At 40.7% G+C, this 132,756-nt stretch overlaps 16 protein-coding genes across 39 annotated transcripts; 8 read left to right on the forward strand and 8 right to left on the reverse strand.

Annotated features, from left to right (window-relative positions):
- Positions 1-568: 568 nt before the first annotated feature.
- LOC138926024 (uncharacterized) lies at positions 569-10,500 on the reverse strand. 2 transcript variants are annotated; one of them, XM_070278284.1, is made up of 4 exons: positions 10,293-10,500; positions 8,535-8,708; positions 3,670-3,763; positions 569-2,153 (listed from the first exon to the last, which is right to left on the reverse strand). In XM_070278284.1, exon 4 carries the CDS (start codon positions 2,129-2,131, stop codon positions 662-664), a length of 1,470 nt encoding a protein of 489 aa, XP_070134385.1. In that variant the 5' UTR covers positions 2,132-2,153; positions 3,670-3,763; positions 8,535-8,708; positions 10,293-10,500; the 3' UTR covers positions 569-661. The 2 variants fall into 2 exon arrangements, with proteins under 2 accessions (XP_070134385.1, XP_070134391.1); XM_070278290.1 differs by lacking the exon at positions 8,535-8,708.
- Positions 10,501-17,828: 7,328 nt separating this feature from the next.
- Inx6 (Innexin 6) lies at positions 17,829-19,926 on the forward strand. 2 transcript variants are annotated; one of them, XM_017245246.3, is made up of 2 exons: positions 17,829-18,690; positions 19,122-19,926. In XM_017245246.3, the coding sequence occupies exons 1-2, from the start codon at positions 18,016-18,018 to the stop codon at positions 19,857-19,859; spliced, it is 1,413 nt and encodes a 470-aa protein (XP_017100735.2). In that variant the 5' UTR covers positions 17,829-18,015; the 3' UTR covers positions 19,860-19,926. The 2 variants fall into 2 exon arrangements, with proteins under 2 accessions (XP_017100735.2, XP_070134132.1); XM_070278031.1 differs by having other exon boundaries at positions 17,844-17,936.
- Positions 19,927-51,176: 31,250 nt separating this feature from the next.
- On the forward strand, positions 51,177-54,014 carry LOC108127920 (N-acetylglucosamine-6-phosphate deacetylase). The gene is made up of 4 exons (XM_017245250.3): positions 51,177-51,555; positions 52,681-52,949; positions 53,006-53,546; positions 53,699-54,014. The coding sequence occupies exons 1-4, from the start codon at positions 51,315-51,317 to the stop codon at positions 53,878-53,880; spliced, it is 1,233 nt and encodes a 410-aa protein (XP_017100739.2). The 5' UTR covers positions 51,177-51,314; the 3' UTR covers positions 53,881-54,014.
- A 10,984-nt stretch (positions 54,015-64,998) lies between these two features.
- LOC108127933 (uncharacterized) lies at positions 64,999-71,384 on the forward strand. 2 transcript variants are annotated; one of them, XM_017245266.3, is made up of 4 exons: positions 64,999-65,154; positions 68,690-68,822; positions 68,883-70,479; positions 70,536-70,925. In XM_017245266.3, the coding sequence occupies exons 2-4, from the start codon at positions 68,820-68,822 to the stop codon at positions 70,778-70,780; spliced, it is 1,845 nt and encodes a 614-aa protein (XP_017100755.2). In that variant the 5' UTR covers positions 64,999-65,154; positions 68,690-68,819; the 3' UTR covers positions 70,781-70,925. The 2 variants fall into 2 exon arrangements, with proteins under 2 accessions (XP_017100755.2, XP_017100752.2); XM_017245263.3 differs by having other exon boundaries at positions 68,883-71,384.
- On the reverse strand, positions 65,211-68,547 carry Rab10 (RAS oncogene family member Rab10). The gene is made up of 4 exons (XM_017245268.3): positions 68,137-68,547; positions 67,433-67,632; positions 67,276-67,365; positions 65,211-66,616 (listed from the first exon to the last, which is right to left on the reverse strand). Exons 1-4 carry the CDS (start codon positions 68,261-68,263, stop codon positions 66,416-66,418), a joined length of 618 nt encoding a protein of 205 aa, XP_017100757.1. The 5' UTR covers positions 68,264-68,547; the 3' UTR covers positions 65,211-66,415.
- Positions 71,362-75,863, reverse strand: Peritrophin-A (Peritrophin A). The gene is made up of 5 exons (XM_017245267.3): positions 75,777-75,863; positions 75,553-75,609; positions 72,175-72,390; positions 71,925-72,119; positions 71,362-71,865 (listed from the first exon to the last, which is right to left on the reverse strand). The coding sequence occupies exons 2-5, from the start codon at positions 75,602-75,604 to the stop codon at positions 71,636-71,638; spliced, it is 693 nt and encodes a 230-aa protein (XP_017100756.1). The 5' UTR covers positions 75,605-75,609; positions 75,777-75,863; the 3' UTR covers positions 71,362-71,635.
- A 3,246-nt stretch (positions 75,864-79,109) lies between these two features.
- On the reverse strand, positions 79,110-81,292 carry obst-A (obstructor-A). 2 transcript variants are annotated; one of them, XM_017245307.3, is made up of 4 exons: positions 81,116-81,292; positions 80,124-80,330; positions 79,632-79,835; positions 79,110-79,572 (listed from the first exon to the last, which is right to left on the reverse strand). In XM_017245307.3, exons 1-4 carry the CDS (start codon positions 81,165-81,167, stop codon positions 79,322-79,324), a joined length of 714 nt encoding a protein of 237 aa, XP_017100796.1. In that variant the 5' UTR covers positions 81,168-81,292; the 3' UTR covers positions 79,110-79,321. The 2 variants fall into 2 exon arrangements, with proteins under 2 accessions (XP_017100796.1, XP_070138111.1); XM_070282010.1 differs by lacking the exon at positions 81,116-81,292 and having other exon boundaries at positions 79,632-79,833; positions 80,124-80,280.
- A 3,891-nt stretch (positions 81,293-85,183) lies between these two features.
- Positions 85,184-93,187, forward strand: LOC108127936 (cytoplasmic dynein 1 intermediate chain). 20 transcript variants are annotated; one of them, XM_017245269.3, is made up of 10 exons: positions 85,184-85,340; positions 85,733-86,038; positions 86,108-86,254; positions 86,349-86,476; positions 86,967-87,029; positions 87,883-87,903; positions 89,316-89,363; positions 90,897-91,073; positions 91,139-92,061; positions 92,125-93,187. In XM_017245269.3, the coding sequence occupies exons 2-10, from the start codon at positions 85,884-85,886 to the stop codon at positions 92,476-92,478; spliced, it is 2,016 nt and encodes a 671-aa protein (XP_017100758.1). In that variant the 5' UTR covers positions 85,184-85,340; positions 85,733-85,883; the 3' UTR covers positions 92,479-93,187. The 20 variants fall into 20 exon arrangements, with proteins under 20 accessions (XP_017100758.1, XP_017100759.1, XP_017100760.1 ...); XM_017245270.3 differs by having other exon boundaries at positions 90,918-91,073; XM_017245271.3 differs by having other exon boundaries at positions 90,921-91,073.
- Positions 93,188-95,964: 2,777 nt separating this feature from the next.
- On the forward strand, positions 95,965-97,854 carry AnxB10 (Annexin B10). Its single transcript, XM_017245300.3, has 4 exons — positions 95,965-96,126; positions 96,219-96,930; positions 96,999-97,180; positions 97,628-97,854. Exons 1-4 carry the CDS (start codon positions 96,112-96,114, stop codon positions 97,682-97,684), a joined length of 966 nt encoding a protein of 321 aa, XP_017100789.2. The 5' UTR covers positions 95,965-96,111; the 3' UTR covers positions 97,685-97,854.
- On the reverse strand, positions 97,462-99,083 carry LOC108127949 (TIP41-like protein). Its single transcript, XM_017245302.3, has 4 exons — positions 98,924-99,083; positions 98,520-98,854; positions 98,232-98,451; positions 97,462-98,164 (listed from the first exon to the last, which is right to left on the reverse strand). The coding sequence occupies exons 1-4, from the start codon at positions 98,933-98,935 to the stop codon at positions 97,916-97,918; spliced, it is 816 nt and encodes a 271-aa protein (XP_017100791.1). The 5' UTR covers positions 98,936-99,083; the 3' UTR covers positions 97,462-97,915.
- A 286-nt stretch (positions 99,084-99,369) lies between these two features.
- Positions 99,370-101,388, forward strand: LOC108127950 (xaa-Pro aminopeptidase 3). The gene is made up of 2 exons (XM_017245303.3): positions 99,370-99,928; positions 99,987-101,388. Exons 1-2 carry the CDS (start codon positions 99,560-99,562, stop codon positions 101,235-101,237), a joined length of 1,620 nt encoding a protein of 539 aa, XP_017100792.3. The 5' UTR covers positions 99,370-99,559; the 3' UTR covers positions 101,238-101,388.
- Positions 101,323-102,742, reverse strand: LOC108127951 (delta(3,5)-Delta(2,4)-dienoyl-CoA isomerase, mitochondrial). Its single transcript, XM_017245304.3, has 4 exons — positions 102,595-102,742; positions 102,271-102,448; positions 101,592-102,216; positions 101,323-101,503 (listed from the first exon to the last, which is right to left on the reverse strand). The coding sequence occupies exons 1-4, from the start codon at positions 102,644-102,646 to the stop codon at positions 101,405-101,407; spliced, it is 954 nt and encodes a 317-aa protein (XP_017100793.2). The 5' UTR covers positions 102,647-102,742; the 3' UTR covers positions 101,323-101,404.
- A 1,577-nt stretch (positions 102,743-104,319) lies between these two features.
- On the reverse strand, positions 104,320-107,342 carry LOC108127914 (PHD finger protein 7-like). Its single transcript, XM_070277591.1, has 4 exons — positions 107,207-107,342; positions 106,897-107,147; positions 106,480-106,696; positions 104,320-106,420 (listed from the first exon to the last, which is right to left on the reverse strand). Exons 2-4 carry the CDS (start codon positions 107,090-107,092, stop codon positions 105,619-105,621), a joined length of 1,215 nt encoding a protein of 404 aa, XP_070133692.1. The 5' UTR covers positions 107,093-107,147; positions 107,207-107,342; the 3' UTR covers positions 104,320-105,618.
- Positions 107,343-110,727: 3,385 nt separating this feature from the next.
- LOC108127925 (uncharacterized) lies at positions 110,728-112,153 on the reverse strand. The gene is made up of 2 exons (XM_017245255.3): positions 110,929-112,153; positions 110,728-110,856 (listed from the first exon to the last, which is right to left on the reverse strand). Exons 1-2 carry the CDS (start codon positions 111,823-111,825, stop codon positions 110,746-110,748), a joined length of 1,008 nt encoding a protein of 335 aa, XP_017100744.2. The 5' UTR covers positions 111,826-112,153; the 3' UTR covers positions 110,728-110,745.
- A 6,517-nt stretch (positions 112,154-118,670) lies between these two features.
- Positions 118,671-121,139, forward strand: Phf7 (PHD finger protein 7). The gene is made up of 3 exons (XM_017245249.3): positions 118,671-118,905; positions 118,970-119,466; positions 119,526-121,139. Exons 1-3 carry the CDS (start codon positions 118,807-118,809, stop codon positions 120,448-120,450), a joined length of 1,521 nt encoding a protein of 506 aa, XP_017100738.2. The 5' UTR covers positions 118,671-118,806; the 3' UTR covers positions 120,451-121,139.
- Positions 121,140-121,477: 338 nt separating this feature from the next.
- Positions 121,478-125,452, forward strand: Rab35 (RAS oncogene family member Rab35). The gene is made up of 3 exons (XM_017245296.3): positions 121,478-122,587; positions 124,291-124,590; positions 124,648-125,452. The coding sequence occupies exons 1-3, from the start codon at positions 122,536-122,538 to the stop codon at positions 124,896-124,898; spliced, it is 603 nt and encodes a 200-aa protein (XP_017100785.1). The 5' UTR covers positions 121,478-122,535; the 3' UTR covers positions 124,899-125,452.
- Positions 125,453-132,756: the final 7,304 nt, after the last annotated feature.

Raw genomic sequence — 132,756 nt, forward strand, 5'->3', positions numbered from 1 at the left:
AGTTAAATTGTGGGGGAAGGAGATGCGTAGCGGGTATAATATAGTCGAAAAACTCGACTATAGCCGTCCTTTTTGCTTTATTTTGTATTCCTATAATTTGTTTTTATTACGAAATTCTCATAAAGATCGGCAACTATATCCGATATTTGCGATAAACATATGTATATCCTATCTTAACTGCAAGGTTATATCAACTTCGGCCCTAAATGTAGCTTTCATTTATTTTTATACTCTTGGAAAGTCTGCAACGCAGTGAAGGAGACCCTATAAAGTATAAGTATTCTTGATCAGCTTTTGAAAACCAATTTCAGAGTACGAATTACCGGCAGCGAGATCTCTATGGTAACCAATGGTCGTTGTTGGCTTTTATCAATAAATTTAAAGTGAGAGTGGGGCTATTTTACCTTATATGGGCTGTGATCGTGCCGGCTTTTTTATATGTTTTTATGTGTTTTATGTTTTTTTTTATAGTTCTTATAAACTGAGTGCAATATTTTAATTTCATAAATTTAAAATTTATATTTATTTGTATATATATATATATATTATTTATATAAAGGTACATGGTTCAAAGGTTAAAGGCCTAAATTTTCCTGTGGAGCTATGTCGCTATGCCTGTCGTCGGTGCAGTCGCATTTTGCGATGTATCCCGGGTCCTTCCTCAGTATTCGAAGGGTTGCGTCGGTGTATTCGGGCATGAGTAGCAGCGCCTGGCCGGAATGGGGTGTGGTATCTCCGGGCTGCGTTCGAGGTACCGCCTCAACGCCTCCAGTGGGACATTCCCGTTCCGTATGTCAGGAATGGAGTCCCGGTCCCACTCGGCCACCCAAGAGTCCTCCATAATCCCTACCGGTGTTCGCTCCCCGGACGAGGGACTGTACCAACCTGCTTCCATATGTGGGGAGCTGGGAGGAGTCGATTCGTCGCCAGATTCTACACCTGCGTGAGGGTTCTCCGCTTCGTCGTCGCCGCTTTCCTCCTCTTCTCCGTAGGCCTCCTCTTCTAGCTCCATGTCTTCTACTCCACTCTCCTCGGAGGTGGATTGGTAGTCCATGGGGTCCAGCCCCGCGATCCACCTCTCGTTTGCTGCAGCGACCGCTGCTCGTCGCTGCTCCTCCGGTCTCGCTTCGTGGAACTGCCAGTTTATTACCCCGTCTGACTCCTCGGATGAGGCAGATAGCGATGGGGTCTCCGCTCGTACCTCCTCGCGGTCTTGCTCCGGTGAAGATACGTATTCGTCCGATTCGTCGTAGTATGAGTAAATGGTCGGGGCTACCACCCGCGCCTCCTCTCGGCATTGCTCCAGATGTCCGGGTGCGAAAGAATGCCTGTCCTGCGTGTCCAGCCATGCGCTGACCAGCTGGCATGACCCGGGGACGGGGACCCGGGACGAGCGGGCCGTGGTCACTTTTGTCGGCGACTCCTCTCCGTCCGATCTGACTGGGCTGAGTCCCCGTTCCATCACGCTGCGCGTCAATCTGCGCGGGTATGGCTCAGTCGAAACAGAGTCTTGATCTCCTATTTCGTAAGTAGGTGGCGGGGCGTTTCCACATGTTTCCGGCACGAATGGCATAATAAGGGGGTTCCATTGTGATGTCGGGGAGATGATCGGTGACTCTAACACTGAGTCTGGTGTTATACGTCCAGGTGGGCTTGCGATACCCAGCGGGTCGTATTCCCGGGGTTCCTCGTCGCTTCCAGACTCGAAATCTATCGGATTGTATTGTGTGGGTATCTCGTCGCTGCTAAACTCGATACCTCTCGGGTTGTGTTCTACCGATTGCTCCTCGCTGCTGGACTGGTCCCCCATGGGGTTATATGCTCTTTTCTCCTCGTCGCTGCTGGAATCGATAATAATTGGGTTGTATTCCCCAGACCCGTCGCTGCTGGAATCGATAACAATTGGGTTGTATTCGCTGCTGGAATCGATAAAAATCACGCTGTGTTCCCCGGATTCGCTTGATTCCTCACTGCTTGAATCAATAACAATTGTGTTGTGTTCTAGGGATTCATGGTCGCTGCTGGACTGGTCCCCCATGGGATTGTGTTCGCTGGATGAATCTTCGGTGCTTGACTCGTCGCCCATCGCGTTGTATTCTCTCAATGACTTATCGCTGCCAGACTCTTCCATCTCGTTGCTTCTTCTGTTGCTTCTACAATTGGGTTCTTAAGATTAGCTTATTGTAATTTTTTATAAACGAAAGGCCCTGGGTGCGAGAGTTCCTATTGCTCTGACTAATGCTAATACAATGTGCCTTACAATTACCATGGTGACTGGTAAACTTACGTCTGATCAATGCTACTACCTTCTGAGTGCTCTTGGTCCATGGCTTCGGGCTTTGATAGTTGCATACTGGTCCAGAAACAGCGATGATCCGCCGCAGTGCCTTCCGGGTCCCCATGTGGCCCGCTAAGGAATGATCGTGGCTTTCTTTTAATATTTTCGATGGAGTTCAGCCATTTGAGGGCGAAATGATCTGTAATAACGTCAAATTTATATCCTTGAGATAACAGCGTATGGCCAAGTATGGCCAAAACAATGGCCAGATCGAAGTGCATTGGTGCTCGAAGTTTGGACACGCTATCACAGAAGCTGCGGTCAATTGTGCCTCTCGAGTTCATTTTACTGCTTTTCGTACCAAGCGAGACATGGGTTGGACAATGGACAATGGCTACCGTGAAGGTACCGCCTAGCACTCCTAGCCACGCCTAGCCAGTATCCATTTTTCAGATCCGAAGCCGCTCCCGGATATGGTTGATTCGTGGAACCGGGTAGGCGTCCGGGACAAAGTTTGCGTTTAACTCGTAGTAGTTAATCCACTTGGTCGTTGATAATCTGCTGCATGGCTGGGTTCTTAGGGAAGTAGCGTTATTTCAGTGGTTCGTTAAGTCGAAGGGTGATCAAATGCTTGGCGGTGTGGATCGATGAGCCTTTCGAATTGTTTGAGTTCCTCTTCTAGGAGTGGGTCTTCGATGACTCTGTAGGGTACCTTGCGAGGATGTGGCTGGGCTTGCTTCGTCGTTGCTCTGCTGCGCTGTATGACTATGATCTCTCCTTTCTTCTATGACGTCGAAAAGGAGCCATAGCGACCATGGGTGCGTTCAGTGGTATCGTGGCGGTGCGGGTAGGGATAGGATAGGATAGGATATCTTGAATCCCGCATCGAAAGTCGATGCCTAAAATTATCTCGTCCAAAATGTTGGGCATGACCAGCGAGGCCATGTGAGCCGTCTCCTTGATAAGCTGATTGACACTTCCAGTGCCAGGGAGATTCTCGTTAGACCGTATTTCTCACACGAATCTAGGTGACTGGCGACATCTTCCTTCCGGGAAGTCCTTGCTCTCGACTCTGATTCGTGCTATGATCCTCCCGCCAGTCAAATAAAGCGGTGCGCCGAGGCTCCGAAGCTACGGGTGTTAGGTCCTGGCGTTGCGACGCAGCTCTTCCTCCAGGATACACATTTGTATGCGGCACGAAGAGGGCGTGTCGGCAGAGATAACCTTGAAAACGCCATGGGTCTTCGCCACGCAACGAAGACGTTATTTTTTTTTCTTCTATGTTTCACCTGTTTGTCTGATTTCCTGTTATCCTATTACTATCTACGCTGATGGTTATTTCCCCACTCCCTCTCTCTGTTTCTCGCACCCGTTGTTAGTAAAACACCTACCTCGGCTTCGGTTTTTCCTTTTCTCTGGTCGCTGTAGGGTGGGCCTATACTAAATACCCAGTCGGAGTCCTTTGCTATTGGAGTTTTTTGATATCTATTTGTAAGAGGAGGGGTGATATTTTATATATTAGTTTATATTTATTAATTATTATTAATATAATGTTAGTGATTCGCATCTAAGAAAAATAAAGAAAAAACCTTCACTCCCCGCTCGATCCACAATGATCCCCTGTGGGTTCATTGACCTGTTGTAAGTGGCATGGATGAGAAATAGGGGTAAGCTAATTTTAAGTTAACATTTAATTTCAAGCATCGGAAAAATACGAGAAATACCCCTTTAATATCCGAGTTTCACCCACTAACGTAATTTGTAACATTTTTGTTCTTATGAAACCCATGTTAAATGCGAGGAGAAAATTTCCTAATGGCAAATCAACGTAAAAAGTTAAAATTATATATTTTTTTGTGCGAATTTTCTTATTTTTTCACAGCGCAGCCGTTAGTGAGTTTTTTGCGTGAACATACCATATAATATTATTGGTTTCTTTACGTAATTTGTCGGTGGCGTCTTGCTATTAAATAGGGATCGTGGAAGAACTTTTAAATGATTCGGAAAGGCCATGAACGAGGTAGGATGGGCACTGTAAGCTCCAACAACAGCAAAGATAGCACTCTAATGTTTCCATCATGGGTCTAAGCTGATGGTATTGCTGATGGCTACGCTGACCTGTATTGCTGGCTTTGCAACAACTGCTGCATATTAAATGAAGGTGGACACAATGGGCGGATAAATGATCTTTTCAATTAGAAGATTGGCTTGACGTGGTCTTCCAACGCTTGCAGGGAAATCGAGAAAAATTCCTAACAATAACCTGCTGACTGCTTATTTATCTCAATGATGGATCTTTAAGATCGAAGTCTTCTTGTGGTGTTGAAACAATCTCCTCTTACTTAACTGCTCAAAGTGCATGGTGCCGCCTCACATCGTCTCGTACTCACGTGGGATTAACGTCCTAGATTCTGTTTTCTTAATCAACGGTCTTGGAGTCCTTTTTGACAAAAGGTCGTTCTAGCTTTGCTAGTGTTCAGGGGTGTGCTAGCTTCCATCAAACGTTGATCAATAGAATTTGATGATCCTTTCACAACTAAGACTCTGTATGTCTCTTTGGTTCGTTCTATCTTCGAATATTTTGTTCACCAAAACAGGATTAAAACTGTCCAAAAGCAGTTTCTGTTATTTGCATTGAAAAATTTAAGCTGGGATGCTGTCACTAGTCTTCCATCGTTCGTTGCCGGTTAAAACTATTAAACCTACCTCCATTACAAGAGCGCCGTACTTGTGCTGGGGCTATGCTACTTCATATGATTATTCTTGGACGGGTGGACTCAAAATTACTTCTGGAAAAATGAATTTTTTCTTTCCTAATAGGGTAACTAGATCCTTCCGACCCTTTGGTTACCAATTTGTAATTCTAATTTACCCTCATTTATTATTATTCCCATATATATTCCCATTTATTATCCCCTGAACTATCTCTAGATGTAATCAATTTTTTTAAATTATAATAACCTAGTAGACCATTGTTAAAAATAATTAAATAAATAAAAATAAATAAATATGGTTGGACTCTAAAGGTGGACTACTTGATTGGAATGGTACATCCGTGACTGGGGTATACACGGTGATCTTGGCATACCTTTTGTGGGGGTACTCCCGGCGCCAATCTTCAGACTGATAATAAACCCTATCATCCTGGCTAGGGGACCTGGGAAGAGACTTACAAGCGGCCAGAAGACAATAAGTTGCAAGAAACTGGGTTTCCCCAAATTTAGAACAAGGGAAAAAAGGACCATTAAGAAATGGGATTGTTTAAAAAAATATTTCATTTGTTAAGGTTTTTTTTTTTTGGCACAACATAAACATAAACTGGCCTTAGAAATAGTCCAACTTTAGAATGAGGTTTAAAATAGCCATTAATTTTCACTAAATTGTGTTTAAAGAGTCGTATTTAATTAAACAAAAGTATTTAAGCTATTATAGGTTCAATATGTGACCTACTATTTTGTTAATTAAGTACCTGGTAGCTTCTCTAATTCCAAAACTATGAAATCAAGCATAAAGCATTCCCTGCTGCCATTGTGTGATGCACTGGCCTTAAAAGCCACATCAATTAGGAAAATGAATGCACAGCCTTGTTAATTCGCACGAAATCAAGGCAAATTTAACAAAGTTTAACCAAATTGGGCATCAAATAATCGGAGCCCGGGCCGAAACTTAACCGAGCCAGAATGCTCGCTGGCCATATTTATGCGGAAAAGTAAACCGATGGCCCAGCACCACGAATATACGTATATTAGAGTACATGGGTGGAGTTACAGGGCAGCGTGGAGTGCGGCAAGAGGAGCAGTCATAACAGGGCTGGGGCAACTGTCGAACTGTGGAAAAGTGGCAAGTGGCAACTGGCAACTGGCAACTGGCAACTGGCGAATGGCGAATGGCCCGGTAATAGGATTATGCCATGGGCTCCATCAAAGCCAAAACAACCGCAACCACGCATAATTGTTCAATTTATTTATTTAAGCACGAAATGCGTAGCCATATAGCCTCACATAACATACAATGCATACACACACACACACACACACCCACACTCATACCAATACATATGCAAAAAGGAGTGTAGATCCTGGACATTCATCCTTTTTCGGCCAACATCCTTTCAGCCCTTTCGCCCATCCACCCCCGCCATCCACACGGACAGCAAACGTTTTTCGGTTTTTGTGGTCAATGAAAAATCGCTTTAAATAATGAATTTCATTTAAATAAATATTTAAAATGCTGTCAGCGAACTTTTATGGGCTCCCCCCAGTTTTTTGTCTTTCGTTTTTAACTCTTTTTTTTTTTTTATTTAAATTGAGACATAGGTGGTCTATTATGTTGGCAAAAGATCAGCACCTGGTCAGAATTGATTGTTGGCAAAAAACCAAACAAATAACTTGGACGACATTAGCGCAAAAAATTTGATGCATTTCACGGTGGGGCTGCAAATAATTTGCTTTGTAGTTTCAATTAATTATGGACGTAAAATAATTCAAAGGAGTTGAAAAAAAGGCGCTAACTAAAAGTTTTCTAAAAAATATAATATGTTTTTTTAGTTAATTCGGGTTTTAGGAAGTCATAAGATTTATCTGTAAACCTTTATATGCCAAAAGATAGGGGACCTTGTAGCCAAGTTCCTCATATATCTTTCTTCATTTTTGAGGCAAGTTCGAGGTGTTTTATAGTTTTTTTATAGTTCTTGAAATAGAAAATAATTCAAGAGATATATTTAAATAATTATGTGCCTAAAAGTAACTCTTCTTTAATGCCAAATTGTAAAATAGAGAGGAGGATATATAGTTCCCTTTATTAATTTCATTTTCTTGGCAATCATAATTCAATCTTGTACTCGCCTTATGGCCAAATCATCAGAGGGGCCAGTGGTAACTGGTAGACACGAGAAATTATAATTACAAATAATTTTGCAGCACTTGTATATAAAAGTATATATGTATGAGGAGGTAGAGATGGGTATGTACAGCGTCCGACTATGGGCCAGGGACTAATTAGTCTCTCGAGCGTGTTCTCTGATTCCCGATTTCTGATTATTGTAAATCTCTGGTCACGCACAAACGAAACAATTCATAAATTTAATTTTTCGTGCAATGGAGTGGATTCACAGGATGGAGTGGAGAGATCAAGGATGCAGGGACTTGGTCATGGACATGGAGGACATGGAGGAGGTCCTGCCACTCGACACGTTTCAACCAAACGAATTCCCACAATAAACATTTGCACGGCGAGGATGATAATGTTGTTGTTGATGACGATGTAGTTGTAGCAACCACCCACTCCTGTTCACCCACTTACACCCACTTTCCCCCCACTGATGATGATGACTATGATGATGATGATGATGATGAGAAGGACGATGTGGGTAATGACGCTGATGACGACACACCGCTGGGAATTATTTGTATATGCAGTCATGTAGCATCGATTAATCATTTTATTATTATTGCCATTCGCTGGCATTCCCATAGCTCGTGATCCTCATACATACGAGTTTTTGAAAAGTTTCATTTCCCCCACCACCTCCCAGCCCAGGGTGAGGGCACTCTGTACATAGAGGTGTCCATAATCGCTCTGGGCAGAGTGCTCCTCTTAATTGATAGCTTCGCAAATCAGATAAATAACAGGAATACTCCACAGGCCCAACAACAGCATTATTTACACCTAAATTGAATCAGTATCGCCAAGCATTTAATATTCTCTTAACTAACATCACAAATCAAGCCACATCATTTTAAATAAATATTCAAATACCTAAATATCAAATTTAATAAATTTGTTCTTGTTTAGGACGACAAGGAAACCAAAACTTTGCAAACGAGACTGCCTGTTTTAATTCAGTTTACTCGCAAAGTTTTAAAGTTACAGCGTAACTCAGGGCTCTAATAAAGGTACTTAACATCCTTAGGACACCTTTAACAAACTATGATCAACGTGCTGTTAAACAATTTGATTAGACTTAATACCAATTAGGGTATAGGAGACCTCATTATCTCAAAAACTACTTGTAGTTTGTCCTAATCACAAATTTTACCGGTAAATTCAAGGCGTCTCCAAGAGAGTGCCTTGGAATGCGTCAGGGTTGAGCAAAGCGCCATCTCTTAAAAAACCAAATATTGTGTTACATTTAAGAAAAACATAAAAGGAAAGCTAACTTCGGGCGGAGCCTAGCAAAATACCGAGATCAGAAAAACTCCAATTCTCTCAGCTTGGAAGGGATTAAACCCAATAATAAAATAGTTGGACTACTTACAGCAGTTAACTTTCCAGCCTTGTTCGAATTGTCACGTCATCCGGAGCGCCTCTCGCTGATGGAAAACTATCTAATGTCTTTCTCGCTGATAAAGCCTTCTTTTACAGCGCAGGATTTGTAATGTGAGAAAACAATAGCACGCTTTTATGATGATAGTATTCAATTCGATGATAGCTAATGATTAGTATTAAATAGTATTATTATTATTATATAATTATATTATTAGTATTAGTATTAGTAATTAATTATTATTAATTAGTAAATAGATGATTATTATTTATTTTATCAAAATTTTTCGAGCTTTATAAAGCCTTGTTTCTTGTTCTTGTTGGCTTCTACTGATTGAGACTGGTAACGAATAGAGATGATACTATCTATTCGTTATTGGTTCGTTGGTTCGATATCTATTCAACTAAATATCGGTGTTCTGGAGTACTGCTACCATCCGTCGTCTCGTTGTGGCGCTAATATATTTAGCGGTAGTTGTACTGTAGACGCTAACACCTACATATACCTATTGTATCGTACATATACTCAAATACGTTCAAAGATAAACAAACATGGATGTGTTTCAACAAAGGCTCGTTGGGAAAATTATAAAGAAGTAACGAGAACGATTGGGCGAGAACGAGTGATAAACCACTGCAACCTTTTTCACATGCAATCGTCAGAGTGAGAGCGAAACAAGTGGCGAGTTCAAACAATAAAGCGAGATAGCAGTTTGCTTTGTAGCTTCATCTCGCTCAGAGAGAACGATTGTTGTGTAGCTTTCTGTGATTTAATTACTTCCTTTTTTAATTTGTTGTCACAAAATTTGGTCAACGCTTCTTCAACCGACAACTAGTTTTATTAAAATGTAGTCAAAAGTAGAAACTTTTGATTAAGGGGGTGCACACCACATTTTTGCAGTGTTGCAATTAAAGCAAACAAATTTTCTTCCCTTCAAAAAAATCAGGACGAACTTAAAATAACTCAAAAGCTCTAACTCTGCCATCTTCTCGATTTACGCATCGCTTCTCGCTCACTCTGACATCAGGCATTTAACTCTCTGACATAACACAAGAGCTAATTACATTAAAATTATGTGTTTTAAAAGGCCCATATAAAAGAATCACCCAATCTAAGCTATCTAAACTACCATATAACGTACCCTAGTGGAAAAAAGACTTCAACCTTTTAAACAACAGAAATCGAACAGCAAACATCAAACATTAAATTTTCTACAGCCCTTAGTATCCTAAAAGGTTGAATAAATAAAAAAATAGGCACAATAGATATAGAAGAAAGTGTTTGATGTCGATAGATTTAAAACTGAGGGACAAATTGGCACAGAAATAGAAATTGGCACCTTTCTTTTCTTATGGGTTACACTTTCCTAAAGTAAGAGGGGAAGGGAAACTACAGTGACTGGAAGAGGCGTATCATGTAGACTCCGTACTGCTCATTATTGGCCATCAGAGCCCGGAGGCTGATCAGGTTGAAAGCCTCGGCGGTGGCGTGGGAACAGGAGGATATTTTCCATGTGCCGGCATCCGCATCCGTGGGCAATACATATATAGTTGCCCGTGGTCCAGCAGAAGGACTGCACATACTAATGTGCTTTTCGGAGCTGATGCAGAGAATCGGTTTGAAGGCCGAAATATTGTTTGGCCGACAACAGAAAGGTGCAGGTCAACAGTCAAAAGAAAATGGGGCACTTGGAGTGGAGGATAATTCAAGATGTCTAATGTTCAGGTTTTCTTTAGCAAATCCACTTACCTGATTTTTTTCAGTTCCTTCAGCTTACTTGCACCTTTTCCTTGCTTTGCAGAAACACGAGTGTCCGATTTGACAGGGAGACTTTGCCATGGTTGCCATGGTCACTATGGTGTAAGGGTTACCAGATTCTTATTAAAAAACCGTGAACCTTAATTATGCAACACTATGCTCCAATCGGAAGGTGTAAAGTTCGACATTTTGTGTGTTCACAACACTAAGCACTAACACTATTCACAACACATAATATGTTGTTTTTACAGCACTAAGGAATAATTTTTATTTAATATTTTCATTAATAGAATTTGTATTTTAATTTTGCATTTAATATTTTCATTAAAAGAAATTGTTTTTTTAATATTTTATTTTTTGTTTGTTCGAAGTCTCTAACGCGAAGAATCGAAAATTATCGAAATTCCTTCCAGGGAACTATGGGCCGAAACGCCGTTTTTTTTTTTGTATAAACTCTAATTTTAGAGATACTGGCCTCAAAGTGCACATATAGTATGGTTAAACTATTTTTTTCGAATTTCGAATTTTGTTGTTTAGGTAATTTGACCACTTCATAAGTTTATCAAGAGTGGGCCATATTTCAATTTTTACTTACTTCTTACAGAAAATTAAGTTTTTAATAAAAAGAACTAAAACGTTTACTTAATATGGTTCCATTAGTTATTAAATTAAAAGCAAACCTCTTTTTACTAGCTGCAAGTTGTGAATATTTTCCCGCTTTTTTAGGCTTAAACAAAACAAAACTGAACTGCTGACTTTCAAAGCGCCTAGAAAATTCTTTCCAACATTTTTTTTTTATCATTTGAGAATTAAAGATATCAAAAAGGAAGCAAAATTTAAAAAAAATTTGGGCTTTTGGACCATAATGCAGAGGTCGCCGGGTAAAGGATTAACAGACGCAGCTTCTTCTTTTCATCGATAATGAAAACAGCGCGGAATGTGAGGGGAATGCCATTAGCGTTAAGCTCATAAGAATAAGAATAGGTGGCTGCCATTGGGGCTCCGCAAGACTGGAAGATCGGCCGTGCATAAATTGTATAATAAAGAGGCCAGCATGTTGAACTTCAAAGCCAGTTCACGTTCGTCATCTGCAATAATATGAAAATTCTTTTTTTTTTTGTATTATCCATATTTTGTTTATTATTATTAATCTTCTGTTATTATAAAAAAAAAAAAACTTAAACTGATGAGTAATAGGATAATCGAAACTTCCAAGTTTGCCAAAGCTCTTTCCCCGATATCCCCGATGCATCCCTTGTGCGACTGAGCCGTATCGCAGGACAATGCTATTGGTTTGATGCCCCTCTTCAAGAAACCAAGGATCCAACACGAGCCAAATTCGTGGTGCATACGGGAGTTTAGTACACCGGATGGAAGAATAGGATCGCCCAGCTATCACCCATACATTCGTAAAAAAATATCTCATCCCCATTGGACTCGGCCCCAAACTCGGCCACTCCCCCCACATCATCATATCAACCCCATCAACAGACTTACCTGCAAAACTAACCCTATAATGGTTAAGTGGAGTTTGATCTCTCAGCTTAGTATAAAGTTGCTGAGACCCACTAGCTCTGGAAAATTCTATGCAAAAGGTATTATTATTTTATATTTTTTTTTTATTTTATTTTGTTTTTTTTTTTTGACAGGGGTAAATTGTATTTAAAACTGTCCCTGTTGGACAACCCTTAATTTTTTTCGAAACAAACTTGGCTTATAGCCAAGCACAATATTAGGGATAGAAACTAAAAGAAATTTGATGATTTAATTATAGCTAGGAATTAGACCAGGAGAGGTCCAGTGGGTGCGTCCTGTGCAGCCTTCTGCTCTGCTCTATGTTATCCAGGGGAGAGATGGCCAAGTTGTATTTGTATGCTACATCGCTGGACTCATCCTTCACCCATGGGAAACTAATCACCTAATTTATTGTGAGGTTGTCATGATAGTCTGGACCCCAGTGGCGACGCAAAGGGCTCGGTTTTCGAAAGTCCGGATAGTCCTGATGTTTGTCTTACTGGCTGGTCACCAAAGCTGCATCCAAACGCCCAAATTGGCCGTATGATTGCTTTATATATGAGGACTTTCGAAGAGGTCCGCAGTTTCGACCTTCTACCCATCAGCCAATAGTACGCCTTTAGTCTTTCCTCACACTGCCATCGCTTTTTGACTATGTGAGGCTTTCAAGTAACCCTCCTGTCTAGCGTGAAGCCCAGGTGCCTTGGGTTTCCTACCTGCGGGATGGGGGAGATGTTGAGGCGGACCGGTGGGCAAGTTTCCTGGACGCCGAGAAAATGTGGTAGTGGTGGATTTTTTGTTGTTTACTTCGATGTTCCACCATCTCTGTCAATCGCTGAGAAGGTATACATAGTTGCTCCTCCTTAACAGCAGCTCAGGAAGGAGGTGTTGGAGGAGCCACCTATGCGGCTGCCGTTATATTGCCGCTCGGCAAGACTGGGAGATCGGCCGTGTAGATGTTGTATAATAAAGGGTCCAGCAAGCTTCCATGGGGGACTCCGGCGCGGACCTCCCTAAGTCCGAAAGTAACCTCACCGCATCTTACCGCAAACATGCGGTCCTTTGTAAATGATTCCAAGAAGAGGTAGTGAGGTCGGGGCAGGCGTGTCTTCAGCTTGAGCAGGAGACCGGTGTGCTACACCCGGTCGAAGGCTTGTTTGCCGTACTTCTTGGTTTCAAAGGCGTCCAGGATATACTGCACTACTCTGCGGCATTGCTCTGAAGTTCCGTGGGACCGCCTGAATACAAACTGGTGATCGGGGATCAGACTAGCCTCGTCCAGTACCGGCAATGCCCTATTCAAAAATAGTCGTTCTAGGATTTTAGATGGTATCGACAGAAGACTAATCAGACGGTCAGAGGCAAGAATGGCATCACGTTTTCCGGGCTTAGGTATCATGGTTACCTGGCCACGTTTCCAGGTGGTCGGAATGTACCCAATTTGTTGTAAATCCTTATTAATAGTTTGATGCTTGGAGGTGGAGCAGTCCTAATGCAATTGTATTGATACAATCATAGCTCGGGGCCTTGTTCCGTTACTGGTGCAATTGGGACGTCATCTCGAGCGGGCTCTGCCAAGAGTCGGACTGTCTCTGTAACCTCTTCAGACGAGCAACGGTTGAACGGGGTTAACACGTTCTCAAGGTGTTCGGCGAACGCGTTGGCCCGGTACATCTCTGATCTTCACTAACTGCATGGCCTGGTTAGCTGGCCTGGTGGAATCCTCTTCAGAGGCCCTCTAATGTCTTTCGTGACGCGTCTCAGGTTGTTTTTTGGGTGACCCGGTTCCAGCTGTTCAGCGAAAAGTCGTCAAAAGCTTCCTTTCTAAGATTCGCCAGGAGTTCTGAGAGCCATTTAGAGACTCTATTAAGTGCAGTCTTTTATCTCGGGGTTCTGGAAAACATTCATACCCGCCTGAGTCGCCGCTTTTCCACCTTAAGAGCCGTGACATCCGGACTCCAAAAGTGTATGTCCCTGTCAGTGGCTCTCAGGCGGTTGGAGAGCCTTGCAGATTTTGTGCTGCCGCAGCTTGGATTTGTGCGGTTAGCTCCTCGACGGCCGCTTCTATCTGGTCGGGAAATTCCAGTATTGTGTTGGCGGTAAATTTCTTTACTTTATCATTGGACCAGTTGAACTACCGTCAACAAAATATATTATATATGTTTTTAGTTAAGTCCTCCATAAGTCCCTGTTCCCAGCGGTAATACCGCTAGGCTTTGCTACGCAGGGCCAGACTTATTTTCACTCCGCAGTGAGGAGGTCCATTGGGACCATGCCTGCGATGACGAGAGCTACGTCATCCGAGATAGTGCAGAGGCCCGAGCAAACCGTTAGGGCGCATAATCTATACGCGCTATGATCCTTCATAATCTATGAAGGAATAAACCTATATAAAGGTTTATTTCCTTCATGTACGACTTTGTTTTGGCTGTCTCCGCCAACACGGGGCCTGCGTTTAGCATCGTTGCGCTGCAGACGGTTTGGAGCAGTAATCTGCGTCCTTGCTTTGGGCCCCTACAGCTAAGCAAAATATTCCCCAGGGCTCTGGTCGAGCCTTACGATTGGCTTCTACGAAGTGCTCCCAGACGCTGAACCTCGTGTCCAGCGTTACTCCCAGGTACCTGATGGCCCTGGTTGATGTAACCGCGTATGTAACCTCCACCCGCTTCCTGCTTGACATCAGGATAGCCTCCGTCTTGTGGTGGGCTTGGCTTAGCCTTGCCTGGTCGAGCCAATCGATGACACTTTCAATTGCAGCATTGCAGGAATCCTCTACTTCCTGGATTGTCTTGGCGACAGCCACTACTGCTACTGCTCTTGGATGCCTGTGGTCGTTTCGTACCTGATAGTACGATCGCTAAGGTACGACCTTGTCACCTCCAAAATGCCAGTCGGCACTCAAAGATTATGCAGCGCCTTCACAATGACGTCCCTCCTGGCAGTGTTAAAGGCGTTCTTGGTGTCCAGTGTGGCGATCAGGCAGTATTCTTTGTTTCCGCCCGCCCATCTGGTCCCCTCGATTGCCTTGGCTGCGATCCTCCTTACCAGCGAAATTGCATCAACCGTAGAACGGTTTTCCGTAGGGGGAGAGATCTCCTGCGCAGATTACAGCCTCCTGGAGCCTCCGGCATATGCAGCGCTCTAGGGCTTTGTCGGCATGGCCTATTAGTCAGATCGACCCAAGGGACGACGGAGTCTCTGGCGGCTTTCCTGGTTTTGGTAGCAAGATCAGGCTTTGGATTTTCGGACAGAATCTTGGACACGAGGTTTGACCCCACTCCCAAAAGGGCGACCTGAGTTCCAGAGTAGCCTGGGCAGAGGGACTTATCCCAGATGGCCTCCTCCTGACCGCCCATTAGAGCTATGAACGCAAAGAGCCCAATTTGAGTCGTCGAATGGTCAATTCTTTAGCCGCGTGAGGTAGAAGAGCACGCAGATCAGGAGAACAAATGGAAGAAGATAATGAAAATGCGCGGGTTAGCATGGTTATGTGAATAACAATCGCAAGAGGCAGAATCATAGTTAGAAGAAGAAATATTGACCAACAACCCCAACAAGCATTCTAGTACAAGCATAAATGTTGTGGGATAACCACAAAGATTTAATTTTTTTTTTTTTTTTTTTTTTTTGTAATAGCAGGGTAATGTTTATTTAAAACTGTCCATTAGGGACAACCATTAAATTTTATCACGTAAACTTCACGTATAGATATTTTTAAATATTAATATGGTAGAAAAAAAAAAAATTAGAGTAGTAAGGGGAGGTCCAGCGGGTGTGTCCTTTTAAGTCTTCTGGGTTGCTCGCTGCTGATTTGATATAATGATTTGATATATAAGATTTAATGACTGATGATATATTGTATCGACATCGTACAAGATGTAACAATCCAACGTGGATTGCTATGGAGGATCTTTTGCGAATTTACCAATCAGTTATTTTGGTATGACATACCGCTGCCATTGAACATTAAAAATAATCCAGATGCAGTGTGCAACATAAAAAAAACAATCGTCTATAGGCATTGTGCTGAAAAAATTTAAAATAATTATTTGGTATGAATGCATTATCTTGAGGCATTGGATAGGACATTGTGGGATATAATAAAGAATGATAAACTATGTGGTGACTCTTTGTTACTCCTTTCAGGTGATTTCAGATTAAAAATCTGATTAATTAATTTTAAATGCTAATTAAATTAATGTTTTTTTAATATTGAACAATTACAACTAACGAAGAACATACGCGTTTAAATGCTTCGTGATCCATCCGCCGAAACTTTCTCTAAACAACTGTTAGTTATTGGCGTTGGGAAAGTATCTGTACAGTAAAATACTGGATGTACAAAATTGCAAACGGACATCTGCACATTTATCGACTCGCAAAATACTCTCATTGATCGCAGTTCCCAATTTACACACACAATATCAAAATCAAACCACCAAATTTACAAATTCAACTGCATCGTACCAATCTATTGATGCAGTTTGTGATTTCAACGAAACTGTGAATTATCCAATTAAGTTTTTAATGCCACCACACCATTTAAAATTGATGGTAGGAGCTCCGATTATTCTATATACTTCGTAGCTTGAACCCACCACGGCTGTGTAATGGTACACGATAAGTAATTAAGAAAATAATGAAAAATATCATTAGAGACATCATTTTGTATATGAAGTTTCCAGGCGAAAATGTGTTGTTGCCAATCCCTATGATTCCCACAGATTTGCCAATTTAATTCAAAAGAACTCCATTTCCAATTCGATTGGCATTCGCTATGATGATCAATAAGTCACAAGGACAAAGATTATCTTTAGGTGGCTTAGATTTGGAAACACCATGCTTTTCCCACGGACAACTATATGTGGCATGTTCTCGCGAAGGCAAACCATTCAGTTAATTTGTTCTGGGTAAAGACGGACTAACCAAGAATATTGTTCACTCCATTGTTCTGAGAGAATAATCTTTCTTTTTTTCTAACAAAATGTTTATTAACCAAAAAAAAATTATACTTAAATTATTTGCAACGCTGTCGATTATAAGTCCTACCTCACACATTACTAGTAAATACATAGGTATTTTTATTGAACTAAAAAAATATTTTCTAGAAAAAAAGGGGCAAAACAACGATTGCTGGGGTGAGCTAGTAATCCATAATAAAATCCCAAATCCCAGGAAATCACAAATTTTAAAGTTTTTATGTTTTTTTGTTTTATTATACCCGGTATTTGTACAAGGGTGTAATGAAGTCGTGTGTTTAAGCCTAAGTTGTTTTTTTTATAACATAAGAATAATTAATAATAATAAACAAAATATAATACAAAAAAAAAAGAATTACCATATTATTGCCGACTACAAACGTGAACTGGCTTTGAATTTTAACATGCTGAGCAAGGATGATCTTAAGCTAATGGCATTCCCCTCCCATTCAGTGCTGTTATCAATGAATCATTATCAATGAAAAGAAGAAGCTGCGCCAGTTGATCCTTTACCCGGCGACCCCTGGAAGGAATTTAGATGTAATTCTTCGCCTTATTGACTCTTTAGTAGACACAAACTTAAAAAAAAAAATTAAAATACAAACTCTTTTAATGGAAATATTAAGACAAACGCAGCAGTCTAAAGGATTTGGATAAGAAGGGTCCAACTCACAAAAAAATAAAACAAAATTTTTGAGAAAAAAAACAATGCTAAAATTTTAAAAATAATTAGAATAGTGTGGAACACTCACCTCCTTGATTTTCTGACTTCTCATAGTGTTTTAAAAAACAAGATATTATTAGTGCTTAGTGTTGTGAACACACAAAATGTCGAACTTTACACCTTCCGACTGGAGCATAGTGTTGCATAATTAAGGCCTTTTAAAAGAAAAACCTTAAAAACGTGGGAAAATCAATTTGAAAAAATCTATGTTCATCTGTTATACAAATTGTTTTAAAAAAATAAAGTTACCTATAAGAAACTATAAGAGCAAAAAGATAAACGGCTTTTTAATAAAAACCTGGCAACCCTTACACCCTAGTGACAACCATGGCCAAGTCTCCCTGTCAAATCTGACACTTGTGTTTCTACAAAGCAAGAAAAAGTAGAAAGTAAGCTGAAAGAACTGAAAATATTGAGGTAAGTGGCTTTGCTAAAGAAAACCTGGACATTAGACGTCGCGGCTTATCCTTTGGAGTTACTGGGATTCTTCTGAACCATGTACGCCGCCGTAAAGCCTCTCTCCAAGTACCTCCGCCTGAAGACAGTGCGGATCTACGACCCTATTTTCACCCTCCACTCCAAGTGCACCATTGTCATACTGTTGACCTGCACTTTCCTGTTGTCGGCCAAGCAATATTTCGGAGAACCGATCCTCTGCATCAGCTCCGAAAAGCACATTGAGTATGTGCAGTCCTACTGCTGGACCATGGGCACCTATATCCTGCCCACGGATGCGGATGCCGGCAGTGGCAGCACATGGGACATATCCTCCTATTCCCACGCCACCGCCGAGGCTTTCAACCTGACCAGTCTCCGCGCTCTGGTGGCCAATAATGAACAGTACGCCCGGGTGATATCCATTGCCGAGGGCGTTGGCCCCGAAACCAGGGGCGTCACCAAGCGGATGTACCTTCGCTACTATCAATGGGTCTTCATGATCCTCCTCTTCCAGTCCCTATTGTTCTACTTTCCCTCGTACTTGTGGAAAGTCTGGGAGGGTCAGAGGATGGAGCAGCTTTGCTGTGAGGTGGGCGACGCCATCATCCTGGAGGATACCTACCAGACAAGACTCCAGATGTTGACCAAGTATTTCCGGGCCCCGTTTTCTGCCATCCATTGCTGCTATTCTATCAAGTATGCCTTCTGTGAGTTCCTCAACCTACTAATCAGTGTAAGTTTTTAATTTTATTTTATTTGTTTGATTTTCTTTATTTTTCTTCGATTATTGTAGAGGTTTGGCCCAAACAAAAAGTCTTTTAGTTTCGTTTAAGAATATGTGTTGTAAAAATTCATTTATAGATATTAGGGTGTTCTTTATATAAATCGTATATGTCCTTTAGTTTAGACGGCTAGTTCTTATGGAATTTCCATGGAAGTGTGTGTCCAAAGTCTCTTTAAAGTCATAAAAACAGTGTATAAATTAGAATTTAGAACCTTAGGTTGTCCCTTATAGAATCATATATAAATAAAATGCATTCTCGTAGAAAATATAACATCACATATAATTGTTACCTAAGAAACATGTATGTTAACATCTAAATACAGTCCCAATTTTATCAATTTTGTATAAATTTTTATTTCTTTCATTTATTATCCTTGCAGATCCTCAACTTCTGGCTAATGGATGTGGTTTTCAATGGCTTCTGGCACAAGTACATACACGCCTTGGCTGCCATTCCAGTTTATGATTGGAACCTTTGGAATCTGATGACATCCCGGGTCTTCCCAAAAGTGGCCAAGTGTGAAATGTTCATTTACGGACCGAGTGGCACTCCGAACGTGCTCGACATCCTGTGTGTCCTGCCGCTGAATATTCTCAATGAGAAAATATTCGCTGTCCTGTACATTTGGTTTCTGTTTATCGCCATGTTAGCTGCAATTAATATTTTCTATCGTTTGGTCTTATGTTGTTGCTCCGAACTCCGGCTCCAGTTGCTCCGAACGCACCTGAGGGGCATGCCAAAGTCCCATGTGCGCGAAGTCCTTTCTACCACCGGCTACGGCGACTGGTTTGTCCTCATGAGTGTCAGCATTAATGTGAATCCCTCGCTGTTTAGGGAGCTCCTGGAGCAGCTGTACACCGAGCAGAAGCAATCTCGCTCCGGAAAGCGGCACTCGACGAGCCCCCAACCCACTTCCCAGGCCAAGACGGAGAGGACTCCCAGCAACAATCGCAGCACAGCCGACAACGATCCCCTGGCCATCGACCATCATTCCATCGGAACCGTGAGCAATAGACTTCGAGATGGGCTCCAGCCCACTGCTCCGACCTTAAACCTAATGGCCCCCAACGATGAGATCATCAGTATGGATCGTTTCTACCAAGAGAGTGAGGCCTGAGCTGGGCTCCATTCTTTTGGGTTCATATTGGTTTTTATTATTTTTCTTACAAATAAAGTCCAGATATTGAAATAAAGATTACTTATTGCATTAAAATAGGGGAGAACAGAAGGGAATGTGGTTGATGCAATTGATACACTACAGGGTAGTACACCATCGGGTATATCGCTAGGAGCTATCCAGTCGGAATGGACGATGCACCCTCGATGAGCTTAGTGCAAGTAGTACTGCGGCTAAGCCTGAATCCCTGTTGAAAGCTATGCAAGACTCGACTAGTTCGAAGAAATCTGTGACTAATTCCAAAACTCAAGGCTGCGTTATTAAGTTCGACCAATACAGAGGCAGAAGCTCTAGCGCAGTACCAGATGCCAAACCCCATGGTAATGGTCACATAAATAACAACAAGTGTCTCCCTTCGGAGATTTCCCAGAACACTCACAAGGAAAAGGAAGTCCTTCAAATTAAAGAGAAAAAGATGAAAAAGAAAAGTCTTTTAAGACCCCAATGTGTGCCGCTCGCCAGTAAACTTCTTAGGTGACCGCTCAAGCACGAGGAATATGAGGAAGTCCTAGCGAAGAAAATGGTTTCCATACATATTGGATTATCAAGGGAAAAGTTTAAGGGATTAGCCAATGCTCCAGTCGGTCTGGAAAAATTCGATCAATTGACGAGGAATCCCACCGGTAACACTAACAAACAAAAGGAGCTGTTCAACCATTAGTTCAACCCAAAAGTCGGCCTTTGGAAAATAGCCCTCCTAGCCATCGAAACCTTTACTTTACTGAAGCAATTCCTTCAGTCGTGAAGCTACCAAACAATATCCTCCTAAAGATGTCAGAGCGATCAGCTTATTTCGTTAATTTCCGTCTGGAGTACAACCAAGTGCAAGGAAGGAGGAGGCCAAAGCTATGATCGAGAACAAAATCAGGAGACTCCATGTCGAACACAACGAGGACTGTATTCTTCCCAAAGATAATGACAGTACTTTTTCCCCTTTCCGGTTCCTCTGAAAATGTCTCGTTTCCGGAAGTGAAAGCCCCAGACTGTACCAAATTAAAGGGGAAGACACCAGCAAGACAAACATTCCAAAGGACGATGAACATAACCACATTCTGATGGACCTCAAACCTGATAAAGAGAATACGACTACAAAGCAATACTATGGAGTTTTTCTGTTTCAAATCCGAATCGGATCTACAGGTTCAAGATGGCCCTTACGATGCTGACGAAAGCACCGAAACCGAGAATGATATCGAGAATGAGACTGAACTGGACAAATTGGTTTATTCTGATAAATTCCAGGGAGACCCTGAATTTTTTGATGTGATCCTTGAAGACCGGGAACTCGAAGACCCTAATGAATAGGTAAAGCTTTAAGGATGAGTAACGAATCACAAGATCTTGGAGGCCAATTCACAGGTCCAAAACGTGAAATTAGGCGGTGACCAAACGTGTCTTTCAATAAATCGATTGGGGCACGAGATTTGTGACATGTTGTTGAGTTGTTGGCACCTTGTACATACATATCTTGTAATTAGTTTTGGACATTTTTTCAGAATTCTGAACCATCGTTTCAAATGCCGAAGAAAATCTTGCTCTTGTTCTTTTTTCGTCTTGTTTCTCAACATTTTTATTTTGTTTTAGTTTAATATAATTTATTAATTAGTGGTTATAGTCGATTTTACAGTTAAGGGTTTTTTTAGAGGTATAGAACTTTAATTTGGCATTACTGTTCAAGATGGCTATAGCCGATTTAACAGCTGTGAAGTGATTTATTCTCCGTTTGGTCTGGCTATTTTTTATGAATAGACTCACGCCTGATCATCGCTTGCAAATAGTGCAATTTGAGTGCAAGTGCAAATAGTGACATCGAGCATAAGAATTGAATCTGTGTACATCCACTTTATGGACAATTTTTCGGAAGGATCTTTATTTGCATGCTTACAAAATCCAACTCTTGCCAGAATTGAAGATAACCCTCAAGTGTATACCAATGTTGGAATCATTGGTAATTTTTAAAAAAAGATGATGGCCAGAACAGTATAGAACCAAGATTCTAACTTTTTCATTCCTGAATTGAACAGCCATGATTTATGAAAGCTGAACAGCTCGTGCCCCAATCGATTTATTGAAAGACACGTTTGGTGACCGTCTAATATCACTGGCACTCCGGTCTCCTGCTTAAATTGAAGACTAACCTGCCCAGACCTTACTTCCTCTTTCTGGAGTCGTTCCTGAAGGACCGCAAATTTGCGGTCAGATGCGGAAAGGACACTTCCGGACTCAGGCAGGTCCGCGCCGGAGTCCCCCAAGGCAGCGTGCTGGGGCCTTTATTATACAATGTCTACACGGCCGATCTCCCAGTTTTGCGGAGCCCCAACATAATGGCAGCGACCTATGCAGCGACCGCTGCTGACAACGCTACTGAGGCAGCTGCTGTCATGCAGGAGCAACTAGATCTTCTCAACGATTGGCATAGAAGGTGGAATATACAAGTGAATAAGGATAAATCCACCGCCACCACATTTTCTCTCCGTCGGGGAAATTGCCCACTGGTCCACCACAACAGCTCCCCCATCCCACAAGTAGAAAACCCAAGATACCTGGGCTTCACGCTAGACAGGAGGCTTACTTGGAAGCCTCACCTAGTCAAAAAGCGAAAGCAATGTGAAGTAAGATTGAAGGCGTACTATTGGCTGATGGGTAGGAGGTCAAAGCTAAGGACCTCTTCGAAAATCCTAATCTACAAGGCGATTTTCGGCCAATTTGGACATACGGGATTCAAGACTAATATTCAGACTATCCCGACGTTTGAAAATAGAGCCCTCCGTATCGCCACTGGGGCCCACATCTACCACGACAACCAGACAATCCACGAGGTGCTTGGCTTCCCATAGGTGAAGGAGGAGATCCAGAGAAGCAGCAGCAAGTACATCCAGAGACTACACAACCACCCCATCGAGTTGGCGACCACTCTCCTCGACAACAGCGAACAGATGCGGCGGCTGCGCAGAACTCACCCCCTGGACTTCATCCGGAATAACTCTTAGACTTTCTTATTTTTCCACCTTTAACTTAAGTTACACATAAGCCAAGTTTTCTGCCGCAATATTTAATGGTTGTCCCTGTTTTAAATAAAATCACAACTGTCATAATAAAAAAAAAAAAAAAAAATGTAACACCGATAGACTACTTTCTGTGAGGTAGTGTAGTCATTGGTCTATTTGGATAAGCCATAAACGCTCGACATATAAAACACAACATTCGCCACAAATGTTGGAAAAAGTCATTGAAATTTGGTAGTCCAGATTGGACTACATCCGAGCCAGGGATATGCCAGTGATCTAAAATTAAGTAATTTAAAATTTAATGCCTCAGTATTATCTTTTGAATAAAAAAAATCATTTCAATCGAATAATCCATAGTTGTTTTATTGAAATTTAAAGTTAAAAAAAAAAACTCTCTAAAAAAAAACTAAACCCTCTAAAAAACCACCCATTATTACGTAACAAAAAACTTATTTATTTTCTTTAAACACTACATATAAGAAATTTCTATTAAAGGTACATTTTCGGTGAGTATCCGGTTCCAATTTTCGCAGTCAATGTGTTAAATACATTTCTCGATTGTGAGATACCTGGTACTCTTCCTCCCTAGATCTTTTCTTTTCGAAAATGGCAGGCGTTGAATAATTCTATAAATATTTCTATAAAATTATATAAAAAAGTTCTCAAATGATTTAGCACAGATTTCGCAAAGGCTTTCGTGTGGGAATTGCTTTTAATCTCTTCAGTTTCCTTGCCGCCAACGAATTCTCAATATAAACCGAAATAATCGTTGAGTCAGCTCATTAATAATTAGACATTAAGGGAAATTCCCAATAAATAGGCGGTGGGATCTTATAAGGCTATGTTTATATAAACAAGAAAGGAAAGCAAACTTCGGGCGGAGGCAAAATTGATATACCCTTGCAGTTAAAAGCGGATATAAATCGCAAACATCGGATATTGTTGGCCGATCCTTATGAGAATATCATAAGAAAACCAACTAATTACAATAAAATATCTAAAAAAAAAAAATTCTAAGCTTCTATCTTGGAAAATACCAAAGTTGGTATTTCTACCAAATATCACTTCCGATCGTTTAGTTATAGGGCAGCTAAAGGATATAGTCGGCCGATAGTTATAAAATTTGGTAGGTCGGATCAACTGACTAAAAATATAATCTGCACGAAGTTCCATTGTGTGAGGTTCGATTGTTCAGTTGTATGGCAGCTATAGGATATAGTCGGCCGATCCCAGCCATTCCGACTTACTGAGTCCAAAATAAAGAAGGGTGTGTGCAAAGTTTCAAGTCCAAAGCTTTAAGGGGACCCCCCCCATTCTCTGTTTTAAAAAATCGATTTTTTTTTTAAATTTAATTCGAACTTGTAACTATTCAAGAATGTTCCCTGAAAATTTCAAGTAAAAATTTCAAAAACTCTTGAAGATATAGCCGATTTATGGTGGAAGCCTCAGGCGACGGCGAGAGCCGTCTCAAAACTTTAAACGCGTTTTTCTCGAAACAGTGTTTTTACGACTGGCGCATGAGGTTACTCAAAAACTATTAGTCCAATCGGTTCCAATTTTAACACGTTATTCTTTTATAACGTGTAAGTCCAATTTTAACACGTTATTCTATACATATATAGCTCTCGTATGAACTAGGATAAATCAAATCGGTGAAGATCTTCTTTACTTTTCAACTCGATTTGTGGCTGAAAAAAATGGAAATTTTCAAAAAAAAATTTCAAAGGTCCGCCATTTTGTTAATTTTTGAGCGAAGTTAATAATCCTAGTTCATACGAGAGCCAAACATGTACTTTTTCTAATCCCGTTGGAATTTTTGGATTCAGATGTTCCAGTGAGCGGAAATCACATGCGCCGCCGAAAAGAAGGGCTTTTCTTGGATCACAAAAAACAACAACAAAAACAAAAAAAAAAAAATTCTGTGAAATGATTTTCTTCCTTTTTGTGTCTTAATATATGTAAGCACAGTTACAACCCTAAAAAATAATTTATGTTCATTTGCCAGCCCATTGAAAATCGTCAAAATTTAAAATCGAGAATGGGGGGGGTTCCCTTAAAACTTCATATCCGCTCAGGAGATGATCCTGATCAAGAATATATATACTTTATAGGGTAAGAGATTTCTTGTTAACCGCGTTGCACACTTTTGACCAAAATTATAAAAAGGGTATAAAAAAAAATAAGCATACTAACAAGCTGTACATGGGACCACAATGCATTTTATAAAAGGCTTTAAACAATGTTCAATGAAGCCCCAAGAGGTTCTATAATTCGTCATTTGAAGAGAAATAATGATTATAAAAATAAATAAAACAAGAGCTTTTAAACTAAATGAAACCTTAAGAGCTCATCCGTCGATGTCTTCATTGTGTGGGAATCATCAAGAGACCCACTTTTATACAAACCAAAAAAAAAAGAAATAAAGGCTCACACCGATTATTGTAAGGACCAACAACTTATTCAGAAATTAATATAAAAACAAAATCAGTTACAAAATTTAAAAAATAATGAGCAAAGAAGCGAGCTCTACATGGAACCAAAATGCATTTTATTAAATGTTTAAAACACTGTTCGATGAAACCACAGGAATTAATCCAACGATTTGGGGATCATGAAATACTGTTTTACAAAACAAAAAAAAATCAAAGAAAATAAAGGATCATACCAGCCAACATAGAGTGGGAGCGGCACATGGAGACCGATTGGTAATAAAATTAATAAAAAACAAGAAAGGAAAGCTAACTTCGGGCGGAGCCGAAGTTTATATACCCTTGCAGTTAAAACCGGATATATATCGCAAACATCGGATATAGTTGGCCGATCCTTATGGAAATAGGAATATATACTCCAATTTATTAGAATACAAAATCTAAAAAAAGTCCCAAACTTCTATCTTCAAAAATACGAAAGTTGATATTTCTACCAAATACCATTTCCGATCGTTCAGTTATATGGCAGCTATGGGATATAGTCGGCCGATCCTAATGAAATTTGGTAGGTTGGATCAACTGACCAAAAATAGAGTCTGTACTAAATTCCAGCTTTCTATCTTCAAAAACACGAAAGTTGGGTCATTTCCGATCGTTCAGTTATATGACAGCTATAAGATATAGTCGGCCGATCCTTATGAAATTTGGCATGTCGTATTATTTTGCCAAAAATAGCTCTCACCTAAAATTTGAACTCTCTAACTTTAAAAATACCAAAGTTATACCATTTCCGATCAATCAGTTATATGGCAGCTATAGGATATAGTCGGCCGATCCGGGCCGTTCCGACTTATATACTGCGTGCAAAGGAAAGAAGGGTGTGTGCAAAGTTTCAAGACGATAGCTTTAAAACTGAGAGACTAGTTCGGATACAAACAGACGGACAGACAGACAGACGGACATGCTCATATCAAGAATATGATAATATCAAGAATATGATAAGGGTATATATCAAGAATATATATTCTTTACAGGGTCGGAGATGTCTTCTTCACTGCGTTGCACACTTTTGACCAAAATTATAATACCCTCTGCCAGTGTATAAAAAGAAGGCATACAATATATCTTATGTTTCTTTGCCAAAATCCATAGCACGCTGCCATTGTAATTTAAATATCCATTAAAAAAAATTAAGAACTCTTGAAATTTAAAACAAAAACAAGATTTATTTGGCATTTGAATAAATGACATTTGACGATAGAGAATTTAGAAAAAATTTCCAAAAACTAAGTACAAGATATGTGCAAGATTCCCAAAATATTAAACCAATAAGCAGCTGCATCGTTTCACTATAATTTAAAGACATTTCTGTAGTTGCGCCATTCGTCTACGACCTCGTTCATATTTCGTTACTCATCCTTAAAGCTTTACTTTTTTATTCGAGGCTCACATCGACAAATTTTGGGATTAGTCTTAGATTTCTTCGAACTAGTCGGGTCTCCCTGGAATTTATCAGAACAAACCGAATTGTCCAGTTCAGTCTCTTTCTCGATAACCTCGGTGTTAAAGCTTGCTCGGTATTGATTTGTAGTCGTATTCTCTTTGTCAGGTTTGAGGTCCATCGGGATGTGGCTATGTTCATCGTCCTTTGGAGTGTTGGTCTTGCTGGTACCAATGCTCTTCGATTTGGCCCAGTCTGGCGCTTCCCCTTCCGGAAAGGAATCATCTTCAAAAGAAGAACCGGAAGAGGAAGAATTTCTGTCATTATCTTTGGGAGGAATACGGTATGTAATGAGTTTGACACTGAGTTTCTTAATCTTCTTCTCGATCAAAGCTTTGGCCTGCATCAATAAAGGGCCTCTTCCTTGCACTTGGTGGTACTCCAGATGGTATTCAACGCGATAAGTTGATCGCGTAACGTCTTTTATGACGAGGTTGGTTGATAACCTCTTGACCGAAGCAATTGCATCATCTTTGCCATTCTCCATCATTAAGATTTCGATTTCTAAGAGGGCCCTTCTCCAAAGGCCGAGTTTTCCAAGACACTGCTTCCTCTGGTCATTATTGTTACCGGTGGAATTCCTTCTTAATTGATAGAATTTTTCCAGACCGACTGGAGCAAAGGGATTCTCGTCTATATCCATGAACTCATCAATATGTATGGAATCTATTTTCCCCGCCACGACTGCCTCATAAGGCTCGTGCCCAAAAGGTATTTTTTTTACCTTAACCTTCATAATTTTAAGGACCTCCTCTCCCTTGTAAGTGTTTTGGGAAGGCACCGAAGGGAGACCCGTGTTGTTATTTATGTGGCCATCACCTTGGGGCTTGGCATCTGGTACTGCGCGAGAGCTTCTGCCTCTGTATTGGTCGAACTTAATAACGCAGCCTTGAGTTTCGGGATCAGTCACAGCTTTCTTCGAACTAGTCGGGTCTTGGACAGCTTTCAACAGGGATTCAGGCTTAGCCGCAGCACTACTGGCACTAAGCTCATCGAGGGTGCGCCGTTCATTCCCACTGGATAGCCCCAAGGGAGCTATAACCTTCTGGAAGGATTCACACTTCTCCGTAGACTTGTCGGTTTCCAATGGATTCTTAGCATTGGCCGACGCTGGCGCATTTACCGGGTCCACTTGATTCGGGGGACCGGAACAACGCCAATTTTCCAAATTAGGCATTTTTTTTCTTAAAAATACCTTTCAATAAAACGTATTTAATTATTAGCTCTTTAGGATCGATGTTGCTTGTTACAGTATCTGACAAGTTATAAGGGGAAATCTCACTGACTGTTAGAACTTTGAAAAGCTGGCCTACTGGATTTTTGGGTTTTCTATGAGAACTAAAATTATTGTTGTTGTGTTGTTCTTCTCTTTTTAAATATTTTGGAAGCTTCGAAAATACTTTTAGCCTTTAGTATGAATTAGTATGAATTTTAGTATCAATTAAAGACTAGTTACTGAAGCGATAGGAGCTTCAGCGCTTAAGACTTAAAGAAGATCTCCAATAATGGACCAATGATTCTCTCGATTCCCTTTCTTTATAATCGATCAATAAAAAAAAGGTTTTAAAAAAACATATGAAATAACCTAAAAGAATGAATCTGATGATATGATACTCGGAGTCATAGAGGCCACAGTATGTACAATGAGAGCTTTCGCATTAACACTCGAGTAACCAAAGCGAGCTTCGCAAGGAATATATCTGCTCGCGGAATTTATATATTTATATATACATTATAGAGAAAAACATGAAAAAGAAAAGTCTTTTAAGACCCCAATGTGTGTCGCTCGCCAGTAAACTGCTTAGGTGGCCGCTCAAGCACCAGGAATATGAGGAAGGCCTAGCGAAGAAAATGGTTTCCATACATATTGGATTATCAAGGGAAAAGTTTAAGGGATTAGCCAATGCTCCAGTCGGTCTGGAAAAATTCGATCAATTGACGAGGAATCCCACCGGTAACACTAACAAACAAAAGGAGCTGTTCAACCATTAGTTCAACCCAAAAGTCGGCCTTTGGAAAATAGCCCTCCTAGCCATCGAAACCTTTACTTTACTGAAGCAATTCCTTCAGTCGTGAAGCTACCAAACAATATCCTCCTAAAGATGTCAGAGCGATCAGCTTATTTCGTTAATTTCCGTCTGGAGTACAACCAAGTGCAAGGAAGGAGGAGGCCAAAGCTATGATCGAGAACAAAATCAGGAGACTCCATGTCGAACACAACGAGGACTGTATTCTTCCCAAAGATAATGACAGTACTTTTTCCCCTTTCCGGTTCCTCTGAAAATGTCTCGTTTCCGGAAGTGAAAGCCCCAGACTGTACCAAATTAAAGGGGAAGACACCAGCAAGACAAACATTCCAAAGGACGATGAACATAACCACATTCTGATGGACCTCAAACCTGATAAAGAGAATACGACTACAAAGCAATACTATGGAGTTTTTCTGTTTCAAATCCGAATCGGATCTACAGGTTCAAGATGGCCCTTACGATGCTGACGAAAGCACCGAAACCGAGAATGATATCGAGAATGAGACTGAACTGGACAAATTGGTTTATTCTGATAAATTCCAGGGAGACCCTGAATTTTTTGATGTGATCCTTGAAGACCGGGAACTCGAAGACCCTAATGAATAGGTAAAGCTTTAAGGATGAGTAACGAATCACAAGATCTTGGAGGCCAATTCACAGGTCCAAAACGTGAAATTAGGCGGTGACCAAACGTGTCTTTCAATAAATCGATTGGGGCACGAGATTTGTGACATGTTGTTGAGTTGTTGGCACCTTGTACATACATATCTTGTAATTAGTTTTGGACATTTTTTCAGAATTCTGAACCATCGTTTCAAATGCCGAAGAAAATCTTGCTCTTGTTCTTTTTTCGTCTTGTTTCTCAACATTTTTATTTTGTTTTAGTTTAATATAATTTATTAATTAGTGGTTATAGTCGATTTTACAGTTAAGGGTTTTTTTAGAGGTATAGAACTTTAATTTGGCATTACTGTTCAAGATGGCTATAGCCGATTTAACAGCTGTGAAGTGATTTATTCTCCGTTTGGTCTGGCTATTTTTTATGAATAGACTCACGCCTGATCATCGCTTGCAAATAGTGCAATTTTTAGTGCAAGTGCAAATAGTGCCATCGAGCATAAGAATTGAATCTGTGTACATCCACTTTATGGACAATTTTTCGGAAGGATCTTTATTTGCATGCTTACAAAATCCAACTCTTGCCAGAATTGAAGATAACCCTCAAGTGTATACCAATGTTGGAATCATTGGTAATTTTTAAAAAAAGATGATGGCCAGAACAGTATAGAACCAAGATTCTAACTTTTTCATTCCTGAATTGAACAGCCATGATTTATGAAAGCTGAACAGCTCGTGCCCCAATCGATTTATTGAAAGACACGTTTGGTGACCGTCTAATATCACTGGCACTCCGGTCTCCTGCTTAAATTGAAGACTAACCTGCCCAGACCTTACTTCCTCTTTCTGGAGTCGTTCCTGAAGGACCGCAAATTTGCGGTCAGATGCGGAAAGGACACTTCCGGACTCAGGCAGGTCCGCGCCGGAGTCCCCCAAGGCAGCGTGCTGGGGCCTTTATTATACAATGTCTACACGGCCGATCTCCCAGTTTTGCGGAGCCCCAACATAATGGCAGCGACCTATGCAGCGACCGCTGCTGACAACGCTACTGAGGCAGCTGCTGTCATGCAGGAGCAACTAGATCTTCTCAACGATTGGCATAGAAGGTGGAATATACAAGTGAATAAGGATAAATCCACCGCCACCACATTTTCTCTCCGTCGGGGAAATTGCCCACTGGTCCACCACAACAGCTCCCCCATCCCACAAGTAGAAAACCCAAGATACCTGGGCTTCACGCTAGACAGGAGGCTTACTTGGAAGCCTCACCTAGTCAAAAAGCGAAAGCAATGTGAAGTAAGATTGAAGGCGTACTATTGGCTGATGGGTAGGAGGTCAAAGCTAAGGACCTCTTCGAAAATCCTAATCTACAAGGCGATTTTCGGCCAATTTGGACATACGGGATTCAAGACTAATATTCAGACTATCCCGACGTTTGAAAATAGAGCCCTCCGTATCGCCACTGGGGCCCACATCTACCACGACAACCAGACAATCCACGAGGTGCTTGGCTTCCCATAGGTGAAGGAGGAGATCCAGAGAAGCAGCAGCAAGTACATCCAGAGACTACACAACCACCCCATCGAGTTGGCGACCACTCTCCTCGACAACAGCGAACAGATGCGGCGGCTGCGCAGAACTCACCCCCTGGACTTCATCCGGAATAACTCTTAGACTTTCTTATTTTTCCACCTTTAACTTAAGTTACACATAAGCCAAGTTTTCTGCCGCAATATTTAATGGTTGTCCCTGTTTTAAATAAAATCACAACTGTCATAATAAAAAAAAAAAAAAAAAATGTAACACCGCTAGACTACTTTCTGTGAGGTAGTGTAGTCATTGGTCTATTTGGATAAGCCATAAACGCTCGACATATAAAACACAACATTCGCCACAAATGTTGGAAAAAGTCATTGAAATTTGGTAGTCCAGATTGGACTACATCCGAGCCAGGGATATGCCAGTGATCTAAAATTAAGTAATTTAAAATTTAATGCCTCAGTATTATCTTTTGAATAAAAAAAATCATTTCAATCGAATAATCCATAGTTGTTTTATTGAAATTTAAAGTTAAAAAAAAAAACTCTCTAAAAAAAAACTAAACCCTCTAAAAAACCACCCATTATTACGTAACAAAAAACTTATTTATTTTCTTTAAACACTACATATAAGAAATTTCTATTAAAGGTACATTTTCGGTGAGTATCCGGTTCCAATTTTCGCAGTCAATGTGTTAAATACATTTCTCGATTGTGAGATACCTGGTACTCTTCCTCCCTAGATCTTTTCTTTGTGAAAATGGCAGGCGTTGAATAATTCTATAAATATTTCTATAAAATTATATAAAAAAGTTCTCAAATGATTTAGCACAGATTTCGCAAAGGCTTTCGTGTGGGAATTGCTTTTAATCTCTTCAGTTTCCTTGCCGCCAACGAATTCTCAATATAAACCGAAATAATCGTTGAGTCAGCTCATTAATAATTAGACATTAAGGGAAATTCCCAATAAATAGGCGGTGGGATCTTATAAGGCTATGTTTATATAAACAAGAAAGGAAAGCAAACTTCGGGCGGAGGCAAAATTGATATACCCTTGCAGTTAAAAGCGGATATAAATCGCAAACATCGGATATTGTTGGCCGATCCTTATGAGAATATCATAAGAAAACCAACTAATTACAATAAAATATCTAAAAAAAAAAAATTCTAAGCTTCTATCTTGGAAAATACCAAAGTTGGTATTTCTACCAAATATCACTTCCGATCGTTTAGTTATAGGGCAGCTAAAGGATATAGTCGGCCGATAGTTATAAAATTTGGTAGGTCGGATCAACTGACTAAAAATATAATCTGCACGAAGTTCCATTGTGTGAGGTTCGATTGTTCAGTTGTATGGCAGCTATAGGATATAGTCGGCCGATCCCAGCCATTCCGACTTACTGAGTCCAAAATAAAGAAGGGTGTGTGCAAAGTTTTAAGTCCAAAGCTTTAAGGGGACCCCCCCCATTCTCTGTTTTAAAAAATCGATTTTTTTTTTAAATTTAATTCGAACTTGTAACTATTCAAGAATGTTCCCTGAAAATTTCAAGTAAAAATTTCAAAAACTCTTGAAGATATAGCCGATTTATGGTGGAAGCCTCAGGCGACGGCGAGAGCCGTCTCAAAACTTTAAACGCGTTTTTCTCGAAACAGTGTTTTTACGACTGGCGCATGAAGTTACTCAAAAACTATTAGTCCAATCGGTTCCAATTTTAACACGTTATTCTTTTATAACGTGTAAGTCCAATTTTAACACGTTATTCTATACAAATATAGCTCTCGTATGAACTAGGATAAATCAAATCGGTGAAGATCTTCTTTACTTTTCAACTCGATTTGTGGCTGAAAAAAATGGAAATTTTCAAAAAAAAATTTCAAAGGTCCGCCATTTTGTTAATTTTTGAGCGAAGTTAATAATCCTAGTTCATACGAGAGCCAAACATGTACTTTTTCTAATCCCGTTGGAATTTTTGGATTCAGATGTTCCAGTGAGCGGAAATCACATGCGCCGCCGAAAAGAAGGGCTTTTCTTGGATCACAAAAAACAACAACAAAAACAAAAAAAAAAAAATTCTGTGAAATGATTTTCTTCCTTTTTGTGTCTTAATATATGTAAGCACAGTTACAACCCTAAAAAATAATTTATGTTCATTTGCCAGCCCATTGAAAATCGTCAAAATTTAAAATCGAGAATGGGGGGGGTTCCCTTAAAACTTCATATCCGCTCAGGAGATGATCCTGATCAAGAATATATATACTTTATAGGGTAAGAGATTTCTTGTTAACCGCGTTGCACACTTTTGACCAAAATTATAAAAAGGGTATAAAAAAAAATAAGCATACTAACAAGCTGTACATGGGACCACAATGCATTTTATAAAAGGCTTTAAACAATGTTCAATGAAGCCCCAAGAGGTTCTATAATTCGTCATTTGAAGAGAAATAATGATTATAAAAATAAATAAAACAAGAGCTTTTAAACTAAATGAAACCTTAAGATCTCATCCGTCGATGTCTTCATTGTGTGGGAATCATCAAGAGACCCACTTTTATACAAACCAAAAAAAAAAGAAATAAAGGCTCACACCGATTATTGTAAGGACCAACAACTTATTCAGAAATTAATATAAAAACAAAATCAGTTACAAAATTTAAAAAATAATGAGCAAAGAAGCGAGCTCTACATGGAACCAAAATGCATTTTATTAAATGTTTAAAACACTGTTCGATGAAACCACAGGAATTAATCCAACGATTTGGGGATCATGAAATACTGTTTTACAAAACAAAAAAAAATCAAAGAAAATAAAGGATCATACCAGCCAACATAGAGTGGGAGCGGCACATGGAGACCGATTGGTAATAAAATTAATAAAAAACAAGAAAGGAAAGCTAACTTCGGGCGGAGCCGAAGTTTATATACCCTTGCAGTTAAAACCGGATATATATCGCAAACATCGGATATAGTTGGCCGATCCTTATGGGAATAGGAATATATACTCCAATTTATTACAATACAAAATCTAAAAAAAGTCCCAAACTTCTATCTTCAAAAATACGAAAGTTGATATTTCTACCAAATACCATTTCCGATCGTTCAGTTATATGGCAGCTATGGGATATAGTCGGCCGATCCTAATGAAATTTGGTAGGTTGGATCAACTGACCAAAAATAGAGTCTGTACTAAATTCCAGCTTTCTATCTTCAAAAACACGAAAGTTGGGTCATTTCCGATCGTTCAGTTATATGACAGCTATAAGATATAGTCGGCCGATCCTTATGAAATTTGGCACGTCGTATTATTTTGCCAAAAATAGCTCTCACCTAAAATTTGAATTCTCTAACTTTAAAAATACCAAAGTTATATCATTTCCGATCAATCAGTTATATGGCAGCTATAGGATATAGTCGGCCGATCCGGGCCGTTCCGACTTATATACTGCGTGCAAAGGAAAGAAGGGTGTGTGCAAAGTTTCAAGACGATAGCTTTAAAACTGAGAGACTAGTTCGGATACAAACAGACGGACAGACAGACAGACGGACATGCTCATATCAAGAATATGATAATATCAAGAATATGATAAGGGTATATATCAAGAATATATATTCTTTACAGGGTCGGAGATGTCTTCTTCACTGCGTTGCACACTTTTGACCAAAATTATAATACCCTCTGCCAGTGTATAAAAAGAAGGCATACAATATATCTTATGTTTCTTTGCCAAAATCCATAGCACGCTGCCATTGTAATTTAAATATCCATTAAAAAAAATTAAGAACTCTTGAAATTCAAGACAAAAACAAGATTTATTTGGCATTTGAATAAATGACATTTGACGATAGAGAATTTAGAAAAAATTTCCAAAAACTAAGTACAAGATATGTGCAAGATTCCCAAAATATTAAACCAATAAGCAGCTGCATCGTTTCACTATAATTTAAAGACATTTCTGTAGTTGCGCCATTCGTCTACGACCTCGTTCATATTTCGTTACTCATCCTTAAAGCTTTACTTTTTTATTCGAGGCTCACATCGACAAATTTTGGGATTAGTCTTAGATTTCTTCGAACTAGTCGGGTCTCCCTGGAATTTATCAGAACAAACCGAATTGTCCAGTTCAGTCTCTTTCTCGATAACCTCGGTGTTAAAGCTTGCTCGGTATTGATTTGTAGTCGTATTCTCTTTGTCAGGTTTGAGGTCCATCGGGATGTGGCTATGTTCATCGTCCTTTGGAGTGTTGGTCTTGCTGGTACCAATGCTCTTCGATTTGGCCCAGTCTGGCGCTTCCCCTTCCGGAAAGGAATCATCTTCAAAAGAAGAACCGGAAGAGGAAGAATTTCTGTCATTATCTTTGGGAGGAATACGGTATGTAATGAGTTTGACACTGAGTTTCTTAATCTTCTTCTCGATCAAAGCTTTGGCCTGCATCAATAAAGGGCCTCTTCCTTGCACTTGGTGGTACTCCAGATGGTATTCAACGCGATAAGTTGATCGCGTAACGTCTTTTATGACGAGGTTGGTTGATAACCTCTTGACCGAAGCAATTGCATCATCTTTGCCATTCTCCATCATTAAGATTTCGATTTCTAAGAGGGCCCTTCTCCAAAGGCCGAGTTTTCCAAGACACTGCTTCCTCTGGTCATTATTGTTACCGGTGGAATTCCTTCTCAATTGATAGAATTTTTCCAGACCGACTGGAGCAAAGGGATTCTCGTCTATATCCATGAACTCATCAATATGTATGGAATCTATTTTCCCCGCCACGACTGCCTCATAAGGCTCGTGCCCAAAAGGTATTTTTTTTACCTTAACCTTCATAATTTTAAGGACCTCCTCTCCCTTGTAAGTGTTTTGGGAAGGCACCGAAGGGAGACCCGTGTTGTTATTTATGTGGCCATCACCTTGGGGCTTGGCATCTGGTACTGCGCGAGAGCTTCTGCCTCTGTATTGGTCGAACTTAATAACGCAGCCTTGAGTTTCGGGATCAGTCACAGCTTTCTTCGAACTAGTCGGGTCTTGGACAGCTTTCAACAGGGATTCAGGCTTAGCCGCAGCACTACTGGCACTAAGCTCATCGAGGATGCGCCTTTCATTCCCACTGGATAGCCCCAAGGGAGCTATAACCTTCTGGAAGGATTCACACTTCTCCGTAGACTTGTCGGTTTCCAATGGATTCTTAGCATTGGCCGACGCTGGCGCATTTACCGGGTCCACTTGATTCGGGGGACCGGAACAACGCCTATTTTCCAAATTAGGCATTTTTTTTCTTAAAAATACCTTTCAATAAAACGTATTTAATTATTAGCTCTTTAGGATCGATGTTGCTTGTTACAGTATCTGACAAGTTATAAGGGGAAATCTCACTGACTGTTAGAACTTTGAAAAGCTGGCCTACTGGATTTTTGGGTTTTCTATGAGAACTAAAATTATTGTTGTTGTGTTGTTCTTCTCTTTTTAAATATTTTGGAAGCTTCGAAAATACTTTTAGCCTTTAGTATGAATTAGTATGAATTTTAGTATCAATTAAAGACTAGTTACTGAAGCGATAGGAGCTTCAGCGCTTAAGACTTAAAGAAGATCTCCAATAATGGACCAATGATTCTCTCGATTCCCTTTCTTTATAATCGATCAATAAAAAAAAGGTTTTAAAAAAACATATGAAATAACCTAAAAGAATGAATCTGATGATATGATACTCGGAGTCATAGAGGCCACAGTATGTACAATGAGAGCTTTCGCATTAACACTCGAGTAACCAAAGCGAGCTTCGCAAGGAATATATCTGCTCGCGGAATTTATATATTTGTATATACATTATAGGGTCGGAGATGTCTCCTTCACTGCGTGGAACACTTTTGACCAAAATTATAATACCCTCAGTAAAAATATTAAAAGTAACGTAATAAAGACTGGGAAGTTCTATTCATATAAGTAGTAGAAGTAAGTATAAGAAGCTGTGTATCCTTTCACTATATGCATCTTCTTCCATGTGACATCCAATTCTTCTATTTTTCAATTGAATAATGTAGTTTTGGATGCTTCGCATCAAGATATACATATATTGGCTTGGAAACTTAAAAAGAAGGGCCTAAGCTGCTTCTTGTTCTGGCAGTTTAGAACCTACATTTTTAGAACCAGTTAAGAATCTACGTATCTGTATCTTAAACAGCATGGACACTATCGAAGTATTTCTAAAAACTCCTCTAGGTCTATCTTTAGACCTAGATAGTTTATAGTCTTTGAGATCCTTGCATTTATACATTTTTTTTTTTTGTCGATATAGCCGAGTTGGCTGTTTATATTTAGTATACTTGATGGGTTCGGAGATGATTCCTTGCTTCGGAGATAAAAAGCTATATCTTCATTTTTAATATCTAAAGGCAATTAAACTTAAATCTTAAAAAAAGCTTAATGAAAAGTGTTGGAGTATCCTCTCTCAATGTGGCAATATTATTTATAGTTTCGCTTGTCCATTTCCTGCCGCTCCATGTGATCAATGGTCATTCAAAATGTTCTGCATCCGCCTCCGTGTCCGCATCCGCATCCACATCCGCAAAAATGCCGTGGAATCAATTTTGCAGCAAATTTTCAATATATGCAACCCGCGTGTGGCAGATGGCGGGTGGTACTTTCCACCGCCGCCCTGCCGGTCAGCTAGCTCTGTGGTTATGGTCGCTTTTAAAGGACCAAACTCGGACCACACACGAAAACCCGAAAATGTAATTGAAAAATGATTTTGTTGCATACATGTCTCACATAGGCGTCGTCCCATCTATGAAGGACATACGGGCAGGACAGGCAGGACAGGCTGGCCATGGGGTACAGGCAGGACATGCAGGATGGGGGCTTTGCATTTGATGCTGATGCGCTTGGCTTTTTGTTCCTGTGGCGGCGATTTTCGGTAATTTCGTGGCCAGGATGTAAAAATTTTTAATTAATTCGTCGAAACAGAAACGGTACGGTACGACACGGCCTTAACTTGGAAATGGAGCAAAACCCCAACGTATCCTGGCCATCCTTGAGCTATTCCAATTAGCATATAAATGACATTGTCAATGGCCAATGTGAGGCATTCGTGCCAGGACCTGCCTTGCCTCTATTTCAAATATGTTGTGTTTGCTTATTGATTTAGCATTAATTGTTAATTGTTAATAACCGAAGAGCGACCGCAGCGGGGACCGCACAGTTTAACGCACCTGACAAACCGCAACGCACTCGACACCATCGGCCAGGATAGAGGGGATGGGGCGGCGATGAGGTCCTGGCGAAGGAACAGCTGCCGCCAAGTGGAGAGCATCAAGCGGCCGTCACATAAATTATTCAAAATCTCTAAATTTACAAGGGACATTCTACAAATACTGAAGAAAATGGAAACTGTTATTATACTTAACTTGTACAATTTTAAAAGATTTTTAAAGAGATTCCTAAAGTGTTTTTATGATAAATAAATTAAAGAAATAAAAAAAGGCTTTAAACATAAAAACTAAATTTGATTCAAAATGGTTTTTAAAGGTTGCTTGATGAAATACTAAATCTCTTACAGATAAATTTATAAAAATTTAAGAAAATTAAGAAAAAGTTGTATCAAAAATGCTAAAGAATAGAGACAGTTGTAAATAATGTAGTTTATAAGTATTTATAATATTGAGTTACTTTAATATTATTGAGCTTTTTAAATTTATTAAAGAAATGTATATATAAAGATTAAATAAGCCTTGTATTAGATTTTATATAGAAAGATATAATTAATAAAGTTATTTTAAAAAAAGTAGGTATTCGACAAGTATTTTTCCATCTCAGTTTAGGATATATGATTTATATAATAAATCAAAATATAGAATCAAGATATATACATAGGAAATATGAGACCCATAAATAATACAACATGTACAAATATCCCCCCTATATCGTTTACCTCCCCTAATACCTTGACCCAGACTGTAACTTCCCTTGATTATTGGCCATAAGCTTTGGCTGGGGGACCTCGGAGTTGGGATCGCTTTCGGTATCCTGTGTACCGTATCCTGCGACCTGCCTAAACACGAAACTCAATTAACTTGTTAATTTATTTGCAATTTTCTTTGTTGGTCCTTCGCCGAGTGAAGAAACAACAACGCGGCGGTTACCAAAGTGACGACTCGCCTGGAAGGAAGTGGCCCAGGTGAGGACATCTAATTGCTGAACGGGGCGGAGCCTGAAAAGGGCCAGCGGCCAAGAAGGATCTTTCACAATTTTGATTATAAGCCGAAAGTTTAACAAACGGGTGGCCTAAAGCAGGGCAATAATTTGATACATTTTTCGCTAAAAGTTGAGGGTGAGTAGAGGCTTAAAATTAAAAAATAAATGCCAAGATTTACAATTATGCAAGTTATAATTATCCTTATGCAAAAGCCCGAAATAGTATGCTGCGCATTTGGTCACCGTATTTTGTTTTGGTCACGTTTATTGGAAATGTTTACGATTTCTAATCAATTTATGTTTTAAAGGTGATACAATTAAATTCATTAAGCTCAAAAATATGGCTTAATAATGGAGTAAATTGAATTTGTATGTAAATGTAGTTGAATTTAGTTTTCCGCAAGCCCCAAAAAAGTATGCTACATATTCGGAAGCTTTTACAGTTTTAATCAACTTTGGCTTCCAGATAACAGGCTCAGTCAATAAACTACATCGCATTCTTTTCAATTTAATTATTTTTTTGTTCACTTCAAATGGATTCGCATTTACCATTCCGGTCTGCTGTTCAAACTGCTATCATCTCCTGTGCAAACAAGTGAATTGCATCAAGATGTAAATAAAATGCACTAATCAAAATGACGGCACAGCAGGGGGCAGGGTTGGGGATGCCTGGGGGCAAATACCAGCAGGCATAACAAAAACTTTAACAAACTTACAAAAGTTAAACAATCCGGCAACGCGATGGAGAGCTGGCATGCGGGAGAGGGGCAACGCTGGCTGAGAGATGATGACGATGATTGCAAAACTCTTCTTCTTCCGCTGGTTAAGCTTTTGTCTGTCTACCAACAGGTAGATCTAACAACAACAACAACCAGTAGAAGGGGGGAGAGGGCTAGGAGGCTGGGACGACAACGCAAATGGCGGCAATTACATGCAGCTACATCATCAACAATAACAACAACAGCAAAAACAACAGAAAAGTAGCCTAGCGACAGCCGGAGAACCTGCGCGAGATAGAAAGAGAGGGCGCAGAAGAAAGTAGCGGGCAAAAGTAAACATCACTTTGTCTGAGGCGGCAACAGCAGAGAGAGGGAGAGTAAGTAGTAGACAGCGCGAGAGAGACGCGGCGTGGGTAAAGCGTAAAATAAACAAAGTTAATTTTAATTAAAAACCGCAGGAAACCGAAAAAACAACGAAATGCTAAATAAAATGGGCGTGAACGGAGGCGAGTCAGCGAAGCCGATGACGATGACGATGGCGATGGCGATGACGATAGCAAGGACGCTACCCGCAGCATAGGCAGGCAGGAGACAGGAGACTTCTTGCATATGCAAGCGAGAAAACTATCTAAAGAAAAAGTAGAGGTGGAGAGCAAGAGCAGGCTTGCTAGCAGCTAAATTGTAGGCTCATGTCCTTCCCCTTTCACGCCCACACAATCCACAAGCCACCAATGGATAACTGTAACTGTAACTGTAACAAAGACACATGTAAACAATTCCGTTTGTGTTCGGCGCTGTTCCTTCCTAGTTTTAATTATACAAAGCGAAAACTTTTCCCGCACTTTTCCCAACCCTTCACCCCGCCCAGCTCCTGTCACTACTGCTTCCCAAAAAGACACTAGTCCCGCAAGTGAGCAACGGTAAAGTGATTTTTAACCAATAACAATACCAGCGTCTCCGTTAAATCTTTCCAGAAATAACCGCTACATCCGATGTCTCTTAAATACGTCGGAAAAAACCAAAGACCCGTTTTTGGAGTGACGTCTCAAATTCCGCGGGCAGATATAGTCCTTGCTAAGCTCGCTTTGGTTACTCGAGTGTTAATGCGAAAGCTCTCATTGTACATACTGTGGCCCCTATGACTCCGAGTATCATATTATCAGATTCATTCTTTTAGGTTATTTCATATGTTTTTTTAAAACCTTTTTATACCCTTGCAGAGGGTATTATAATTTTTGTCAAAAGTGTGCAACGCAATGAAGGCGACATCTCCGACCCTATAAAGTATATATATTCGTAATCAGGATCACCTACTGAGTTGATATAAGCATGTCCGTCTGTCTGTTTCTACGCAAACTAGTCTCTCAGTTTTAAAGCTATCGTTTTGAAACTTTGCACACACCCTTCTTTCCTTTGCACGCAGTATATAAGTCGGAACGACCGGAATCGGCCGACTATATCATAAGGATCGACTGACTATATCTTATAGCTGCCATATAACTGAACGATCGGAAATGGTTTTTGGTAGAAATACCAACTTTGGTATTTTTGAAGACAGAAGCTTGAGACTTTTTTTAGATTTTGTATTGTAATAAATTGGATTATATATTCATATTCCCATAAGGATCGGCCAACTATATCCGATGTTTGCGATATATATCCGGTTTAAACTGCAAGGGTATATAAACTTCGGCTCCGCCCGAAGTTAGCTTTCCTTTCTCGTTTATATTGATCGATTATATAGAAAGGGAATCGAGAGAATCATTGGTCCATTATTGGAGATCTTCTTTAAGTCTTAAGCGCTGAAGCTCCTATCGCTTCAGTAACTAGTCTTTAATTGATACTAAAATTCATACTAATTCATACTAAAGGCTAAAAGTATTTTCGAAGCTTCCAAAATATTTAAAAAGAGAAGAACAACACAACAACAATAATTTTAGTTCTCATAGAAAACCCAAAAATCCAGTAGGCCAGCTTTTCAAAGTTCTAACAGTCAGTGAGAGTTCCCCTTATAACTTGTCAGATACTGTAACAAGCAACATCGATCCTAAAGAGCTAATAATTAAATACGTTTTATTGAAAGGTATTTTTGAGAAAAAAAATGCCTAATTTGGAAAATAAGCGTTGTTCCGGTCCCCCGAATCAAGAGGGCCCGGTAAATGCGACAGCGTCGGCCAATGATAAGAATCCATTGGAAACCGACAAGTCTACGGAGAAGTGTGAATCCTTCCAGAAGGTTATAGCTCCCTTGGGGCTATCCAGTGGGAATGAAAGGCGCATCCTCGATGAGCTTAGTGCCAGTAGTGCTGCGGCTAAGCCTGAATCCCTGTTGAAAGCTGTCCAAGACCCGACTAGTTCGAAGAAAGCTGTGACTGATCCCGAAACTCAAGGCTGCGTTATTAAGTTCGACCAATACAGAGGCAGAAGCTCTCGCGCAGTACCAGATGCCAAGCCGCAAGGTGATGGCCACATAAATAACAACACGGGTCTCCCTTTGGTGCCTCCCCAAAACACTTACGAGGGAGAGGAGGTCCTTAAAATTATGAAGGTTAAGGTAAAAAAAATATCTTCTGGGCACGAGCCTTATGAGGCAGTCGTGGCGGGGAAAATAGATTCCATACATATTGATGAGTTCAAGGAATTAGACGAGAATCCCTTTGCTCCAGTCGATCTGGAAAAACTCTATCGATTGACAAGGAATCCCGGTAACAATAATAACCAGAGGAAGCAGAGTCTTGGAAAACTCGCCCTTTGGAGAAGGGCCCGCCTAGAAATCGAAACCTTAATAATGGCGAATGACGAAGATGAAGAAATTGCTTCGGTCAAGAGGCTATCAACCAACCTCCTCCTAAAAGACGTTATGCGATCAACTTATCGCGTTGAATATCGTCTGGAGTACCACAAAGTGCAAGGAAGAGGCCTTTTATTGAAGCAGGCCAAAGCTTTGATCGAGAAGAAGATTATGAAAATCAATGTCAAACTCATTAAATACAGTATTCCTCCCAAAGATAATGACAGTACTTCCTCTTCCGGTTCTTCTTTTGAAGATGATTCCTTTCCGGAAGGGGAAGCCCCAGACTGGGCCAAATCGAAGGGCATTGGTACCAGCAAGACCAACACTCCAAAGGACGATGAACATAACCACATCCCGATGGCCCTCAAACCTGACAAAGAGAATACGACTAGCGCCAAAACCGAGGTTATCGAGAAAGAGACTGAACTGAACAATTCGGTTGGTTCTGATAAATTCCAGGGAGACCCGACTAGTTCGAAGAAATCTGAGACTAAACCCAAAATTTGTCGATGTGAGCCTCGAATAAAAAAGTAAAGCTTCAAGGATGAGTAACGAAATATGAACGAGGTCGTGGACGAATGGCGCAATTACAGAAATGTCTTTAAATTATAGTGAAACATAGCTGCTTATTGGCTTAATATTTTGGGCATCTTGCACATATCTTGTATTTAGCTTTTGGAAATTTTTTCTAAATTCTCTATTGTCAAATGTCATTTATTCAAATGCCAAATAAATCTTGTTTTTGTTTTGAATTTCAAGAGTTCTTAATTTTTTTTAATGGATATTTAAATTACAATGGCAACGTGCTATGGATCTTGGCTAAGAAACATAAGATATATTGTATACCTTCTTTTTATACCCTTGCAGAGGGTATTATAATTTTGGTCAACATTGTGCAACGCAGTGAAGGAGACATCTCCGACCCTGTAAAGTATATATATTCTTGATATATACCCATATCATATCATATTCTTGATATGAGCATGTCCGTCTGGCTGTCTGTCCGTTTCTACGCGAACTAGTCTCTCAGTTTTAAAGCTATCGTCTTGAAACTTTGCACACACCCTTCTTTTCTTTGCACGATCGGCTTTGATGGATCGGCCAACTATATCTGCCATATAACTGAACGATCGAAAATGTTTTTTGGTAGAAATACCAACTTTGGTATTTTTGAAGATAGAAGTTTTGGACTTTTTTTTAGATTTTATATTATAATAAATTGGGTAATATTATTTTATTCTCATAAGGATCGGCCAACTATATCCAATATTTGCGATATATATACGGTTTTAACTGCAAGGGTATATCAACTTCGGCTCCGCCCGAAGTTAGCTTTCCTTTCTTGTTTTTTTATGTTTTATTATAATAAATTGATTTTTATCATAAAATTTTAATAAATAAAGGCCAACTGTATATATCCGATTTGAACCGCAAAGGTAATACATAAATATATCAACTTCGGCTCAGCACGAAGTTAGCTTTCTTTTCTTGTTTTATTATAAATATTAAATAATTCTTAAGAGACATTTCGTTCTTATTTTAATGTGCCTTGTACATCCTAGTGTACCTAAGAGATGTTTATGTACATATTGATATACAGGTTCTTTATTGAAATAAATAAATAAAATTCAAATATGTTTTTAAAAGGTTAGTTTAACAAAAAATTACCTTAATAGTTGGCAAACTCGGGTATAGCAGTCATTTTCTTAAGCATGTTCTTGATGTGTACATATAGAATTCATATGTTTATGGTCCTTTAAAGGATTTTAATATAGCCTAGTACTAATCATAAAATTGTGTTTTGATGGTCAAAATTAACCCAATATGTTCTTGTTGCCACAAAGCTGCCACAAATTCTCCGTAGGCATTCTATTTGTTCACTTATTGATTAGATTGAAATTAAACATTTAAAATTTAAACTGTTTTTAAATTACAATTGTTAAATTTTCTTAAAATACTACATCTATTTGTTAGAGACACATCAATGGCATTCTTTCCCTTATAACTTTAATTAAACACTTAAATGGTGGGTTTAATAAGCTGGCTAAAATATTTATTGCCCATGTACTTATAAATATCGGAAGCCATTGAACTGAAAATGGAAACCTGGTTCTGATGGCAGAGTCTGTTGGCCAAAAACGTTTAACCAGAAACTGGCTGCAATTCCTGTCGAAAGCTCTGATGTTTCAACACCCTCATCGGATTGCTGGCCCGTCGTCCCAGCCCACTCTTTGGGTCCATTTCCAGCCCATGGCTATCATCATCATCGTGACGATCATCATCGTGTGGACCGTTTTAATCAATTATAATTGCTAGCATTTTTGATTAGTTGGCACCTGCCTCAATCATCTGCAACGTCCGAATGGTCGGAATCGTTTTGGTCAACCATGGCACAAAGCAATGCCTGAATCTATTGGGGGGCTGGGCTATGGGGAGGTGTACCAAAGCCCCCCTCCATCTTTCCTGCCAACCGCCCCCCGCTAGAACTCGAAAATCTGAAATCTGAAAAACCCGGAGAGGGGAATGCGGTTTGGGTGCAACCGGATATTCCGACACGGATAGAGGCTATGGATGTGTTTGGTGTGTGTGTGACTATAGGTGTGTGTGTATATGGTCAAGATTGAGGGGGCCAGATGGCAAACATTTTACGTAATTGCGCACATATTTAAATTGCGTTCCATATTGTACAATACATCAAATTATGGCCCAAAGTAAAGTAAATCTGACAGGCGGACAACCGGACAGACGGACACGGAAACAATGCCTGGTAGAGCCAAGTGAAGTCAGAGATGGAAACGACCTAAGGCCTGTTAATAAGTAAGCCAGGGAATTTATCCCGAGGTCCCTCTATCTGCATATCCTTTTGTCCGTCTGTCCCTGTCTGCCAGTCTGTCTGGCTGTTCCTTTGTCCTGTTCATCCAGTTTTTGTCTCTCACATGCATTTTGCATGAGTTTTCTCATGCGAATGACTCCATCCAGACACTGCACTGTAATATGTTTAGATTTTCCTGGCAACAATTTAAGAGTATGTCCTTTCATTGATTTGCAAATCAATTTCACCTCAAAGCGTATGTTCCTCACCTAATAAGGATGTATTATAACCTATTCTAGCCCAAGATAACGCCACTCCAACTTTAGTTTCAAATAAGTATATAAAAAACAATACAAGATTTACACTTTAAACTTTAAAGTTTAAAGCCTAAAGGGTTACGAATTTTTGGAGTAGATATTAACGGATTTTAAGAAAACGTAGTTTTAAAGTTAATTATATTCGAGTGGCTCAAGCCCCCCACAATTTAAACAACAGGATTCACATTATGATCAACTGATTGGTTATTCAAAATTCCATAAAAATCACTCAATCATATCTAAAGCTACCATACTTATAAATAACGATCTTAAAATTGTCCAAGCCCATGGAATAGAAACAAATAAGTATATAAGTTTCTATTAAAGCTAATAGAAAAATTTAACTGCAACAAACTAGAATTATGATAAAATGGTTCTTTAATTATTAGATATCTAAGATACTTAAACACTACTTTATAAAGTTTGGCTTTAAAAAAACTATTTATAGTAAGATATTCCGCATACGCCCATTTCCTGGCTAAGAGGCAGGACACTTTCGCCGAGTTCAAAGCTAATCCTTTTGCCTTGGATGTCGTCCTGGATTAGTTTTGAAATGCCGTTCCTCGCATTACGGCCAATTGTCCATGAGATGTGGGTGGGACGGTGGGAGGCAGGAGCAGAAAGGATAAGGGGTATTGGCCTTCTCCCGCTCCTGAAACTGACGCTCCTTGCGGGTCATATCCTTAGCCATGGCTGGTTAAGTTTGCAACTGATTTGATTTCATCTCGACCAATTGTCCTTGGAGGGCGTGCAGCCACGCCTACAGCTAAGCGCCTCCATAACAAAGGAGAGCCACTGAAAAGCACTTTTTTCCTTCAGACTCATAGCCTTACAGTGGAGGTAAAGAAATTAAGATGTAAAATACATACGACTTAAAATAAATATACATATATAGATTTTGTTAAATAATTAATAAAATAATATTTATCATATCATTATCATTACTCATATCAACTCTAAAGTATAGAATTCTTTAAGCATTTAGACTATTTATGAACTAAAATATGTACATAAGTAGGCCGCCCTGGTTTCAAAGATTATATATTTATTTCTAATACTTTTATTGAAAGCCTAAAAAAGATATTAAGTTCATGGCCTTAAATATCTATTTAATATTTTAAGACCTCTTTATTTATTTATAAATTGTTTTATTTTGTCCTCTACGCTTTGATATTTATTGTCATGACCATAATTGTCATATATCCCTATCGCCTTGATGTGTTTATATAGAAAATATTTCACAGGCAATTTCGCAACCTCGCCCACAACGTCTCAGTCTCGGCCCCTCCACCTACACCCACCGCCTTGTATGAATTTATATATATATATGGATATATTGGTCCTGCGGCTGGTCCTGGACTGGGGACATATTCACTATTGTGCATACACAAACTCTAATAAAAAATTCAGTCCACGTCTGGAGCACTTATTGATACGTGAGCATAGATGACACACACTCATGCCCTAAGTAGCGCATATATATGCATAGGGCTCTGCTTAGGAGTGTGGCTAGAGGGGTCCTGCGGGAGTGGGGTCTGTCGAAGATGTCGCGTGGGTGGGGGCAGGCCAGGACTAGGGACAAAGACATTCCCAGCCGACGAGGAACAATTACTGACCATGAAAAATGGCCAAAAGTCGAGACACCGAAGTGAGAAAAGGACTCGATCAATGTCAATGAAATGAATCAATTTTTGGCCAACGACAAAAAAATCACCGGGATTCAAATTACGGGATAGATAATAAGGGTTCAGGGTCATGTTCTAATAAAGGAGGTATATTTTTTTTTTGTAAAAGCGAAGCTTCATCTAGGGGCAAGGGTATAATGTTAATTTTTGGTTTTGAATTAAAAAGTGCAAGTATGTTATTAAAACTTAGATCCTACGCAATTTTATTCTTAAATAAATAAAAAATAATAATATGTAATAATGATTCTTTAGTTATTTGATACCTGGTACTTTTCTCGCAACTATTTATTTTTTGTTACATTTGCATTTGGCTCTATTTTAGCTCTATTAAAATCTTTACTTTATTTTGTAAAAAATCTTCAAAAAATTACAGTTGAACCACAATATATGTACAGTATCAAGTTGCTTTTTGATACACGGGTTTTCATGCGAAAAAATGAAATTCCAAAAAATATAATACACCCTTTTCCATCTCAAGTATCGGGTATACAAATATGATAGTGTATTTATATGATCATATACTTTAAGTTGTTTTATAATTGATTTGGCTAGAACACTTCTCTCGAAACTTATTGATTCTTGTTGGCTACTTTTAGTCTTATTTGCTTTAAAAATAATAAAAGAAAATCCTTGCTTTATGAAAAAATACGTTTTAGAAATAAGAAAATAAAATATAATATCTTATTTTCGAAAACACTGTGTGCCTTCTCAAACACCGGTAAATAAAACCATTACCATATGTATAAATATGTATGTATATTATAGTTTCTATTGCTACCAAAATTTTTTACCCTTTTCTATTTCAAGAACCGTATCATTATAGATATATAAATGTAGATATATTTATTGAATTATAGATTATGACCATGTACTTTAAAGCTTCCTTAGCTATGCGATGCCTGTTTTCAGAAAATACAGTATACCCGCTTTGATCTTAAAAGGCGGGTATCATAACCATGCAACCAAAGAGATTTGCCTCCTTGCTGCAAAAACACTTTCCTAATTTATCGTCATCTTTGTTGTGGGGAATTATTGTTTTGTGGGAAAGACTTTTCAGTTCTCGGGCAACAAAAAGCAAATTGGCCTAATTAATTTGTGAATTGCGGAGAGCCAGCGACCGACGGACGCATAAAGGATAAAGGATTTGGTAAGAAGCATTGATTACTTAATATTATATATTTTTGTTGTGATATGATATGTATGCATAAAGCATGTATGCGGTATATAGAGTATACGTGTATGTATTCAAACCACATAGAGACAATAGTGAGTTATCTATAGTGTGCATACAAAGACAGAAACAAATCAATTAACATTATTCATTCAAAAACAATTAATTGTCATAATTAAGCTCGAATACTGTTTCACTCTTTGAAGTGCCAACAAAATAATGGAGATGATGTGCCGTCATTTTGTGGCAAGTATTAAAGATGTCAATGTGAAAAATGGCCCAATAATCGGGATAATTGTGATGAATGAGGGTTGATAGTTCTAAGGAAGAAGACTAAAAACTTAAACAAGTAACTAACGAACTAGTCCCCATTGATATAATTATTTCAAGGCCATTTCACCTAATAATCTAAGACTTTGGAACCTGATTCTATATTCCACTGCCATCCGAGACCCAAAGACGATTACCAGGATAAGCTTGGACGATAATGACAAATCGCAACTTTCCATTCTGCCATTTAATGTTCATGTCACAAAGGAATGGGCCAATCTCGGCATAAACAGGTAACACCCCCAAACCCTCCTCCCAAACACCCCATAGAGACAATAAACTGCAATGGCATGGCTAACACACACACACACACACACACACACGTGTTTTGTTCAGCAAGGGGGGAAGGGGGCGCCACGTTGCACACAAAGAGTGGAACATTTTGTTAAGGCCACTTTGCGACATTTTAATTTAAATGCTAATCAGTTGCCAATAGACTAAAAAGAACGAACCTATCCCACCTCGAGTGCATGAGCACATGTATGGATGGGTGTACTGGGGTAGAGGGGTACGGGTGTGCAAAAATTGCAAGTCATTTGGCGGAGACAAAAGGGTGGGGCATGTGGGGGGCAAGGTGCAACAGCAACACCAGCAGCAGCAGCGGCAGCAACAGCGCTACAATTTGTATTTAAAATGTTGGCCATTGTGGATTAGCAGCGACAGAGGAGCGAGCCTACCTAAAAGCACCACAAGAGAGGATGCACTGAAAAAAAAGAGTAATAAGCATGTGGGGATTATGCATAATTTGCTTTTAGTCTTTATTGAAAGAAAATAATTTAAACGAGATTTGATAGAAAATAAAGAAATGGATATTCACGGTACCGGGTATCATAACGTCATACAAAATAGTCTTTTAAAAAATTATTTCACTCTTTGGTTTTAAAAACTTTTAAATTAAACATTTTTTTATACGCTTATTAATAAGTCTAAATACCTAAATAATTTTTTACTAAGGAATGCGGTTCGTTACCAACGTGAACTGCTGTTCACAATAATTTTGAATAGGATTTTAACAAACATTAAATAAATTCGTTATATATGATTTTTAAAACTTTTTATTTCAATCATTATTGCTTATATTCTCTGAAGAAGAATCTCGGAATAATGACAATTTTTAAGTTTATTTTATTATTCTCTATTTTCACTGTTATTTATTAAGAGTACCATACAATTCTTTACAAAAATCATTGAATTATTGTCTCCCATTTCAATAATCTTTTATTATCATTCAATATATTAAAACCTCCAAAAATAAGACCTCTAAGTGTTGGATTTTTTCTGTAAAAAAAAATAGCAACAAAAAAATGAAAGTGTTTTTACTGAAATGTAAGCAAACCATCTCAGCAATATAAGGCATTTTTATTCTTTTTAATCTTGAAAAAAATAAAAAATATAATTAAAATTGGTTTAAATCTAAAATTTTTTCTAAATTTAATACATAAAATCCCTAGAAACTTGTCTTCAAAATAGCTAGCTATAGTGGCTAATGTTAATTAAACAAAATTTATTTTAGAAAATCGAAGCAGGGGACTTTGTGTCAAAAAAGAACCAGTGGCTACATAAGAGCAAAGATTATAAAGTACTTTGATAATCTTATAATATGTTATAATCTTTGATAAGAGGTCATTTAAAAAAAAGGCCAGTTCAAGTTCAAAGCTTTCCTTTAACCGTTTATATTTTATTTTTTAATTTTTATAAAAGAAAGTATAGGTTTATCGACGAGTGTAGAAAATCACCTGAAGCTGAAGGTTGTTTTTGGACTCCTTTTTGTTACCGAGGTGTCGTGTCGTCATTATCATTTGCATTTGCATTTTGGGCCGGCTCTTTGTCGGCTTGTTGGGTAAATATGGCCATTTTATGCAGCGTCCACGAGATGGCATCCCAAGGTGGCTGGAACGAGCGGGCCAGCACCGCCCAGTGCCGAACTGGGGGCCATAAAAGAAAATTGCACAGGGTCGTGTGTAAACAACCAACAACTTCAAATGAGCAACAAATTGGTTGAAAATCCAGTAGGGCTCTAGCATTTTCAATTTGAATGAACCACCTATTCGCTAATCGTTATCGATTGGCGTCAATCGAATACTGTCCCATCAATAGAGATGGCACTTCGGGGTGGCAGAATGCGGTCCCACTGCCTTTTTTGTGTTTATCGTTAGGTTCGGTTTAATTTTTGCATAGTTTACGTTTCGCTAATTTTTGTGTTATTTATTTTCGAGCCAGAGCTCGAACGGCCACCACCTGCCCCCCAGCCCGCCCTGCCACGATGACCGCCCCGAGGAAGATGTGCTCCTGCCCGGCACCGCCTGCCCAGGACCGGCTAATCCAGTTCACCAACTGCCGCCTGGTTCGCGGCCACCAGTTGCTCCGCGACGATCTCTGGGTGCGAAACGGCCAAATCATCAATCCGGAGCCCGTATTCTTCGACGAGCAGTCCAAGGCTCACAGCCGGATCGATTGTGGTGGTGCCATCATCGCCCCCGGCTACCTGGATCTCCAGATCAATGGTGAGACGGTCCTCCAGAATCCACTAGCTATTCCTACCCTTTAACCCCGTCAAAATTCCACTTTCGCTGCGGGCTCAATCAGTCGCCAAGGTCGCCCATTTTCCCATTAACGAGTTGGATTGGGGGCAGAGTAATCGGAGCGAGCTAATCTTATCGGGGCTTTAGATTCATTCTCCCCCGTAACCCGAGCAGCAGCTCAACCACAAGTGGAGTACAGTGGCCACTAGATAGAGCCGCTGGCTCAAGCGACCCAGTAAACAAAGGAGGCTTTATCAAAATGCAATTTGTTGTCACAGAATTTTATCAGTAGCTCCATATGTGGTTGGTTGGCATTTACTTTTGGAAATGTTTGCTTTGCACTTTGGTTTTATATTTTAATTTTTGCATTATTTAATATCTATATTTGGTATTAGCTTTCATTTTTTTATTTTTGTATTTTACCTTTTCTTTCAAAAGGCTTTCTTTTGCTTTAAAATTTCTTTTTTAGAAAAATACTTTGTATATTTAGTTTTCTTTTAAAAACTTCTATTTTGTTTGCTTATTAATTTTAAATAAAGTTTTTTAAGCTTATTTAAATAGTTACTAATTAATGTATAAGGTCTATTGTAACCTTAAACCATTTCCATAGCTTCTTTTCCAGTCAAGTCTTTCTTATAAAGTCCATAAAAAATACTAATTGTATAGCTAAATAATTACAAATATAACTATTAATATTTAATACGCATTTTATAAGGAAATTCAATAAGATATTCAATAAGATATATCAAATATTTAAAAGTAAATATAAAAAAGCTGTTCAAAATTTAGAATTTAGAAACTTCTTCGAAAAAAAGAAAAAGAAGATATTCCTAGTTTTCAATCAACATCATAATTCTTGTTTTCCTTGATAAAATCTATAATTTTAAACAACGCATTGCAGATCAAGATGATAACATCCAACATATAGTAAGCACTAAACCCCCATAGAACAAAACCCCAAAAATGAAAGCAATTGCTTTAATTAATAAATTACTGGAAGGGGAATAGCCGCAAAATAGAGCAAGGCCAGCACCATTCGGAAACTAAAAATAAATGACAGAGAAAGTCTTTCCGAATTTATTAATAAATATCCCACACTTGTTTCAGGCGGCTATGGAGTGGACTTCTCCTACGACACAGACACCATCGAGGAGGGCGTGGCCAAGGTGGCGCGCGGCCTGGTGAAGAGCGGCGTCACCTCCTTCTGCCCCACACTGGTGACCTCGCCCAGCGACAGCTACCACACAATCCTGCCTCGCATTCCCGCGGCGGTGCCCGAGGGCGCCGGCATCCTGGGCATCCATGCCGAGGGTCCGTTCATCAATCCCCAAAAAAAAGGAGCCCATCCTGAGAACTGCATACTGACTATAGACAAGGTGAGTGAGTCTCGAACGTCCTTCCAATCGATTACCAATCCTGATTTCTCCCCCAGGGACTGAGCTCATTGGAGAGCACGTACGGCTCGCTGGAACGAATCAAGATCGTCACCTTGGCGCCGGAGAAGGTCAGCGACCCGGAGGTGATTGGCCAGCTGGTGGAGCGTGGCATCACCGTCTCCCTGGGCCACTCAATGGCTTCGCTGGGCGACGGAGAGCGTGCCGTCAAGCAGGGCGCCACGCTGATCACGCACCTCTTCAACGCCATGCTGCCGTTCCACCACCGGGATCCCGGCCTGGTGGGTCTCCTCGCCTCGGATGCTGTTCCCCCCGGCCGGACCGTATACTTTGGCATCATTTCCGACGGCGTCCACACGCATCCGGCGGCCCTCAGGATAGCCTATCGCACGCACCCACAGGGCCTTATCCTGGTGACCGATGCCATCTCAGCCTTGGGCCTGGAGGAAGGTGTCCACCATATTGGCCAGCTGCCGCTAGAGGTGAAGCAGGGCAAGGCGTTCATCGCCGGCACGGAGACTCTGTGCGGAAGCATTGCTCCCATGGATGAGTGTGTGAGGATTTTTCGACGGGCCACTGGTAAGGTTACTCAAGTCAAAGACACACCATCACATAGAGCCTAGTTTTTATCAGCCATGTGCGTCGTTCCATTATTTAAGTGCCCTCCTTTATTGTTCTCTATTAGTTCCAATCACTCGACCAATTAATGAAATATTTTGCTCTGTTCCTAGACTGCTCTATTGTCTATGCGATCGAGGCGGCCACTTTACATCCGGCTCAGTGTCTGAAGATTGAGAAGCAGAAGGGCACCCTGGACTTTGGCTCGGACGCGGACTTTATACTGCTGGACGATGAGCTGCGGGTGCTCTCCACCTGGATAGCTGGAAAACGTGTTCACCAGACTGCCGATTAGCTGGGGCATCAAATGCTCCCTGCTGGCACTTAATTTAACCGATATATTTTTACTGACCTGATGCAGGATGCATATTTTATATGACCCCCACCCAAGATTCTCCCAAATAAATTGTTCAAGTTTTATACATTCCACCCAAGATGAAGCTTATTTGGGGTTCTCTGTTAAGGGTTCCTTCAATTAATTCGGAATACTTTTTTTTAAGGATTTAACATGTACATGTAAGGATTTTTTTATTTAGATAGATTTTTAAATATTTAAGTGGATTATCCCATTTTTTTTTTAAATAAACGGTACATTTTTAGCATAAAATATATACCCTTGCAGCTAAGATCGGATATGTACCTCGTATATTTCGTTATGAAACCAATTTATTAGAATTCCAACTTTAAAAAAATATATAAGAAATACATATATGTATATGAAAAGCTATAGGACATAATCAGTCGATCCTTATGAATTGTACAAGGATTACTTTGTACAAAGTACCAACCTTCAGTCTTCAAAAACACGAAAATTGGGTTATTTCGTTTCGCGTTTTTGACACAAACTTGATCAGCAAAATTACGACACGAGTCAAAGTATCAAATCGAATAGTTTTATCTGATATAGTCTTCGAAATTGGTAATTGGTATATTTATATACAGCTATCGAAAAACCCGAAAAAATTTACTTTGTAAGAGATTTAGGAAAATGACTTAAATTTTCTTCGAACCTAACTAAGAATAGATTTTTATGATACCTTCAAGTTTTGGATAAATTTTTCAGAAAATAACAAAAACGTTGAATATGCCAAATAAATCAATCGGTCAAAATAATATTAGTGAACGTCTTCAAAACGTACCACAGCCTAAATAAATTTTCTAAAATATCTAAAAATTTTTTCTTAGTATTTATTTAAACCGCCTTTGTTAGCTTTACAAACCGCCTAGCTTTATAAACCGCCTATATCAGCTTTACAGCGATTTAGTAGAGTCCAAATTTCGGCATCTCTTTCAAGAATTTGAGGCTCAAGACCTTTTTAAATTTTTATAAAGTTCAATGTTAATCGGAGATTTAATTTCTGTGACTATTCCCTTCACTTCACACCATAAAATGGCAATTGGGTTGAGATCAAGTGACTTTGGAGGTGATTCTTTGGTCAGAAAACTGGTGTTCTTAAGTTGTTCTTAAGTTATGCTTTAAAAACGTCCAAAAAAGTGTCATGTCCTCTAAAAAATATGGAAGTATCACCTCGATTAAAAGTTTTGAGTAATGGTGACGATCTGTGATGATTTTGACCCAATAAATGGTCAAGCCTAATAGTATGAAAAACTCGGTCAAATCAATTTGGATGAAAAAGTTTATAATACTATAATTATAATACTAGGTATGTCTTGTAACATACTGCAAAAAAAAAAAAAAAAAAAAAACAACAATTTTGGACTCATACTTCCACAGGACGTTCCTCCACATTTTCAAGGGCTATTTCGAATGCCTGTTGCCGAACGTGAAGCGCTTGACTTAGGGTTTTTTTTTGTTAGAGAATCACTCTTCCAGGAGTTTTATCTATGAAATTATTTTCTCGAAGTCGTCTTTCTACTGTTCCCAAGCTTCAATAAATTTTGCAGTTGGTTTTAAAGCGATAGGAGAAATAATTGAAAGACGAATGAATTAAGAAACCGTTCACTGTGCTTTTTGACAAATCTTAAGTGCAGCTCGCATTTTTTATGCTGGCTCATATTTGCCTTTTGTTTGAAATTACTGTAGGAAATCAACCAATACTATTTTGCACATGGGCTTAGGTTCTACCTTCCTATATTTACTTTTAAATCAGGACAGGACAGTTTAAACACGTACTATATTGCAAGGACAAAATGATAAGAAAGAATCTAACTAGTGTAAAACAACCTTAAGTATTATTAAAACTCCAAAGCATTAAGCATAAAAATTAGAAAAAATTTCATTTATTTCAAACTTTTCTTTGGCACTACTATTATTTACCTACTACCGCGTCGACCAGGTGGTTAATAGCAAATAATGGAAAAAAAAAACATGGAACAAGACGATGGAACTGCATATTCTAGTGGTATAGGAAGGGCCGTCGAGAGCCATGTCGGGCCCCGGGGCATGGATTCCTCACGGGCTCTTTTTCGTTTTCGTCTCTCATTTAAATTACACTGAAGCGTTGCACATTACAGGCTAGTTGGATGATAAAGATAAAAATTACATTTTGAGACGGTTACTAATAATATCACCTGGGTGGTTCCGATATTTATAGTCCGTTTATTTACATATCAGAACGTATTTGTTACATTTTGGTTGAACTTTGGTTGAATATCTCCTTTGGTAGATTGATTCAATATAAACGACTAACTGACGACTAGAGTAGTGAAAACTAATTAATCCAAAAAACCTTACGAGCTTTCTGTTCAGCGAACATCGAAATGATTGCATTGAAATCGAGATTACGGGCAAGTCCTGATTCGAGTGCTAGTGTGCCAAGGTTTGTTAGACGTTTTTGACTCATGGTAGAACGCAAGAAATTTTTTATCCGAGCTAAGAGACTGAATGAACGTTCACCTGCAGCTACACTAACGGGAATCGTACAGTATATTCTTAGTGAGATGCAGATGTTAGGATTAGGGTGGAAGAATATCGGGTCCTAAATTTGCTTCATGAATAGCCTTCAGATGGATGATTTCTTCGATTAAGTCGATAGCGACATCTCCATGATGGGTCTCACAAAATGATCGTGCTTGTTGTCTCAGATCCTGTTGATTGAGTTCTCGGTATCTCCAGAAAAAACCAAATTTGACATCAATGGCATGACATGGGTCAGTAATGTTCAAGAGGATGCTCTCACGAGTATCACGCTGAATCACTCGAGCGGATTGCTAAAAATTGTAATCTGGTCGCTATATAAATGACGTTCGTAAAATAGTTTTGTTAATATAAAATGACTTGTTAGTGAGATCAACCAATATAATTTTTAATATTTATTCATTCTTATTAAACATTCATATTTTTCTTTCTTAATTTGGGCCATTTAAATTTTCGAAAAAAAAATTAGACCCCGCTGCCGGGCCCCTGTCCATTGCAGGCCCCGGGACAATTACCCGGCTGACCCCCCCTCTCATCGGGCCTGGGTATAGGTATTAATAGTTGATAATAACTCGATTTTCCAAATCATATAGAAATTAGAGTCGAATAACTTTTTCCTCGACCAGCTCAAATATTATTTTTACCGCAACTTTATGGGTATATCTCTTCTAAAAATCAGCCTATTTGACTGAAATTTGTCTTTCAGGTATCAATTAACTATATAAATAGTAAAAAGTTTTTCAAAAAACCATCCTGTACTGGAGCTACAGAAGTTTGCAATTTGTGGGGGCTGAAGGGGGCGTGTCAAAAATTTGAAATAAACTCTAAGCGTTCATACGGACAGATGGACATGGCTATATCGACTCGGCTGTTGATGCTGATCAAGAATATATATACTTTATGGGGTCGGAGATAATTCCTTCTCAATGTTACATACACTCACACCTTACCAATACACCCTTTCCCTCTATTAGTACCGGGTATAAAAATTAAGAGACACGTAAATTCAAATATTCCAAAGTGCTGAAAAATGTTGCCGCCCATGATGGGGAATCCCCGCAGTACAAGCATGTGAGTATAAAAGAGAACCTCGAACCAGCAGGCGATAGTCGGCAGGCCAATGCCCACTGGCCACCAAAAAAAGTCCGAGTAGGAGGTCTTCACCCACAGTGAATGTTAGATGTGGCTCTTGACATGTCCAGAGACCAGAGACCAGGATAATACCCGCGGTGATCATGGCCACAAAACGGTACCGCCGCAGATTGTTCAGCAATATAGTCCCCCTATCATCTTGACCATCAGCGATCCGCTGCGGAAGATCATGTGCAGCGGCATGGATATGTTGAAGTTAAAGCCATAGTCGCTGCGATATTCGGCGCGATAAACAATGCGATGTTTAATCATGGGGGTTTAGGTGTATGGGCCCTTATACTTATAACTTTCCTCGAACAAAACTTACTTTAATAGATACATACGTATTTAATGGGCGATAATTTACTTTTAAATCTATCATTGTTTTTGTTTATAAGTATTTGAAAAAGTATTGCTTATAGATCGTACAAACTATTGAGCTAAACCAAATTAACTTTTCTAGATCGTTTTGAAGAAAAATCATCAATGATCTCTTCGAAATTCATTTCTCGTAGCAAATCATTTTCAATGCTAAGCAATAGGATAGCTTTATTATTTTCATTCTCGAAAATGATCGTCCACCATTGCAGCTGCAATTAGAAACCATCGACACGAGATATGTATGTTAATTCGCAAAGCAATCTCGATATATGCGAACGCGGTGTCAAAGTTGTTACTGACAAGTATCCGGTAGTAAAACAATAGTAGTTAGTTTTTTCGGTAGTTTTTGCTACTTTGAAAGATAAAGAATCAATAAAAGATACAAATTGTATCAATTCATTTGTGAGAGACGGTTCTTAGTCATCTTTATAAATTTCTACCAAATTTTCTGCAGCTGATCGTCCGTTTCATTTCATTAAATGAGTTCATCGTCCGTAACTCCGTTTCATTTAATTCATCCAAATGATTGAAGAAATCAAATCCTTCGCAGGCCATTTCATTTTCGAGAAGTCTATCAGTCAAAGCTGAATAAAATTGATCAATCACGGAATTGAAACTTTCCACCCGGATATTATCTCGGAGAGGAAGCTGGGTTTCTTCAGCTTGTGAAGAATCCACAGGAACGAGGAAATCATTGCGAATAATCCTCTGTGTTTGATAAGTTTTGGGAAAGTTTTTCGTATTTTTCAAATTTTTCTCTCTTCGATTCATCGAAGGATCTGAGGGATTTCAACGCTACTGGCACATGAAGAACCATGGTAAAATCCTACAACAATTTATTTGTGAATCGTTGAATTTCTCTAAGAAGTCATTCCAAAATACAGTGTAAAATGCAATTACCAAGCTGTTCATTTTCTGAAAGAGTGTTTTTGCTTCGATTCTCACGATGTCTATCTGCGCGTCATTCTGACGAATTTCCTCTAGAGTTTCCCTTAGTTTATCATAACTATCAATGAGAGCCTTCATAGCATCGGCCCGACACTTAAGTTTTTTAGGACATGAAATTGGCCACCGTCCTTCGATAATTTAGCGACCTTCAGGTTTTGGTGTGAAAAAGGTATAGATATTTTAAACAAAATTGAAGAAATGCACAGTAAATGTACTCAAGTTGACTACAGCCTTCCCCACCAAGTTCAAGGAGTGACCACAACAAGCAATCAAAATGGCCATAGATTCTTCTCAAGAATAAGCACTTGCATCCCTTTGTACTTCCCAGCCATGTTCTCAGCATTATCGTACGACTGTCCTCGAGAATCACTAATATCAATACAATGCACTTCGATAAAATTTAGGAGAGCATTGGCTATAAAATGTGAGAAATCTTTCTCGTGGAGTACATTCTTTCATGCAAAGAGTTATTATTGTCAACTGGTCAATGTGAGCCTCATCAGGCGTAGAATGAAACAGAATAGTACTTCGACTTTTAAACCCTTTCTAGTATTTCATTCTTTACCTTCTCGCCCGTCAAAGTTATTATTTGTTCACAGATAGTGGATGACAGACAATTGAAGTGCCCACTCCCCTTATTGCCTCTTTCTTTCAAATAAGTATCAAGAAATGGATCGTACTCAGCCAGCAATTCTAGAATCCGCAGAAGCTTCCATTTCTTGATGATCCGATCAATTCGTTATCACCTCTGAAGGCTAAGCCAATATTGGCTCTCTTCCGATTGTCTTTTTTCTAGACCGAGATTATTTTCAAAACATCATTACTTTTGTTTTTTCGTATTAGAGAAGCTCACGCTGGTGTACCCCAAGGCAGCGTTCTTGGCCCGTTGATGTACAATGCTTACACGGCCGTCCTCCCTGTTCTTCAGAGGCCTGACCTGCTCGCAGCAACCTATGCAGACGACACCGCCTTCCTTACCACCGCCGATAGCGCATTGGGGGCAGCCGAAACGATGCAATTGCAGCTTGACTTGCTCAGCGACTGGCAAAAGCGATGGAACATTGCCGTCAATAATGAGAAGTCCACTGCCTCTACATTTTCTCTCTGCAAAGGCAACTGCCCTCCAGTTAACCTTAACGGCTCTCCAATCCCACAGGTAGGCAATCCCAAGTACCTGGGATTCACCCTAGACAGGAGGCTCACCTGGAAGCCCCATCTGATTAAGAAGAGGAAACAGGCTAATCAAAGACTTCGATCCTTCTACTGGCTTATGGGTAGGAGATCGAAGCTGAGAAATCCTCATTTACAAGGCAATAATACGCCCAATGTGGACGTACGGCATACAGCTCTGGGGCACTGCGAGCAAGACGAATGTCCGAACTATGCAAGCTTTCGAAAATAGAGCCCTTCGAATCGCCACTGGGGCCCACGTCTATCATGACAATCGCACCATCCACGAGGTTCTCAATTTTCCTTGGGTCAAGGACGAGATCCAAAGAAGCAGCGCACGTTACATGCAGAGGCTTCATAATCACCCGAACCGGTTGGCCAGCTCCCTGCTGGACAACAGCGAGCAGCCCAGAAGACTAAAAAGGATCTCCCCTTACTACTCTAATTTACTACACCCCTTACTACACCCGCTGGACCTCCCCTTACTACTCTAATTTATTTCTACCATATTAATATTTAAAATTATCTATAAGTGAAGTTTACGTGATAACATTTAATGGTTGTGCCTAATGGACAGTTTTAAATAAACATTACCCTGCTATTACAAAAAAAAAAAAAAAAAAAAAAAAAAAGATCAACGAGTTGATTAGAAGTTTGATTTTGGGCTTCCTTCTGATAAGTGGAATCAGCGATATCAGGGCCGTTAGTTTCAACCGCGAACTTGGAAACAATAGTTTCCAAGAATTCAGTTTACAAATTTTTTAAAGATTTAACAAATTTTTTAAAGATTTAACAAATTTTTTAAAGATTTAACAAATTTTTCTTTATATTTTTGGCTGCAGCCTTCCCCTTTTCTGGGCCACTTTGATAAACTCGAGAAACTTTATGACAGCCCGACGAGTCGCCCATTATTTACCTCGCTATAATTGTAGGATGATTTCTTTATCTGTAATTGTCCATCCAGTAACTAAAAAATAAGAGATACTCACAGGCTGCCCATCGATGTTTTTGACAGATTCCAAAATAGCACTTTCAACTATTTCTCTCACTTCGAAAATGTAGTTCATATCCAGATATATCACGAGCATAAATTGGACCATACTTCGACTACGACTGTGCAGTTGCGACTGATTGTTTTTTAACTTTTAACGAGTGGGTAAACCAACACCTCGCTCAACCTTTGTTAGTTTATATTAAATCGACGCCGAGATCAAATTTCTGGGTAATAGCGCGCCCGGCACAGCGTTTTCAATACTTGGAACCGAACTCATTTTTTTTTTAAGATTAAAAATAACGTTATAGTATGCTTGGATTGGATTAAAGATGATTTACTCCGGTTATGTTTTTCATTTTATCTTTTTTGTCCTTGCATTCGGAATTTTTTAAATTAAAAAAAATATATATATCTTTGAAGATAAGTTTGGGGATGCCCCCAGTTTGTGGGTTGACCTGTGGTGAATCCGGTCCTGGCTGTCATATATCTGAACGATCGGAATTTGGTAAAACTATCATTTATTTATTTATTTTTGAAAATAGAAGCTTGGGATTTTTCTTACATTTTGTATTCTAAGAAATTATTTTTTTAATAAAATTTAATTATGCCTGATCATAGCTGCAAGGGTGTACCATCTTTTGATATAAATAAAGTATAGGCATTGAAGGCTTCGGTGCAAGTCCCCGAATGTACTTCGAAGTTTGTACTTAGGACTTTAAACTGATAAAAATTATGGGTTTTTGGGAAACTTTTACTTACATGTATTGTAAAATTCGCTTTTTTTAACATTCGTACGATTTTGGATACTATTAAGGATAACAAAGTACTATAAGTTCTCTCTGGATCCGGCCGTGTAAAATAACTTGTCTCAATAACTATTTTTTGTTGTCGAAAATAGTTGGAAAATAGTTGGTTTTAAACTAGTAACTAGTTTAGACCCTTATTCTCAATGCATTAGAGTTTAAAGCCGGTTTTCGGAAAAATCGTTATGCACTCCACTTTGGAATCGCTCCACGGAATATGTAGGAATATAGCCAATAAAATAGGAATATAGCCATTTGATCGATAATGAGACCCAAAATTCCCTGAAATTGGCCCGACTCGGCTATTATACATTTTGCATTTGATCGTTGGCCTTTGCAAAATGTGGAGGCTACTCGGCGGGCTCTGGACTTGATCTTCTGTTAGGAGGGGGCACTGTATCCATGCCAGTCCACGTTTCTGCACTGATTCTTCAGATTCTAGATGCTTGGAAGAAATCCGACTTGCAAATGAGCATGTTCAGAAAACAAAATCGCTTCATTCTAAAATGAAGGAAAGCGTAGAAATTATAGTATTGAAAATAATGAGTTTTTGGCGGAAAAACTTACATTATTGGCCCAGGGCATCCTCGATTTTTTTCACTAAGACAGTGGCCTCGTCAATTTTCTTATCCAGAACCGTAAAGAACTGTTCAATAGCCTCTATACGCTCCTTATAGGTTTTTTTTTATGGTGCCAATGGGCTAACTCAAGGATACCATATGTACGTGCTAAGGCGGCTGCGAAACCTACTATAGCACCAATCGGTCCAAAAATCAGGCCACCGATCACACCGAAAAAAAACCCACGAAAGACGAATCTCCTCATTTCCTCTGACTCAGAGGAAAACTCAGATCCTCTCCTGTAGTTCCTTCTCTCTGATCTTCTCTAGATCTTCTCTCTGTCGTAGAAGCCACCTGGTCCGAAATCATCGTGGACATCATGCTTTAACTCTTTAAATAGATTCCCGAGCTTAGCGGACTGGAAAAGCGTCGTCATGTTCCAGGTCACGTTCTTTTCCTGTGGCGAGAGGTTGCTAGAGCCTATGTATGTTGGGGATGAAGATGTCGAAGGTGATGTTGATGGAGGTTCACCACCCGAAGACAGAGGACACACAGTTCTCGTAGGTGAGTTTGGTTCAAATACCGAATCCTGGGCAGCTTATCCTTGGCGTTTCCCTTGTGTTCCAGCATGGCGGTATCAATCTCATCGATGGCCCCCTGCAGCTTTACAAACTTCACCTTATTGTCGATATTCGACTTGATATTATATTTCCTTAAGATATTCGACAAACTGTTTATACCATTTTGTATATCAACAAATTGGTTTTCATTGCACGTAACAAAATACGGAAAAAGGGCAAAAAATACAAGTACTATTGCCAAAAAGGCAGAAGGAGGATGCTTTTCCATCATTGCTCAATAAGAATTAATGCACCTCCGAGGAACTGGCTAATGCTAATGTTATATGTTTGGGTATATAATGTATGTATTATATACACATGTATCGATATGCATTGATTTTTCCGAAATTTAATTTCAACTTGTTTAATCTATTTTGTAATCTATTATATTATCATAGATGTTTTGGGGAAATTCCGGCAAAAAAATGTGTTTCTTATTTGGAAAAATGACTGAAGCCTAATGTTCGTTCAAATGTATTCAAATGCACCTAACAAAGTTCAAATGTATTCCATCATACCTATTAAATCCTTGATTCCCAGAATCACATATATAATATATATAATCACACATAATCACCTATATAATCGCATATACGTCTTTAGATTCATACGATCATAGAGACAATCGGATCATCGGTAAACATACAACAGCTGTGTTCATAGAACTAGCAATAAAATATAAAAGTTTTTGCTAATTTTTCGAGCCTTTGCCAGATTTTTTTTTTAATATTGTACTCTGTAATACAGACTACAGTCTGTATACTCTATTTTTGTCTTTAATCAATATTTTTGCACCAAATCACAAGCCTTTAGATGTTCATTGAAATAGAAGTTTCTCCTTTTCTTCGACAAAAAGTTCCAAGATTTGTTTTTATTTTCTGAAAAGTGACTTTAATTAAGTTAGCTTTTGTAATTTATTGGACAATACACTATTACTATGGGAAACATTTAATTTTCCCCATAGGAATAAGGGGAATAGATCGTTCATGGTTTTCTATGCCGTAAAATATGAATCGAAGTCCGAAGAACGAGGTTTTCGAGGTTTTTTGAAGGTCCGACTGAAGGGCACTGAAGCTAAGCTTATCCTTTTGCTTCCATATGCATCTGGGACTATTTTCCAGAGACTAATAGAGTAAAATGTGAATGCTCAAAGTCCACTACATATTCATACATACGTATACTTATAGAAGTACCATATAGGTATATATTATAATATAATTCAATGAAAATAATAAATAAATAAAATGTAATAAATGTAAAATAATAACACAATAGCTACCTAATGCATACCAGTTTTTTCCCTGAAAATATTGCTTTGCAAAATGTTGAATGAGCTTTGAATCTTTATCTTTGGGCGTTTTACATTTAATTATTTCGCATGGAAAACTTATGATGTGTTTTTTGTTTTTAATCAAAATCTCTATTAGATGTGTAACGAGAGCAGAAAATTTTAAACTAAGCGAAAACGTGCATTTGTTAACAGATAATTACCCGTTAATTTTATGAAAATTTAACAAAAACCCTCGCAAGAATTTCCTAAATTGCAATTAACGAGCTAAAGTCAACAAACACTTTTTAAAATATTAAATATTTTTATGTTTTTTTTCCGCTATAAGCTATTTAAAATATGTGGCTTCATTGAGTTTAAATTGTTTTAACTAGTGTTTCAATAAACTTCAATAAATTTAATGAATTCTAAGAAGTCGTAATTTAAATGTTAGATTTCTTTTCATTCTTGCATTGAAAATCGGAAAAAATCGTCTGCTTGATTATATTTTAAAAAAGGTATTTTTGAAAGAAATATTTTATTATTTTTAATGCAAAAAGCCAAAAAGCTAAATATTATTATGAAAATTATGAACTAAAAATTGTGTATCTCGCCCATAGTACTTAAGTTGAAATTCAGCTTTTGGGTTTTCAAAACCGACCTAAGGAGCCCGGGAAAATTACGACTTAAAACAAATCTTAAAAAAAAATTCAGTATAGCTATCGCATCCGGCAAGGGAGCAATAAAAATTTAAATTTTCTAAAAAAATAACTCCATTTATAAGTGATATTTGGTGTGAAAGAGATTAGTCCCGGAGGTGAGTTGCTTTTGCCTTTTTGAATACCAAGCCGCCCAGAAGACAAAGACTAAGGATTATATGACATGGTTTAAGTTTTTTATATATTTTTTGTTTCTTTTTTTGCATTTTTTTTTCAATTTGTTTTTCATAATAATAAACTGTTAATCATTTGGTGTGGACAACTACGCTAAATCCATATACAGTTTACACGTAATAAGTATTAAACGAAAATAATTATGTAGAATAAAATTATAGGGATACGGGAGCGGTGATGGGCCTCCTCTGTTTGATCGTCGAGGCCGCCGAATACAAGCTACCGATCTTCCGTCCGCGTTCGCTAACTTAATAATGAGAAACCCGGGATCGCCACCTGATTGGCTCTCCTCCTCCTCAATCCTCACTTCTCACTCCTCACTCCTAAAAAAAAAAAAATGCACGCAAAAAAATGCATACGCGGTACATTCATACAATATATAAAAGCTATTTTTGGAAAAAAGTTAAGAAAACGCCCAAACAGTGAGCCTTGATGTTTTAGGAAATCCAAGCGGGAAAACCTATGCGTTTTTACATATATATATTTGATACTATCCAATGTATAATATGTATTCGTTTATGTATATCTAGGCTGCAAAGCAAAACAAAACAAGTCGAGTCGTAGGTGGCGGTTGGAGACAGGTAGAAATCGTGATGGCGAATGGCAATTATCGACGAATGAGCTTAAGGAATCATAGGACTATATATATATCAAAAGTTGCGTTACAAAAGTTGCTTGTGTCTGTCTGCATTCTGGAACCGATATTGATCTTTCGTCCGCGCTAAGCGTTAGCTAACTTAACAATGTTAAACCCCAGGTTGGCTCATCCATTTATCCCAGGGTTTCCCTTCAATCTCCAATCTTAAATCTGCAATCTGCAATCTGCTGCGGAGTCCAAGTGTCGTCTGTGTGCGTGCGTCAACTAACGTAGCCTTGTGTTCTGCTTTTACCATCATGGATCTTGTAAAGTTGCTTCCAAATGTTCGTATTACAATATTTTTTATATCGTTAAACTTTAGGTAGGTTGTTTCTGTTGCTTGTTCCAGTTATTAGTAAGTAAATGGTTCCCTCCGGCGACGCGGCCTAGGTTTATTGCTTCATTTCGTCGGGTGTCCGGGTATGTGTCTCCCTCTGTCTGTCTGTGTGTGTGTATGGTGTGTGTCTGTGTGGAGCAGTTTCAAAAACTGTCCCCCGTATATCCATCCCATCGAATCCAACCCATCATCCATAGTGTTGGGAGGTCTTTTACGCACAGCACTTCCCGGCGTATCCCGGCGCCTTGTCGTTGTTCCGCCGGTCGATGATCACCCTCTCCTGGTTCTCGGCCGACTCACGGCCGGACGTCTTGTCCAGAATGGCCTGGGCCAGCTCGCAGAAGGCCTCCTCGATGTTTGTGTTTGATTTGGCGGATGTTTCCATAAAGCGAATTCCATGTTCCCGGGCAATCTACAAAGACAACGCAACCAGAGACGACGTAGATTATTAGAATGGCTTGGGTAAACACAGTGGAAATATATATAATTTATAATTATTAATTTATAAATTATATATATTTTATTATAATTATATATATATATTATTATAATTATTAATAATATATATAATTATAATTGCTGGCGGCCCAGCAACACGCACACTCTCCCGGAGATCGGCGAATAGCAATCACCATAAATAACCCTATTGAGAGCTCCCAAACGTAGAACTTTATTATGCAATTTGTTTTTGCCTTCGGCCTTCGATTTTTGTTTATCATTTCAAAATTGCCAGCTACTTTCTGTTGGGAATTCACAAAACTTTACAAGTACTTCCTATTTTGAAGCATGACAGTATACCATCTCCCTCTTTTTGAGCAATGGTACCCTAAGAGCTCTACATTAAGTTTGGATTTTTAACTAACATTTCGACTCATAACAAAAGGCGAACTATGATAGAACCTAGAATTATAAAATATTTTCCATAATAATCCCACACGATAGCCCGAATAGACTTTGTACGACGAAGAGCTAGCCTCATGCCCATTTGCATGACTCATGTTGGCTTATTTTCCTTAGTCTACACAGGGTAAAAGCTAGAAGATAGCTCCAAGAACTAGCCGCCCTGCTTACCGCTTCGCCGCGCTCCTTGTTCACCACCCGTTTGTCCGTCATGTCGCACTTGTTGCCCAGAATCATCTTCTCCACGTCCTCGTTGGCGTGCTGAAAGCAATAATGACGAGAAAGAATTAAAAGAATACCCTTCAGAGATGTGATCTCGAGCACCCACCTCGTCTATATTCCGCAGCCATTTGACTATGTTCTCGAAGCTCTTCTCGTTCGTTATGTCATAGACGAGCATTATGCCCATGGCGCCTCGGTAGTAGGAGGTGGTTATCGTGTGGAAACGCTCCTGGCCGGCGGTGTCCCATATCTGAAGTTTGATCTTCTTGCCCTGCAGCTCCACTGTTTTGATTTTGAAATCGATTCCTAGGCGGGAAGATAATAAATAAATATATTAGAGCAATTATCAGAGCAATGACGTCACGAAGGCCAAGGCGAACAGATCGATGATTCATCCGGACACCGGATAACGGGTTCGGGAGTCCGCAACTGGGGGAACAGCTGACAAAATGCCTGCACGTATCGGTTACGTGTTTTTCGCTTAGACCTGGTCTAATTCGAGCTACTAGCAACAAAAACAACTGGCACCCGACCAGTCCAGAAGGGCTAAGATCCCACACACCCACACACACACACACGCTCGGGTGATAGGCATGTAGGTGCGTGTGGTTTCGGGATCCCCTCACGACCACCCGATAAGACCTTGCCACGCCCAATTACACACACGCATATCCTTGCCCCGGGGTCGACGCAGCTGCGTCGCAGTCGCAGTCGCCGCCGTCGCTGTCGCAGCCACTGCCACTGCCGCCGTCTACAGCAGCTGACACACATATGCAGGTACAGGGTGTCCCGGTGTGGCGCACTACTCACCTATGGTCGATATAAACGTTGAGGTGAAGGCATCATCCGAGAAACGGAACAGTATGCATGTTTTCCCCACGCCCGAGTCGCCGATCAGCAACAGTTTGAAGAGTAAATCGTAGGTTTTCTTTGCCATTTCCTTGCCTCGCAGCCGAACAAAGCACTAACACACACCCACACACACGAACACACGCACGCACGCAGGTGACAAACGATAATATTTAGCTGAATGCACTCTTGCCGGTAGCCCTGCTGTCGCCCCAATTCTTTTATTGGCGTATTGATTGTGTTTGATGCTCGGACAGCCGTTGATTCCCTCACGAGTTTTTATGTGCGGCAATAATTGCACCAAAACAGCAGCTTTATCAGAAAAGAAGAGGAGAACGAACGGGCGACTGCTGTGCGCGCTTACCAATACTGACATGCGCGCTTATGAACACTGTTTTGAAAAATATCGATCGTTGCACCACCGATGTTATCGGCTTGTTCATATATATAATGTTGTGATCTTTTTTCACCGTTTTTCAATTTTATAAATGTTTTCCTTAATTTTGTATTCAAGTGCAAGAAATTATTGATTGCAGTTGAAAACTTTAGCTATCGATAGTTTTATAGCCATTGCACTTGGGACGTTTGCAACACTGTTTGTAAAAGTGCGTTTACACTCGGAATTTTGGCAAAATAAATAAGAAATGGTAAGCAATCCCATGTTACAAATTACTCTCAACCTTCTTAAATCGGCTAATCACCCGTAGGACGGGGAAGACACCGACTGGCAAAACTGCCTGGTCGAAATAAAGGACCGCGGCCAATATTTGCTGCGTTCGGAAAAGTGGGCCGACTGCCGCTTCTTGGTGGGCACTCCGCCAAATCAGCAGTTGGTTGCTGCACACAAACTCCTGCTGGCGATGGCCTCACCAGTTTTCGAGACAATGTTTTTCGGCAACCTGCCGGACAAGACAGATCCCATCGTCATATCGGATGTGCAGCCCGAGGCGTTTGAGGCTCTGCTGGAGTACATCTACACCGACCGCATCCACATTACTTCTTTCGACAAGGCCTGTGAACTGTGCTATGTGGCCAAAAAGTACATGCTGCCCCATGTGGTGACGCGCTGCACCCATTTTTTGTGGGCCGATCTCAGCCCGAAAAACGCCTGTCGGGCCTACGAATTCGCCAAACTCTTCGATGAGCCGCGCCTAATGCAGAGCAGCATGGACCTTATCGCCGCCAACACCCGTGAGGTTTTGTCGGATCCCAGCTTCCTCGACATCGAGGTGCCCACCCTGATGGCCATACTGGACCAGAATCGCCTGAACATCGACTCGGAGCTGGATTTGTTCAACTGCCTGCTCAAGTTTGCCAACGAGCGCGGCATGCTCAACGAGTCTGGCCAGGAGGATGATGCCAGCGGTGGGGAGGCGACCGGGGAGGGGGGCCACGTTTTGGTGGAAGAGATCAAGATGGAGCCCGATGTAGCGGCTATGGTGCAGCACATGCACCAGGACGAGGAAGGTGAGTCCAGCTTCGAGTCAGATCCGTTTAGCCAGCCGTCGACGTCGGCAGCTGGAACTGGAATGGCTGCCTCCGCTGCCGAAGCAGCCGGAAGCTCTGCATCAGCTGCCTCTCCGCCCGTGAATGTTGAGATCGATGTGGCCGCCGCCGCCGCCGCCGCCTCTGACGACGTGGTGATCATCGACAGCGACGCTTCGGGCGATGCTGCCGCCAATATGATCAACCTAATGGATGCCCAGCGCACAATCCTGGACGGAGCCATGTTGCGCCAGGCCGTCAAGAAGATCCGCTTTTTGACGATGACACCTAAGCAGTTCGCCGAGGGGCCGGCGCGCTCCAAGCTGTTGCAGCAACACGAGGCCCTGGCCATACTCATCAAGATCTCTAGTCCAACCCTGAACGACTGCCGCATGCCCGAGGGCTTCTGTGTTTCGCGGAGCATGCGGAACTACTACGAGCCCGGACTGCGAATGGGAAACCGAGAGCTGGGCTCCGCTTACCGTCACCCGAGCACGGTTGTAACTTCGGGGATCTGCTTTTCGGGCGCCGGGCCGTCCATTCGCAGCGGCGGTTGCCCAATCATGATGAGCAACTCCCAGCCGGCCTACCCCCGCATGGGCCCCGCGTTTGGATTCGGCTTTGGCGATGAACAGCAGCTGGGCATAAGAGCCCCGGACCAGATGGGCGTGCCGGAACCAGCTCCTCTGCCGACCGGAATGCGATGCTTTGGGGATGCCTACGAGGGGGGACCAGTGGGCCCGCCACTACCGCCCAACGAGAACGAGCCATCTGCTGGACCCGTGCCAGCCCTGGGAGGACCCGGAGCCGCCCCATCAGGTAATTCGCACAATGATATGGTGCGCGCCTACTGTAAGCGCTCCCTTACCCGCCAGTTCGATTTCCGCAACACGAGCGTTACGGATGCTGGCGTAACCTTTCAAGTCGACACCAATATTTGGATTTTAGGCGTCCAGGTACCTACGAGGGTGCTGTGTGGGGAAATGACGTCGGCCGGGTTCACGGAACGCTACACGGAGGTGTTATACGCCCATATTCAGGATATGCACGGTTCGCGGATCACCTACACCCACTGTACGGCCCGTGTCCGATACGATTCGCAGCTGGACCTCACTTTTGATCGGCCAGTCTACATCTACCGCAACCAGATATACAAGATCTATGTCGTATTCAACAAGACGGGGTGGTATCCAATGTACTCGTGCGTCCCCGACGCCAACTGCCATCGCGTCAAGTTCATGTTCAACGTCGGACTACCGACGGAGTCCGTGCGCGACGGCCTCATATACGCCATCATCTTCTCCACCCCGCAGGAGCACGGACGCAATCTGGTTGCAGACTAGAGATGTACTAGTTAGTATTTTGTATTTTATTGTATGTGATAGATCGTAGGCTTTTATCCTAGCGCTAGTTTGTAAAATTGCCAGTACTTTTCGGTTGCTGCTGTTGGTTCCAAAATTGTATTTATTTCGAATTTAAAATTGTACTAAGCCTAAGCCCACGACTCAATCCAATCGATTCCCATGACCGACATTGCAATACAATTAAGAGTTAAGAGTTAGCTTTACTTCTTTTTTTTTTCCTCTAAATATTTGATGTATTTTTACCTTGATCTTCGATGGGTACCGGGTATTTATAGTCGCGGTCAGCAATGACACCTTCCAGGCTTAACTCTTAAATAAGGACTTGTAACCCGAGCTGTACAATAAATAAAATTAACTTTATTGCGATTCATATACAAAAGGAGACCAAACAACAAGAAAGTTAATAATACGGAAAATGAAACAGAGGTGGTGGAGAACAAAACATTATTTCGGAGTGCCAGGAGGGGCGCTGGAGGAGCATACGCTTTAGAAACGGAGATAGGGAGTAGTAGTAGGATAGCTGGGGCTTTGAGCTTTATACACATAGGTAGGCAGATTAGTTTTCTTTATATATACAGGGTCCTCGTCTCGGGGTCGATCGTCGGATAGCCCTATTTGCCGTAGTTGGCGCAGCTGCCGCTGGCGTACTCCGGATCCTCGCAGGTGAGTGTGTGCTCGTCGAACACCTTGTCCTCGCCGCAGCTAATCAGGCGCGGGTGTCCCTCCACGCAGGTGATGAGGCGGTGGCAGTCGCCGGACACCGGGAACCTGGGGAAGGGCCAGAAGCGGGCGGCCACCGAGTTGGGGTCCACCTTGGTGGGGCACTTGAAGCCCACCACAGCTGCAAGTTCAAGTCCAGGATTAGTTGGCGTTTGGATCTCACATCTAGGATATACTCACCCTCGGGATTGCAGTGGTCCAGCAGCTGGTCCGGCCAGTTGCATCCGTGGATGCGCTCGTCGTAGGCCAGGCCGGCGTCGCAGTCCTGCTCGTGGGGCTCTCCGTGGGCGCACTTGATGTACGTGGTGGAGCAGTCCTTGGACACGGCGTACAGTCCAAACTGGTACTCGCAGCCCGGCGTGGAGATGGGAGTGGCTGAAAGGACACGCGGTTAAGATTATCCAAAGAAGGTGTCCACTTCTCGACTTACGATCCCACTGCCGGCCCTTGCAGTCCACCGCCCAGTTGTAGTTGCAGTGGTTGTGCACGGCGCCCTTGCCGTCGAAGAGCAGGCCGTTCTCGCAGGTCTCCAGGGTCAGGGTGCCGTTGGTGCAGAGGAAGAACTGGTCGCAGTTCTCCGTGTGGGCGTAGGCCTGGACGCCGTACTTCTCGGGGCACTCGGGTGCGCCCACGGCCAGGGCATGTCCTGTAATGGATTCGAGGGTGAGTTTATAAAGTCAGAGGTTGGTTTTTCTTCTATTTTTCCCACAATTATCAACTTGTTCTTAAATTGTTTCATTTAAATATTTAATTTTTATGCTTTAACCAAAAAAAAGAGGGACAAGATGGCGACGGAGAGAGCGAGAAGAACTTTTAGACGCAATTTTTCATTACTGACTTAAAATTTAAAAAATGAAATGGTTTCACGAACTTTCAAAATGTATTTCCATTATTCAAGCCTTTTTTTTAGTCCTATTCAAGATCAATTATAGAAATCTTGTTCTGGGACCACCAAGTCTGACAAGATGGCGACAGAGAGAGAGAAGAGAGCGAGAGAAACATTTAGGCGCCATTTTCTAACAACATCCAAGATGGCGACAGAGACGTGAAATTAAAAATTATTCCGGTAAAATATTAAAATTTAAAAAAAAGTATGTAATGGTTAAATTTAGTATTAGCACTTCATTTAGTTAGTATTAGTATGATATTTGTAGATATTAAATATCAAACATTAACAGATCGTTCTAGAATCTACATAGAATCCCCAAGACTAGCGAGATGGCGACAAAGAAAGCGAGAGGAACTGTTAGACGCCATTTTCTGAAGGACTAAAATTAAAAATAATTCCGGTTAAATATTTAAATAAAAAAAACCGTATGTATTGCCTGTTTTTAAGAAGTTCTGGTTTTTTTCTATCGAATTTCAATTACAAACAGATTCCAAAGTCTGGCAGGTAAAGGACTCGAGAAGCGCGAGAAGAACTATAATTTAGAACCGTTCAGATATTCAATATTTAAAAGCCTTTATTTGAGTCCCTGTTGTGGGTTTCTTTCAAATAAATTATAATACGATCCAAGAATGATCTGACGAGATGGCGACAAGGAGAGCGAGAAGAACTGTTGGGCGCCATTTTCCAATACTACGTGTTATATTATTACGTGTAATACAAAAAAAATAGTTCCACATAAATAAAAGAAAAAAAAGTTAAAAAACCTACTCTATGTATTGCCTGTATTATTGGGTTTTTATAGCTCCAAGACTAAAAGGTTCGTTTTTGGATCCCAAAGAGGCTGACAAGAGAGGAGCTCTAAGAGCCAGAGGAACTGTTGGGTTCCATTTGCCCAAGATAGAAATAAAATAATTTCAGATATATTAGATATTCAAATTTTCTACTTAAAAAAAACGTATATTTAATTTGTTTTTTTTTTTTTTAACTTTAATGAATAACAATTATAAACAGATCGCTTATGAATCGGAGGAAACTGTTCCCACCATTGTCAAACCCGAATGGCAGGCGCGTCTACTTCCTTCCTGTCTGCCAGAGCGTCTGTTTAAGTGGCAGAGTGCCTCACCTCCCCCCCGTCCTCTATCTCTTGGCCAGAGCTAACTGGTTTTTTGGTGCAAGTGCAAGTGACGACACAACACTTTTGCGCATCTTCGTCGGATGGCGGTGATGTAATGGAAGCTGGCATGGTTGCCATGGAATGCCCATGCCATCGAGATCGAGGCAACAGGTTGACGTCGACTACTTTTCCGTTGCTTTTCTCGAAACCCCCACAGCCGAAAACCAAGCATAACGTAAATATTTAAATTCCTCAAAGATTTCCGGTAATTTTTCACAAAAAGACAAACTCAAATGTCAATAAAACGCCGGTGTCATTGATCCTGTATCGATCCTGATTTCCAAAGCATGGGGTTTGATAGTATTTTTTTTCAAAACCGATTTATAGTTGATTATTAAAAGAAGTAGGATAGAAGACTATTAAGACTATTATTTGCCATTCAATCAAGGATATTTCTTTTTAAATCTTCTCTTCTTTAAAATCTGTCTGTTTGAAAAATAAGTAAATTGTATGATTACTATTCGATTTCCAGAAAAAGCCGTTTTCCAAATAAGCCCAGCTATTATATATAACATCTTTTCAGTAGGTTGGATATACATATCTATCGGGGAGATCGGTCTAGTATTAAGGCTAAATTATTGTTGTAGTTATGGAGTCCATCAATGTATTTCTAACTAATTTTATTTATTTCATCTTTCTATCAAGGATATAGTTTATTTGTTGAATTTTCCTTATTTAGAAAAACAGATTTTTTGATATATTTGGACTTGATTTTGCAAATATTTGTGTAAAATATTGAAAAATTTGCAAAACAGTTTCTTATTTAAAACTACATTAATCTTTATTAAGGTTATCGAATCATGAAGTTTTAAAGTCTAACCATTGATAATTAAAAATATTAAAAGGTAATATATGATTTTTGAGAGTTGGATTGTTTCCAAAAGGTAGTTATTCCAAAAAACTAGTCAATACTTTAGAAAACCATATAGCTACCGGCTTAAAACTGAATAATTCATAGCCATATCCTCTCTACAGATATCCAAAAGTGCGGAATCGTTAATCGATTTTATCACAAAATCGAAAGATCAAATCGGTTGATCCAAAGAGCAACCTTTTGGGTAAGAAATCAGAAAAAACTGGTCGCGTCGGGTAGCCCAGAACTAGATCGGTATAATTTGATAGCTTTCGGAGGCTTTTGTATATTCTTACTTAATTGTCAACTGGTTTGACGGGACCAAGTTCTACTTTTGACCGCGTTTGGCATTTGTTTTAGTTCATTAAGCTGTCGGATACCAGATATGCACATATATCTGTGTACTTTAATGGTTTATTAGTCGGACTGGGGAGAGAGACCCAGTCCAGCCCAGCCCAGCCCAGGCCAGGCTGCTGAGTCAGTCGAAAAGCAAAAGTGATCGCGCCCCGATTGCACATGATCTGCATGGCAAATCAGTTGAAAAGCCATGGGGTCTGGTGGCTCAGGGTTAAGTTTTTTGGACCAATTGGAGCTTTGGTAACTGATAGGTGGGGTTAGCCTTCGGCTAAAACCAGTAACTGACTGGATTAGGATCTAAACTCGACTAAGGTGAGAACAAAAGCCGTCTAACGGTTATCCGTCTGGGCTAAAAGATACTATATACATATACGTATTTGGACACTTTGATTGCAAATGGAATTTTTGAAAGTAAAAGCTCCAGAGAAACACACACGCCAAGTTGGTAATTGAAAGGTTGCGATAATTGTTGGTTTGGTAATTGTTACACCGATCAAGGCCCTAAATAGAAGGGGCCTCCATTGCGACTACTTACCACTGGCGAGCCAGGCCAGGACCAGAACACTGCACACTTGGTAACGCTGCATGTTTTCTAAATTCAAAAATATTTTTAGTTTTAATTAGAAATAATAATGGAAATAATTAACACAATAAAACACAAACACAAATAGCACAAAAATATATGACAATTACACCGCAAAAAAATAATATATATATGTATCGCAAACACTCGCAAAAAATATTCAAACTTCAAAATACCAGATGGAAAGAAATGGAAACTTCCGCTCCAGGAGGGTTATACGTTTTAACGGTTATGCGTTCCAAACTCAACTGAAAAGATTTATACCGCGCTCCAAGAAGAAGAAGAAGCCGATCGGCCACGGCGTCGGCGCAAGCGCAAGCGTCAGCGGCGACGCCAACAGCAGCCCCCAACAGAAGCGGCGACTTAAAAACACAACAACACAAAAAAATGAAACAAAATAAAAACAAAAACACACAACAAACAAAAACAAAAATGGACAAAGTTTTGCAAAGCTAAGCTTTGATTTCTTAGCTTTGCATCCCCGCGGGGGAGGGCGGGTGGAAAGGAGGTGGTGGGTGGTGGAACAGTGGGAATGGGTGTGCGAGTGGGAGTGGAAGAAGGAGGAGGGCCCGTTGTGTTGTCACAGTTGCCTTGCTTCTTCTTGTTGTTGTTGCTGCTGCTGCAGTTGTTGTTGTTACTGTTGTCTGCATGAAAAACGGGATTTGGGTTGCCGGAGTGTTGCCATCCCAGCTTTTTAGCCTTTTTATTTAATTTGCTTTTTTTTTGGAATCTGGATTTTAAAGTTTAAGACTGTATTCTTTTTTTATTCCTTACGGGTTTTTTTTATTTTTACGTCATAGAAAGAATACTAAAATTTGGCTTCATTTTTAAACAATGAGGAAGGTACTTAAAAACAATGAGATACCCTGTACTACAATACTTTTTCATTTTCCCTTAAAATCACCTTTTTTTTTTTTAAGTCCTTTTGGGAATTATTGCATAGAAGTACATATATTAGAAAGTAAAACAAAAAAATAATTAAAACTTTAAGAAAACATGATTGGATTGAGTTCTTAGTCACCTCTTACCTATGTACGTTTGATTTTTGTAGCTTAGGAACCTGGTCCTGGAGACCACTCATAAATAACCCACCTAAAAATCTGGATCTATAGTGTCAAAAAACGATGTTAATAAATAAATTAATTGCTTATATTTCAAAGTTCTTACTCAAAAAATCAAGTACTATATGCTGTTACCAAATTTTAAGACTTGTAATCCTTCAAGATAAGTGATCATGAAATTCGAAATGCACATGTATGTGAATTTTAGTCTTTCCGCTTCAGATACCGGTTAGGAGATACTACTGTACTACTGATACTACTAAGTAACTGAAATTAATTTAACGGGAATCTTTTTATAAGTCGTTAATTCAGTCCTTATTTTGAGTAAATTTATAACTGGCGTCATTCTTAAAGCCTAAAGATATATTTGGTTTGGTTGCTCAATATACTAGTTTTCCCTGCCATAAAATGCATAAGAAAAGGAGAGAAGCCTTTGAAGGTTGATTTTGTGCGCATATCGAAAGGTTCTAAACTATATGTACTATATTTACATATGTAATAAAAATATAATATATGATATATAGATAAAAATATGTATAAAATCATACAAAAAATACATTATTTTACATACATTATCACACTTTCCTCATTATAAGCCACAAACATAAGTACTAAAAAGAAAGTTATCTATCACAAACCCACATTAGTAACATCCATCAATGGGATGACCAAGATCTGCGGGTCAAAGTTCCCATTTTCTTACTGCTTACCTTTTAGCCTTTTTTGTGGATTTTAGACCGCTGATTTGGCTTTTTCCCGCCGCCCCTTTCCCCGCCAGCACTGGATGGCTAGCTGAGCGCGTGTGATTGAAAGTAAAAGGCAAAGCTCGCGCAGACCATAAGCTTCATTCATGATTGGGTCCCGTTTGGCGATTACCGTTACATTGTTAACTATTGCAAAACTTTTGCCTCTGCCGCTGCTGCTGCTGTTGCTGTTGCAGCCTCTGCCCGCGTCCGCGTCGATTACATAATAGCTCTCTGACTGCGCTTTAATTATTTTGTTTCTGTTTGTGTTGTTGTTTTTGGTTTTGTGTGTTTACATGGAAGCTATTTGGCTTATTTGCTTTTGGCCACTCGGGTAATTAACGACTCTTTGTCCACCCCCCCCTCTCCTCCCCTGTGGCTTGACAAAGGGTTAATGGATCAAGCCCGGTACCTCAAAGACCCCGTAACTCCCGAGTGAAAGGTTCGTTGATTGATGGATCATAGAAGATCTGCTCGATGCGATACAAATGGCAATTATAGTATTTCACAAACCAGATGGATCACTAATTTTGTGTAGTTTTGAAATCTCATGTTTTTATTCAAAAACGAAATGGGCATGACGGGACGGGATTGTAGGGGATATGGGGATTTACAGTTGAGCGATGCCTTGGATGAAATTTAATTTAAGAAAAATATATGAATATTAAAAATTAAATATATAGAAGAAGTAGTTGAAGTCCTACGGCTTAAATAGTGGGAGTTCTTCGGAAAGAAAGAAAAAAGTTAAGAAAAGTGTTTGAAAACGGGGAAAAGGTTTTTGCAGAATACAGAAAATAAGGTTAGAAAAGATTATAAAAAAAATTAAGGTTAGAAAAGAGTTCAAGAGTTTAAGATTTTTAAGATTATGGTATTACATCGACTTTAAAAAAGAAAATATTAAATAGATAAGAAACATTTATAGAAAATAGTTTAAAGTTTTTGAAATAATAATTAGAAGTATCTTGAAGAGAAGATAGATATAGTTTTGGAATTGAAAATGATAAAATCAGAAGAAGATGAGAGATAAAATGAAAAGAATGATATATTTTTCATAAATATAGAAGATAGATGTATATGTAATCATAGATACACATATATGTAGATTAAATAGATATGCCAAGTTTGAGATACTATACTTGAAAAAGTTCATGAAGTTTAAAAGATTTTGAAGATTGGAAAGATTTTGTAGAGAAAATTGCAAAAAATCCAAAAAAAAAAGTATAGAATATACAGGAAATATTTCTATTACTTAAAAAAAAGATATCTAAAAAAATTATCATTTTTAGATAGTAAATTAGATTTTAAATTTTCAAAAGAATTAAAAGAGAAAGCAAGAAGATAAAATGAAAAATATCAATATAATTAATTTGATATTAATAAAAAGTAGAAGAAAACCTAGAAAATACATAGAGAATTAGAAAAACAGATGAAAGCCAGAAGAGATTTGGAAAGATAGAGTAAAGTGGGTATAGTTTATAAAAAAATCAGTTTATTATATTTTTTTGTTGTTGTTTTCCTTTTTTTATAATAATTAAAGGGAAATGGAAAAACGGAAATATATACACAACAAATTAGCGGAAGATTCGATTGGGCACAGTGAGAGAAAAGTAGAGTAAGAAAAGGATATAAAAGAGAGGACAGTACAGGATAGATGGGATAGTACAAAGTAAGAATAGTAGATAGAGTATAGAGAAAGTCGGGTTTGTTTTTAAAGTTTAACTGCTAGACATACGTTCTATAGGAATGGGCTAGAACTACTAACTTTAAGTGACTACGACGCGAATCCGAAATTTGTTTTCAGTGTATTTAGTGTGTGTGTGTGGGTGTAGGGTGTTGGGGATGTGTATCTGTGTGTGTGTGTGGATGTATTGATGAGCAGAATATCGGATTGGATCGATAGGGTTTTTGAGATGACGCTTAATCCTTGTCCACATCCTTGTACCAGTCCTCGCAGCCGGGCACGTTCTCGGGGGCGTCGCACATCTCGGTGGCGTCGTTGTAGACCTCACCCAGCTGGCAGCCCAGATCCCTGGGATCCTCGCCGTTCAGGCACACGTAAAACTTCTGGCAGTCGGTGGGATGGGGGTACTTGGGATGAGTCACCACCTGACCGCGATCATCGGTCTTGGGCTGATCCTTGGGGCACACGAAGCCGGTCTCCGAGGTTCCTACAAAGAAGTTTCATCTTAAGACCACCTCGTTTATGGACTTTCTTGAGGAGACTTACTCTGCTCGGGGTTGCAGCCTTCGCGCTTGGCCGTGTCGGGCCAGACACAGGTGCCGGAGTACTCGTCGAAGTGGAGGCCCACGGTACACTTGGTCTCCAGGGCGTCACCCTCGATGCAGTTGTAGAAGATGTTGCAGACCGCCGGGTCCGGATGGGCGAAGAATCCGTTCTTACGGGGGCAGTACTTGCTGGACTTGGGCTCCTCTGTGAAAAAATTCCAAATTAAAATACTTTTCGAGAGACTTTTTATGTAGGAAATAGATTAAAATATTCCTATTGATTAAATAACAAGTTTTTACAATAACAAATCTGGTCTTTAAGTCAAATTTTATTTCCAAAACAAGTTTTTAAATTTAATTCAAGCTGAAACTTTTATACAGCTTAACCTTTTGGCTGCAGAATGTGGAAAAATAAAAAAAAAACCCTGTCTTTAAGTTTAAATTCAAAAAACTTCCTCTTACAAAATAATAAAATAATTTCAAGTCCACTTACGTAGTTCGGTACGATCCTCGCAGTCGACATTGAAGGGCTGGTCACACTTGTTGATCTTGCGGTTCAGGGGATCGAAGACCAGGCCGTCCGGGCAGAGCTTCGCCTTGGCCACGCCCTCATCGCAGACGTAGTACTTGTCGCACTGGATCTCATCGGCGAACTGGCCATTGGGCTTGGGGCACTCGAAGTTGCTGGCGGCGGACACGGCTGCAATAGAGGAACAGAAATGGGGGGAAATAAGCAACAAAGGTCCACTTCGACTCGTTTTCCCACTTTCACTTTTGTGGCCAACGCGTTCCAGTCACTCGATCCAGGCAAAAACGAGTAAAAAGGTGAAAAAAAAAAGACTAAAATGTGTAACAAGATCGAAGACTTGATTTATCGATTGCAATTCCGCATTTCTCATTTCCTGATTGGTTGTCTTAGAGATGGGAGTAACGGTATCGCCAGAGGAGGCACTTCCGGTTGATCTTGTTATCTATGCTTTTATTAAGATTACTCTTGATTCGTTAAATAATTTCATCAGATATTAAATATTAAAAGTTCTCTAACTATTTTTTTTATAGTTTTTTATGCAAAAATGGCTGAAAACGAACTTTAAAAGTTGCATAACCAGCATCTTTGGGCTTGGCTTAGCTTTCCAGTTTTTCTCAGACAAGGGAGATACCCCCTGCCCCGTCTCCCCCTCCGGCCATTAAATCTTAGCCGGTTTTCCAGCCCATCCGCTTATATCTGCAATCGCAACTTGGGAGTTACTGAGGCTGGGCTGCAATCCAGCGGAACGCCTAAATGTCAGACGTTCGCACCCACAAAAAAAAAACTGAATAATGCCAAAATAATTTAAATAAATAAATAAAAAAATACAACTCTTGATTTTGGTGTCAAAGTCAAAGCAATTAGCAACCAGCCGCTAATCTACCAATGCGATTGATTTGGTTTTTTATGTATTATTATATTATTTTTGCTTTTTGTTTGATTTTTTTTTCACTCACTTGTTATCGCCACACACAGCGTCACAGCAATGGCACATAAAAATAATTTCATTTTGGATTAATTTTGATTGAAAAAAAATATAAAATCCTGGGAACTTGGTGAGAAGATCGGGTGTAGAGCCTGAGCAGCAGCTGATCGCGACTCAAGCGCTGCGATGCGATGGTTAAACTAAACTAACAACGGAACGCCAAAGAGGCGCACTTTTCAAGACTTTTTCGCCGGCTCCGGCTCGGTCGCTGCGCAGTCGGCGCCGGCAGAGCGGCTCGGCGCTGGCAATGGGTGGGGCGCCCCCCCGGCGGCAGGGGGCAGGGCTACTCCGGGCACTCGGGCACTCCCGGCACCTCCAGCTCTCGGGAGGGGGCTACGGAGAAAGGCAGTCGCCGGCGATGTAATGCCACAAAACCCAAAAACAAATTATAAAATAAAAATAAAAATCAAGAGGTGCCCGCTTAAAAAAGACCAAAATTCGATTTGGGGATATACCCTTAAAAAGGTCCTTGTAGAATTTTTAAAAATATTCAACAAACAGGGCTTGAAATCTACATTTTCGAAAAAAAAGTTAAGAAACCCAGATTGTTTTTGAAAACTGCTTTTGTAAGCATAAATTCTACATTAAAAAAAATATATATGTATTTATTTTTTATTGGAACATAAATTAATATTATACATTATGTAGCAAAAATTAAAGATTTATGAAGGCTTTCCACCAAAGATCATTTTAAATTTTGACAACAAAAAATTTCATTTAATTTTGGGAAAATATATAAATAGAATGGATTTCATAAATTGCAAATATTCAATAAATTTTTCGAAAATTTTACAATATAAACATTCAAAACACTGGAGTAAGTATCTTAAGATATCTTAAAGATATCTCGTTCAAATCGTTCATATCAAAGCATATCGTTTATATCTCGATATTTCGTTCAAATCAAAGTATTGAATATAATACTTTTCTTTTTTTTTTTTAAGAATTTCAAAAGAACTACTTTTTAAAATTCAAGTATAGTGGTATAATCGTTCTTACCCAGCTATATGGATTGTTTTTATATCAATTGTTAAAAAGACTTCTTAAAAACAAATCCAAGTTCTTAACTATAAACCTTTAAAATTTTTATAAAAAATAAGACGAGATATCAAGGTTCTTGTTTTAAGTAGTAAAGTAAGTTAAGTAGTTAAGTCTGAGTTGAACATTTCTAAAGAGTGGTTTTAGGTGAAGGAGTATTCAAGTATTAAAAGTAATAAAGAGGTAGTATATACCTATATGAAAATATATAAAAAAAACAAGACTAAAACTTAGCATTCCTCTTTAAATATCCTATATACTATACTCTTCTCTCTTCAGAGTTTTTAGAAATCTTCCAATATCGTATTTTTTTCAAAAAAAATTCCAGAAACTTTGCTCAATTGGTACCCACATTTTTGTAAGAGTATTCCCACTTCGTATTATTGTTTTGTCTTCAAATTACTCCAGTTGATTGGGTTAAAAAAAAAACGTAAAAGAAAAAAAAAGTTGACAAGAAAATGAACATAAACAAATTCATATGCGGCAACGAACCCCGGGCTGAGTCTTGAGTCTTGACTCGAGTTGATGGGCCGCATGCAAATGGCTTACACCGATAAAAAGCCAACGCACAAAAGACCATAACAAATTAAGCCAAAACGAATGATCAAATGGCCCAAACAACAAAAAACAAAACCAACAAAAAATAAAAAGAAAAATGCAAGCCCTCACTCGAATATGTAATATGTGTCCAGATGTTTTGTTAAAAAAAAAGGTTGTCTTCAAAAATCAATCAAGATAGGAAGGAGGTTAAAATATAACTTATTTTAAGGTTTTGTCCAAAGCTTGTTTATTAACCAAAAATTAATTTAACTTTGTTTTATAAAGGAAACTATTCAGTTTCTTAAGATGTGTTATTTGAGATGAAGCTACAAGTTGGTTTCAAATCGTTAAAGTTCGAGTTTTGTAACCTAATTTAATAATTTAAAAAATAATAATAATAGCAAAGAGTTGACTTTAACACCTTAGCTGGATAGTTAAAATAATAAATGAAAGTAAATTTTATAATACTAATTATAGTTTAAAAAAAAGAGATAGTTAATGAACGCAAATAAAAAAGCATAAGCTAAAAAGTCTTAAAAATGCAGCAGTTTAAAACCATAAGATGCATATATTTTTTCCTGTGTAAAAAATAAGGAAGATCTTCTATCCTTTCCCCAAAACGAGACGTCGGCTGCAGCAGAGCAGCGCAGCCTTGAAGAGGACTCGTCAGGTGAGAAAAAAAAGTGTGTCACATCCCGTGGGTTGGCGAGGGGCGAGAGAGGGGGTGGGGGAAGGGGCATGTGCGGTAAATGGCCAAAAGAGCCGGTAATATATGTACATAATATATGCATAAATATGCTAAACACAGCACGCAATGGCCCAAAAGCCGCTGTCCTTGGGCGACAGATATCCGAGATGCGAGATCCGAGAGATACAAAGTGTATCCGAGAGATGCGGCAAAACCAGATGGCTAGAAAAACTAGTTTAGGTTCGTGGCGTGGCTGGTCTTAACTTGGCTAATTAAAACGAAATACACTTTTACTCTCAGTCCGGGCGGGGGCGGGGGGTGGGCGATCGTCTAGAGCGGATTCTTGGAAACATGAAATCTGAAATTCAATTGGCGAATTAATCTGAAAATTAAATACGATTAAATGGCAACAAGGTGTGTGCCAGTGTGTCTCTGACAGGTTTGGTTTGCAATTAGCAAAAAAAAAAAAAAAAAATACACAATAAAAAAAAATATGGAAAAGACCCTCACTGATTTGGCAACTGCCATGCAGATGTCTCTGCTGAGGCTGGCGCTGGCGCTGGCAGAGACTGCGACTGATTTATCAGCCTGGAGCAAAAAAAAAAAAAATCATTTTAAGATTTGGCAATTCAAGGTTTTTAATGCAACATGGGATCGATTCCAGTCCGGTTTATCAATGCGGTTACGAAATGGCTTCGAAAAAGTGAACCACTAACCATTAAGGCCCTCCCATACACATCCATATGCATTTATTTTAATAAAAACCAATATTTGGGTCACCGAAGATGGTTCGAACCCAAAAATAAAGCCTCTTTCTTTTCCCCTTGATCGCTTTTCAGGTCGGGTCAAAATAGCAATTAACAGGTAATTGCAAACAAAAAAAATACATACATATATAAAAAAAATATTAATACACCCATGGGGTCACGTTCCAGCTTTACAGTTACCTTTGGTGGCAAGTAAGTGTGCGAGTGGCATTGGTGGCATAAATTAAGGAAAATACAAATCATTTAATTGCTCATTCTCGGCGAGCTTTCTATTTCCATGGCAGGTTCTGGCTGTGATTTCACTTGCCGACAAACGCGGATTGCATATTGCCAGTGTGCTAGTGCCCCAGAAGTACACTCGGACAAAATCCGTAGTGTATTAACTTTTAAAAGGTTACAGCTCTAACCCAATATTTAAATCGACTCTTCATTGTTGTCTCTTTTATGGTTTATAACATATTATAACATATTTATAACATAAATATAGTCCGATTTTTTCTAAATATTTATTTCCAGATACCTTGAATCTATGAAATAGAAACCTTTAAAAGCTTTTCTTACACAAATGTAAGAAGGTTAATATCTCATAATAAAAAGGGTAACTTAAAATAGGGATAATAAAATTTTAAGATAAAATATTCAACAAAAAACAAACCAAAAAAATAATATTTGAAATCAGGTGTATAAGTTTCAAATCATGTAAATAAATATTCAGTTTCTACATGAATTTTACATTTCAAGTGCAATCGATAAATTCAGTTTAATTATTTATCGATAAGATATCAAAGAGCTAGGGGCGAACCTTTTAACGATAGTTGCTACAATTTAACGGGCAACGAGAGAGTACCTAATCTTAAAATTCTTTAAATTTAAACAGTTTTGAATCTTTAAGCCTTAATTTTACAGATATTGAAGGTCATTCTTTGCATTTTGTGCAAAAATCATCAATTTTAAATACTCTTTCCTACAACTTATTTGTGCCAAGTTAGCTATTTCATGTCATGTATGTCTGGCAGCACTGTGGGGCGGAAATCAGATTCGGCCATCTGGCATCACTGCATACTTAAGAGTCAAAACATTAAATCGCATTTTTTTACACGGTTGAAAAATGTGGATATAAGTACTTAAACCGCAGCAGACCAAAGTTAAAACAACGGCAAGAGGTGGGTCCATATGTCTATTGTGCTATAAATAATCGTTTAAAAATGAAACCAGTGGATATGAATGAGTTTGAAAGCAAAAAAGAAGTGCCCCAGCCCAATTGTTCGGGGGCGCAGTATTGATTTTTTCGCGAGTCAGAGACACAGATGTTCCGATTGGAATGCAAGTGGCAGTGGAAAACAGCAGTCGGGGAAAACACTTTCCAAATGTGCATGTTCAAATGGCAGTGCATCTGCTAGATTAGGTCCAGGCCAAATTCGTGCAACGCACACACAAACTTTCTTCGGTTTTGGCCAGTTGGTGACATCATCACCACCATCATCGGCGCCGTCAGAGCTACCAATATTGTTGGCCCATGCATTAATCACTTCCATTCCCTTCATCTCTCCCCCAGACCGAGGCAGAGACTCCCCAGAGAGAAAGGAGAGAGCGAGCGAGCGATCGAGCGAGATTCCCCACTCCAACTGCAGTACCAGTTCTCCATTGCACCCACACAAAGGCATTAGACCACCGGAAAAACAGGAGACTACATCCTTCCAAGCAAAATGGACCGAAAGGCTGAGCTGGAACGCAAAAAGGCCAAGTTGGCCGCTCTGCGGGAGGAGAAGGATCGCCGGCGCCGCGAGAAGGAGATCAAGGACATGGAGGAGGCGGCCGGTCGGATTGGCGGTGGTGCAGGCATAGACAAGGATCAGCGCAAGTGGGTGTCATCCATACCTGGCCATATATTGTGCCATTTTGACAGTTTCTTTAATTTTTTGTTACTTAGGGACCTTAATGAGATGTTGTCCTCTTTGGGTGTGGCTCCCGTCTCTGAAGTTCTCTCCTCACTGTCCTCCGTCAACTCCATGACGTCGGACAACTCCAACACACAGACCCCCGATGCCAGCCTGCAAGCAACTGTTAATGGTCAAAGGTAGGTTATACTTCTGGTTTCTATTTGCGATTTGTTTAAAAAAAAAGCTAGAAAATAAATAAAATATTAATTTTTAACAAAAAATGTCCTCCAGCGGCGGAAAGAAACAGCCACTGAATCTGAGCGTCTACAATGTCCAGTCTACGAGCATTCCACCAAAGGAGACCCTGGTCTACACGAAACAAACGCAGACAACCAGTACCGGCGGACACGAACGTGATGGTGCGTATTGCCCCCGTGAAAGGGGATATTAGGCTCTTCTCTAGCCGTATAACCGTATAACCGTAACCGCAATTGCAACCGTAACCGTAACCACTGTCCATAGTTTATGAAAAACCACAAAAAAAATATCCATCTTTCGCTATTGCTGCTCTCGTTCTTGTTCTTGTTCTTGGTCAAGTTGTTTACTGTGTTTTTTGGCTTTCCTGAGTCACCGTCTCCGTCTCCGTCCGTGGCGGAGGATGTGCCTCTTCATCTTCTGTCGCTCTGTCTGTCTCCCGTCCTATGTCCCACTTCCGTGTGGCGCCAGTTGACAAATGCTGCATGTTGCCTACGATTTAGCGCTTTCTCCGACCCCGACCCCGTACCCGTACCCACCTACCGCCTCCCCACCAGCCACGCCCTTCCGCAGAGAATAAAAACAAAAACTAGACAAAAATCTAAATCAAACAGAAAAACAATAATCCATAGTGAAATAAAATAACAAATACAGTTCTTTCTTGCCACTCCTCGCCCCTGTCAGGATATATGGAGGATTGGTGGCGTCCACGTAAAGGTACTAATCTTAATTTTAAGCAAATTCCACACTAATCAGATCAGCACACACACTCTGTTGTGATGGTGAAAATGTGAAAATGATGTGAAAACTTCAAAAACAAGTGAAAAGTCAACATAGAGCCCTGTACAACGTTTATACGATAAACCAAAGTATGAAATTCATGTGCAAAAGTAATAGGCTTAGAGAGAAGGATGCGTAGCAAGGATCGTATAAGCGTAGTAACTGTTGGTGGATTATAGATACATATAATATATATATATATTCGATTGCCAAAATTAACGATAGCTTCCTATTGCTTTGCTTCAACTCGATTTGGTTACTATGTATCCCAAAAGACAGTCATCTTGTAAACGAACAATAGTTCTCTTGCTTTTTTGCTTTAAGTTGATTTATTTCATCCATCAGTGCTACCAACCCGCCCTGAACACTTTCACATTTTATTCGATAACCAAACTAGCTACACATGGCCACAGACAGCATGAGAAACGTATTCCTAACTCTTTAGTTTACAAATATTTCCTATCTGCTTAGTAATGATGTTATGGAACACACTAGTTTCTTGATTTTTGGTCCTTCGAGCCTGATTTTGTTTAAGGACTACAGTTGGTAGCACTGTTGCCATTTCGAACTCATTGCCATTATTATGATTATTGGTTTTCCCTTTGGTTTGTTCTCCACACGCTTCGCTAACTCCCCCCAAACAGCATCCATCCGTTCATCAGTCCATCCAATCCATTAGTCCATCAATCATTAGCGTTTACACCGTTCGAGCGCATTTAATAATTTGTCTATTTACTTCTCTCTCTCTCCCCCTTATCTGTTTTTGGCACGCACGCAAAAAAAACTGCAGCTCATGCTACGGATTATTATGGTGAGTAGTCCTCGTTGTATCCGTAATCTTGTACCTAGACTTTTCAGCCTCAGTAGCCCGGCTCAGGTCTGTGTGCCCACCCGTAAAGAGTACCGTAATGCTATAAACCCGTAACCGTATATCTTAATAGAAACCTACTGAACCTACACACCTACCCATCTATCTATCTATCTATTTGTTTCTATTGACATGTACAATTATGTGTGTAGTTTTTGGTATTATATCCTTTCTTTCCGTCCTTCGAGCCTCTCCGTAGAAACCACTTGACTTGCGTAGTACTATATTTATGCCTGACATTTATGTATTATCCTATGTATAGATATTCTATGTTTATCGTAGCTGCTTCTTCGATCTTCGTTTCCGATTCGGTCATTTGATTTGTTCCCCAATCCGATCTTTACAATATATATATATAATATGTACTTATGTATACATTTTATATGATTTTATAAATGATTTGTTTCAACTAGCTCTAAACCACATATCGCAAAACATTCAGTTTGTATCGAGTTTAAACCGTAATTTGTGTATAAATCGATAAATATCGATTAATATGAAAATCAACAACAAAAATTGTTAATCTCCACCCAATTTATAAGTTCTTATTTCTTTTAAGTAGCTTTCGTAATCATTTTAAGTTTTAGACATCGTTTTTTTCATTTATTCGATTAATATTTTCATTATAATTTATGTATAACATTCGTAAGTTCTACGATTTCGGATATTACAGTTATGTTTACAACAGCCCTTTCCGGTTATAATTTTGGAAAAAGCTGCATTGTCTTGAATCCTTTTTTTTTCTAGTCGATTATTTTCTCGTAATCAGTAAAAGTATAAGTTATCGATAACCATATGAAACGAGAACACACCCACACAGACACCAACACCCACACAATCGTACACAAGGAAACTGCATGCGAAAGCACAGAATCTATATCGAGAGTCTATATCTATTTATCATGTGTATGATCAATAACCCGATGTATCAGTTGACACATCCTAAGCTGTATGATAAAAGTTTCTCCTCCCCTCGCTACCTTTTGTGTTCCATCATGAAAGTCTGGCTTGTGTGCTAATTATCCATTATCCTATATATCCAATATATATATAATATACATATATATCCGTATGTGGCCATGTGTGATCATTTCGCCAAGCAAAAATTAAGCACACTAAACCAAACATCTCTCACTTTTTACCGTATGCATTTAGTTTAAATTTTAATACATTGACTATCGATTGATTTGTTATCGATTCTCGATTATCGATCGCAATGGGCGGTAATGCTAATGTAAAAACTCATGATTTTTTCGTTTTGATTTGAAAAAAAAAAAAAAACGCCACCAAACAACAACGAAACAAAAACTACCAGCAATGTATGTACAATAATTTTTTATTTATATTTCTTCAAGATGAATACAATCTTAATCCGGGTTTAGAGTGGGAGGATGAATTCACAGGTAGGTACAGGCCAGCCGCCATCAAAATATTGAACAGTGACGGAATCGACATGAAGCAAAATAGGAACGCTCCAATTCTCACTTTGCAACCGAACAAGATAAAACAAGAATCCAATTAAAAGCCTAGAAATCAATCGAAAATCGAAAGAAACGCGTTGAAAAGTTCAATTCTTCGAGATGCAGTGTTGAAAATGAATTGAAGTAAAAGAGCGGCACACACGCATACACAACACTGATTTAACGGACCCGGCCTCGAACCTATTCTCTCGCTCTCATTTCCGCTTTTTGTACAGCTTACATTCGCATAACTCTGCTACTGCTCCTTCGGCCCAGCCCACCCCCGCTCCCGCCTCCGCCCTCCCTCCGTGTCCTTGCCAGCCTCACCCCCTTCTGTGTGACTTGTTGCTAACCCAATCACTCATTTCTAACTCTCTCCTAACAACCTAACTGTTTCTAACAAAACAAAACAACAGTAACGGCAGTGAAAGGTACACAGGGATGCTAGGCTTGCTCCATACTCTCTTCTCTTAGCCCTCGCCCCCAGCTCCAGATCCTCTCTTCAATTACAGCACTGTAACATTACCAGTAACAGTAAAGAATTGATCAATCGGCCGTTAACTTTTAAATATATGTGTAATATATTTCTAGCATAAAACTAAATAATTTTAAGTGCAAGCAATTATAAAATGGGTGGAGAAAGAAAGAACAATGTACAATAGCGATAACGTTCATAGAGTTAATCGAAACAAACCAGATCAAATCCCCAAAACTGGGAAAATGTAATATTTTTCATTTCTGTAATTGGCTTTGTGTATTAAATAGGTAAATTGAAAAGAAAAAAACAAAAAAAATTACACAAGATACCACATGCCTTCACTCACCTGTTCATTAACTCACTGTACATACGCTGTGTATATCGATAACAATTACCGTCTGATATATGCACCTGTGTGAGTGCGTGTGTTTAACTTAACAGTTTATTAACAGCCATGCACCTGTCCACACCTCTCTCTCTCTTCCCCTCTCCTTTCTATCTCGATCTCTCTCTCTCTCTCTCTGTCTCTGTCTTGTACGCACGCACGCATTTGTGATCACCCACCACCCACTCGAAAGAGATGCAACAACGAGAGGAAGTAGAAGAAGACTATCGGAGAAACCCGAATGCTGTGTGCTGGTCTCACTCACCCACCCACCCACTCCCTCTCGCTCACACTCTAAGCTTCAGCCTAACCACCCTGCCACCCCACCCACCATCATAACCAATCCCACCCCTTTCCCCCCGCCCCCCTGCAAAGAATTAAGAATTAAAAGAAGAACAAAGCCAAAGGTCACAGAAATCTCTAAGCAGTTCCTAAGCCAAGCAAACGAAGACGAAGAAGAACGCAAAATACGAATACGAATACGAATACGAAATGAAAAGCAAATCAAGAATAAGAATCACACCAAAGTCAATGAAGAATCCGAAAGTAGAATTGTTCCTGTTCTGTCGATTGTCACGTTCCTCTAGCTGTGTTAGTTTTATACCTTAAACAGTGCTTGCATTTGATGCCCAAGGAGATGACGAAGAGAGCTCGCTGCCACACCTGGACAATGGATTCACCTCCAAGCTGCCGCCGGGCTACCTCACCCACGGCCTGCCCACCGTCAAGGACGTGGCCCCGGCCATCACGCCCCTCGAGATCAAGAAGGAGACCGAAGTGAAGAAGGAGGGTACGTGGAGTATTCTCCAACAAACTCGTTAGCTCTCTTATCCTAATCTCCATATTCTCTTCCAGTTAACGAGCTATCCGAGGAACAGAAGCAGATGATCATCCTGTCGGAGGACTTCCAGCGATTCGTGGTGCGCGCCGGACGCGTCATCGAGCGTGCCCTCTCCGAGAACGTGGACATCTACACGGACTACATCGGCGGCGGAGACAACGAGGAGGCGAACGACGAGCGCTCCCACGCCCGGCTCTCCCTCAATCGGGTGTTCTACGACGAGCGCTGGTCCAAGAACCGATGCATCACCAGCATGGACTGGTCCACACACTTCCCGGAGCTGGTGGTGGCCTCGTACCACAACAACGAGGAGAGCCCCAACGAGCCGGACGGTGTGGTGATGGTGTGGAACACAAAGTTCAAGAAACGCACGCCAGAGGACGTCTTCCACTGCCAGAGCGCTGTGATGTCCACCTGCTTCGCCAAGTTCAATCCGAACCTGATCCTCGGCGGCACCTACTCGGGCCAGATAGTCCTGTGGGACAATCGCGTCCAGAAGCGCACCCCCATCCAGCGAACCCCCCTCAGCGCCGCTGCCCACACGCATCCGGTCTACTGCCTCCAGATGGTGGGCACCCAGAACGCGCACAACGTCATCTCAATCTCCTCGGACGGCAAACTCTGCTCGTGGTCGCTGGACATGCTCTCGCAGCCGCAGGACACCCTCGAGCTGCAGCAGCGGCAGTCGAAGGCCATTGCCATCACCTCCATGGCCTTCCCGGCCAACGAGATCAACAGCCTGGTGATGGGCAGCGAGGACGGCTACGTCTACTCGGCCTCGCGTCACGGTCTGCGTTCCGGGGTGAATGAGGTATACGAGCGCCATCTGGGCCCCATCACGGGCATCTCCACGCACTACAACCAGCTGTCGCCGGACTTTGGCCACCTATTCCTCACCTCGTCCATCGACTGGACCATCAAGCTCTGGTCGCTCAAGGTATCTATTGTCTATTGTCCGATCCTCCTGTTCCTCGAGCTATATTATTTTATCATCCTCCAGGACACGAAACCACTGCACTCCTTTGAGGATAACTCGGACTATGTCATGGACGTGGCCTGGTCGCCAGTGCATCCGGCGCTCTTTGCCGCCGTCGACGGCAGTGGCAGGCTGGACCTCTGGAACCTCAACCAGGACACCGAGGTGCCGACGGCCTCGATTGTGGTGGCCGGTGCTCCGGCACTCAACCGCGTCTCCTGGACGCCCTCGGGCCTGCACGTCTGCATCGGCGACGAGGCCGGCAAGCTGTACGTGTACGATGTGGCCGAGAACCTGGCGCAACCGTCGCGCGACGAGTGGTCCCGGTTCAACACCCATCTCAACGAGATCAAGATGAACCAGAGCGACGAGGTCTAGGCCGGAGTAGTTGTAGTAGCGAGCGGCCGGGCCGGGCCGGGCCGGGCGGTAGTCTATAGTTGATACCAATTCTGCGATTTCTGAAGCGCCAGAAGCGTGTTCTCCCCAAAAATGAAATTAAAGTGTAATTCTTTTCCGAACATCCCTCCATTTGTGATCCCGCTGCCCCCCCTAGTCTTTATTTTTTTTTTTTGCAATGCCCAGCATTAGTGGCCTTCTCCGCGATCCTCAGTCCCAGAGCTCGGCACCGTATTAGAGAATCGGGGGTTCATTCAATGAAACTCGCTATAGACCTGGAAGTCGGATTGGTATTGTAATTTATTCTTTTTCGGTATTATTAGACATTGATGCATATTTCCCCCAGACCTTCCAGGCGTTTAGACAGTAGGGTTTCTTCTCTTTTTATTTTACGTTTTCGAACTAAAAAGAACGAAGAACCGCTTTCGGGTGGAGATCGGAGGGATAACACATAATTAAATAACTGCTACATATTATATACATGCGAGAGCAACCAACTAAGCTTAAACCTGAGAGGCAGAAAGACAGAGAAGAAGACGTAGACAGACGTAGACGGAGGGGCTGACCCCGAGGCGACCCTGCGAAATGTGAAGAATCGGAGCAAGAAAGAGCCCAAATGTAAATGTATTAGAGTGAAGCCTATTTAACGAGATTAAATAAAGATATCTATATACACACAAGCATTCTCGCAGATACCGTCTATTCACTTAGATTAAGTGGTTTATTATATAATATAGCTCCATTATCATTTTTCCTCCGTAGCTCCATTATCATTTCTATATAAGCTACTTAAGGGGGTATTCTGGTATAAAGGAATGGGTTTTTGGTACTTCTTTCATGCGATTTTTACCTAAAATTATATCAAAACTTGCTCTAGAATATCATCATTGCTATTATTATTCTTTTAAAATCAAATCATTCTTTAAAAATGTAGTGAGCCAGAGCCACTAAGGCCTTCAGGCTATATTTTATTATAAAAACAAGAAAGGAAAGCTAACTTCGGGCGGAGCCGAAGTTTATATACCCTTGCATTTAAAACCGGATATATATCGCAAACATCGGATATAGTTGGCCGATCCTTATGGGAATAGGAATATATAATCCAATTTATTACAATACAAAATCTAAAAAAAGTCCCAAACTTCTATCTTCAAAAATACGAAAGTTGATATTTCTACCAAATACCATTTCCGATCGTTCAGTTATATGGCAGCTATGGGATATAGTCGGCCGATCCTAATGAAATTTAGTAGGTTGGATCAACTGACCAAGAATTAAATCTGTACTAAGTTCCAGCTTTCTATCTTCAAAAACACGAAAGTTGGGTCATTTCCGATCGTTCAGTTATATGGCAGCTATAGGATATAGTCGGCCGATCTTTATGAAATTTGGCATGTCGTATTATTTTGCCAAAAGCTCTCATGTCAAATTTGAACTCTCTAACTCTAAAAACACCAAAGTTATACAATTTCCGATCAATCAGTTATATGGCAGCTATAGGATATAGTCGGCCGATCCGGGCCGTTCCGACTTATATACTGCGTGCAAAGGAAAGAAGGGTGTGTGCAAAGTTTCAAGACGATAGCTTCAAAACTGAGAGACTAGTTCGCGTAGAAACAGACAGACGGACAGACAGACGGACAGACGGACAGACGGACAGACGGACAGACGGACATGCTCATATCAACTCAGGAGGTGATCCTGATCAAGAATATATATACTTTATAGGGTCGGAGATGTCTCCTTCACTGCGTTGCACACTTTTGACCAAAATTATAATACCCTCTGCAAGGGTATAATGAATTCAATTGGACCATTTAAAAAAATATATATAGAATATATTCTCCCTATTCTATTGAAAATTCAATATTTAAATAGGTAAAAATTGAGTAAGTTATGATCGGAATCCAGGATTCTTGAAATGAAGATATCTATAAGGGAAACTAAGGGCTTCAGGCTATATTTTATTTTAAAATGAATTCAAGAAAGATATATAAAATATATTCTATTAAAAATTGTATATATTCCATTTAAAAAGGTAAAAGTTAGAAAGCTATGATCGGAATCCAGGAAAAACAAGAAATAGTCACCTAACCACACCCATCATCCTATCCATTATAATATAAAGAAGTCTATATTATAGACTTTACTATATATTACAGACTCTATTATATAATAATTATTATTATAATAATGTTGCAATTTTTTTTTACACAGTGACTAAAAACAAACATTTTGAAGCCTTTTTTTTAAATTTTGGAATCTTAAACATAGTAAACTATAACCCTGTACGTAGGAAGAGCACCAATATTGAAGGTTTATTTTTGATTTGTAGAGAAAAGAAAAATAAAATAACTACTTTTGTTTGTTAAAATTTTGTTTATTTATTAAAACTAACTACTTTTATTTATTTATTAAAATTTTAGCTATTTATTTACAAATAAAAAGAAAGTATCGATTTTTTTTAAGTACAATTTAAACTTAAACATAACGTAAACGTCTTTTAAAAATTTGGTTTTTATGAGCGAATTATTTGCATATTTTTATAAAGTAAAAGCAAAAAAAAGTATCAAAGTTTACAAATTTGTCTGGAAAAGTGGTTATATTTGGACTCAAAACAATTTTTTTTGACTAAGGGTTAAAATTCGTCCTATCATAAGGACTTTTAGAAAGAATATTCTTCATTAATTTCAAATAAATCGGTTCGGTGTTGAGAACATTTATTTATTTACTTGGTACTTAGTATACAACCAGTTTTACAATAACTATACTAGTAATTAAGTAGAGTATTAGCGACGGTATTAAATTTTATTATTAGAAACTCTATAGAAATAGAAATAGAATAGATTCTATAGAAATATAGAATAGAATAGGAATGGAGAATTCGGGGAATACTTTTGAAAAAAGGGCTTTGAAAAACACAATTAAAGGAGGACTATCCCCAATTGGGGTCATAATGCAGACACATCTCAAATATCTAAAGATCTTTGAAAATAATTCAGTTTTGTGATGTTCTTCGCGAATACCCCCCTAATTAAGCATTTCAGGAATTCTTTCAGAGATAGAGATCGTTCTGGAAGTGTTCTGAAAGCCCTCCAATTGTCCAGGCCGTTTGGATCTCGACTGTGTCTTCAATTAATTAATTCCAAGCGGGTTCCGAGTGAGTGAATCACTTGCTCAGGAATTCCAAGTGCAGGCGTTAGGCGTTAGAAACTGAATTGAAAGCTTGAGGGTTAAAGTCGCGCTCACAAAAGCTTCTACACTCGAAAAAAATGCATTAATATTAATATTAAATAATATTTTACTTCTTTAATTTAACTTCCTTTGAATTCAAGAAATAAAACCTAAAAAAAATTCGAAATGTCTCAAAATGGGTTATTATTTGTGAGAGTGCATGACTTGCGCTTGGGAGAGCAGTCTTGAAGAGCAGAGAGCCACCTTGCACCACCTCGGAGGCCACCACTACCACCTCCCATTCACTCACCAGCCCAGCGTGGAAGCGAACGCATCTCTCAGAGAAACGGTGCCGAGGAAAAGCGTTGATTTTGCGAATTTGAACTGCAAAGAGCTCCAGAAGAGGAGAAACTATACTTTCCCCAAAGTCCCAGACCCCAAATGGACAACTACACGGTAAGTCTGCTGGGCAGTCGGCCCAACCAGGAGTAACATCACATCACCGCTGCATTTATCGATTTGCAACGCGATGCGTCATCCGTTTTCAGCCCGTACCCACGGTGGTGGCCGCCGCCCCCTTCGACGCCGCTGCGGACGCCCAGGCCCTGCGCTCGGCCATGAAGGGATTCGGCACCGATGAGCAGGAGATCATAGACATCCTCACCGGCCGGACCAACCTGCAGAGGCAGACCATTCGGGGCATCTACGAGGCCGAGTTCGAGCGCGACCTGGTCGACGATCTGAAGGGTGAGCTGGGCGGCAAGTTCGAGGACGTGATCGTGGGCCTGATGATGCCGCCGGTGGAGTACCTGTGCAAGCAGCTGCACGCCGCCATGGCCGGCATGGGCACCGAGGAGTCCACCCTGGTGGAGATACTCTGCACCAAGTCCAACGAGGAGATGGCCGAAATTGTGGCCGCCTACGAGGAGCGCTACCAACGCCCCCTGGCCGAGCAGATGTGCAGCGAGACCTCCGGCTTCTTCCGGCGGCTGCTCACCCTGATCGTTACTGGGGTTCGCGACGGCCTGGATACCCCGGTGGACGCCGCCGAGGCCAAGGACCAGGCCGCCCAGCTGTACTCCGCCGGCGAGGCCAAGCTGGGCACCGACGAGGAGGTCTTCAACCGCATCATGTCGCATGCCAGCTTCCCGCAGCTGCGGCTAGTCTTCGAGGAGTACAAGGAGCTCTCCGGCCAAACCATCGAGCAGGCCATCAAGCACGAGATGTCCGATGAGCTGCACGAGGCCATGATGGCCATAGGTCAGTCTCGATTAGCCTGAGAGGTGCTCCTGCCACTCACTTTCAACGACTTTCACTTCCTCTTCCAGTCGAGTGCGTCCAGTCCCCGGCGGCCTTTTTCGCCAACCGCCTGTACAAGGCCATGAACGGCGCCGGCACCGACGACGCCACCCTCATCCGGATCATAGTCAGCCGCTCGGAGATAGACCTGGAGACGATCAAGCAGGAGTTCGAGCGCATCTACAACCGCACCCTGAACAGCGCCGTGGTGGTAAGTCATACAGCTCCTCCTCGCATCGGTGGCGAGTGCTCCGCACCTGGCTAACGTATCGCTTTCCCTTCCATTATCGCCACATTCCACCCGTGTTCTCTATTCTGTATTTGTTGCGGTGTTTGTGTTGTCCTAGGACGTAAGTATTGGTTACGGCATTGGCTCTATTGGTGGCACTCCCGATCTCCTCCAGAGTAGATCTAAAGTTAACCCACTTTTCGCTACAGTTGCTGGGGAACGGGTGGATCTGGGGATCCTGTTTTGTAAATATTTAACAGAGGTTGCAGGATAATCAAAATTTAACGATATAGTTTATTGGCGACTAACATTAGGGCTCAAGCCTCTAATCCTCTGACCACAAAGCAACTTTGGTGCAAAGGGGATAATTATTCAACTAGGAACTGTTCCGTTTTTAAAGCCTGGTCTCCCTTTCTTCATATTTTACAGGCGGAGACCTCCGGAGACTACAAACGGGCCCTGACCGCCCTGCTGGGAGGCGCCTAAGCGCGTGGCAGCTGGTCCGCCCGATCTATGCTTATCCCTAACCGTATTCATAGCCGTATTCGTAGTGTGCCTTTTAGAGAAATCGATCGCTTTTAATGGCTGCGACAGCGCCTGCGCACAGTGCTGGCAATAAATAAACGCACATAGCAAAAAGTGTCTAACCAACAGGAGTACAGATAATTTGGATTGGGCGGGGGCGAGAGCTGGGGCGTGGCGTGCACGTGGCGGAGCCTACTTGAAGAACAGCTTGTGGAGCTCCTTGGCTTTCACGGGCAGGTAGTTCTGCATCTCATCCGGGTTGGTCCAGAAGGCGACAGAGCTCTGGAGCTCGGAGCAGGGCGCCTCCCGGTGAATGTACTCCTTCAGGATGTAATCGTTTTCTATTTCGTGGTGGAATCTCGTGTCGTGCATCCGGATGAGCACGTCGTCGACGCGCAGAAAGTGGCGCAGGAGTATGAAGAAGCCAGAGGGCATGACGCGCTGTTATGGGGAAAGGATGCACTGGAGAATCATCACAAGGGATCAGTGAATGGGAGTTCCGACTTACGATTCGCACGCTCATCACGGAGATGCCGTGATCGTGTAGCTCATCCTCGAACAGGGTGAGATCGTGATAGAAAATGATATTCTCTCGCTGCATCAGCTTGAACTTGTTCAGGGTCTGATCCGTTGCCTCGGCACGCACCTTCTCGTTCATGGTACCCTGGTAGGTGGACGTGAATGTCCAATCGAACGGCTTGAACTTCTCCTCCATAGTCTGTTCTGGTCTGGAGAAGCCAAGGAGTGCAAAGATTAGATGATTCACCTTGTGGCTCAAGCTATTTTTTGAACCCACCTGGTTTCGCGCCATTCCTGAGCGCAGGCCACTTCCAGCGGCTGCTTGCCGTTGGCCACTAGCGCCAGGGCATCCATGGGCTTGAACTCGAGCAGCGCTCCGTCCTTGTGCTGGAGGATCAGCTTGTTTTTGTGGAACACCATGTCTGGCAGGTGGGGCAGCTCCAGGGAGTGCTGGTAGTGGCAGAGATCACACCGGTTCGCGTCCTCCTTGTCGCAGCACTGGGTGCTGCCCAGCTTGCAGATGCTCTTGAGGATGTGCGACTTCTCGTAGCTTATGGCCCAGTCGTGGAATCTAATCGCCTCGCTGTCCACCGGCAGCCGAGGCACAAAGCACTGCGAGTGGAGAGAAGAGGATGGTTTAGTGACGCCGGGAATCGCTGGTGCAGCGGGCAAAGCACTTACATCGCTAGACATGATTTTACGCAAAAATTTAAATACTTGAACAGATTTTCAAAATTGAGTAGAAAAGTTTGTATAAAATAAAATCAAGTTTGACAAAACTTCATCGCTTTTCTACGGACGCTAACACAATGATTAAATAATTTATCGATAACTTTGGCTGGACTGTTTTCGATAGGAATGTGAGTAAAGCTTCAAAAAAGGAGTATCCCTACAAGTTTATATATGTTTTTGATACATAATTTGGTAATGTATAAATATAGATAGTATTTATTGCCTAAAATACACATATATTTTGGAAAATAACTAACAAAAACCAAAATTACAATCTATTTTCTTCATTTTTTATTTTAAATATTTAATTTTATTTGTTTGACTTTCTTAAACTAAGTGAGCTATTCATATTTCACAGAATAAAATTTGAACGGACTACTGTAGAAATAAAATTCAAATAGGAGCCCCCAAAGCTTTCAAATCTCTGTTATCGATAACAAAAAAGAGTAGTTGGCGGTCATCTGGCAGCGCTGTCACCTTCTGTTTTTGTTTTTATCATTTTATCAGTTAGGTTACTGACGATTCTGGTTGACTTATGTGACAATTTCGTCGATTTGCAGCGGCTAGTCAAGGATCCCCACCACCATGAATGCCTTAAGGCCCTTGACCCACCGCCCAACAGGGAGTACCTTCAGCTTCTTGTCGGGCCTTTCCAGAGCGACGTCCGCCAGCTCCTCCAGTTCCTGCACATCCAGTTCAACTAGGAGCAACAGCACCAGCAAGCAACTGACTGCCACAGAAGTGCGCAACTCCCAGATCCTGCTCGAGCACAAGGGCAGCCTGGGCCAGCCCACAGCGCTGTCGCATCCGCACCTTATTCGCCCCCAGGAGCTGGTGCCGGGTGTGGAACAGAGCGAGTTCAGCGAGCGTAGGACCAAACTGATGCAGAACCTCCGGACCTATGCTCGTAGTTTCGGGGTAGTGTTCAGTGGCCACGTCAGCGCCTGTCACATGGTGAGTCCAGGACCTTCGGGTTTCCGCATCGACCTCTGAGTGATCCTCCTTGTTCCAGGTCGTTGTTGGAGCGGCTTCCAAGAAGTACATGAGCGGAAAAATTCCGTACGTTTTTCGGCAGAACTCTGACTTTTACTACCTGACTGGCTGCCTGGAACCGGATGCTGTGCTCCTCATCACCATGGATGAGAAAGAGACCGTGCGCTCCGAGCTCTTCATGCGGCCCAAGGATCCGCATGCCGAGCTGTGGGATGGGCCTCGCACCGGACCCGAGATGGCGGTGCCGCTGTTCGGCGTCAACGAAGCCCATCCGCTAGATCAGCTGGAGGAAGTGCTCGCCAAGCGGGCCGCAGACTCCAAGCCGCACCTCTGGTTCGACCGGAAGCACTCCGATCTTCCTTCCCTGACCGAGGACATGAAGCGCCTGAGCGAAACGGTGAAGCGGCCCCTCCTGCCGACCTACTCCTTCATTGGGGGCCTGCGGCTGATCAAATCTCCCGCAGAAATGGATCTCATGCGCCGCACCTGCGCTATAGCCTCCCACTCCTTCAACGAGGTGATGGCCGAGAGCCGGCCCGGCCTGTCGGAGCACCACCTGTTCGCGTCTATCGACTTCAAGTGCCGTATGCGCGACGCCAGTTACTTGGCCTATCTGCCAGTGGTGGCCTCCGGAACGAACGCCACCGTTATCCACTACGTAACCAACAACCAAATAGTGGGGGAGAAGGACATGGGGCTGATGGACGCCGGCTGCGAGTACGGCGGCTACACCAGCGACATCACCCGCACCTGGCCGGCCAGCGGAGTGTTCACGGATCCGCAACGCACCCTCTACGAGATGCTCCACCAGTTGCAGCTAGACATCATCGACATGATCATGGGGCCCGGGGGCGAAACCCTGGACGATCTGTTTGAGAGCACCTGCTTCAAGCTGGGCAAGTACCTGCAGGAGATCGGCCTGGTGTCCAAGTCGGTCACCGACGTCAAGGACCTGGCCCAGCAGGGCTACCGCTTCTGTCCCCACCACGTCTCCCACTACCTCGGCATGGATGTGCACGACACGCCGCATGTGTCGCGCAGCGAGCGCATAGTGCCCGGCATGGTCTTCACCGTGGAGCCGGGCGTCTACATCAGTCCCGACTGCAAGGATGTGCCGCCGGAGTTCCGCGGCATCGGCATCCGCATCGAGGACGACCTGCTGATCAACGAGAAGGGTCAGGTTGAGATTCTCACCGCGACCTGCGTCAAGGACTCGCGCGCGCTCGAAAAGCTCTGCCAGCAGCAGAAGAAGGAGCAGCAGGCCGAGTAGCAGCAGCCAGTCCCCAAATTCCTAGTCATACGTCGCTGTTGCGGCGCATCTTCGTACCTTACCCCCGTCTCCAACAAAATTGATGTAAAAAGAAGTTGATTTTATTTTAAATGAGAAAATGGCCAAATAAAATTTGAAATGCGATCAGGAATCCTCCCTGGTGTGGTCTAGAGCTTCGCGAAGACCGGCTTGTCGTCCTTGGTCAGCTGGGCGGCCACGGCCTGGGCAAAGTCCTCCGACTGCAGGTTCAGCTTGTTGATCAGGCGCTGCAAAGAAAAGATTAAAAAGGTTATCCGGCATGGCTACATGGGGGCAGGAAGCATTGAAGCAGTAATAAGTAACAAAAGATCCTACAATGTGGTCCAATCCCTGCTGGTTGGTGTGCTCCAGGGAGTAGGTCATGCTCTGCTTGGTGGTCTGCACGGCTATGGGGCTCTTGGAAGCAATGTTCTCGGCCAAGGCCAGAGCGCCGCTCAGCAAGGACTCCTTGTCGGGGAAGACGCGGCTGACCAGGCCCGAGGAGTGGGCCTCGGCTGCCTCGAAGCGGCGTCCGGTGAAGCACAGCTCCCGGGCCAGCGACTGGCTGCCCACTGCCTTGGGCAAGCGCTGCAGGGTACCAACATCGGCGGCCATGCCGATCTCCACCTCCTTAACCTGGAAGTAGGCGTCATCGGTGCAGTAACGGATGTCAGCGGATGTGATCAGGTCGACGCCGGCTCCGATGCAGGCCTTGTGCACCGCTGTGATCACCGGCTTGGGACACTGTTCCAGACTGCTAATCGAATCCTGGTACAGACGGATCATCCGCTCCATTATGACGCCCTTGCGGGCCACGTCGTCGGTCTCGGCCAGCTGCTGGCCCAGGTTCATCATGTCGTTGAGATCGATACCGGCGGTGAAATGCTTCCCGGCGGCGGAAACCACGATTGCCCGGCAGTCGGGGTTCGTGGAGAGACCTTCGAAGCACTCCTTGATCTCCCTGAGGATTATAGAATGCTACAATCTCCCTTATTTATTGGGGGCCTTCACCTACATCCACATCTGCTTGTTTAAGGCATTCAGCTTGGTGGGCCGATGGAGCTCCACATGGAAGACGAAAGGCTTGGGAGTACTGATGACCAGAGTCTTGAAGTGGTGGCCATGGGCGGGTTCTGCCTGGGCGGAGGATAGATGGCGTTGGGGCTGCATTGGGGCGGCTGTGGCTCGAACGGCTGAAAGTGTAAACACTCAAGTGAGAGATGAAATCGAAGACAGTCCGAGTTCAATGACTGCGGACTTTGACCGGCCCGCCTCTTTGGACTCTGGGGGCGGCCGGCATGTCCTATCGGCCGGCCAGGGTTGACCAGCCGACACCTACCAGTCGCGGTGGGAGCCAGTTTCAAAAATGTGTTCAAGCGGGACAACGACATGGCTGCAGAATGATTTCCAAATTCAAATCCACTTGTTGCAACAGCGAAATTGTTTGGTTTTATATTACTATCGATAAATCGATAAATAACAGCAACGGTGATGCCACATAGCGGGAATAGCATATCGAAAAGTCCTCTTAGAAATGGCCTACCTTCTAGGCGAAATAAATTGCATATCCTAGCTAATTTCAGTTCTTTGTGTGAATTTCGCAAATACATGGTATCAAAATTTATTTTTCAATAAATATATTTCAAAGACCGTTTCTTGTTTTGAGTAGCGATAGTCAGGGTTGCCAATGCATATTTATACATTTCCCCAAAAATTGGGATAAAATTCCCCAAATTTGGGGACAAAAATACGCTGATTCCCCATATAGGTTTTTTTAAATGAAACAATAAAAAGCTGAGTATAACTCATATTAGTATTCTTAATTAATTAAAATAAAAACTTAAACAGTTAACATTTATATTCATTTCCATATTTTTTTGGATAGCATTTTGTTTGACGGATTGAACTTGACGCTGCCGCCTAGTTTTTTAATTCCTTCTCTTGCAGCCATAAATGATAAAACAGTATCTGTATTCAGTCGCTCGACCGATGCATTTAAAAAAGGCAGTATCAGCAACAACGAAATATCAATTTTTATATTTTTTTTCAGACGAAACACTTTTCCCCAGTAACATTCAGCATCAATGTTATTTTGAACTTCAAGCCCATGTTGAGCCCATCGTCTAATTTTTGTGCTGTCACAAATATATGTATACCAGGTGTACCGGTATGAAATGAGCGTTTTTTTGTGAACAAAAACACAAAATATTAATCGGAAAGTAAAAAACATTTTATTCAAAGTATTGGCCATTGTTTTCTATACATTTTGACCACCTTTCTGGCAATTTGTGGATACCACGCCAATAAAATTCTTTCATCTTTTAAAGCAAACCAACCAGACACCACATTTTCGACCTCCTCGTCCTGCTCAGGACTGCTGCTCAGCCAATGCGTGTCCCATCGTTGAAAACAAATGGTAGTCGGAAGGAGCCAAGTCTGGTGAACACGGCGGGTTGGGTACCAGCTTCCAGCCAAGTGTTTTGATTGAATCCTGAACCAGTTTTGCTTTGTGGGCAGGTGGATTGTCATGGAGCAAAACTAACTTGCCGTGTCTTCTGGCCAATTCTGGTCATTTCTTGATCAATGCATGGTTCAAATTGATCACTTGTTGTCAGTAGCGATCTTTATTAACGGTTTCATCAGCTTTAAGGTGCACCACACCTTTCTGGTCCCAGCAAACACACAGCATTGTCTTCGTGCCGAATCGATCTGGTTTTGCAGTCGATGTTGACTGCTGCCCGGATTAACCCATGATTTTTTCCGTTTAGGATTCTTAAAATAAATCCAATTTTCATCGACAGTAACAATCCGATGCAAAATCGATTTTCTTTAGTGTCTTCGAAACAAAAAATTAATGCTTTCCGCGAATCATCACTTTCTGGTACAAAACTCGACATTTTTAACATGATGAAAAAATATAATGTTGTATATAATGTATATAATGCTGTTCAATGACTTGATGTATACTAAATATGTTTCAGAGATGTCATAGCAAACAAACAAAAAAAAACTAAAGGATCGTTCACAACAAACGTTTCCAAACGAGACCTCTGTATCTTGACGCTCACTTCATACCGGTACACCTGGTAAAGGACAGGAAATCGCTTCGGCACAGGCACCAGTGATTTAATTTCGAACTGTTGAGCTGTTGTCGGATTTACAACGGATATAATAAAAAATAGAGGATCTCCGAAATCAAATCGCTTGGTAATGTCTGACGTCAATTCCATATAAAATTCTTGGCATGTTCTTTAGAAATCTGCAATAGCCGCACAAGGTACATTTTCATCTTTTTTCAAGTTTTCCATACTTTCTGCAGCCTGTAATCGAATATATATTTTGTCTTAGCTTAGCAAATGCGTTGAATTTCTGAAGTCAGCGTTTCCAATTTTAACGCAGGACTTTATGTAGTTTTCAAAAGATTTTCAACTTCTGGTTTCAATTTGTGAAGAAGGGATGTTTCAGATTGAAACAAGGTATTAAAACTCGTTACCAGTGAAAGTACATAAGACATGAATTCTAAATATACCACAGTGAATTGGTTGTTCATTGTAATTAGCATTTCTTCGGTAGTCTTGGATGGGTCAGTGAATACTGTTTCCGTTAAATAGGCCGTTAAATAGTTCATATTGCTCTAATACACGGTCTACGCACGCTTTCACGGACAGCCATCGAGTCTGGGCTGGCGCGAGGATTTTGTGAATCTCCACTTTAAAGAATTCCTTGAAGCTCTTTCAATTTCATTTGTCTCTCTGAACTTCTACTGAAGTGAGCTCCTACAGAACGCAAGAAGTCTTCAACATTTCGGGTTAATTTCAGGCAAGCTTTCGATGATGAAAAGTGTATCATATGACAGGAGCATTTTACTAGAGCAATGTGAGGCAAATCGTTCTTAAGACGAGCAAAAACCGAGCAATGTTCCCCAATCATCACGTTCGTTGTGTCCAATCATGTTTTCTATGGGTATATTTTTTCCATCATATCCAGAAGAAATAAATTCTCTACTTGATTGGTGTTCTCATCATAGACTATGCCAGTAAAAAAAACATTGTTTTAAAGAGCTCTGATCTGTAGTTTCATCCATTATCAATAAGAAGAAATTTTTTTGGCAAGTAAGTTGAAATTTTTGGAACATTCTGTATTTCTAATATTTTTTTCTTATGGCGTTCTGAATTCATGTTTATAATCAGGTCACTTTTATGCGCTATGATTGAAACCGAACAGAGTTTACAGTTTGCTAAATCATTTCCATCTCTCGTGTTCGAATCTTTGCGTAACCAGCTTAAGAAGTTTGATTCATTAAGCCACAAATCGTTAAATTTACTTTATTTTTTGTGGCTGTGTATTATTTGAATCACAATATTCAAATCATACTGGACGCGGCGTCGGTCGAGTCTGCTTGTGTGAGCAGCGGCTGACGGCGATTCTGAATACGGGCCGAGGAGCGAGTGGCACCCGCCACTGGCGAGAGGGAACGCAAAAATCGACGTGGTGTAGCCAAGGGGTCCTCTGGGGCTGGCGGTCCAGACGGCTTATCCTCCTTATTCTCCTCATCAGAAGGGGCTAACTCAGTTGCCCCCGGAAGAAAGACTGTGAGCGACCTTCTCTGCGAGCGGCGGAGAGCCGCCGTTGGAGGGGCGTTCTCCTGGTTGCTCAGGGAGCGCAAATTATAGCTGGGCGTCTGGGAAGTACTCGGAGAATTGGAGCGGCGAACATGGCGGCGGCCCACAGAAATCGAATACGCCAATAACATGATCCTGTCATCATCAGAGTCAGATTCTTCCATGGCCTCTGGCTTATTTGGCTGTTTCTTTTCATCTTCTTCTGTATCTTCCGCATCTTCCGCCTCCGGGACATAGTCCTCGTCTCTAGCATTGTCATGGCCGTCCTGTTCGTCCTGGCTCTCCTGATCCTCAACCTGATCCTCCGGGTCGTCTGCAACCTGGATACCTTCGGAGACTGGGCTACAAACCTTGCATGTATAGGTGTTCTCGTCCTGGCTGCTGCAAAAGGGGTGCGCAGGATTCGCCCCGCATAGGATGCAGTACATCAAACTTTCAGCAAATACGTATCGAGTTCCACATATGCAGCGATCGGCGGTGCACATCTGATCCCTTTGAGTCTGCTCCACATAAGCATTCGGATCAGATTCCCAGGAAGCGTCACTAAACGGAACAGGCGAATAGTAATGTCGAATCGTTTCAGAATTGGAGCTGGAACTCACCTATTTGGCACTGAGATCCCGCGCAGAGCTACGTCATTAAATACAGTGTTATTGTTGCACAACGGGCATTTGAAAAAGTATCCGGCTGAGTTTGCGTACGACTGAAGGCAGTGTCGGTGGTACCATCCATTGCGACAGCAGGGTGGGTGGAGCATGGTGCTCAAATTAAACCGTTCCTCGCTCCCAGCCGGATGCTGCCATCCGGCATGCCGACGCGCTCACAGTTCTACTGCCTGCGGCAACCGAGTTAGCCCCTTCTGATGAGGAGAATAAAGAAGATAAGCCGTCTGGATCGCCATCCCCAGAGGACCCCTTGGCTACACCACGTCGATTTTTGCGTTCCCTCTCGGCAGTGGCGGCTGCCACTCGCTTCTCGGTATTCAGAATCGCCGTCAGCCGCTGCTCACATCAGCAGACTCGAACGACGCCGCGTCCAGTATGATTTGAAGGTTCCGCGAAACTCGCTCTGGGTCATGTTGTCGTACCCGCACTTGGTGTGAAAGGTGCGTCGGCATGCCGGATGGCAGCATCCAATATTCGCTCCCGGTTCGTGGCAATAATAACAGATCAAAGAGCGACAGCGCTCGGCCTCCGCAACGATGTCATCCGGCATAAAGCACTGGATTCCTTCGTCATCGGAGCCACTGCTTCAGATTTGAGCTCAAATACTGCAAAAACGCGTAAAGTTCTAGCGAAATTCGAACTCATTTGCGGCACAGAAACTCACCAAGCAATTTGTATCCACATCCACATATTCTCGTGATTCTTAACTGCCCCGAAAATTAATTCATCCTTTTCATTTTCCAGCTCGGGCTTCCCCGCCAAAAGTATTTATCAAAGGTGACTCCGTTCGGCAGTCTTGGGAAGTGAACGAAAAAGTGTTCGTACAGCCTACTCAAGCTTCTCTTGGTAAAAGATCGGCTAGTCATCTCGGCCATCGGGTGAATTGATTCCGGGAATCTACATAAAAAAGAAAAGGGGTTCCGATGTTGCGAGACTTGGTTTGCCCACCTATCCAAATCCTGGGGTCAAAACCCATTATGTCCGTGATAGCCCCTGCTTCGACGGTCTCAAGGGGGACTGTTAAGTCGGGTCAAAACAGGTGTTTTTAACACATTATAAATATTTATTTACCCACTAACAGAAATATAAAAAAATTTGCGTTAGTCTTAAAACATACATGTTCACTATAATTAATTATACGGAGCAAATACTAACGTAAATCTAATAATGTCAAAAATATTTATATGTGGCAAGAGAAATTTAAAGAATTAAAACTAAAAGATTAAATGAATGGGCTTTTCAAAAATAATAAAAACAAATCACATATGAGCAAGATTTTCATATAAAAGCAATAAAATTACATGGCGATCACATCGAACATATAAACGAACATATGAAATGGTTCGATTGGGTTGGGCTAGCGGACTAACAATTTATTCTAGGATTTCTTTTTTTTTTTATTTAAAAGTTTTTATTTAAAAACTAGCAGTACCCTGCCACGTTTCGCTGTGGCATATTGTTGTTGCACGCATAAAAAATAAGTCAAACAAAAAATAATAATTTTCAAATTAATTAAATTCTGTAATACTTGTGGGTATACAATATTCTTTGTTTCTCCTCCTTAATCATTCATTATTATTTCTGTATTTTAGTATATAGGTTGCTCTTTACTCAAGCACCTTGTGATACACGACATTTTTTTTTTTATTATCAGGCGCAAAAACAAACAACGCAGATGGTTTTCCGACCCGTGAACATGCCACGTATAATTGACCATGGGAAAAACATGAATGTTCTAGATTTAAACCACAAACTTTTAAGGATTGGGCTTGTGATTTGTTGATTGTCATGGCAAATGCAAGACGTATCGGAAATTGAAGTCTTTTAAATTCAAACGGCATATCGGTTGGGATCATCGGGATCCTCGGAATTAGAACTTCCTCACCTTTGAATTTTCCTATCATTATCGTAGCGTAAATTACATTGTTCATCAATTTACTAACCACCAAACGCGTACCGTTGCACAGTTTTGGTTGGTTTATGTTTCGAAGCATGATTACTACGGAGCCAACCTTTAGGCGTAAATTGTGCGGTGGTAAGCCAGGCACGTCCAAAGAGTTTAAAAATTCAATTGGATAGTTGGTGGCTTCATCTTCATTTGTGACGCAGTCAATAGATTTGAATGAATGCATTGTTCCAATGATCTTATTTTGAATTATGTAGTTCAGGTCATCTACATCTTTATTCTTAGCCGCTAAAATTGCTCGCTCACTCAACCATTCATTATTTTTGTAGTTAGAAATAATATTTGGAAATACATTGTTGATAAGTTCGTCTTTTGATGAGACAAAATTACAAAAATTATTTGGAAATGATATTAATCCGCTCGATTCATCGACAGGTACTTGACCATTACCGATAGTCAGCAATTGCTCCGAGAAATCTTCAGCAGATGTATCATTAAGTAATGTAACTCTCATGTTTGTTATCAGCTGCAGTTTCTTCACATAGCGCCATAGATTTGACGATTTGAGGCAAGCGTTTATTTCGTCGGCAGCCGCAGATCTTGGAATTACTGGCAACTTCACTTTATCATTAACGCAGCATAATCCAGGCGTTTCTCCGGAAAACTTTAATGCACCACAATACTCGCAAACAACGTCCATTTGCCCAATGCAAACGCTAGGATGCAAGCTGTAATCATTGCTGCAATCGTATCGAAACGCAGCTCGATTCAAATCAGCTAAAATTTTTCGTCGCAAATTAAAATCTATTTGAGAAGCACGAAGTCGAGCCTTACTATTGCAGCTCTGTTCACGTGCAATTTCTCGTTCTTCTTCAGTCCTTTCATATGCAGTATTTTGTATTCTTCTTGCATTACGGCTTTGTCGGGAAATATTCGATCGTCTTGGTCGCGGCATTATTAATTAAACTTCACTTCACTTCAATCCACTTGTTAATTATTTATTTAATAGAAATAGTTTTAATATTGATTTCTTACAAATATCAATAGAGAGTGCAGAGGCTCTAGTGGTGCTTCAAGTTGAGGCAATTTCACTTTCCCGGAAGCGCAACACAATCTTTTTGGTTCGTTGTTAAATTTGAGAGCCTGACTATGAATTTGACTTCGTTTGTAACTGACATTTTGACATTTGACATTTTCTTCTTAGCTGTCTGCCTAAATAAAAAAGTATGGGCCAGGGAGGAACGCTGTCGAACGGGACAAAAAGTATCCTATGTCCTTCTCCTGGCTCTAAGCTACCTCCCTACCAATTTTCACTCAAATCTGTTCTTCCGTTCTTGATTTATAAGTGTTGTAACATAAAACACGTTGTTCTTTTATATATATAGATTTAAAAAAGTTCTAGATCTGGAGTCCCGCTTCGAAAGCCTTAATGCCAAAGTTGACCTTGCCCTGGTAAATGGAGCGGCTGCGCCCGCTGGACGCGCCTCTTCGGCTGGGGTGCATGTTGTTGCTCCCCCTGCTATGCCCACCAGCACTGGGAGCCAAAAGGCTACACTGGGCCAGGCCCCAACGGCATCTAAGGGGGCTGTCCCGAGGAAGAAGCGGATAAACCCCAATAGACGCATTGTGGGACAAGCACCCAGTTGCGCTCAACTTCAAGTGCTTCCCACCTTGAAATACCTTCATTTTGGTAAATTCGCGACGTCTCCCCAACCAGATGCACTGTGAAAGTTTGTCGCAGATAAGCTGAACGTGGAGCCCAATGATTTAGTCTGTGCTAGGCTGCAGCAGATGCATTTGTTCCAAATCCTTGGAACGGTCTTCCTCCCGCAATAGGGCAGTATTGGGAACGGATCTTCGCACCTAGCACCCAAGGCCGAGAGTGTAGGTTCTCATGAAAGTCAGGCACTATAGCCGAAGTGACGGGATGGCCTCTTGGAAGAATATTCGTATGGCCTCTTTCCAAGACGAAGCTACCAGCATCTCATCTTCAAAGGGAGAAAGCGGGCTTGAGGATAGAACCAATCTGCCTGATCTCAACAAGCTTATCTCTTCCTTAGACTCAGAACGCTGGGCTAGAGTCTTCCACATTCTTCACTGCGTTGCACACTTTTACCAAAATTATAATACCCTCTGCAAGGGTATAAACAGCTTATGGATAAAGGGTAATACTTTTAGGTACTAAGAAAGTAACTTTTTTGACCTTTATTCACCGTATTGTTTATTAATTGCTTATATAATTAACAATTGTATATTGCTTATATAATTAATTAACAATTGTTTATAATTAACAATTGCTACTGAACTGATCTTCTGATAAAAGGGAGCATCATGTTCACGTATTCGGCGCAGCTATCCTTTAGACTCTGGATGTTAGGAATAAATCGAAGAGCCAATATCTCTTTTTTCTAAAATAAGGAAAAATATAAAAATTACAGATTTGAAAAGAATGAGTATGCGTTTTTGGGGGAAAAACGTACAATATTGGGGCCTGCAATTACTCTTCGGAGCTTCTGAACATTGGTTTTGTCCTCCTCCAGGTCACTCTCCATTTCTTTCACTTTTTCGGTGGCATTCTCAATCTTTTGCGTCAGGTCCGTGAAGAAATGCTCAATAAGCTCTACTTGCTCCTGGTAAGGTTTCATTCGTTTCCAATGAACCAAATCGGTGATACCAAACGCGGCAAAGGCATAGGTGAAGCCCAGTGAAGCACCAATCGGTCCAAAAACCAGGAAACCGATCGCATCAAACAAGGCGCCAAGAGAATCAACAGAGTGAGGGTTGATTCTCTTCTGCAGATCCACCTTTTCTTCGCTATAGAAGCCCCCTGGGCCGAAATCGTCGTGGACATCATGCGAAATATCTTTAAACGCATTTTTGAGCTGAGCAGTTTTGTATTGGACATTGGAGAGGAGTTCCAAAGATTTTCCGGTTTTTGTGAGGCCCGATTCCAGAGTAGACACGGTCAGGTTCCAGATTAGAATCCTATTCGTTTCCGACAGTTTGCTGTCCCCAATTTTATCGATGAAGATATTAAAGGGGACGGTGGAGGAAATGCACCAATCGAAAACTGAGCCCACACAGTTTTGGTAGGTGAGACGGGCTTGGGAGTTCAAAGGGCGAATCTGAGGCAGCTTGTCCTTGGCTTTGCCCTTGTATCTCAGCATGGCTTTATCAATCTCATCGATGGCATCCTGCAGCTCCGCAAACTTCACCTTCCTGTCGAACTCGGCTTGATATTTCACCAGGATTTTCGACAAACTTTCAATGCCTTTTTTGATATCAAGCTCGGTCTCATCGCACCTGGCAAAGAAAGGACAAAACGCACAAAATGCAAGTGCCGTTGTCAAAATGACGGCAGAAGGATCCTTTCCCATAACTGATCAAGGAGGATTAATCCACTGGCGAGGAGCTGACTGGTGCTTCCCTGACGAGAGAAGATCCGCTATTCTTTTCGAAATGTACGATTTTCGGTCTTATATATACCCAAAAAGTGAATACACCAAAGAACACTTAACACTAATTCGGTTCTTGGGAACTGTTAATAATTCCTAAATCAAGAGATGTATCGTAGTTGCAAATAAAAGACTCAGATTTCGCGGAAGCTAATAGGCATTAATGAAGAAGTTCTTTAATATTCAATTTAGACATTCTCCTTATCTTTTGAGGGAGGCGGAATCGGGGCTCAGTGTGATTATGACATTGAAACTTTTTTGCAAATTTTGACATTAAAATGTATGCTTTTACTGATAGTGATATTTTTTGGACACATATTTTCCTTTATGTGTCCATAACGAAGTTCGAATAAATGCCCGAAAAGGGTGGGGTGAATTGAAATTTAAGATTTATTAACATTTACAAATGGTATCACAAAAGCCATGATTCCCAGAATCATACATATATGTACATATACATTTTCAGATCTATAAGTATATGGGTAGTTCTCAAGAAAGGTCAACCACAAGTTGCAAGTTCATGAAAAGGTGTTTTTCAAATATTTTTATTCAAATATTATCTATTCATTTCCATCCAGCGTGTGAGTTTGATGAACATCAATTGCACGGTAATTTGGAACGTATGAAGAGACTTAGTAGGATCTGCCTACTCGGTGCGCGTCGATCTGCCGGACCGCTTGTGTGGATTAGCCTCCGGAGGCTATACAACTACTTATTAACATTCCGAACTTAATGCGGCAATGTGATAGCTGCGTCATTGGAAATGATTCGCATTCCAAAATTGATGAGCTGAATCATAAGGTTCTGGATCTAGAATCCCTTTTCGAAAGCCTATGCCAAAGTGGATCATGCCCTGGTAAATGGAGCGGCTGTGCCCGCTGGACGCGCCTCTTCGGCTGGAGTCCATGCTGTTGCTCCCCTTCTATGCCTACCATCACTGGGAGCACCTACCAAAGGCTACACTGGGCCAGGCCCCAACGGCATCTAAGGGATCTGTCCCGAGGAAGAAGAAGGCTGTCAGCTTCAAGTGCTTCCCACCTTAAAATACCTTCATATTGGTAAATTCGCGAAGTCTACCCTGATCAAGGCTGATCCAAAAAGAATGCTGACATCAACGCCCTCAAGTTCGTCAACTTTAAATTGGGAGTTCCGGATCAAAATTTCCCTACAGCCTTCAATGATGATTTTTGGCCTATGTAGGTAAAAGTCAGCCGGTTTGTTCATAGAGAGCCTGCTAAGGTTATTGACCTCCCGGCGATTCTACCTTTACCGCAATCTTCAAAAAAACCCCAGTAAGCGTAACCTCTTATTCTTCTCAAGCTGCAGTTCGTCTGTCTTCAATTCCTCCAATAATTGGCTTCGTTTGCTGATCGATATTCTTCAACTACAACAACTTTTTTCAAGGCGAGTTGTTTATTTCTTATCTTCACTTGTGGATGCCCAGCAACAACAAGACGATGGTAATCGAGACGTTGGCAGCGCATCGCTCATCTTATCTTTTTTTCGCCGATGGAAGATGTTTATTTACGTTTTGGACGTGTGGGTAGATCTTTGCTGCGTTTGGGTGTGCCTGACTATGAAAGCTCAATGTTTTCACCTGGCACTGGATTTGCCTTGCAACTGGACTCTCGCAGGTCTACTGATGGGTCTAATGGAAATTTCTATGTGTCCTTGTCGGCTATTTTGCAAGCTATGCGTATTGGATATGCCTCCACATGCACCAGTACCAGGAGTGCACTTTCACCATCACCGCCTTGCCGTCCAATTCCCAGTTTGGACTGTAGCTACTCGTCGTCCTTGGACCCTAATAAAAGCCTAAAAGTTCTATTCCAAAATATATCGGGAATGAGAACCAAGACCCGGATGGTATTCCTCAATTCTTCTGCCTGCGATTTTGATGTAATCATCCTTGTGGAAAGTCCTCTGAGTTCTTCGAACCTAACTTGTACCATGTATTTCGAAAAGACCGAGATGCATTGAGTACCCAGTGTGGGCGAGGTGGAGGTGTGATCATCGCTATCCCTCGATCTCTTCAGGCTACACCACTGCGCCTTCCGGTGGCCGACCCTATACTGGATCAGCTTGCTGTTTCAATCCAGGGCTTCCAGGGCCCGTTCGTCATCATTGCATCATACATCCCTCCGAACAGCGCATTTAGTATATATCATGCGCATATGGAAAACATCACTAGTGTCTGTGCTAGAACGTCGGACCCTACCGCTTTGATGGTAGCTGGCGATTTCAACCTGAGCTCCATTGTCTGGACCCGGAATCTCCCTGCATGCTACCTAGCAACGTTCACCAGAGTCATGAAATTGTAGTTTTAGATGATATTTTTAGTGTGGGCCTCTCCCAAGTAAATAGTATTTTTAATGATTTATCCAAAATTCTTGATCTTATATTTTTAAATAATTTGATTAATAGTAAAGTAGAATTATGCAATGTACCATTAAGTCCTTGTGATATGCACCACAAGCCGTTGGTAATTAACATTGAGTTTTATAGTTTTTTGCCTTCTGCAGCCCCCATTCCATATTATCATCTGAATGATACTAACTTGTCACTTATTAACGCCTCTATTTCAGCCTTTGATTGGGTTTCCCTTTTTTCGGAAGGCTCAATCGATGATTGTTATACTAAGTTCTTGGTTGCCCTTTTTAATATTATTGATACTTATGCCCCTGTGAGGGTACGAAGATCCTATAGGCTTCCCTGGTATACAAAAGGTTTAAAAAATTTAAAGAATAGAAGGGATAAGCACTACAAACGATTTATAATGACAGGTGAGACTCGAGCAGGAGAGCTGTACCGGCAATTTAAGCGGGAATTTGATTTCCTTAATAAGTTCCTCTACAATCAGTATATATCCGATGTTGAAGCTAGCCTTCGATCCAATCCTAAAGCTTTTTGGCGGTTTTTTAACAGCAAAAAGTCAAAATCGGACATACCTTCATCCATATGTTATGGTAATTTAGCAGCCGACTCGGATCAGGGCGTTTCTGATCTTTTTGCAGAATACTTTGCCTCTAACTTGGAGCCGAAGGTTCCTTGGAGTGATTATGAAACTCTTCTTAGCATTGAGCCTTTTCTCAATGTGAGTAACATGGACGTTTTGGACGATATGGTCAATCTTCCGTATGGAACTTTTTTGACAAGTCGACTGATGGCAGGACAGCCAAATGTATTAAATGTGGCAAAACATACCAAACAAGTGGCTATACGAGCAACTTGTCTTGCCACTTCAAGAGGATACATCCATTCATAAAAAAAAATATGATATGTCCTCGAATAGAAAGCAAAAACTGGTCAGTGCCTTATGCGAGTACATTTGCTCGGACTTGCGCCCTCTATCAGTGGTAGAAAATAAAGGCTTCCGCAATTTTGTAAACCAGCTCGATCCAAGGTACGAATTGCCTTCACGAGCCACGTTAAGGAACGTTCATTTGGAAAATGCATTCAAAGAAAAGAAGGCAAAGTTGTCTGCCTTTTTAGATGTGATGATGAATGTTAAAAGCATGTGAGATACTGCAAATTAGACATATTCCATGCTTTGCCCATTTAATTAATTTGACCGTCCAGGACTGTTTGGCAGCGGAAAAAATAAAGCCCGTTCTGGACAAATGTAAGCGAATTTTATCTTTTTTTAAAAGTAGTACAATTGCGTATGCCAAGTTGGAAGAGGCCCAGGAGTCCGAACGTCCATATAGTTTAAAACAAGAAGGTCCCACAAGGTGGAACAGCGCCTTCTATATGGTAGAGAGGATACTTTTAACAAAGGTTGCCATCGCAAGTGTGCTCCTCAACACGCCCAAAGGGTTAATGCCGCTTACGGCGGATGAAGTGTCCATTCTAGGGGATTTAAAGGCCATTCTATCACCGTTTGAGCATGCGACAGTACACACATCGTCAAGTTCTTCAGTAACTGTGTCGTCGGTTTCCTGTGGTTTGTGGGATTTTGGACAATCTAACGGCTCTCAGATCAACGCTCCAGACTAAGGTGGGTCAAGATGCCTGTGAAAATCTACTTGAAGGGGTCAATAGAAGATTGGTCCCCTTTAAAAGTCGATCAGTATCAAGAATGACCACAATTCTTGACCCTCGTTTCAAGAAGGAAGGATTTTGGAATTCGTTCAACTCCTTCCAAGCGGTGAAATCTTTAGAGGAGGAACTGACCCACATCAACGCTCTAACAAAGTCTTCAACATGTTCTAGCCCGCCAACACCAGAACCAGCTGCAGAAACCACCGCTTTATTTAGCTTTTTACAATCAAGCAAATCGTACAAAGTCCAAAGCCCTCGCGTGGATTCAATATTAGCATTGCGGCATTACTTAAATGCTAGTAATTTGGACCCTGCTCAAAATCCATTAGATTACTGGAAGGTAAAAAAAATTAACAATTTAGTTTGTAACTATCTTAAAAATCGAATTTCTTCTTTCTACAGATATCAACAGACAATGCATTTAAAAAGTGCATTTTTAAATACTTTTGCGTACCGGCCACTTTCACAGAAAGTGAGAGAATGTTCAGCAAAGCAGGACTTCTCGTAAGCGAGAAGCGAAGCTCGCTAAAACAAAAGAATGTTAACATGATTTTGTTTCTAAACAAAAATGACTGGATTTAGTTTTAATTTTCTTTTTTCGCTTTGTTTTTGTTGAGTAAAACTCGTTGCTGTTATTTTCGTTTCAATTATTTTTTCATTGCGTTCTATGAAACACCAGCTTTAAGTTTCATTTTTAATATAAGAGTAGTATTTAAGAGTCATTTTGAATTTTGAAATATTATTAAAGAAAACTATGGATCTCACACAAAGCGTAATTTTTTATAAATAAATTACACCTTCTATTAATTTATTTTTAATAAATAAATATATTTTAATATGATATGGTGTGAGAAAATTTTTTTTAATCGATGATTTTCCAGCTCAATTAAGAGGAGTATCGCTTCCCTTTTTACTCCCCTTCAACTGCTGTTCTCCTTGACGCTCTCATCTGGTAGATTCCCCTTGGAAGATTAATTCTATAACGCTTATTCACAAAAGTGGCAGTAGGTCTGATGTTACCAACTATCGACATATAGCCAAAATTTGCAACGTCGCTAAGATACTGCAGCGGATAGTAACTAAAAAATTGACTTTTCTGGCTCGCAATTTTATATCCCCCAACCAGCATGGTTTTTGCCTGGGAGGTCCACTGCAACTAATTTAGCGGTCTTCTCTAAGCACTGCTTTGAAGCTTTTGAAAACCGATTTCAGGTTAATGCCATTTACTCCAAAAAAAATTTTTAAAATTTGCTCTTCTGCCCCTAAGGTTTCAGGATCCTGTTCCTTCATACCAGAGCCGTTGCCTTCTTCTGAATGTTTGCACGTTGGAGGATCGACGTAAACTGGCAGCTTTAACTTTTTTGAACAGTTTAGTCGTTGATAACATTGATTGTCCTTTTTTATTGGGACTCATTAATTTTAATGTTCCTTAAAGGGATCTTCGTACCTTTGCCCCCTTTCGGGTCAAGTGTCACAGGCCAATTATCTTTTAAATGGGCCGATTGAGCAGGCTCTTTCTTATTTTAATTCTTTGCCGCCTAGCCTCCGAATTGAGTGGGGCTCTGATAAGGGTGTGTTAAAACGCATGTTGATCAGGCACTTATTAAGTTTTTATTAGTATTGCAGTATTATTTATTAGTTTGTAAGTTGTTATTATGTAGCCATGTAAGGATTTGTCCGTTGGCGAAATAAATAAATAAATAGATTAAAAAAAAAAAAAAGTGCTCCGGTTCACCGCGCCGGGGTCGCCGGACGCCTCCCCGGTGTACCCTGGGTCACACTCGGGCCGTTTTCCCGCCGGAAAATTGGTAGTTTTTCTCGATTTCTTTTCTTCGCCAAAATTTGGCGCTGATCCCTCCATGGCCTTTTGCCCGGAGAGACAATGCCCCAACGGAAAATTTGCCATCTTAACCGGTTGCACTCCTCCTAATCTCTCTGTGGCCCTTTCTAATCTGAAACTTCTCTCCTAGATGGCCCACCTTTCCCAACTACCTTTCTTTTAAAAGATACAAGCGTTACGCAACGCCTTCCATCCTCCGCCCAGGCAGAACTCGCCCATGGCCACCACTTCAAGACTCTGGTCATCAGTACTCCCAAGCCTTTCGTCTTCCATGTGGAGCTCCATCGGCCCACCAAGCTCAATGCCATAAACAAGCAGATGTGGATGTAGGTGAAGGCCTCCAATAAATAAGGGAGATTGTAGAATTCTATAATCCTCAGGGAGATCAAGGAGTGCTTCGAAGGTCTCTCCACGAACCCCGGACTCTGGGGGCGGCCAGCATTTCCTATCGGCCGGCCAGGGTTGACCAGCCGACACCTACCAGTCGCGGTGGGAGCCAGTTTCAAAAATGTGTTCAAGCGGGACAACGACATGGCTGCAGAATGATTTCCAAATTCAAATCCACTTGCAACAGCGAAATTGTTTGGTTTTATATTATTATCGATAGGTCGATAAATTACTGCAACGGTGATGCCACATAGTGGGAATTGCATATCGATGGCACTATCGAAAAGTCCTCTTAGAAATGGTCTACCTTCTAGGCGAAATAAATTGCATATCCAAGCTAATTTCAGTTCTTTGTGTGAATTTCGCAAATACGTGGTAACAAAATTTATTTCTCAATAAATATATTCCAAAGACCGTTTCTTGTTTTGAGTAGCGATAGCAATAGTAGGCTGTACGAACACTTTTTCGTTCACTTCCCAACACTGCCGAACGGAGTCACCTTTGATAAATACTTTTGGCGGGTCGGACGCCCGAGCTGGAAACTTCACAATCAAATTGTTATTCTTTTGATGTGCACCTACAATTCGGTTTGGGAGATATTTTTTTTGTGAACCGAACACAAGGGAAAACACATAATGGCGCCGTGCGTGCTGTGTCGTAGCTATGTAAAGGACGAATTAATTTTCGGGGCAGTTAAGGAACACGAGAATATGTGGATGCATACAAATTGCTTGGTGAGTTTCTGTGCCGCGAATGAGTTCGTAATTGCTTTACGCGGAACTTTACGGGTTTTTGCAGTATTTGAGCTCAAATCTGAAGCAGTGTGGCTCCGAGGACGAAGGAATCCTGTGCTTCATGCCGGATGACATCGTTGCGGAGGCCGAGCGCTGTCGCTCTCTGATCTGTTATTATTGCCACGAACCGGGAGCGAATATTGGATGCTGCCAGCCGGCATGCCGACGCACCTTTCACACCAAGTGCGGGTACGACAACATGACCCAGAGCGAGTTTCGCGGAACCTTCAAATCATACTGCCACCAGCATGTGCGCAGCTACCGCTACCGCCCCGCTCCCAACGAAGACTGCGTCATATGCCAAGATCGCCTGGCTGGGAGCGAGGAACGGTTTAATGTGAGCACCATGCTCCACTCACCCTGCTGTCGCAATGGATGGTACCACCGACACTGCCTTCAGTCGTATGCAAACTCAGCCGGATACTTTTTCAAATGCCCGTTGTGCAACAACAACACTGTATTTAATGACGTAGCTCTGCGCGGGATCTCAGTGCCAAATAGGTGAGTTCCAGCTCCAATTCTGAAACGATTCGACATTACTATTCGCATGTTCCGTTTAGTGACGCTTCCTGGGAATCTGATCCGAATGCTTATGTGGAGCAGACTCAAAGGGATCAGATGTGCACCGCCGATCGCTGCATATGTGGAACTCGATACGTATTTGCTGAAAGTTTGATGTACTGCATCCTATGCGGGGCGAATCCTGCGCACCCCTTCTGCAGCCGCCAGGACGAGAACACCTACACATGCAAGGTTTGTAGCCCAGTCTCCGAAGGTATCCAGGTTGCAGACGACCCGGAGGATCAGGTTGAGGAGCAGGAGAGCCAGGACGAACAGGACGACCATGACAATGCTAGAGACGAGGACTATGTCCCGGAGGCGGAAGATGCGGAAGATACAGAAGAAGATGAAAAGAAGCAGCCAAATAAGCCAGAGGCCATGGAAGAATCTGACTCTGATGATGACAGGATCATGTTATTGGCGTATTCGAATTCTGTGGGCCGCCGCCATGTTCGCCGCTCCAATTCTCCGAGTACTTCCCAGACGCCCAGCTATAATTTGCGCTCCCTGAGCAACCAGGAGAACGCCCCTCCAACGGCGGCTCTCCGCCGCTCGCAGAGAAGGTCGCTCACAGTCTTTCTTCCGGCGGCAACCGAGTTAGCTCCATCTGATGAGGAGAATAAGGAGGATAAGCCAGCCCCAGAGGACCCCTTGGCTACACCACGTCAATTTCTGCGTTCCCTCTCGCCAGTGGCGGCTGCCACTCGCTCCTCGGCCCGTATTCAGAATCGCCGTCAGCCGCTGCTCACACAAGCAGACTCGAACGATGCCGCGTCCACTAGTGCTGGAGCGCGTGCTCGTCGCTTTACGACCACTGGAGCATCCGCTTCCTTGAACGACTTGGCTCCACCGAACCTGGACATATCCTGTGTGGCAAACAGGACCCGCAGGCGCTTGCCCTTCTACAGGGGCCGCCGCAGATAGGCTCAGTTTCTCAAGCAACTATTCAAGAATTATTCATCTGAAATACTTAAACATTTACATTTACCGGATGGCGAGCTTCGTTATCATTCCCTAAATTATCCTGTTGTAGCGTTAAGTTTTGGCAAGTAGGACTCGCCGAGGATTTCGATGAGGAATTGCATTCCGCAATTGTATCTCTCAGGACAAGAATTTTCCCAGGATAGCAAGCACTGTTATCATTTCCAAAATTATCCTGTTACGCGTTACCCTGTTATTTGGAATTTGTACATGCTTAACACTTGTATCTTTAACCTTTCCAATAATAACACTAACAACCAACGTATTGCATAAGTATGTATATATCCTGGTATCTGCAGCACCAGTCTAAGCGAGATAGCTGAAGATGCTCCTAAGCGAAAGAGAGGGAAGACAAGGCTTTTAGTTTTTTAATTTTTTTGTTTCTAGATCTTAAATTATGGTGCCCATATCTTGAAGTTTGAAAGGTTTTGTATATTTTCTGTACATATTATTTAAGACTATTTTTTACTTACAAAATTGCTGTGCGATGAATAGTAACCAACAGGCAATGGATTTTCTTATTTATTTCCTAAGAGTAAGTTTGAAGTTTATTTAAAATATTATTTTAAGTATTGCAACGGAAGTATTAACAAATTTTTTATTTAAAATAAAATTAATCCATTTCATTTAAATTAACTTATTATTTTTTTTTAGTTTTTTTTGTAACGAATAATCAAAAACTATGGTTTCCTTAATAGTTGTTAAAAAATATTAAACTTAAGAAGCAATTGAAATCAAATGACAATATAAAAATCGTTAAAAACTTTGTTGTCTTTTTTTAATGAAAAATTAGCAAATATAAAGCAAGAGATGCAAATATTAATTAGAGGGGTATTTGGGTTTAAAAAAAAATGAAATTAAACAACCAGTGTGTGCCCACTGTGGAGGGCAAATCGCCCGCTCGCCCATCGATAACACGGCCGTGACAACGTGGCGATAACACGATATTCGCAACGCACCCACAAGCTGGCCACACTGGAGCATATAGTTTTTTGGTTTTACATGTATTTGTGCGTTAGTAATAGTTTATCCAGAATACAATTGTAAATTAAGGACCGACTTGGACGACCCTGAGCCGAGACAAAAGCCGCAGCCCCAACAGCCCAGCCGAGATGAAAGCTTGAGCCGACAGCGCGGTCAAAGGCAGCAAACTCCACTCACAAAATTCAGCAATCAGCCTGGCCTGCGTGTTCGTGTGTGGGTGTGCATGAGCGAGCGAGAGGGTGCGACAGAGGGAGACCGAGCGGTGTAGGTGTAGGGGAGTGTGTGCCTGTGTGTGTGATTGTGCCAGAAAATTGCAAGGGAGGCGGACTTGGCCAATTTGCAGCCCGTGAAGCCCAGAGCCCCGAGACCCGCAACACCGGAGTATCGCTCACCAAGCCATCCCATCATTCCGCCTAGCGCCACCCCAGCTGTTTGAAGAAGAAGAAGAAGCGGCAGCATCAGCATCAGCCGCAGCAGCGCAGCAGCCGCATCTGACAATGCAGCTCGCCCACACACCTAACAGTTGCTGATAAAAGTCAACGCACAGAACGCTAAGAAAAAAAAAAACCCACCAACAGAAGCGGCAAAGGAAGTGAAACAAAAACAGGAGAACAGCGCAGCGGCAGAGCCCAAAAATATATATTTTTTAATCAAGGGAAATTAAATAACAAGGCAGCCAAGCCAGAGCCGGGCGGCAACAACAACAACAACACTTATATAAATTGACACAGACCCCCCAACAACAACAACAACAATAGCCAGCTTATCACGCAGTAGCAACAACAACAACATCAGTAGAAGCATCACCAGAAAGCAAGAACAACAGTTTATCTCAAAAATATTCATATACGAAAAATAAAAAAATAAGAGAAGCCGGCATCCGTGTGTGCTGCTGCTGTGGGTGTGTGCGTAACAGCAGCACTAGCAACAAAAAAAATTTTATAATTTTTTGCGAAAAATATCTTTTTTTTTTTCTCTGTTGGCATTGTTGCAAGCTGCGAGCTGTAAACACCAAGCTACAAAAACAACAACAGCAAGGCGAAAATGGCACGCGGCTTCGATCATCTGTTCAAGCTGCTTATAATTGGCGACAGCGGTGAGTTTTTCCCAGGTTTTCCGACTTAAAAATAGCCAATCATACCCGGCGGCCGCGGATATAGATTTTGAGTTTGTTGTCCCAATTAAAGAGGGGGGGAGCCCAGTTAGCACAGCCGAAAAATATGCATTTTGTTTGGCAGCCAAAAGAACAGTCTCACGAGGCAGAAAGGGGCTTCCTTGATTAATAATTATGTTTAAAAATAAAAATAAACAAAATTTGTTAAGTAACTAATAATCATTAAATCATAAAATATTATCAAAAGTAATTATTAGAAACTGCTTACTAAAGTTTTAACTTGTTTTTAAGTTTTAAATAAAGCCAACCCCAACTCATGTGAAACTTTGGGGCTTAGAGTCTAGTCCCTAGACTATGTAATGCCATTAAACATCTATTTAATTATTAATAATTCTAATAACGAGAGTCCCAATCATACTCACTGATTACAGTATGGGTATTATATTATATTATATTTACACAGAGCTCAGCAAAAAATTAAATAAAAGGGCTTGGGAGGAAAATATATATTATATATAATATCTACATAATATCTATATAATATCTACATATCTTGAAAAATTTTTCTACGTAATTGAAAATTTAAAGAATTAAGTTTTAAAATGTATATATAGTTAAAAAAAAGGTTTTTGGAATTGTTCTTGAATTAAACTAGTTTGTTAGTCAATTTTTACTATTAATATATCCTTAAAAGTTCATTCTTATTATCTTCTTATTAAACATATTATTAAAAATTCGACCTAAATGAAGAATACACATTAAACAAAGCTTTCTCTTAAAAATACTATTTATTTTCATATTCCAATTCAGGGTTTTGTGGTTTATAAACTCGCTTAATACATTTTTCGACCTGACCACTATATTAGTCAGTATTTTTAATTTAAATATATTTCATTTAAATGCCTTAAAATATAAAAAAAAAGAACAATGTCTTAAAACTACTTTGAAAAAAGACAAAAGTTTTTTTAAAACTGAAGCAAAAGAGGTTTTTATTGAAAAAAAATATATTTTCAAATAGAAGAATTCCAAGTTTTAAGACTTTTAAGCTTAAAAAGATTCTTATAATAGTAATTTTGAAGCATTTAAATTTTAGCAAAACAACCTTCAAAATCACAGTAATTATAAGAAGATTAAAGAAAATATTATTAAATCCTTTAAAAAAGGGTTTCTTTTTCAAGAAATTCATAGGATTCTTGTATGTAGTCCCATTCCGAGTTCCAATTCCAATTTTCCGTTTTGAGTTTTTTGAAAATCGTTTTCAAAAAAAGGATTATTGAAAGTTAGAGTTAGAAGAAGAAACGCAAAGAAGAAGAATTTATTAGATTCTAGCTTTTTTTTTATATTTTTCGAGATCTTAATCATCCACTTTTGAGTTACGACCACCCCTTAATTGATTTTTAAAACCTTAGCATAAAGCTAACCCCAGTCAGGGCCCGGCACGGTCTCAGCGGATCAGCTTTCCAAGCCGACCAGGGCAGCCTGCCAACCAGATTTCCCGAAAACCGCACTGTGACTAATTCTGACTAACGAGGGGCAGGAAGTAATCCGTCACCACTCCCACTACAGCTCCCATCCCCTCTCATTCGGCTCCAGTTTCCAGTCTCCTGTAATCGAAGGCATTCCACATAAACGAATGAATCCCCGCCAGAAAGTAACTTAATCGGCAACTCTCTTCCTCCCCCCAGGCGTTGGCAAGTCATCGCTGCTCATCCGCTTCTCGGACGACACGTTCTCGGGCAGTTACATCACCACGATCGGAGTGGACTTCAAGATCCGCACCGTGGACATCGGGGGACTGCGAGTGAAGCTCCAGATCTGGGACACAGCCGGTCAGGAGAGGTTCCGGACGATCACCAGCACATACTACCGGGGCACGCACGGCGTCATTGTGGTCTACGATGTGACGAACGGGGAGTCCTTTGCGAACGTCCGCCGCTGGCTGGAGGAGATCCAAAACAACTGTGACGTGGTGAACAAAGTATTAGGTGAGTGCGAGGAGTAACGGATTTGGGAAAGGATGATCCTATCTAGTGTCCTTTCAGTTGGCAACAAGAACGATGATCCGGACAGGAAGGTGGTGATCACCGAGGACGCGCAGCGCTTCGCGAAACAAATGGACATCGAACTGTTCGAAACATCCGCCAAAGACAACATCAACGTGGACGAAATGTTCCTGTCGATAACGAAGCAGGTGCTCCAGCACAAGCTGCGCACCACCTCCAACGAGCAGCAGAAGGACACGATCCACCTGAAGAACACCCCGGGCACCAAGCGTCGGAAATGCTGCAGTTGAAAGCGGCTCCGGCATGGTAAATGGCACTGCAACTGGAACCGGAACTGGAGTTGGACGGAAGATCAGATCGAGGCGATGGCGTGGCGTCTGGAGAGGGTGGCTCCTGTGAGACGACGCAGAAGGCGCGGGAGGAGCAGGAGCAGGAGCTGGGAGAGCCGTACCCGGGACTGGATCGAGGCCAGAGCCGTGGGAAACGTTGCGGGGGGCGCGTAGTTAGTAGGACTTGTGGGTTATTCGGCGTATGGATACTACGGCACACACACACTCACACAAACACTATATATATATATATATATGTACGGCGTACACCCACACCGTTAGAAATAGCTTACACCAACAACAACACACCACACACACACATACACACACACCTCACATAGAGACAACCAATTTTTGTTTTGTTTTTTTTTCCCCCTTCCCCCGATCGTAATGTGTTTTATTCGGAATAATGCCAGAATAGCCGTAAAACAAAAGTGTAAAAGTGTAAAGCGCAATTAAATGTATTTAGCAATTTATATACATATTAATATATACATAAACGAAATCGAAACAAATCGCATATTTATAAAGCCAGAACATATATTTATATTTCTAAGCGAGAAGAGAGAAGCGAGCGAGAATGCGGAAGATTGTATTTACAATTGAATCAGCGGAGCCTGGAGCGCACTTGAACATGTCTGAGCATGTACGAACACGAATGTATACAACACACCCGTATAGTTAGGGCGACTAATCTGAAAACAATGGCTTCCAACTCAGAACTCTACACTCTTTCGAACTGAGGCGAGCACTCGGCCCGAGATCTATGACCAGAAGCTAAGAATATTCAAATCTACATATATATTTTTTTGCAATAGAAGCATATACATATATATATATATTATATAAAGAATCAGTAAAAGAAAGCTATTATCAAAGATGTAATTGCTAGGTGTGCAGTGTGCTTTTAAAAAAGCATTAATATTGATTAAAATTATATTCAGAAACTGCCATTCCAAAAGATATGTTTATGCTGCCAGGATACTTGATTTTAAGTATTAATTATTTTTCAAAATTAATTTTTTTTTTTTTAACTTTTCAAACACACTGCACACGAAAGAAATCGAAATTGGGAATATTTCCTTGCATCTGTATTTATTTAGACGATATTCCAAACGATATCCCAGACACTCATGAATTGTGTATGTATTGTGTTTCAACACCAAAAATAATGAATTATTATCCTTTTCGCTGCAAGAGACTTTCGAAAAGCGCGGCAGACTCATAGTTACGGAAACAGAAGACTATGCCATGAATACAAAGCATGAACCATACCAACCAGAATGGAAACTATATTTATATATATATAGCGGTCTATATATATCTGTATATATTTATCGATCGAATAAAGAAAATAATTTGATTTTCTAACAGAGTTGAGGGTTCATTGAAGCACCTTTTGAAGGTAAAAGGAATCGATTTATGTTCGAATACTTATTTATTTGTTAATTCATTCCAATTCAAGAGAAATTTTTTTTTTTTTTTATGTATTGCGTATTTATAAACTTTGTTTTGTTCATGTTTTATTTTCGCTTTTGTGGGCCTAGTAACTAAATAATGAACATTTTAAAAATATCTCGTTTTGTCTGTAATTTTAACGCCAAACAGTTTAAAAAATTAGTTATTCTTTTATTTTTTGGGAAATGTATCCAATGGGATTGTATACAAATTTCAGACTGATTGGTTGAGCCGATTTCAAGAAATCTCGATCGTTGAACCGACTTTGAAATAAAATGTTTTCGAATTGAAAATGTACCTTCACAAAGTAGGGTATATCTCGTAAATCCGAGGGAATAGAGCTTCCAAAAACAATAATCTCTCAAAGAGTAAGATCTATATTTTATTCCCTTGAAGAAGGTGTTATCATTTTGATTATATATTATATATTTACTATATAAATGGACGCATTTCCTCAAGCGTATCGTAAGTTGAAAAATCGCACTTTACAGACAGTCCACGAGGTGACGAACCGAATGTATTACAGTGCGCGTGGATACACTATGTATAGCCGAAGAATTTTCATTTGTTCTGTTACGTATTATTCGCCTGGAACCCCTCTTCTTTAGTTGGTAGAAGCTTGGCCATCTCAAATTATTTTCCTAGTTGATGTTATTAAAAAATACATATTTTTTAATTTTTGTATTTTAAAAGAATTACATGGTGATACGTATTTTAAAATATTGTAAGACACATTTAAACAATCGAGGATCCATGATGATAATGATAATCCATGCATAGTTTACTTCCCATTTTCCCATTTTAGATAAACAATATGATGTCAAAGACATTTCTGCCAGCAGTAGGTAAATACCTCACTTTTTTGGATTTTGAATTTTTGGATATAATTAAGGATATAAGGAATTTTTCAAATGTTAAGATAAATCTCAGTTCTATACTCCAATGCACTATGGGGTTTTTGACCTGTTTTTGTGGCAACAATTAATAACTCGGTCAGTTTTAGAGATATCGACATGAAACTTTACCAATCGTTATTATTTGATTTTAGGCACATATAGTATGAAAATCGTTCGGATCAGGAAACTATATCCAATAGCTCCCATAGGAACGATTTGGTAAAAGTAAAGATAAATTAATGAAATTTAAGGAGCTGATATTTTTTGCTATTTTAATACGATATAGCAATTTTGAACCAAATCGGATAACGCTTTCCCTGGGAACTGTCAGCTTAAAATACCGGATTTCAGTGTTCTTCCATACAAATGCATATAAAAGTTGAAAAAGAAAAATTTCTTCATACAGTAGTATTAATCTTATTATTCATTTATTTTATTTTCTATAATATATCAATATTATCTAAAAAAACAAGCTGGAATCGTTAAATTCGTCATCTTCGAGACAAACATTATTGTCGTATTCGTACGAAAGCATCTCAATTACCTCAATTGGAAGTAAGAGACTCTTTAGTTTTTTATGCATCTCGATAAATTAAGGACGAAATAATTGGATCTGATGTGTGCATAGCTCTGTTGAACACATCAACGATGGAATGTAATCGGTAGTGTTTTCTTGAATGGTGATGCCTGTCTGATTTGTACAGCTTGTTTCAGGACTCAGACGCTTCTTCTCAAAAATAGCCGACTGGAAGCACCGTATTTTCCATTACTTCCATTAAAAACTGGTGGCTTTTTTTTTCAAAACGGCATTATCCACATTGATATTTGTATGGCGTTCCAAAAAAAATTGTACAGCCATTTGATGCTCAGCCCGGCCCCTTTCGCTGTTCCAAGCAGCGACCAAATCGGCTTTGGAGAAAGTGAGGTTGTGAAAAAATTCAAATTGCACCAATAGTGGAGAAAAGTGCACAATAAGACTAACAGCCTTTGCTCAGTATTGACAACGCTACAACATACACTTGGACGCATTGAAAACTTTCTATTCCTTCTATTTCAAAACTCTTTCCAAAGTTGAAATTTGTTTCCCAAAATTCCGCTTAAGGTGCATCTATAAAATGACAAAATTTTAGTATAGACACGCACAATTTATACAGTTAATACAATTAACATGTAGTACAAGCCTGTGAAATCAGTGTCCATTACTATTTTTCTTTTTAAACGGAGTTTTAAACAAATAATCTAATTTCACAGATCACTATGTGAAAATTGCAAACTTAGCGCACGTACTTTCGGATGCAACAGCTGACTTTGCAGCTGTTATGCTAGCATATGGTGCTAATAATTAATATTTTGAGTATGAGGCATAATAGTTTGATGTTTTCTTAATACATTCCTATTAACTTTTTTTTAAATTAGAGAACTTTCAAAAAATGATTAAATGCCACATAAAGTGGTCAAAAACCCCATAGTGCAGGTGCGGATCCACGGGGGAGTTTTCAGGTCAGGACCCCCTCCTTTCCCTTTCGAAAATAAGGCTCCACCAGAAGTTAGCTTTACTTTCTTGTTATTAATGATATCCCTATCTTTTTCTACCGAGTCATTGTAAAACGCTAGGAATCTTGACTCGGTTAAACATTAGTTTGGTTGAAGGGGATCCTGTCATTCTATAGCAGTGGGGGGGCAAAATGTTTAAAATTGTTTAAAATTTAAAATTTGAGTGTATGCCCAGCAGAGAAAAACAATGAGAGCAGAGCATTCACTGAGCGAAAAAAACGTAGTTATTATACCCTTGCAGAGGGTCTTATAATTATAATTTTGTCCAAAAGTGTGCAACGCAGTGAAGGAGACATCACCGACCCTATAAAATATAAATATTCTTGATCAGGATCGCCTCCTGAGTTGATATAAGCAAATCCGTCTGTCCGACTGTTTCTACGATTACTTGTCTCTCAGTTTTAAAGCTATCGACTTTAAACTTTGGACACTCCCTTTTTACCTTTGCACGCAGTATGTAAGTCGGGACGACGGCCGACGAGATCGGCCGACTATATCCTATAGCTGCCATATAACTGATTGATCGGAAATGGTATAACTTTTTATAATATGGACAGCTATTTAATACGACAAAATAATACGACATGCCAAATTTCATAAGGATCTAACTTCGCTAACTTCGAAAGAAGTTGATATACTCCTGCAGTTAAAACCGGATATATATCGCAAACATCGGATATAGTTGGCCGATCCTTATGAGAATATCATAATATAACCAATTTATTACAATACAAAATCTTAAAAAAAAGACTCAAGCTTCTATCTTAAAAAATACAAAAGTTGGTATTTTTACCAAATACCATTTCCAATCGTTCAGTTATATGGCAGCTACAAGATATAGTCGGCCGATCGTTATGAAATTTGGTAGGTCAGATCAACTGACCAAAAATAGAATCTGTACGAAATTCCAACGTTTAATTATTAAAAACACGAAAGTTGGGTCAATTCCGATCGTTCAGTTATATGGCAGCTATAGGTTATAGTTGGCCGATCCTTATGAAATTTGGTGAGTTTTATTATTTTGTCATATAGCATTTGTACGAAATCCGAACTCTATAACTCTAAAAACACCGGAGTTATAGCATTTCCGATCAATCAGTTATATGAAAGACGGACAGACGTATGTACATACTCATATCAACTCAGGAGGTTATCCTGTTCAAGAATATACAGTAGTGGACAATGAAATCCGGACAGGCAGAAAAAACAACTTTTTTAGTTTTTTTCAGCCAGCGTTTACTTAATGGAGTAAATTTGTTTTACATCGATGAAATTGATATAAATGTTAATTCAAAACATGTTCTTTTAAATTTTATTTTGTTTTATTTGGAAATAAAACGTATACTTCGATATTCGATGGAATTAAGAAAAATGTAGACAAACAAAAAAAATTTTTTTTTAACTATTCCTAGTTAACAAAAATTTTTGAAAATTATTTCTTAATAGCTTAGTATTTAACGTATTCAAAAATAGTTTTGTTTTGGCTCTTTAGTATTTGTTGGTCTTCCTCGAGTTTTTAGTAGGGTCTTTATTCTTGATGGCAAAAAATCTACCAAGTGTTCGTTAGTTTTCTTAATTATATCTTTATAACAGACATTTTCCACTGTTAAATTAAATTCTTTTATTTTTTTGGGTTTCTCTTTATGTATTTTAACTTTTAAAATAGGCCAACGATTTTGAATCGGATAGAAATCAGGACTACTGCCTGGCCAGTCTAATGTTGATATTCGAATTTTCTGCAAATAATTTATTACCGAAATTTAAAGAAAAATACTAGAAATTTAAAACTTTAATGATCGTTTAAGCAAATCCTTAAAGAATTAAAAAAATATATATCCCTTTTTTTGCACGACAGCAAGGACCTGAGTCGTCCTGAAAAATTATGTTTGAGCCATGAGAAAGATGCTCCTTTATTGAGGGTAGAAGGTGACGATTCAGAACACCTTGGAACTTTTCAGCATTCGTAGTTCCATCAATTAATGCCAGATCACCAACCATGCTCCTTGCCTGACCGTTCGCCGTAAGCAATTATTTTTTAAGCGTTTGTCGAGTTTGGGGCGCACCTAGCTCATACTATTGAAAGTCAAATGGATTATTTTGGTGTCGTTACAAAAAATGACGTTTTGCCAATCATGTAAAGTCCAAGATTCGTGCATTTTGACCCACTGTAGCCTTTTCTGTTCGCCGGCCATGAAGTCCTGCCTTCTCAATGTTCCTTCGAACGGTTGGGGTGCTTATTTCAACTCCTTTCGACTGGTAAAACTTACTTCTTACATGTTTTGCTGATTTGAAAAGGTCATGCTTAATCGTGAATGGATTCGATCCTCGTGGTCTTCTTTATCTTTCCTAATCCTGGCAAATACTTTAGAGCTCTTGTTTTCTCAAAATTTTTTGGGAAATCCTTGAAAGAAGACTTAATAAATCCAACGTTAGAGCTTATTCCTCGGAAGCTTAATGTTTTGGATTGTAATATTGGTCATATTGGTCATATTGGCCCCCTTAGACATTTTCAGTAATTTTCGACATATTTAGAAACAATTTTTTACACTTTACAGACATATCTATCTACTAATTAGATGCTATGTTAAACAAATGAAAATGAGAAACTTAAGATAGTAGCGCGGGCGCGAGAAACTCCAATATGATAACTCTTAAAACTAGCTAAAATTAGGGAATTATCGAACATTATCTCATTTAATTTTCAGCCATTGTGATTTTGTCTCTCACTCTTCTGCAAACCTCAGTCGCAATCAGACGTATTTTATACACACAAAAATACTATAAACTCAACTATGGCTGCCTCTGCGAATCAAATGGTCGACACCCCTCCAATTATAGTCCTGGATGTCACATCTTTATTTAATTTCAAAGGATTCCTCAGTTCTTGTACCTCAAGGGATCTCAATTATGCGGTCGTCCGTCTGGATCTGGATAGAGTTAAAGTGATTTGTTTTACTAAGGAGGATCACTCCCTCATCCTCTCAAATTTATACGGAGCTGGATATCGGGCCCATACAATCATGCGTCACCTAAAGGATTATCGTCGCTTCATAATTCGTGGCCTTCACCATTCGACTCCTGTTTCAAGAATCCGTGTAGAATTTGAATTTTTGAACTTTACGATATGCCACATTCGCAATCTAAAGTTCTATTATGACCATTCCCCGATGAATATCTTTGAGATCGCTTTAACGCCATTTGACCTGGAACGAGTCGATGAGTTCCTCTCAATCAAAAAACTCTGCAATATCCCCATTACTATGGGGTCGCAACCGGGCGCCGAAGGCAACCGGACGAGCCAACGATGTGTCGCCGATGCCAGCGATATGGACACACGAAGAAATACTGCTATCGTGATCCTGTTTGCGTGATTTGTGCTGGTCCACACCATAAGGCTGACTGCACTCTCCCAAGGGCTTCTCCACCTAAATGTGCCAACTGTGGCGGTCAACATGTTGCCACTTATAAAGGCTGCATAAAATTCCAAGAAGCAAAGGAAAGCTACTCTCAAGGGCCAACCAACTCCTCGCCCCAGCGCCATCTCTCCACCCCGTCCTCTCGACAATGTGAGTCTCCTCCAACGTTATCCCACTGTGCGCTTCAGCAACTGAAGCCACTTCCTTCGCCTACTCTGCATAATCCTAACTACTCCAAGTCACAACGTCGAGCTCCCTTGCCAGCTCAGGATGACTCACGACTACGTACAGTGTCATCTTGTCGTATGCTCTCCTTGCCCCAGCGCCATCACTCCAGCCTGTAAAACTCCTCCAGTAAAATCTCAACGTGCGCCTGAGCAACTGAAACCATGTCGCAGGATGCCCTCTGCCAGTGTTTTGAAATGGCTAGGAATGCCACCTCAGCAGCAGCCCTCGTCGGGCCAACTTGGCCGCAGCTATTCCCCCAAAGATGAC

Source organism: Drosophila bipectinata, chromosome XL, assembly GCF_030179905.1.
Source record: "Drosophila bipectinata strain 14024-0381.07 chromosome XL, DbipHiC1v2, whole genome shotgun sequence".
In the NCBI taxonomy this organism is placed as follows: Eukaryota; Metazoa; Arthropoda; class Insecta; order Diptera; family Drosophilidae; genus Drosophila; species Drosophila bipectinata.

Coding starts and splice junctions, on each gene's coding strand:
- LOC108127925 (XM_017245255.3), bottom strand. CDS start 111,825: ATGGGAAAGGATCCTTCTGCCGTCATTTTGACAACGGCACTTGCATTT. Junction 110,857..110,928: donor TAATTGCAGGCCCCAATATT/GTACGTTTTTCC, acceptor TCCTTATTTTAG/AAAAAAGAGATATTGGCTCT.
- LOC108127950 (XM_017245303.3), top strand. CDS start 99,560: ATGAATGCCTTAAGGCCCTTGACCCACCGCCCAACAGGGAGTACCTTC. Junction 99,929..99,986: donor ACGTCAGCGCCTGTCACATG/GTGAGTCCAGGA, acceptor TCCTTGTTCCAG/GTCGTTGTTGGAGCGGCTTC.
- obst-A (XM_017245307.3), bottom strand. CDS start 81,167: ATGAAATTATTTTTATGTGCCATTGCTGTGACGCTGTGTGTGGCGATA. Junction 80,331..81,115: donor GCTGTGTGTGGCGATAACAA/GTGAGTGAAAAA, acceptor CCTCTATTGCAG/CCGTGTCCGCCGCCAGCAAC. Junction 79,573..79,631: donor AGGCTGCAACCCCGAGCAGA/GTAAGTCTCCTC, acceptor ACTTCTTTGTAG/GAACCTCGGAGACCGGCTTC.
- LOC138926024 (XM_070278290.1), bottom strand. CDS start 2,131: ATGGAAGAGTCTGGCAGCGATAAGTCATTGAGAGAATACAACGCGATG.
- AnxB10 (XM_017245300.3), top strand. Junction 96,931..96,998: donor CGAGGCCATGATGGCCATAG/GTCAGTCTCGAT, acceptor TTCCTCTTCCAG/TCGAGTGCGTCCAGTCCCCG. Junction 97,181..97,627: donor CCCTGAACAGCGCCGTGGTG/GTAAGTCATACA, acceptor CATATTTTACAG/GCGGAGACCTCCGGAGACTA.
- Rab35 (XM_017245296.3), top strand. CDS start 122,536: ATGGCACGCGGCTTCGATCATCTGTTCAAGCTGCTTATAATTGGCGAC. Junction 122,588..124,290: donor GCTTATAATTGGCGACAGCG/GTGAGTTTTTCC, acceptor TCCTCCCCCCAG/GCGTTGGCAAGTCATCGCTG. Junction 124,591..124,647: donor CGTGGTGAACAAAGTATTAG/GTGAGTGCGAGG, acceptor GTGTCCTTTCAG/TTGGCAACAAGAACGATGAT.
- LOC108127951 (XM_017245304.3), bottom strand. CDS start 102,646: ATGTCGTTGTCCCGCTTGAACACATTTTTGAAACTGGCTCCCACCGCG. Junction 102,449..102,594: donor ACTGGCTCCCACCGCGACTG/GTAGGTGTCGGC, acceptor TTACACTTTCAG/CCGTTCGAGCCACAGCCGCC. Junction 102,217..102,270: donor TTAAACAAGCAGATGTGGAT/GTAGGTGAAGGC, acceptor TATAATCCTCAG/GGAGATCAAGGAGTGCTTCG.
- LOC108127936 (XM_017245269.3), top strand. CDS start 85,884: ATGGACCGAAAGGCTGAGCTGGAACGCAAAAAGGCCAAGTTGGCCGCT. Junction 86,477..86,966: donor CGGCGGACACGAACGTGATG/GTGCGTATTGCC, acceptor TAACAAATACAG/TTCTTTCTTGCCACTCCTCG. Junction 87,904..89,315: donor TCATGCTACGGATTATTATG/GTGAGTAGTCCT, acceptor TATTTCTTCAAG/ATGAATACAATCTTAATCCG.
- LOC108127914 (XM_070277591.1), bottom strand. CDS start 107,092: ATGCCGGATGACATCGTTGCGGAGGCCGAGCGCTGTCGCTCTTTGATC. Junction 106,697..106,896: donor CTGGACGCGGCGTCGTTCGA/GTCTGCTGATGT, acceptor TAGAACTGTGAG/CGCGTCGGCATGCCGGATGG. Junction 106,421..106,479: donor GGGATCTCAGTGCCAAATAG/GTGAGTTCCAGC, acceptor TGTTCCGTTTAG/TGACGCTTCCTGGGAATCTG.
- LOC108127920 (XM_017245250.3), top strand. CDS start 51,315: ATGACCGCCCCGAGGAAGATGTGCTCCTGCCCGGCACCGCCTGCCCAG. Junction 52,950..53,005: donor GCATACTGACTATAGACAAG/GTGAGTGAGTCT, acceptor TTTCTCCCCCAG/GGACTGAGCTCATTGGAGAG. Junction 53,547..53,698: donor GATTTTTCGACGGGCCACTG/GTAAGGTTACTC, acceptor CTCTGTTCCTAG/ACTGCTCTATTGTCTATGCG.
- Inx6 (XM_017245246.3), top strand. CDS start 18,016: ATGTACGCCGCCGTAAAGCCTCTCTCCAAGTACCTCCGCCTGAAGACA. Junction 18,691..19,121: donor TCCTCAACCTACTAATCAGT/GTAAGTTTTTAA, acceptor TTATCCTTGCAG/ATCCTCAACTTCTGGCTAAT.
- LOC108127949 (XM_017245302.3), bottom strand. Junction 98,452..98,519: donor CAGGAATGGCGCGAAACCAG/GTGGGTTCAAAA, acceptor TGGCTTCTCCAG/ACCAGAACAGACTATGGAGG. Junction 98,165..98,231: donor CCGTGATGAGCGTGCGAATC/GTAAGTCGGAAC, acceptor TCCCCATAACAG/CGCGTCATGCCCTCTGGCTT.
- Peritrophin-A (XM_017245267.3), bottom strand. CDS start 75,604: ATGCAGCGTTACCAAGTGTGCAGTGTTCTGGTCCTGGCCTGGCTCGCC. Junction 72,391..75,552: donor CCTGGCCTGGCTCGCCAGTG/GTAAGTAGTCGC, acceptor AATCCATTACAG/GACATGCCCTGGCCGTGGGC. Junction 71,866..71,924: donor GGACCACTGCAATCCCGAGG/GTGAGTATATCC, acceptor TTGAACTTGCAG/CTGTGGTGGGCTTCAAGTGC.
- Phf7 (XM_017245249.3), top strand. CDS start 118,807: ATGGCGCCGTGCGTGCTGTGTCGTAGCTATGTAAAGGACGAATTAATT. Junction 118,906..118,969: donor GGATGCATACAAATTGCTTG/GTGAGTTTCTGT, acceptor GGGTTTTTGCAG/TATTTGAGCTCAAATCTGAA. Junction 119,467..119,525: donor GGGATCTCAGTGCCAAATAG/GTGAGTTCCAGC, acceptor TGTTCCGTTTAG/TGACGCTTCCTGGGAATCTG.
- Rab10 (XM_017245268.3), bottom strand. CDS start 68,263: ATGGCAAAGAAAACCTACGATTTACTCTTCAAACTGTTGCTGATCGGC. Junction 67,633..68,136: donor AACGTTTATATCGACCATAG/GTGAGTAGTGCG, acceptor CTTCCCGCCTAG/GAATCGATTTCAAAATCAAA. Junction 66,617..67,275: donor ACAAGGAGCGCGGCGAAGCG/GTAAGCAGGGCG, acceptor TTGTCTTTGTAG/ATTGCCCGGGAACATGGAAT.